The sequence below is a fragment of the Capra hircus genome, chromosome 20, assembly GCF_001704415.2.
Source record: "Capra hircus breed San Clemente chromosome 20, ASM170441v1, whole genome shotgun sequence".
Lineage (NCBI taxonomy): Eukaryota > Metazoa > Chordata > Mammalia > Artiodactyla > Bovidae > Capra > Capra hircus.
Window position 1 is genome coordinate 8,739,894 of NC_030827.1, and position 144,179 is coordinate 8,884,072.

The 144,179-nt window shown below is 37.9% G+C and overlaps 1 protein-coding gene and 1 long non-coding RNA gene across 4 annotated transcripts; one reads left to right on the forward strand and one right to left on the reverse strand.

Moving 5' to 3' along the window:
- Positions 1,199 to 92,299, reverse strand: TNPO1 (transportin 1). 3 transcript variants are annotated; one of them, XM_018065583.1, is made up of 25 exons: positions 92,143 to 92,299; positions 53,853 to 53,966; positions 51,034 to 51,109; positions 47,303 to 47,452; positions 41,610 to 41,716; positions 39,800 to 39,933; positions 38,991 to 39,072; positions 35,790 to 35,912; positions 33,713 to 33,831; positions 29,150 to 29,210; positions 28,141 to 28,309; positions 24,119 to 24,271; positions 23,113 to 23,338; positions 20,798 to 20,969; positions 19,837 to 19,923; positions 18,337 to 18,444; positions 18,045 to 18,203; positions 17,875 to 17,962; positions 15,317 to 15,415; positions 15,028 to 15,123; positions 12,149 to 12,224; positions 11,169 to 11,268; positions 9,078 to 9,152; positions 7,865 to 8,007; positions 1,199 to 6,846 (listed from the first exon to the last, which is right to left on the reverse strand). In XM_018065583.1, the coding sequence occupies exons 1-24, from the start codon at positions 92,155 to 92,157 to the stop codon at positions 7,900 to 7,902; spliced, it is 2,697 nt and encodes an 898-aa protein (XP_017921072.1). In that variant the 5' UTR covers positions 92,158 to 92,299; the 3' UTR covers positions 1,199 to 6,846; positions 7,865 to 7,899. The 3 variants fall into 3 exon arrangements, with proteins under 3 accessions (XP_017921072.1, XP_017921074.1, XP_017921073.1); XM_018065585.1 differs by lacking the exon at positions 92,143 to 92,299 and adding an exon at positions 54,107 to 54,247; XM_018065584.1 differs by lacking the exon at positions 92,143 to 92,299 and adding an exon at positions 54,103 to 54,247.
- On the forward strand, positions 92,348 to 95,647 carry LOC108638405. Its single transcript, XR_001919792.1, has 2 exons — positions 92,348 to 92,775; positions 95,482 to 95,647. It is a non-coding gene; the product is annotated as an uncharacterized LOC108638405 (long non-coding RNA).

Here is a 144,179-nt window from a genome sequence, read left to right on the forward strand (position 1 = left end):
AATTTGTAAATTGTGTTCAACACTGGAGACCTATGAGGATGATTCAGCAGGTTCTTTTACATCAGGTCAGCACAAGACTCTGAGGTTAAGGACAAGACGGCAGCTTCCACGTTCACCAGAGCAGTAAGGGAGTCCAACCTCAGAGCTGTGAGGGCCACCTGCTGCTTTTCCAATCATTCCTAAAGAACCACATGTCACGCAAATGACCGCAGTCAGGGTGATAACGAACTCATTGAAAGATAACAAACACCCACCTGCAACAGTAAGTATAAAGTGAAAACATCTTAAAAGTTGTACTTTAGTTTCATTACAATGTTAAAGACTTAACAAAAGATTTTTAGATTCAGGCACATTTTAAGACCGTAGCAGCAAATCAGAATGATGAAAAACTTAAGGATTAGGCTGGTTTTATCTTCTTCCCCAACCTAAATCCTGGAATCTTTCTTGATGTTTTAGAACAGCATGATAGCCAGATGTCATTCCCTCCCCCTCTTCTCCAACACAAGTAAGGTATCTCAATGTTTCCACGCCCAGGTAACCAAAAGAAAAAAAAAAAAATCCCAAGTCCCATTTCTCTTAAAATTTCTGGGTTGCACTAATCTAACCTCAGGCACTTTGCCTGCTCCAAAAAAAAAAAAAAAAAAAAAAAAGCACTTGACAGTTATGTACACATTTCCTCTGAAATAATTATATTTTTAATTAATAACATGCAACTATAATAAAGAGTCACAACCTTAAGAGGAAACTACTGCTTTTCTAAATATTAATTTCCAAAATTACGTCTTTATCTTTTCTGGAGGATGACCAGAAAGCCTCAATAGGCCACACATCATACACATTCATGCAGTCTGTCCTTTTCAACGTTTTATTCATGACTTCACTTAGGTTTTTTTTTTTTTTTTTTTGCAGAGTATCATCTTTTCTTCCTCCCCCACTGGAAGCTGAACCTAGAATCAACTCTGTAGAAATACATCAATAATAGAAGTTAAATGTGGGGAATATAGGTTTTTTACTATACAACTAATACTCAATTTTAAAAAATAGATGGTGTCAAACAAGAGTGTACTAAAGTGTAAGCTAAAAAAAAGGACCCTCAAAACAAAAAGCAAGGAACACAAGACCTATCTGGACCCAAAATGGGGGGAGGAGTGGGGGAAGAAAGCTCGTTTCCTGTCATTAAAAATCAGAGTGAAACATCTATAGTTAAACAACTTTATTAACATAGTCAAGCAGTGATTAACATTCACATCTATTATGTCACATCATACAAATGTAAATACAAAATTACTACAGTACAATATATATTCTCTGCATGATCCAAAATATTTGGTGGCCCCAAAAAACTCTCTTTAAAATTCAGCAGCTTATCAAAAATTAAAACCGTATTCTATTTAAAATGAAGATCTGTTAGCACAGAGTTTGACTTCAAGAAATATCAATTTAGTACAGTTTGAGAAGTTGCAGGAGGATATGTTTGAAGGACACATTCTAACATAGTGTGGCAGGTACAAGAAACATCAGATTTAAAGCTTTTAAGCATAACTCATACAACCTAAGTTGTCAGCAGAAAGATCCAGTTATTTATAACTAAAGCTATAACTACTAAATTATTGCACCCAATATTAACATGAATATTAAGTGTAAAACTGTTTTATAATATGAAGTCATTAACCACGTTTAAACATCTTCTCACAGATGATAATCTATTAAGTAAAATTACTTATACAGTATTGTCTTATTATTATCTCCATAAAACTCATCCAATCTTAATTTGGTTATATATCCACAGAGGAACAATGAGGCAATATGGGGAAAGTACAGCAGAACCCCTTTATGAGGCTGGTATTGGGAAGGACATCACCACTGCCTTATAGGCTAACCATATTATAGTATAAGCTTTTAGGAAGATAACTGGACTTGCAAAATAGCTAATTGTGAAAAATACCAAGCCATCTTCAAGGGGATTCTATGGTAGATGAACAAAAATAGTAATAAAAGGGAAAAATCCTATTTTCCTAGTTAGTGATATAATGCTTGGCAAATAGATTTGGTTTGATTTTAAAATGTACAAGAGGTGAAAAAAACAATCACCACTTTAACTTCCCTCAAAATCATGCACACATTAAAAAAAACAATACATTCTGGGATACAAATCACAATAAACATGTGTATCTTAAAATTAATAAGCATAATAATTAGGCATAAAGAATCCCTCACATATAATACCAATGGGGGAAGATCTATGTAAGACAGAAAAAATTAGTCACAAGTCACCTGCAAAGTGTACAAGTGAAAGAAAATTTTAAATAAAACTGAATTTTTAAGAGACATTAGAAACATCTCTATATTTAATACAGTATGACTAAGTACTAATATAATGCATTTGCATGGTATTACTAGATAATATTGTTAAACAGCTCTTTATCGATCTGACTTTTTATTCTAGATTATTTTAGGCCCTTAACCTGAAGACCATAGTTTGAGTCAAGATTTCAATGCCTACATTGCAGTAACAGTATTAGTAGTGACAGTTAAGTGTTTTCCCCCTTGTATTATTTGAAAAAATAATTCAATAAGCGAAGCTGTGTATAGTTTAAAGGGCTACTAAAGAAAGGATTTAAACTGCAGTTATGCATGATACACTCTTCTCTTGGGAAGAATGTTTTTGCACCGTTATCTGTTAATACATTCAATATGAATAATATAGATGAACTATATGGAGCAAAAAAACCTACTTTTTTCTTTATGGCAAAGGATTTAAGTTAAATTTAGACTAAAAGATTTAAGACATAATTAGTTTAGTTCTGGCATTTCAGCTATATGCAGGGTAGTTTAATACATGACAGAAAATGTTCCACTCTACTATCTTAAAAAGAGTTTGGAGAAAAGGAGAACCAAACTGAATTCACTTTCAAGGTCAACCTGCATGCCAAAGGGTTCGCCAGGAAGGACTTACACCGCCATGGTCTGCTAGACTAAGAATTACAAAATCAGACTAAATGGAAAGAGTCTTCATGAAATACGCTAAAAAACAAAACCAAAGAATTTAAGTATGATGACCCTTTATAAGCCTATGTCACCAAACAAAGAAGGATACAAGAGTATTCACCTGAGATAAAACTTGTATCTGAATATTTTATAACTGAGTAGACAAAGCATTTCAATAGAGGAAAGTCAGTTGAGATTATTTTAAAATATACATCTGACCCTATTTTACAATATATGCAATTTAAGCAATTCAGATCAATGAAAAAGTCTTAACAAAAAAAATCACAGTGTTTATCAATATGTTAATTACAAAATGTATGCTACTTATTTTGTTTTTAAGATGTAATGGCTTGGTTAAGTGTTTTAAAATCTATTCTTCTGAAATCTAACTTGCGTCACAAAATCAAGTAGCAATAATGTAAAGCATCAGAACTGGCTCTTAAAGATTATTTACATGTTGATTATTTGGAAAATAACCAACCAAAAAATATAAAAAAGTGTGATTTTTTTTTTACACAGTATGAAGTTATTAAAGAGATTAGACAATACAAAAAGCAAAATTCTTTCCTGAATAAATGAATATCTGTGGCACTAAGTTCACTTACTAATGGACTGTAACATGGAACTGCCCAACATGCATTTAAACTATATTAAATACACTTTCTGTTTCCAACTTAGGTTGATCAGCAGCTTTTGTTCTGTTAGAATCCTTCAAAGAGAGAAGCTCAAACAGGAAAAAGAAGGCATATATAAAACAGTAAACACTGACCTCCTGAGGTTCCTACAACATAAAAATATTCAAGTAGAAAATCTACATCACTTAGCAGCGGCTATTTCTGTAGTTGAGCACACTAACAGCACTTGAGTGTGTAAGGAGCAGATGAAGTGAGCCGTGCTTTGAGCATGCCAAGAGGCAGAACACTGGAATGTAACAAAGACAAACTCACAATTCCATAGACATTCAGTCAACATTCAAAACTATTGAGACTGCACAAGAATCGACTTGCTTTATATACATATATATATCCCATGATGTATTAAGTTTTATCAGAATAAATGCTAAATCAGAGCTTACCTCAAAAGATAACTTAAACTTAAATGGCTTCTGCAAATTCCTATGGTATACTATGTATCTGAAATACAACTAGGAAGAAACTATAACCTCAAGAGGGGGGGAACCCCAAAACCCAACCTCATCTCAGGTTGCAGTCTATTTATTTATATGTTGTATTTTTAAATTAAATTTCCTTTTAATTTAAAAACACACTGACTACAAAAAGGGGCACGACTGGTTACGTATCTAATTAGAAATTAATTTTTCCACTCAACAGGTAACAATAATGCTTTTCAGTCAATACAGAATTGTCAATCACAGGTTTATTGAAGACCGTTTCTGTATGTTTTAAAAGAGTTCTTGAGAATTTTGTCTTTTCTCTCAATTTAAAATCTTTACTACTTATTCCAGAATATTAAAATATCTCCCATATTGAAAAATTTTGGAGAACTACATATCACTAGAAGTTGAGGATAAAACAGCTACCCTAATCAGGTTTTAAACACTAACTAGGAAGCACATTTTGAGCTCCCAATGAGGCAATGGTACTAGAAAGCAAAATGCTACATACCCTTTGGATCCAACTTACGATTAAAAACAAGTGGACACTAAAAATATGATTTAATTTCAGGCTCTACAGACTGAAATTTGCAAAGCCAAAGTAGAGAAAAGAAGGTGAAAGAACATGTTAAAAAAAATACACACACACACACACACAACAAAAACCTTTCTGCATGCTACCATGCATTTGAATTTTTTTGAAACGGTATTTATAAATTCACACGCACACAGCTCAGACTTCAGTGCAATGGCTGTGTCATTCAACACCTTTAGAGGAATAGAACCATGCAAAGAGGAGCAACTGCTTACAAAAATGGTTATTCAGTATTTATTCTGCAATGCAAAGGTGACAAACTAAAATATAAAAAGGTTGTTATGGCTTAACATTTCTGTTGCAGATTAAATATGCAGCATTGAAAAATGGAAAGGTGTGGCTTCATCTCTGACCAGCAGAGTTAAAAAGAAAAATCTCTCCATTTTCCTTCATCATCATGGGATACACTGTTCAGGCAATCCAAATTAATAAAGACTTGCACTTCCATATGGACACAAGATCAAGTGTACCAGTTAGGTTTTCACATTCACAGTATATAAGAAAATACACATGGAAGGAAAAGTAAAGGGTTAACTTAACAAGGATTTATTCACAGGAATACATGTAAGTAGAGAAAAATAACAGAAAAGCTAAACAAATGAAATGAAGAGGATCCAAACCCACTTTCACTCTGTAGCTTTTTACTTGCACCCCATGTGCAGGTATCTAGGGCACAGAGGGCCACCAACATGCGCCAATACAGTGTAGGAACCCTGCATCACATCCAGTAACTTAAACATATCTTTAAGATCATGCTTTGAACAAAAAAAGAAAGCTCAGAAGGCAATATGTTGAGTGGGAATAAACATTGAAATATAGCAATCATGTCTTCAACTTCTACAATTGTCTTTATGTGCCAACTAACATTTATGCGCCTCTTACAGATCTTTACCATGTAATTTAAGTTTTAGAGAAGTTTTGATAAAATCACTAGTAGCATATAACCATGCAGAAAGCACACCACACTGACAGCACAGAGGCAAAGATTTTGCACAGGTATATCAGCTTTCCACATTGTGCAGGTTACACACGATACAATACCAATCTTATTCCTAACAGATCCTAAAAAGATTATTTCAAGGCCTAGCTGTAAACTACAGTACTTTATATCTATATTCTTAATAAAAATAAAATTCACAAATCTTAAAAAGGAATTTTAAATGCAGGGCTATATTGAATCGGTAAACTGCAACACAAACTGGCGCCACAGAGGTAACTGAATACCAATATCACTCTATGTGATGCAAGCATGCTACTTCCCCACTAATTTAAAGTACTTTCAATCACTATGAGCCAGAACGCATGCCTGAACCTTAAACTGCACTTTAAAAAGAACAATATCTTGGTCTAGAAATTAAATCTAATGATGTACAACCATCAAATTATAGCCACTACGTTAATGTCTTAATGAAAAACCAAGATGTCAATCTTCAGTTCGATATGTCCAGCCCCATTTATTCCTCCCTCCCTGCCCACCCCACAAAGGTAAAAGGAGTGACTCATTTGGCATTTCACAGGGTGCTTCATTGTTTAAATTTGTTTTGTTTTATTTCCAACTTTTTGGGGTACCTTAAATTGTAACTTCCAAGAACCTGCTTCTACTATGGGTAGGCAAGCTGATTTTAACTCGATTAGCTTTCATTTGTGTAGTTCTTCATCAGCATGCAAATAACAAGGCCCCATCATGTGGGAAATTTTATAAAACCTTTTAAATTAAAAAAAAAAAAAGAAAAGAAAAGAAAAAAAACCCCTTTACTGTCTCTAATCCCCACTCTTAGGTTTCCTTTATTGTGCGCTATAGAATTTCTCTTCTTTCTTATCCCTACGCAGCGTTTATATGGTTCTTGTTTTGGTACAATTCCCCATAATATTCCAGAATGTACTGTTTTGTGAGTAGATAGGTATTTTTTTGCTTCTTCACATCCAGTGCAGAGTTGTAATTGGAGACAGATTTCCACCCACAAAGGCTCCAGATGTTAAAACGTTTCCCAACATCGACTTAATACAGTGACGGCAACACCTCCCTCCCGCCCCTCCCAGTAGGGTTGGGATTGTACTGTATTCCCTACTGGTTTACCCTTCCCCCCTGTAAAGGGTAACATTTTCCCTGGGTGCAGAGGCTCCCTCATAGTCTCCAAGACTGAAGGACCTGTAAGAAAACAAAACAATTTTATACTTAAACAAAATTGTTTCTTTTTTAAGACCAGTGGAACATACAATGAATCAAGTAACAATACAATCTCTAAAGAACATAAAAAACTGGACCAACTGCCCAGGATCACACTAGTCAGTGAAGCCATGTGGCCTCTTTCTCCTATGGCTCTCAGCTGCCTCTTGCATCAGACACAGAAAGTGATGTCAGGCAGAGAGGGGCGCAGCACTGCAAACAGACGAAATATGGCTTGTAGGATGATGAGTCTAATTCTTTATCCCTATTTGTACAATGGATCTCAATGGCAGCAATTATTTCTTGAATTAAAACATTATCACCCATATTTCTAATATTTATAAAAGAGCCAACTTAGTGTGTCAGGCAATATACCTAGTCCTGGCACAGTATTTAATCCTTAAAATAACCTAATGAGGGAACTAAGGCTAAAATACGAGAATTGTTAGTTTGACTTAGGTCAGAAAAACTCAAAGAACAAGAGTCCAGGTGGACTTACCTCTTCACCACCCCAAATCAAAAATGAACCTTTCAAAAAACCAACCAACAAACAAAAAAACAGTGCTGGGCACAAGGTAGGGACTCAATAAAATATAAAGACTAAATATTGAATAATTATTTTTACTGAGACCAAACTGAGCTCCAGTTCTACTTGGGTTTTCCCTAAAGCTCACAACACAGAAAGCTTTTGATATATAAAAGGCTATACTTAAAAAATTAAGAAAAGGACAGGCTGAAATTTAACTAGCGTACCAACTTGGATTTCCTTCTAAGAGGCTTCAAAGTGAAACCATGCATTTTATCTTGCTTTGCTCGTTCATAAATAAATAAATCAATCTGTAGACTTCACATAAGTCAATTTTAAGTCAAATGTAATATAAGACTCTTCTACTCAACCTCTGTGGAAAACGAACAGCTTTTATTCTATTCATGGTAGTTCTAAATTGAAGTCCTAACAAGTTTTTCCATCCTGAAAAATTCCAAATTTCTTACAACTTACCTCTAATTTTGGGACTGCAGCTTAAGTATATGAGATTAAACACCATAAAAAGCTGCAAGACGCTCTTTTAAGGGAAGCGGAAACTGGTCAGAGAAACGCCTCCAATTTTCATCTCCAACTTGATTTTTAAATCCATGAAGGATCTGCAAAAAGTAAATAATCATTAAATAACCAGTAACAAAAGAGGAACTCGTATCTGCATAGCTTCTGAAATCAAACACTACTGATTATTCTAAAATTTTACCCATTTTAAAGTATTCTCATGGGGAGGGAGGTGGGAGGGGGGTTCATGTTTGGGAACGCATGTAAGAATTAAAGATTAAAAAAAAAAATAAAGTATTCTCAAACTTTTGTTGAAATCTGTTATCATTCCATGTCTTGCCCAAAAGCACCTCACAGGATAGATACGCTGCACACTTTGCTTTGAGAAGGTTAGAATTCAGTTAAGTGTCCTAGTAAAAGAAGCACTCTAAGCAACTCTGCCAAAACAGTAATGAGAAGCAAGCATAAAGGTCTAGTAATCCACCCAAGGGATTAAAATTTTTATGCCATATTTTCAAATGGAAAATATACAAAGCTTTGGGTTCATTGTTGCAACTATATAGTTCACTATTGAGGGGTGACTAGAATTAATCCAAGGGGGGCATTACTGAAACAGACAGGTTTAATCCTTGTTGTGACTACTAGATTGACTTTGTTCAACAGATTATATTATACTCCAATCTTAGTCAGTCATTTTTGAAAATATATCCTACTTTGCATGGGCCTCCCTGATGGCTAGGATGCTAAAGAATCTGCCTGCAATGCAAGAGACCAAGGTTTGATCCCTGGGTAGGGATGATCCCCTGGAGAAGAGAATGGCAACCCACTCCAGTATTCCTTAAGAATTCCATGGACAGAGGAGCCTGGCAAGGGGACAGGTTGCAAAGGGTCAGACACAACTGGGCAGCTAATAAACTACTTATTCAGTATAGCTGGGATAATGGGCCTACATCAATCAGTGGTACTGCTTGAGAAAACATTTTAAAAGTATGTGCTCTATTGATACAAGGTCACGACTGTATATCAAGAAAAGAAAGTCAACTTCTTTACCAAAACAAAGGTTACACAGTGTATCAACACTGACTCAAAGCGTCTAAGTCCCATATGAAATAAAAAGATAATTTATTTCCTAACTAGGACAAGATATGCATCATAAAGACTTTTTAGTTACCTTACAGAACATGTCTCTCAGATCATCTTTTGGATTAATCCATGATGCGACAGCATCACAAAAAAATATAAAATCCTGTAACGAGCAAAAAATATACCTTATGTTGATACTATACTTGTCAAACACAAGAAAAGACATGTAAACCTCAGAATATATACCAAGAGAATTCTAGGTAAAAAAAAAAAAAAAATTTAACAGCTATGATAAGGAATTGTAAGTGATTTCTTAATGGTTGTCCTTAAGACTCCACTTTATCAAGGAATCTCTAATTCATACAGTTTCTATTAGAATTTAGTGCCTTCTTGTATTTCATTTTATATTACAGAACAAAACCCCAGTCTAATGTATACATCAGCAAAGACTGAAAGCATCAAATAAACACCAGTTCAAAAAAACCTTCATTTATAGAATTAAAGAATTCTATAAATTCAGTAATTTTACAGTTTTGATTGGCTGAGAAATAATTTTAAGCTAGTTAAATATATATCAAATCAATTTTATTTAAAGTATATGAAAATAGGCCTAAGTTTCAAGATCCGTCTTCAGGCAGAAATGTAAATGAAATGACCATTAAGTTAGAACAAAAATTATGCAGTTACCAACAGCACCTAATCCAACTCAACTCAGACAAACAAAAACACTCCCAATGCTCAGACTGTTATTTAAAAGACAATCAGGTTATTCTGACTAAAAGAACAAGATAATAGGTATATACTTGAAATACTTCACTTAAGTATTTTTCAGTCTCAACTATCTTACTGAAACAGTTCAACATACAAAATATTGCTGATGGTGTGAGATGTCGACTATTTTAAATTTCACTATTAAATTCAGAGAACCTCATTAACTCCAAAATTCACTTATACCAGTATGTACATAAAACACATATTTACGCAAATAAAATGCATGTGCCTAAAATCTACTGTGTATGTGGTTCAGTGCCTATTTTCTACACGTCAATTAAAAACTGTTCAAAGCACCCATCTCTTAAAAGTGAAGGGTTTCTTGAAAACCCTTCTTACACTTTCTTTTCCTTACAATTTGTATCTGTTGAGGAATGTGGGGCATTTAACCTAAAGCCCACAGCCTGTATTTTGTTGATTTCATACATTTGGTGTCAATCAACATGTTCCTTTACATTTTACGTGTAAGCTGGATCCAGAGGTTTGATCAGATTCACGTTTGGTATTGTTGCCGAATAATTCTTTAAATGCTAAAGATGTCTAAATATAACCTAAACTAGTATAGGAAACAAAGTAAGGATAATAAATCAAAGTTAAAGCAGTTATAATGGTTGACTCAGTACTCCATTTTATTTACTGTATGGATGTGAGAGTTGGACTGTGAAGAAGGCTGAGCGCCGAAGAATTGATGCTTTTGAACCGTGGTGTTGGAGAAGACTCTTGAGAGTCCCTTGCACTGCAAGGAGATCCAACCAGTCCATTCTGAAGATCAGCCCTGGGATTTCTTTGGAAGGAATGATGCTAAAGCTGAAACTCCAGTACTTTGGCCACCTCACGCGAAGAGTCGACTCATCGGAAAAGACACTGATGCTGGGAGGGATTGGGGGCAGGAGAAGGGACAACAGAGGATGAGATGGCTGGGTGGCATCACTGACTCGATGGACCTGAGTCTGAGTGAACTCGGGAGTTGGTGATGGACAGGGAGGCCCGGCGAGCTGCGATTCATGGGGTCGCAAAGAGTCGGACACGACTGAGCGACTAAACTGAACTGAAGAGAAAGAGTATCCTCCTATTTAATCATTCTCTTAAGTATAGAGAGCCTCAAACTCAGGAAATTTACATTCACTGTTTTAGGAAGCATTTACAAAGTAAATAAATGAGATCTAAAAGGATGAAAGAACTTTTGGCTTAATTCAACTCAAGAATATAACTTTTATTCTTTCAATCTGTTATTATTATAAGCCACAACAGAAAAAAAGATTTAAAAAATAAAAATAGGTATCATCAATTCAAGGTATTAGGAAATATACATTGAAAACACGTTTCAGTATCTTTGTAAAAATACCTCCCCTCCTTTAAAGTTTAATAATTCAGAACATTAAAAATTAAAACTTTATGAACGTCTTACTTGGATTACTCCACTGGGATTCACACTGATCATGGTACAAATCCCACGAAATGCTGAATCCTTTTCCTCATTGTCCCTTATGTTTCTCAGAGAGGTGCACCTATTAAATTATAGAATTGAGTTTAACATTTAAGCAAAAAGTAGGTTCAACTACAATTCTAATGGACAGTATTTAATGGAATAAGCACCAGAGTAGAGATAATGTTTATATTCAAAGAATTTTCATAAAGCTTAAGCTTCTCATACTATATTATGTTAGGCCCATCTAGTCTTAATACAGTGAAAACCTTCAATTTCACAATTCTTACCAATAGATTGCATCTGAGTAATAACAACTGATTTTAATCTCCCATTTACACTATCAATTAGCTTGAGCTAAGGTAAATTATCAATTTTTAAAACTGTATTATGACTTGTATTCCATTAAACACTACTAAAAATGACTTGAATTGAAAGACTGTCAGTTGAAAGCAGCAGAACATAGGATATACTGCCACAATAGAAACTATTACTATACAACTTATGGTGTAGATGTTCAATTTTTACATTAACAAGCAAATAAGATTTTTATACATAACAAATTTAAACATGTATTTCTTAATGCAATCCAAATTTTCAAATTAATTTTAAAAAGGAAACATAATGCAGAAACCTAAAATTTATAGAATTTGCATGCATCTTTATTTTACTGGTGGATATTTAAATGCTTTTTATGTATAATCAGGCTTTTTAACACAGCAAGCATGTGACAATCTTATCCCATGCATCAATTAGTCGTTAGCCACAACATAAAATAAATATACATGACGATGCTACTGAAAACCTCACAAACCCGATAGGACAAGATTAGTCACATGGTTGGCAATGATTAAGGATTGTGATTTTTGTAACCAACTGAAAATATATCTAAAAGTGAGATAGAAAGAGAAAGAAAGAGTGAAGAAAAATGAATTAAAAAAAAAAGATTGAATAATACACACCAGGGTCTTATAAACTGCTGTAGCATGGGGGCCACCTCTTGAGGACAAACGTAACCAAGACGACCAATTGTTATTGCTAAGGTAACGCAATCACGGTTATACACCACCAAACGCCAACCAAGACATGAGCAAATGAGGGGGAAGGAGAAAAAATAAAGAAAAAACAACAAATAACTCAGAAACAGAAACCAACAGAATTTGTGTATGATAATAAACATAAGATTTCACCAGTGCTGTTTATTACCACCCCCTATAATAAGGGGCAGCAACATATATGGCATACTCTTGGAAAAAGAAAAACAAAAGGAATTAAAAAAACTTTAAAGATTGAGAGAACACCAAAAACCATGATGAACTGCTTTTCTCGCTCAATCAAGTGTTATTCTGTTAATAAAAACAATGAGCGGATTAAATAGATATAGATTCTTCCTTCATAGTCAGTTAAAATTCCAGAGTTTAATAATGAAATCTAGTCCCCCCTCCAAGAAATAGTAGTAAATGTAAATAATTACATTTCTGAATTGTCTATTCAAACATACTTCTCAGAAGTTAAAATCTTTCTCACTTCTTCATACTGCTTTTTAAAAGTAACTTTTATTCTTTACAATTATCTAGGAATTTAATAAAAATTTTGGTATATTTTTGGTTTACCAACATTTCCAAAATAAGCTAGTGGACCATTTCTTGCCTAACATCAAAATCAACTATCAAATTTTAGGTGTTACAGTACATACTGAATAAATGGATTGGAAAATTGCTGTGCTATGTCAAAATCCCATTCCAAAAAACCCTCTCTCTGATGGTAACAATTCTAATTTCAAGTCCTATTTGACAAAAAGAAAATTAAGTCCACTGTAATGGCATGTGATATGTGGACCAAAGGAACAAATATTTTGTCCTTGCTATGAAATGCACAGCACAAAATGATAGATAATAAAACACATGATTACAACATGCTAATATTTTATTTTTAAAAATCTGAAGTGGGAATCAATCAAATATAAATTTACCATCGAAATTCAGTTAAGTTCTTGAACTTACAAAGAGCTAAAACAAGTGCAACTCAGAACTGCATTCTGCAGTTCATAGGTACGTACATATAAATACATTTATACACAATGGGAAAAAAAATACAAACAGAAAACAAACCATGAGGTGCTTTAATGGTGTTCTCTCAAAAATTTACAGGTTAACCTTTCATAAAAAAAGGGTGGGGGAGGGGGTAAAGAAAAATGTTTAAGGATTACTTGAAGCAAACTACACAGATAATACTAAAATCCAGCAGATTCATATGAAGCAAGAGAAAGAAAACCTATGTTCAAAAGACACAAACTATGCAACATTCTCATTAAACAGGCAAGTATGAACAATCCAATGAAACATGCGATAAAGCAGATGATGGTCCATTGAAAAAGTTCAGTGTAGGATATACTAATCAGAAAAAAACCAAGTAACTGCAAACACTAAGGAACTGACTTTATGAAATATTAAGACAATGTATTAATAATTAAGTTGCTAAAATCTACAGATATTACCCACAGACAATTTTATTTTAATAATTAATCTCTCCTCCTTTGGGTAAGGAATAAGAGAAGCATTTTCTGCAGTCACTTGCGATAAGAATAATCCAGTGAATCCCAAATGTATTTCTTAAGGGCACAAATTCAATCCATCAACTTGAAAGGCATTATCAACTACCTCTTGATTTACTTAGGGTAGATTCATACTTAGAATATAATCTTATAAATAAAGCCAATTTGTTCAAGGAACTATACAGCAAATTCACCAGCTGATATCCCACAAGAAACTTTAATATACATTACACTCAACATTTATTTGCAGTTATGCATTCACATTTAAAAATAAATAAGAAGTTTTTAATGTTCAACAGTAATTTTATAATGGCAAGTGTTTCAGATCTGAATGTCATGTATAGGTACTGCATTCTAAAGAGATAAACACCTGACAAGATTTCATAACCATCCTACACATAGGTTTTTGAGCTTTTTAGCAGGAAAATCTAATTCACTTTAAGATACAAACAGTACCCATACAGCCAAACAGCCATATAACTGTTTTATAATTAAAAGACTTCCTTCCATACCAATAATCACATTAGGATATAATAAACCTTCTACAATTAAAAACCATAAAATTAAAATACCTTTGAAGATAAATTTATTTAGAAAAACTTATTTAAATCTTTGTCCAGTATTTTGGTAAGGCATTCATTGGCTATGACTATACTGCTGCAACTGTCTTAGTATATGAAGAAAACGACATGCCTGATTGAAAACAAAATTCATACTTTAAAAAATTATTAGCAAAAAGGCAGAGCAAGAAGAAATCACCCTGCAATGTGTTCTATAGTATGGAAGGTATTCTTTAATATAAACATGCTCTCTATAAATGCAAAAGAGAAACAAGCCTTCTGAATAAAAATCCCACAAGATACTGCTCAAGTTCCCAATGTGAAGAAAAGTATACAACAAAATACAAAATACGTATGCCATTATTAACAGACTAACTATCACAATACAATCTATTTGGGGTTACATTTTTACATATTAAAAAATTCTCCCCAGCTAGCAGTTACTCTGAATTAATGAAAAACTCATATAGTTATCTGAGCTGGGGTCCACTTTAGGGAGTATTAAAACACTGTAGCAGAGGAAAAAGTGTTTTTTGGAAAGCTTCTGGAAACTGGCTATGGAATGAAGCTCAAACAGTTCATTTCATGACTGAGAATCCCAAACACCCATTAATTAATAAGCTGGGTTTCTAAAGCTAGCTTTGCTTTGGTTTCTCTACGCATCTTAACTTAAAATGACAAGGCAGATCGTTTTCTCTTCACCGTTAACAGTTCAGTCGTATGGTACCTGTATTCTCTAACAACGTCTTTGGTGTGTTGGGTCTGTTAATGATTTCTACAAGCTGGTGCAACACCATAGGAATGTAAGGCTGCATCTCTATACCTAGATCATCCCCGAGAGAGAAAACAAAAAAAGAAACATTTCATTGTTAAAATATCAATGGAAAATATGCTGCCCCCTTTACTGTGATATGTTATATATTTACATAGGTAAAGCTCATTAGAAAAAGGCAACTACAGAAATATTAAGTTATCTAAAAATTGTTATTGGGGGGGGGGTGGTTCGGAAATCTTACCCATTTGAATGGAGATCTCTCCAATTGCCCATGTGGCATTATTGCAGACTGAAATGAATTCTGGATTAAGGTTGGTTCCCAATATTGGCATGAAATCAGCTAGGTAGGAAAAAAAAAAAAAAAAAAGCTTTAGTTTTGTGCTTTAAAGGAAATCTACCAGATGGAAACTGAAACCTAGGCAAAACATAACCTTTAAAAAAACAAAGTGTTGGCAATAATTATCTTAAGAAAATGAAGGAGGAAATATCTAGCCACTGAACTTTCATGTGAAGTAGCCCCAGTTTGGTTTCATTTTAAGTATCATTAAAAAGAGTTGGTCAGAGTAATTTCTCCTGGCATCAGACAGAAAATTTAACTTTACATATTTCACTTGAAAAGTGAAAATATGATACAACAGGACCTTCTTCAAAGCTGGTTTTCCACACACACAGAATTTTTTATATCGATGATTTTGGTTTTTATTGTAACGTTTACTCTAATGTCAGATTGCGGTCTCTGAATGTCATCTTCCGTTTAAAAGGAAAAATGGAATGTTAGGAGTTCATGCTGACACTCAAATAACTAACACAAACAGAAACTAAACTCTTGAAATATAATGCAGGACTTGTGCAAGATGCTGGAAATCAGTTCGTTCCTCTCAAAACTGGTAAATAAAGATAAAGAAACAAGCAATAATCCTGCCTGTTCTATATGAACAAAGTCAGGCACTCAGTCACGTTTAAATCTTTGCGACCCTATGGACTATAGCCTGCCAGACTCCTCTGTCCATAGGATTTTTCAGACAAGAATGCTGGAGTAGGTTGCCATTCCCTTCTCCAGAGGATCTTCCCCACACGAGGACTGAAGCTGGGTCTCCTGCATTACTGGCAGATTCTTTACCGTTTGAGCCACCTATGGGCAATAATTTATTGATATGGGAATATCTCTACATAAGTATTCTCTCTACTGAATGAAGAATTAGAATATCATTTTTTAATCCCTAATAAACCAGTTGATTTCATAATTTCTCAGTCTTGGCAATACTGATAATCTGGGTCAGATTATTCTATTGTAGGGGGCTGTCTCATGTATTATAGGATATTTAGAAACATCCTTCGCCCCTACCCACCAGACACCAATAACACCTCCCCTGTGTAACAGTGTCTCCAGATACTGCCAAATTACTCTTGAGAAAACTAACCTAGAAAATAATCCACAGTTTGTAACATTAAAAACAGAAAACAATCAGACATTGTGTATCTCTTGAAGAAGGTACTTGACCTATAAAGTCTCAAAAAAAACCCACAACTTTTTGTACAAATTTAAACTCAAAAACTTCAATCAGGGGGAAAGTATCTGCAGAACAAGGTTTTCCCTAAAGCAATAATTCACCACAATTTCATTTAGAGTAGGTAGGCTTAAACTTGATGCCTTACTTTAATACATCATAATTATTCAAGTTCAGAAACACATTACTGAAAAATACAACTGGCAATTGAGTGAACGTCAAAAGATAAAACCTGTTGGTTCTAAAATAAGTTCGGGTCTGGGGGATGTAGTCTACCACAGTATGACTACGGTTGAGAGAGAGAGAGAGAGAGAGAGAGAGAGAGAGAGTGTGTGCGCGCGCGCGCGCGCAGTCACTCAGTCATGTCCAGCTCTTCATGACCCCATGGACTGTATGGACACCAGGCTCCTCTGTCTATGAGATTTTCCTGGGAAGAATACTGGAGTGGGTTGCCATTTCCTTCTCCACGGAATCTTCCCAATCCAGGGATAGAACCTGTGTTTCCTACCTACAGCCTCTGCACTGGCAAGTAAATTCTTTACCACTGAGCCACCTGGGAAGTTCAAAGTTAACAATACTGTATTGTTTATTTGAAAGTTGCTAAGATAGTAGATCTTAAAAGTTCTCAATCCACACACAAGTCTTGATATATGTCAATTACATCCTAAAAAAAAAAAAAACAACACTGGAGGGGGGCCTCCCAAAGCATACCGTAACAAACGAAAAAAAAAATTAAAATGAATATTTTAAACCAAGATTAAATGATGGGATACGGAAATGAAGAAAACCAAAATTTGATTTAATCTATGGGTCTGACAGTAATTCAGGTTACATTATTCAAGCAATTGCTTATTATCTTCACAAAAGGCTAAGACAAACACTATGCCACTAAAACAGAAAAAAGAATTCATTTACTTTTAAGAAAACTGAAATTTCCTATAGTTTATGCTGATTTGTCATGAGAAAACCTGATTATATTATTATTTCTGGGTACCTCTACCAATAAGAAAGAGACCATTTAAGAAGTATCTATGAACTATCTCTAAAGCAATACTTTTCCAACTTTTCTTCAACAACATGAACACCTAATAAGCCACTGAAATGATTGTGAATTCAGGAAACAAGAGAATAGGGGTTTCCAAACCACCTGCTTCAATCAGAGTAGATTTAACCAGTAAAATGTACATTAATACATGTCAGGATTTCATTAGACTTCAGTTTAATAATAAAAACCACAGCTGATGAAAAATAATGTTAAAAACCACATCACAGCAATAGAAAATATTCATACCTATACAAGGTTTAACATGCTGAAAGCAAGCTTTTGTCAGGTCACCTAGTAGGGCAAAGGAACTCTGTCGAACCTCTGGCATTTTATCCTGCAAGAAAGCGGCAGAAATTAATCCCAATGTGACACAGAGAACCAAAAGTTTCTCTTCGTTTTAATTCAGTAAATCTCACCTGCATGCACTGATACATTAGTGTTAGAATGTTACTTCGTGCTACCAGCTGTTCAATGTTGCCTCCAAGTCCTTCAGCCAGGCCACTGAGTAAATCAAGGGCCACTATCATAAAATCTTTATCTGGCGCCTCATATTGATCCGGTTGAGCATTGTTCAGCTGAAATTACACACAATTTTTTGAAAACTTACTTTAAAGCAATCACTGAAAAAGTTTTTATGCATTATGCCTATCCTTAGAAAAATGTTTCTGATGCCAAGAAGGGAGAGATATAAAACACTTTTTAAAATACCATGGCTTGTGCAAGAGTCTTCTGTACTAGGTTTACGCAACGCTGATACACAGGTTCACAGTACGGAAGGAAGCCAGACTGCAGAGCTGTGGCAACTGAAGATAGGCACTGGAAAGGATAAAGTAGATGCATGTAACATTTCCAGGTATAATTAAGATTATGATAAATGCTTGAAAGCATACTCAATAAAATCCTGGTCATTTCTACTCTTCTGTAGTATAGCAATTTTATCTTTTCAAACCTCTCTTTTGGATGCGGTTGTTGTTGCTAAGTTTACTAGCTGGTCAAGGGGGGTTTCCTCAGAAAAAATAGTTAAGGTTTCTATAATGAACATTATCTTTCAGGAACAAATTTCAGTATTAAGTATTCCTAGTTTTTTTCCTCAAATATGAGAGATTTATTTAGCTTCCCATCTTGGTCAATAATGTGGGTAGATCTCAGAATGTGGGCACATTCTGAGCCTTGCCTGGAAATAAATATATTTAGCTATAATTATTCTTTTTATTCTGTTGGGCCCAGAATTAGCCATTGTTCTTTGTCACAGAAGTTTTTACTTTGTTGGGTAGGGACCATTCAAGGCAGAAGTGATGACCCCTGAAATAATAGGGGAGACTAGAATGACTGATATGGCTCTATCAAAATCATTTCATCCAGATTTAAGTTGCCACATCCGAGTGTGTGTTCAGTTATTTGTATAGCATATAAACTTGGCAGGGGGAAGTGTTTAAAAAAAAGTATTTAAATACATGAAAAAACTTCAAACTATACAAAAAAGGTGTCGATGCTACTTCACATGTATATGAGTATATATATGCATAAACAATAAAAGAATCTAAGCTATATCAATTATGACATGGCTGTATATCTACATAAAGAAATACAGTTAAGTAGAAATATATATATATATATATACACACACACACTCATATGGAAAGATCTCCAAGGATAATTTATTATCAAGTACAACAGGTTAGAAAACATAAATTTAATAGTTTGTCCCTGGTGGCTCAGCGGTAAAGAATCCGCCTGCAATGCAGAGACAAGGTTCAATGCCTGGATCGGGAAGATCCCCTGGAGGAGGACATGGCCACCGACTTCAGCATTCTTGCCAGGAAAATCCCACACAGAGGTAAGAGGTACCTGGTGGGCTACCCTACATGCGGCGGCAGAGTTGGACACGATGGAAGAGATGGAGCACACAGGTCAAGTTATATGGAGCTGCACGTTTATTCAGCATTTTAACAGAAATGGTTCAGAATGTAAATTAACACTTATTACATATAGTCATTATAGGTCTGAATATGTGTTTTTTTGATGAAAAACAGGTTACCTAACTGTTGCCAGCTTAGCATACCTCTGGAGAAGGGAATGGATACCCACTCTAGTATCCCTGCCTGGGGAATTTCATGGACAGAGGAGCCTGGAAGGCTACAGTCCATGGGGCTGCAGAGTCTGATGCAGCTGAGTGACTAACACACATACTCATGGTTAACAGCATACCTCAAGTAAAGGGAAGAGATCTTTATCTTCATCCTTTAACATGTTCCATTTCTGGATCAGTGGAGGCATTAGCATCTGGATATATTCCTAAATTACAATGATGAAAAACACAGAAAGCTCCACTATCATATGTAAAAAAGTCCACACCGAGTCTATGAAAACTAAAATCCATTTAGAATAATTGTATAAAATTTTTACGGAAAGAATTTTAAGACTTATTCTTTGAATTTTTTTAGTTCTATGACCTGTGATACGTAATATGACTTGCTGTTCAGTAGGTTATAAATGACAGATAAATTTATTAAAGGCATTGTAGAAAAAGATTCATAATCATTTAAATATTCTTACTAAGAAAGAATCCCTGCAATCAAATCAATAAACAGTCATCATGTAAACTGGAGCATAGATTCCAAGTAGTCTAATCTAAGATATTAGGAAACCCCCTACCAAACAAAACCAAAACAACCATCAAAGCAAACCCACAAACAAGTGTCCTGCACCAAGTGTTAAGCATAACCTATAAACACAGACTATTTCTTAAGATGTTTTACAGGGTAATCATAAACAAGAAGTCTATTCTTCAGCAGGGGATTTCAAGCTATATTAAAATTCAAATATTAAATCCCATTGAAACAAATCAGATTCACCCATCTCTTCTATTCTTAACTCTGAAATCCAGAGTATAAAACGTTTATCCCCTTTCCTTTTGTCACTCTAAAATGTGTTGGTATATTCATGTGATAAGCTGCCCTAATTTTCACACCCTGCACGTATTTCTTTTTTTTTTTTTTAATATTATTTAAAAGTAAGTACACTTGCTATCTTTTTCAGCCCTATATTCTTAAAGCCGCAAACACTAAGTGTTCATGCCTCCCTAAACATTTTTCAAATATATGACATATTGAGTATAACTATGCTTTATATTTGATTTTTCTCATAATGGTTCATCACAGATACTTACAGGTTTGTTTAAGTGATGTCCTACTGAGTCTGCTAAAGTTCCTATGGCATCATAAAGAATGAGCAAGTTCTTATGCTGGTATTTACTAAATGCGAAGACCAAGGTATCAAGTATATAAGCAAGGTAAGGAACAAGTTCTGTACAAGCCTCCTCTTCGAGGGTAGCAAAGGCACTATAATTTAAAAAGGGAGAGAGATTACTCTTGTAGAAAAGAAACAGTTCACAACAGAGACAAGAAATTAAGTATAGAGTTTAAAGAATACTTATTTACACGCACATCTCCCTACCTCACCACACCAGATACTTATTTTTATCATTTCCTTCCCATTCCTTACCACTTATTTCAAAGAGATTGACACTTATGGGTATCTGCTTAACTACAATGGTAAAGTCGAAAACTGCTTTCAATCAACAGTTTATTTGGTGTTTGCTACTTATTTAGTGACTGAGGGCTGGGGACAAAGCAACGAACAAAACAATGTCCCCTTTCTCAGGGAGTTTACATTTTACTGATGTTCCAGACTAATGACACCAGAATTAAAACTATTAAAACTTACATTACCATATGTAACATAGATAGCCAACAGGAATTTGCTGTATGTTTTAGGAAACTCAAATAGGGGTTCTGCATCAACCTAGACAGATGGGATGGGGCAGGAGATGGGAGGGAGGTTCAAAAGGGAGGGGATGTATATTCCTATGGCTGATTCATGTTGAGGTTTGACAGAAAACAACAAAATTTTGTAAAGCAATCATCCTTCAATAAAAAAATAAATTAAAAAAAATAACAAAAAAACTCTTCAACCTTCATTTGCATACCAAGCACCACAAAAAGATAGAAGCAGCTTTAACCGTGTGTTTGAGATGTCTGAGAACACAGCAGTATCATGGTCTCTCAAATGCTTCTCTTAGTGGGAGAGGGAATGAGGTGCTGGCAGCCACAACTTTTCAACTGCAAGAATAAATTCCAAAGTATCTAATACACGGCATGGTGATGACAATACAGCACTGAGTACTCAGAAGCTGCTGAGTTACCTATGTTAATCGTGGTGAGTATTCTACCGTATTTATGTGTATCAAATCAACATGTTGTATACTTGAAGTATTGCAATTATGTTTGTCAATTTTTCCTCAGTAAAGTTTAAAATTTTTTCTCTAAGCCCTATACTATACATGAGAATGCACAAAGCATTTGTTATTAGAAATTTGTTTACTTGTAGCTGATTTGTTAGGACAAACACACAAGAAAGGAACAAACTCTAGGGTCTCAGGGCAATTACTTCAACTTATACCTAAATTTTTCTTGACTTTAAGGTGTATCTGGCCCTTCATTTGTGAAATTAAGGTTACAGTAATCTCTCCTAGCCAGACAGGAATTTCCTAAAATGATAGGCTTAAGCCATTTGTTAATTAAAGTCTTGTTCATTAACACTGAACTATATTTCTTTCATGACACTTTCCATAATTATATACTTACTAGCCTATAAATTTTAAGATGGCAGAGACTGTACACACAATATTTTATACATGTCTAACAAATAGTAAAAAACCTTGCAGAATGAAATGTCTACCAGAAACCAAATATAATGTGTACCCTCCCTTCCCTTGAAAAAAAAAAAATTGGTGCTATTAATCACCAAAGCTCCCTTGTTTAACTTTCATATCATTATGAATTTGAACTCTTTCAAATCTGGTGGAGTCTAACTACACTTAAACTTACTTTACTCTCTTTCAGCAGCTAAACAGTAGGAGCAATTCTACTTGAAAAATTAAGAACTATAAACATAAATGGCAAGCGTTTTTAGAACATGAAGATTTCTTCCAGAAAACTGAAATATTCATAGTAATGAAACCACTGATCTGATGAGCAGACAACCCCAAATGCAACTGACAAAAGTGGTTACTGGAGTTGAACCACTGTGGCAGATGGGTGGTCACCGCGGGACTTCCTGAGGAGTTATGGAGCTGACTGTAGACTAAAAAAGTCAATCCTGCTCAAACTTTTCTATTTCTCCAAGAATAGGACTCTTGCCACAACCACTCCAAATATCTGTGGGAATGAGGGTGAAAGATAACGCTAATGTTACAGGCAGTGAGGGAAAAAAAAAAAATTGAAGAAAATAGCAAATACAAATCTCTAGTTAAGAGTCTCACTCAGATTTGCAAAACCATCAGCTGGAAGATATGGATAACAAAAAAAATCCCATTAATAGTTTAATATCAACATTTTATCACAGGCTTGCAAATTAGTTTCTCCCTGAAATCTGCACACTCCCTTCTCCCACCATGAACAATTTGTTATGAATTTGTCCTACCTGCAGGCAGCTTCTTGTACTCTCTTGTTGCTATCCAGGATACGTTTTAGCAGTTCTGTCATTAATGGCTTCAGGTACGTGTCTGGGGGCTGGCTGACTACCCAGTGTGCATAGCGGCTAAGAGTCCAGCACGTTATGGAACGCACAAGAGCCTTTTTATCAGAGAGGCACTGAATAAGGTGAGGAATGAGCTCAGGTAGGTATGGAATCATGCCTTGCATGCAACCTAGGAAAAAAACCCCAAATACTTCAGGAAGTGCTCAAACTTGGTTAAAATTATTTAAGTTAAATATTAAACTGATAGATGCAGCAATGAAAAATATTTAATCATTTCTATTCTAATAAGTATATTTAATAATGTTTCAAAACTTTTAAATAACTGAAATGAGAGCTAACTGCTCTTAAGTATCTTCTAGTAGGGTTCATTGTTCAGTCACTCCCTCGTGTCTGACTCTGTGACCCCATGGACTGCAGCACACCAGGCTTCCCTATCTTCCTAGTAGGGATAGGAAAGCTCATTTTACTTCTGCTACAGAAATTATGCAAAATGCTTCACTTTCTTATAGATAGATATTTACAGCTAGGAAAGAATAATAATTCTTTCTAGGGTCAGTGACACTTGACTTAAACATTCCTTACACCTACATATGAAGTTATTTTTCTAGCAACAGGGATGTTTCCGAGATCAGGACCCTCTCATTCTGTTCTCTTCATGACACCAAAAGCATTTGCAAAATATCTGGCTGGGGCTGTAAGTCACTCTATGGTTGTTTAATAACAATTAACTAGCTCAAAAGTACAAACTCATTCTAAGATGGCTTTTAGACCTCAAATATCCTTTTTAAGGTTAATATGGATCACAGTCTTATCTACCTCAACAGTCTTATCTTACTAGGAACACCAATCAGTAAACAAAGTATGTGAATCGTTTCTGCTTAATTAAAGTAGCCATGTCACATTAGCACCTACTGAGGACTTGACAGTTTTAAGTTTGACTCAGACTTACCTTCAGCAATTGCTCCTAAAACCAAGATGCCTGATTCTTTAACAACCCATTCATGATGAAAAAGTAATTCTTTCAAAAGGGGCAAAATATGTGGCAAAAGTTCATCACGATATACATTTGCAAGAACATCTAGGGCGGCTGCAGAACATTTTCCTAAGGAAATATTAAATTCAAAAATGTTATACTAACTTCTACTATCATTCAGTTATATAACTATAAATCTATCTATATGTAGATAAAATTTATACATTTTTACCTCTACGAAGTTTTAAAGAATTCAATTAAATAGGAGGTAATCACAAGAAAAAAAAAATTCTATTGACCAAAACACTTTATGACCAAGAATCAATAAACTAATCATGAAAATATTTTGTATATGACTACCATTTTTTTTAAAATAAAGCTGTTACACTGGGCAGAAATAACACTTTACTCATCAATAAGGATCTTAGTTAAACTGTATGGTAGTTTCACTCATAAATATTACACTGCCATGAAACAAAATGAAATCTTTAAGTACTAATACAGAATGAGTTGTATGATGTGCAGAAAAGAATTAGCAACGCATACACAATCTGATTTCACTTCTGGAAAATCAGCTTCTCCTCCAGAAAAGAAGATGCAGGCATACCTCAAATACTGCAGGCTCAATTCTAGATCACTGCAATGAAGTGAGTAAAATCAAACTTTTCGTTTCCAAGTACGTATAAAAGTTATGCTCAAGTTATAGTGTTATTTATATTAAGTGTGCAATAGTCTTACGTCTAAAAAAACCAGGTATACACCTTTACCGATACACACTTTATACCTAAAAAAATGGTAACCATTATCTGCAGTTTTAACATTGCTTCCTTGCTAAGCGTAATCATTTCTAACTTTTTACTTAAAGTAAGAGATATGCAACTCTTCCCTTCACTTGAACATTCAAGAGGACACTGAAAGGTTATTAACTGGTCTAATTTCAACAGTGTTGTGTCTCAGAGAACAGGGAGGCCCAAGTAGAGGGGGAGAGATGGGGAATCGCCTGTGGACAGAGCAGTCAGAACACATAAAACATACATACAGTCCTCTGTCTTATGAGCACAGCCCATGGAGTCCCAAAACAATTATAACAGTTAACATCAAAGATCACAGATGACACAGTCATAACAAATATAATAACAAAACAGTTTGAATTCTTATTCCAAGAATTACCAAAATGTGACAGAGATACAAAGGCGAGCAAATGCTACTGGAAAAATGGCACCAACAGACTTGATCAATGCAGGGTTGCTACCAACTTCACTTTATAAAAAAAAAAAAATGCATTATCTATGAAGTGTAAGAAAAAACTGTAGCAGACTGGTTCCAAATCGGGAAAGGAGAACGTTAAGGCTGTATATTGTCACCCTGCTTATTTAACTTATATGCAGAGCACATCATGCAAAATGCTGGACTGGACAAAGCACAAGCTGGAATCAAGATTGCTGGGTTTGAAATATCAATAACCTCAGATATGCAGACTACACCACCTTAATGGCAGAAAGCAAAGAACTAAAGAGCATCTTGACGAAAGTGAAAGAGGAGAGTGAAGAAGTTGGCTTAAAACTCAACAATCAGAAAACGAAGATCATGGCATCTGGTCCCATCAATTCATGGCAAATAGCTGGGGAAACAGTGGAAACAGTGACAAACTTTATTTTGGGGGGCTCCAAAATCACTGCAGATGGTGACCACAGCCATGAAATTCAAAGACGCTTGCTCCTAGGAAGAAAAGTTATGACCAATCAAGATAGCATATTAAAAAGTAGAGACATTACTTAGCCAACGAAGTCCATCTAGTCAAAGCTATGGTTTTTCCAGTGGTCAGGTATGGATGTGAGAGTTGGGCTATAAAGAAAGCTGAGTGCTGAAGAATTGATGCTTTTGAACTGTGGTGTTGGAGAAGACTCTTGAGAGTGCCTTGGACTGCAAGAAGATCCAACCAGTCCATCCTAAAGGAGATTAGGCCTGAATATTCATTCACTCTAATCCTTTGGCCACCTGATGCCAAGAACTGACTCATTTGAAAAGACCCCGATGCTGGGAAAGATTGAAGGTGGGAGAAGGGGACGCCAGGGGATGAGACGGTTGGATGGCATCACCAACTCGATGGACATGAGTTAGTAAACTCTGGGAGTTGGTGATGGACAGGGAGGCCTGGCGTGCTGCAGTCCATGGGGTCTCAAAGAGTCGGACACCACTGAGTGACTGAACTGATGAAGAGTAAGAAAGCAAAGCGTGACAGACTAAGGTAAGCCTGTAGGTGTTTGTGGAAAAACATACAGATGAGTGAAAATAAGTCCCTCCCCAAGGCAACATACATTATTACTTTTGCAGTTATCTACATTAAATCTTAATTCATCCTCCCCCTAACCTTACAGCTGGTATACAACGGGAAGTAATTTGTGATAGTAATGAAGACCTTGGGTTTTCTTGTTCTGTAACATATGGGTTCCAGAACTACTTGTGCCACCAGAACTAGCTATGCTAACCTTGGGCAAGTTTCTCTTTTTGAAGCATCTTTGCCTGCCTTAGGCTGTTGAAAAGATTACACGTGATATGCATACAAAGCCCCTGGCTTAGGGCTGGGCACATTGGTCACTCTAAGGAATTGTTAAGTTACAGGGAACTAAATGGGAGTAACCAGCATTATTCCAAATGAATGACACAGTTAATGACGATCATTTACGTCCTTAACCATGCCATCAGTTATTAGAAATCTCAAGTCTTCTGAATCACAGAGTGGTTCTTAACTGGTGGTGACTGTGTGTCCCAGGGACCATCTGGGAATACCTCAAGACACTGCTGCTTGTCGCAATTGTATGTGTATTCTCCCTCTAATCTCCTGCGCTATTGCCATCTACTGGAGAGAGATCAGGGATGCTGCTCAGAATCCTGTAATGGGCAGGACAAGCCCACAACAAAGAATTAGTGGCCCAAAACATCCAATGTGCTGTGAACTACAGAAGTAAAGATTTAAAAACCAGCAACCAAGCAAAACCGAAACACAGGTGTCGAGGTTCTCCACAGAGTTATCTAATTAGTGTGTGGCCCACAACACAGGCTGAACAGATGATATGGATTTGTAGCTAATATTGAAAACAGAAATTTTAAAAAGCCTATTTGGAAGTCTGGATGAGAAAGGGATTCACATTATCTTAGAAATATGCATGATAATCAACCAATCCTCATGCAAATTATGACATACAAAAAAATAAGTTACGAAAACAGGAAAAGCCACGGCCAATGTTCCTATTTCGTATGTATTTTGCATCAAACATACATTTTGCATCCAACAAAACACATTTCCTATACATTCTGTATCCAACAAAACACTTTGAGAAGGAATATCATGACAAGCAAATGAAGAACAGACCCATCAGGAAGAAACAAAACAAAGCCACAGTAAGATCATTACTTCACACCCAGAAGAAGACACTCAAAAATTACTGGCAAACATGTGGAGAACCTGTAGCCCTTAAGACACTGCTGGGGGAAAGCAAACGGCAAAGTAAGTGTAAAAAACAGTCTGGCAGTAACTCAAAATATTGAACATAAAAGTTTCCATGCGATCCAGTAATCCTATTCCTGGGTATATACCCAAGAGAAATGAAAACTTAGGACCACATACACCTTACGTTAACTGTTCACAGCACGACTACTGACAGCGGCCAAAGAGGGGAAAGAAAACGTCCATCTGCTAATGAACAGATGAATCAGTCACAAAGACCACTTTTGTATGATTCCACTTATAGAAAATGTCCAGAGGAGCTCAGAATATGGGAGTGACTACTAAGTATGTAGTTTCTCTTAGGGTGACAAAAATGTTTCAAAATTTTCTGAGATGATGGTTGCACAACTCTGTGAATACACAGAAAACCACTAAATTGTATTCTTTTGTATGGTTAAGTGAACTGTGTATGAGGGCACTGTAGGATGTGAGTTATTTCTCAACTAAACTGTTATCCAAGCAGGCGACTATGCTTCTCTCTCTGACTTACTTAGATTCCAGTCAGAAATCGTGTCATCGTCATCAATTTCATCGTCGTCCTCCTCCTCCTCTTCAATCCCATCTTCATCATGCTGCTGAGCCACTGTCCTTGATCGATGAAACCGTGGCCTGATATCTTGCTCACTATCAGGAATTGTTTCATCTTCTTCAACATCACCCTGTGTATTTTTTAAAAGGAAAATTCTGGTTATATTCATATAAGCTAATAGTATGTATATGGGTAAAAGAAAGAATATTCACAGAGAGCATGACATATGATTCTGAAATATGGCTGATGCTTGAACAGTATGGGTTTGACCTGCAGGCCGACAGATAGCGTGACATGATTCTGAAATACAGTTGATGCTTGAACAGTATGGGCGTAAACTGCATGTCCAGTTCAAATAGGATGCAGATTTCTCTCCAGTAAATGAAGTATTAGATGACTATATAATCTGTGGTTGAATTTGCAGATATGGAACCATGGACAGGAAGGGCCAACTGTGAAGTTATACAGGGATTTTTGATTGCACTGGAGGTCAGTGCCCCTAATATCCCATTGTTCAAGGGTCAGCTGTATACATCTTCTGCTTGCCCCTGTGTAGAAAATAGCTCTTTGTGAAGGGGAAGAATAGGCTATCACATAACTCATGATAGATTATCAGGGATTCTGAACCACATAAGATGGTTTCCCAACATCTGGTATAATCTAGAGTATCTGAATTAAATTCAGAACATATTTTAAGATTATTTTAAAATGAACCCCAAACAGTCAGAATTAACAGGAAATTCACGCTAACTCTACTAGTGTCACCATCTAGTTAGTTTCAATTAAGCTAGAATCTACTGCCAGTCAAATTCATTATGTTTGCTTCTATCTTTAACTCCATAGCACATTACATAACAGAAAGCCTATTTAAACAGAGCCTACTCTAAATAAATGTCCTATTAGTCAAATTCAAAGATCTGTAAGTCAGTGAAAATAAACATCCTTATTCATCAGGGAATAGTTTCCTTACCTTAAGTAGGATAATGTCTATATCTGAATACTTCATGCCATTCACTAACACAGGGATCAACCTATAAAGACAGAAATTCATGAAACAAAGATCTAAAGATCTCAAGGTCTCAACAACCTCATGAATACTAATAATACCACCACTACTGTTAACACTGCCTTATAGCATATTCTATGTCTGCCCTTCTCCAATGATGAGTACTCCCAATATGCATCTTAGGCCTCTTACATACTCATGCACAGAATCTACTGGATGGAACTTTACAGTGGACAAGATAGCTTGTCAAGAGTGCTTAATACATGAACGAACATTCCCAATTCTTAAAGACTGATGTTCCGTGATGCAAGACTAAGAACAATGCAAACAATCTAAATGTTCGTCAGTAAGGGCCTGGTTAAAAATAAGTTACAACCGGGGATTTCCCAGCAGTCTAGTGGTTAGAACTCTGTACTTTCACTGTAGGGGCCGGGTTTTAATTCCTGGTTGGGGAACTAAGATCCTGTAAGGATTTTATTTTTGGATGCACACAGTCATAAAGAAACACATGACAGTGAAGTTGGAAAAACAAAAAACCACTGGTGCAAAATACATAAAAAGCTCATATCCATTTGTATTAAAAACAATGAGATTCCTAGCCACAGCAATCAGGTAAAAAAGGATGCATTCCTATATACTAACAACAAAAGATCAGAAAGAGAAATTAAGGAAATAATCCCATTTACCATTACATCAAAAAGAATAATACCTAAGAATAAACCTACTCAAGGATGCAAAAGACTAGTATTCAGAAAACTATAAGATACTGATGAAAGAAATAAAAAGATGACAGACGGAGAGTTACCCCATGTTCTTTGATTAGAAGAATCACTACTGTCAAAATGACTATACCACTAAAGCTATCTACAGATTCATTGCAATCCCTATCAAATTATCAATAATATTTTCCACAGAACTAGAACAAATAATCTCATTATTTGTATGAAAACGCAAAAGACCCTGAATAGCCAGAGCAATCTTGAGAAAGAAAACAAAGTTGGAGGAATCAGGCTCCCTGACTTCAGACTGTACTACAGTACTACAGTAATCAAAATAGTATGGTGCTGGCACATAAATAGAAATATATTTTCAGTCAGACAGGATAGTAAGTCCAGAGATAAACCCATGTATCTATGGTCACCTAATCTATGACAAAGAAGACAAGAATATACAAGGCAGAAAAGTGTCTTCAGTAAGTGGTGCCAGGAAAAGTGGACAGCTACACACGTAAAAGAATGAGATTAAACACTCCCTAACACTATGCACAAAAACAAACAAAAAGGATCAAAGGCCTAAATTTAAGACCAGACACCACAGAGCTCGAAGGGGAGCACAGGCAGAACACTGGCATAAAGTGCAGCATGGCCTTTTCTGACCCGCCGCCTAGAGTGATGGGAGTAACGAAAACAAACCGATGGGACCTAGTTAGACTTTGGAATGCTTCTGTACAGCAAAGGAAACCATGGAAAAGGTGCAAATGGACTTGCAGGACAGAAATAAAGTCACAGATGCAGGAAACAAACTTATGGTCAAGGACAGCGGGCGGCGGGGGGGCCGGGGGGTATTGGGCAGGATAAAGTGGGAGATGGAGATTGATTAGATAAATACAGTTTATATAAAGTGGGTTTCCCATGCGGCACAGTGGTAAAGAATCCACCTGCTAATTCAGGAGATACAAGAGATGTAGGTTTGATCGCTAGGTCAGAAAGATCCCCTGGAGAAGGAAATAGCAACCTACTCTAGTATTCTTGCCTGGGATATCCCATGGACAGAGGAGCCTGGTGGGCTACAGTCCACGGGGTCACACAAGAATTGGATGTGACTGAGTATGACGACAATATATACAACAGGAGACTAAGCAGAGCACAGGGAACCCTAGTTAAAATTCTGTAGTGGCCTGTATGGGAAAAGAACCTAAAAACGAGTGGATGTACGTTCATGTGTGCCTGATTCACTTTGCTGCACATCTGAAGCTGACAGAACACTGTAAATCAACTAACTTCCAATAAAAAATTATTTAAAAAACAAGATTACCTATGTAATTACTTATATACACAGACTAACTAGGAAAGCTACACAATAAACTGGTATCTTCAGAAGTTGAGTGAGCAGGCTAAAAAGGGACAATATCCATCTTCTACTTTATTTCTAAATGGCTGATATTTTTATAATGAGCCTACATTCAGTATTTCTATTCCTTTTAATAAAAGAGATGATAGTGTTTAAAATGTAAAAACAGAAAATTTGAAGGATTTTATTCAAAAGAAATAAGGCAAGAAGGAAGAAAGTTCTATGGACAAGGTTATCATAGTCTGATAAAAGTTTAGAAATTTTATTTTTACTTTCTTAAGAGAACCATGATGTCTATAAACATGGAATTTCAGGTATACTGAAATATTTATGACTAGCTAAAAAAAATATGTATCAAAACATGTTAGGTAAAGGTCAGAACACTAACTTCAGTTCCGCCTGCAGCTATGATGGTTTTCATCCTCGACAGGTTTCTTACACTTTGTTTTCTCACTGTTCATACTCTTGCCTCGAGAATCTCATGGATGGAGCAGCCTGGTGGGCTACAGTCCACGGGGTCGCAGAGGTGGACACGACTGAGTGACCTCACTTCACCAAGTATATACCAGGCACTGGGTTGTTTTCTACGGATCAATTCGTTAATAAGCCCCAGGAGATATTAATGTATTGTGTGTAAGAATAAAGGTGGGGAAAAAAACAAAATAGTCCTGATGAAAAAAGACCTGTTCTACCAGATGACAAATGCTGAATAACCAAAAGAACATACTACTGGCTAAAAACGACAACAAAAACCACACAACATAGCCCAGAAACTGAAAAAAGAATTTAATCCTGTTCTTTGTTACATTAATGCTTTCTATGTGAAATAAGAGATCTCATTTTGATCTCATCTCATCAAAAGATCAGCTAAAACTGCTGATCTTTTAGCCTGCTACCAAGTTACTGGTTGCTTAAAAAAATTTGGATTTTATTAGGGTAATGAAAGAGACCACCAATCTGTAACTGCTCTTATCATCTCCTAATGTTAGAGCTTAGGTTTGTATTAATAAAATCTCTTCAGCTTTGTAAGAATTAATGTCTGTTTTTTATAAGACTTAGAATTATATGATCCAATAGTAAGAAACAAGCATATCATAAAAGTGGCATCACAAATTAGAGAGAAGAATAAACTTCCTGGTGGGGTGGGAGGTGTAAGCACACCTTACACTTTACTCCCCAATAAATTCTAGATTGACTAGAATTAAATATAGGTGGAATAAAATATAGGTGGTATTGTTTTCTTGCTAAGAACGGACTACATGAAAATGAGAACATCCGAGTATACTATCTTCTGAAAAAAGTGTGACTCCACTAATACAACATATTAAAACAAATGGTTATTTTTTTTGTGTATTAGATGGCTAAGATTAGAAAAACTGTAACTAATGATGGCAAAAGTTGTGGCAAGATGAGACACTGCTAGTGCATTACAGACTGGTGTAACTTCACTAGGGAACACCATGATGGAGCAGCACTTCAAAGTTTAGACTGCTGACACGGAGGAAAGGGCACAACTTACAGTGACTGACAGGGGCCAACCACAAAACAGTGAAGAGAGATGCCTTATTCATAGTATCAAACTTCTTTCTTTCTAAAACACTGATATGACATCTGGTATACAGTACTGGGCACCCCAGGTGGCTCAGGGATAAAGGATCCACCTGCCAATGCAGGAGATGTGGGTTCAATCCTTGGGTTGGGAAGATCCCCTGGAGGAGGAAATGGCAACCCACTCCAGAACTCTTGCCTGGGAAATCCCAAGGACAGGGGAGACTGGTGGGCTACAGTCCATTTAGTCAACTGAACATGCACACATGCATACAGTATTAACACAGGAAAAAACACATTAAAAGACAGCACACCAAAAATAACAACTGATTACTTAAGGGGGTGGAAATCCAATGGAGTTTAAGTTTTCATGTAGAAAATTAAGTTTATGGGTCTGTATTTTAATTTCAAAAGAATGTGAGCACTACTTTTAAAAGTAACTGACTTTAATTGATTTCATATATGTTTCATAAATCACTGTTTTTTACCTAAAAATAATAGTTTTACATCAATTATCTCAATACTGGAAAAATGTATTTAAAAAACTGACTTAACAGTGTTCATTGGGTTAAAAATAGACTTAACAATATGTTAACCAAAAACTCTTACCACAACTAGTAAGAAGATCTTTGGAGGGGGGAAAAGAGTCCATAGTCAAAATTACCAGATTATAATAAACTGCCATGGATTATCCAAAGTAAGTTATGATTCACAGCATAAACCACCCTCATGTAGTTTAGGAAACAAAAGGAATTGCTTCTTAAATAAATGTCTTTACTTATACCATCAGTAAAATTAAGCTCAACTTCTTCAGAACTTCACTACCCGATGGCCTAAGTACGCAACCTAAAAACATGAAAGTAAGGAGTCACTGTTAACAAAACAGCACCGCTAAGAAGAAATACTTACTTGGGAAGATGCCGTATGAGGACATCTTTGCATATTGGCTGCTCAGCCAAAGTGAGCCAAAATTCGCAGGCTTCTAAAGCCACATTTTCATCTTGATCTTGGGTCCTCTGTAGCATGTACTGTAAACAAAAGATCTTTAGTATTAATCAGTTTAAAGCATACAATTAAACCTAATCCAATTTCAGCAAGTTAAGAGTCCTTTGCTACGGGCCTTACCCTTTACAGCAGTTCTCAATTTAGGGTTTGGATTTTTTTTAAAAAGCCTTCTAATCAATTCTAAAAAGCAGCAAACTTAAGAGCTACTGTTTTAGAATGTTGCCTAATATAAAGTGTCCAATTCATGTCTCTCTGCTTCTCAAAATAAACTCCACTAAACCTTTCATAAAATGGACAATCTTTTTATAACTACCCAAGCTGTCTCTTATAATTACAACTATCCCTCGAACCAACCAAGGGTAGGGGTGCCAACCCTTCAAGCAGTCAAATAATCCATATAAATAGCCAATCTTCCATATATACAGCTCCTCATCTGCAGTTTCAGCCAATCTTGGGTTATGTAGCACTGTAGTACATACTTAGTATATTAAAAAAGATCTGTCTATGAGTGGACCCATGCAGTTATAACCTGTGTTGTTCAAGGGTCACCTATATATATTTTAACACTCCCAATATTTAAGAAGATATAAACATATTATACAGGATTTTTTTTAAAGAAAGTAGGGACATTTGTCCACTGCAATTTTCAGTTGCCAACAAAATAGGTTTATCATGTCCTTTGAACATACTAAGCCAAATTCACTTAGTTGGAAGGACATCTATCTGATCTCCAAATCTATCCAGACCTACCCTCCTTTAAAAAAACATCCCCAAACCAGGAAATCCCCCGGAGACCCAGCGGCTATGATGCAGTGCTCTCTCTGCTGGGGCCCTGGGTTTGAACTAAGATCCTGCAAGCCGTGTAGCTCAGCAAACCCACCCCTCCATAAAAACCTTATACTCAAAAACAAAAGAATCAAAGGCACGAATTCCCAGTGTACCTGGGGCTGAAACTGGGGTCAAGTGATGAATTCCTGAATGAAACATTTCATACTACAAAATACAGCAACTCAACCACTGTGATAGGTCACCCCCTCCCTACTACAATGCTGAACTTTGCTGAAGAAAGAATTGCAGCCTCACAAATTAGGTTCCCCAGGTGTGACATGACAAATGATAAAACATTTTTCTTTATTTTCTGGTTAACTCCAAACTCTTAACGAAATTTTCAACCAACGCCACCTGATTCTTCCAAACACTTCAGAGAGAACAGATTTATCAGCAAAAATGTCATTTATCCCCATTTTGCTGCTACATATCCTTATCACTACATCTATTTTTCCTCATGTTTTAGAAAAGGAACTGCTTAACATCATGAATGCTATCCTTTCTCTAACAGGTCTTAGAAATGCCATCCTTCAAGTACAACTATGTCCAGTAATATGAAAATTAGGCATGACTCTTCTAGCAATAATGAGTCTTACCCAATAAATTACACTGTCCTAATAGTAAGCTATTATGTATTCCTTACTTTAATTATGGCTGATCAGTGATCAATGTACTTACATAAAATTATTTTAATCACATAAAAACGGAAAGAGAACCTTTTAAAATCTAAATGGTCTACTAGAACTCACTATAAAGATCATAAATTTTCGACTTAGAAATCTCACTGTTATCATAAATCAAAAGTTGATCAGATCAACTTACCAGTAACGTGTAGAAAACAAATTTTTATCTACTACAATTTTATTGGCCTAAGTTGTATCTAGTAAATACAAATAATCTAAATATTTCCTAGCTACATTACAGTTAAAAGCTATCTACTCCTGTAAATTACTTTCCTCTCTATAACATCTGAAATCTCATGAAAGAAAAATCGCCACAATGGTAACTTATAATTTCAAGGCAATCATAATTAATTTTTATAATCCCCCCCAAATGTGACAGACACAACCCAGTGATTTCACACTGCATGTCTTGTGCCCAAGAATTTCCTCGAGGGGACGAGGAGGAGAGAGTTTTAAGTTGCTTGTATTACCTCAACTATATTATGCATGTGAGGGAGCAGGCGATCCATCCGAACTTCAAGCAGCATCACAAGCGCCCGGCACACATTTTTCCGTACCTCTGGTTCTTCATCACCGGCCAAGGCGAACAGATTCTATTGCACGAGAAAAAGTTTCTTCTAGTTAAATATACCAATATACTAGAAAGGTTTATACATAATATTATCTTCCAGGTGGTAATATTTAAAGAAACTAAGAAGACATAGCACAAATAAAGGCTTATGAATTAACTGGCCCACAGTATTAGATTATAAAGACAAACACAGGAAGCTAACTGCCCAAAATTATGATTTCAGTAAATGACCTACAGCCATTCTTTTAAACAAGAGTATGAGTGGCTGTGTTCTGAAGTAATTTTTAGTTTGCGAGAATAAAACCATGTCATTAGGACAGAGGAGCATTCATCCAGTTCACCCAGAAGTAAAGATAATTATTAAAATACAATCTGATTTACCCTTCAAAATTACTGTCAAGAGAGTATTCCTACCAACACTGATTCTTAACAGGCACATGTTCTATAAAAAAAATCAACAACTGGGACATATATACAGAGAGTTTCTAACAACCTAACCCTCACTGTTGTTCACTAAGTCAAACTATTAAAAAATAATAAAGGTAGCAATCAATCTGATGCTGTTCTCAACAAGTTCTCTAAAAGTAAAAAAAAAATCTGAATGGTTCTCAACTCCAAGATGTTGTTACTCAATTTTATAGACTGAGAGAGAAATGCAGGTTAGACATCATGTAACCTGCATACAAGTGGGGGACCTGAATTTGGAAAATTATGGGTAAGTCCACACTCAGTTCACTATACCAACAAGCCTTCACTAGAAGTTGTCTCTTGAAAAGGTTCAAGTGGAGGTTTGAGAAGAAAAAACAGTAAGCCTTCCCCATCTCACTCCTGAGGTTTTACGTTACACACAAACACACACACACACACACACACACACACACAAATTAAAAGCAGCAAAAAAAGAGCTAAAATAATTAAGTAAAATCCAGTGCGCCCCACTATCTCTTCCCAGGACCACAGAAACGTCTCTAAACAGATGAATCTGAAATCTTATTACGAAGAAAGGATAAGACAATAGAATAATTTAAATATCAAATGTGACAGGACGTTGCATTTTGAGAACTTTAATTTCTCCAAATCCTGCCTCTATTTCTGAGGCTTTCAAAACTCTGCAGTTGCACTTTTAATTTTACACAGTCAGAAATAGTACTGTTTTTCCAGCAGGTGCTGCTTATATACAATCTTTCATTAAATTTGATGCTGTCTTACCCATGAATACCCAGCTTTATCAAGGTATGTTATAGCCATTATTAGTGACCAATACACTTTTCATCAATCAACCTTGAGTATTCATTGGAAGGACTAATGCTGAAGCTCCAATACTTTGGCTACCTGATGTGAAAAAACTCACTGGAAAAACCCTAATGCTGGGAAAGACTGAGGGCATGAGAAGCAGGGGTGACAGAGAATTGAGACGGTTGGATGGCATCACTGACTCAATGAACATGAGTTTGAGCAAACTCCAGGAGACAGTGAAGGACAGAAAACCCTGGTGTGCTACCGTCCATGGAGTCACAGAGCTGGACACAGTTTGGTGGCTGAACACCGCTCTTCATCGGTGCCACCAGACTCAGAGGCGTGACTTCAGCCCCTGATAAAACCACTGGCAACTGAAGAAAAGGATGAAGAACCGGGTGAGCTTCACTGTATTATCAAGCAGCAAAGAAGTGTTAATAATGGTATTTAACACTAACGGAAAATAATTTTAAATGTCAGGAAATGTTTTTGTTCCACTTGCTAAGTATGGTACTGTGGCGTTTTTATTTTCAGAAAATTTTATTCTATATTACATCTCTGTATAAGATGCTGGTGTATCCATCACTGTTCTCTTTAAAGAGCTATGCAAGAACACTACTGAGTGGAAATACTATTGTAATTACAACAAAAACTACTGCTGCTTCTAAAAATGACAGCAGTAGCTAGCATGCGGAGTGCTTACTTTCCATCAGACACTGTTCCATTTTTAGCAAATACCTTTATAACAATCCAACCAAGTAGGTCTATCATTAGGTTTATTAAAAACTGAAAATACCAGTTAAATGAGGTGCGCAAGCTGTGGAGCTGGGATCTGAACACAGGCAGTCCGACTCTCCAGACTTCTACTACTACCTGCATTAGAAGTAGTCCACTACCCTCTATCGAACTGGACTGAAACTCCTTGAAGCATAAAATTTATGTTCTGTCAGTACTAAGCACAGTAGGTACTCAGCAAAATGCATTGAAGACGCATAATTTTGTTTCAGTTTTCAAATGGCTCGAGGACTCTAATGGCTACTACTTGTAGTTCATTGGTTCAGTTCAGTTGCTCAGTCGTTTAAGAAAGAAGTTTGTCAATTTAAGTGATAAGGAAAAACGACAATTTCTCCTCAGCTCTTTCTGGTAACTTCCCAATAGGACTACCAGCAGTATGGTCTCTGGAGGATCTTTTTTTTTTTTTTTTTTTAAAGAACAGCTGGAAAGGAATAGACTATTTAATTAAGTTTCATATGATGAAAATAAAAATGAAATACTTAAGGAACTTTAATCACCTTTTCAAAATCGCTGTTACTGTCTGAAAAGAAACTCCACTGCTTAGAGCCGAATGGCCAAAAAACTACATCTGTCGTCTTTCCGCTTTTATTAAAAAGTAACTTCAGAAATACTCACTAAGATGCATCAATTTTTCTTCCAAACCTCTTTTACATTGAAAACCAATGGAAAAAATAGAAGTACTATCCTTCCAGTCTAAACCTTTAGATTCTTTATCAAAGTAAGTTTATTCAACCTCTTCATGTTCCTATCACAAATGAGCTTGGAGGCTTAATTTCCATATGCAATTCGAACAGTACACTGAAGCAGAAATTTTTATAATCAAGGTATCAAACAAACATGTATCACAATGTTTATACAAGTAAAAAACTCAGTATGAGGGGAAAAGTAGTTTTTTTTCCCCAGTTAACGAGAATTATAAAGTTTAACTGTATCCAATTTTAATACTATCACAAGCAATTTAAATACTGCCAGTTCATAATTACAACTTACTACATTTATAAAACCATACGCAGTTAACACTTTCCAACTTCTCAAAAGTAAGGTGGGGGTGGGGGGGGGAAACTCTTACCTCAATAAAGGAGTCAATGTGCAGCATCAGAGCCTGAGTCCTGCTGATGATGAACTGATTGACACAGGCAACAGCATGAGACCTGGAAACAGAATTTAAAGTGCGTTCATTGAAGCTATTTTCCATTTACAGAAGACTGGCAAGAATTTAAGAATTCCTCCATAAAAATATCATGGTGTACATACAGCCACATTGCACACACGCACCATTAAGAAGACCGAGTCAAAATTCTCTATGTATTAACATATCCCTCACATTCTTTCTGTGTCAAGTGAAAAATGCAGGTTGTGGACACATTCTTTCTGTGTCAAGTGAAAAATGCACGTTGTGGAATAATAACTTGTAAGAAAGTGTAAAAGTATCTGAAAGGACACGTTCACTCCCAAGAGTGGGAGGTTGGCTGGGAACGTAATGAGAATTATTTCAGATTTAAAAACAATGGGCATGCGTTCCTTTCAAAAGGGCTTCCCAGGTGGCTCACTGGTAAAGGATCCACCTGCAACGCAGGAGACGTAGGTTCAGTCCCTGGGTTGGGAAGAGCCCCTGGAGGAGGGCATGGCAACCCCCTCCAGTATTCTTGCCTGGAGAGTCCCATGGGCGGAGGAGCCCGGTGGGCTACGGTCCTCGGGGTCGCAAAGGGGCGGACACGACCGAGCATCGGAGCACACAAGCAACCACAGAAGTGCCAGGCAGTGCAAAATGAGGGGGCGGCCAGGTCTGTGTCAGACGTGCCAGGCAGTGCAAAATGAGGGGGCGGCCAGGTCTGCGTCAGAGTTAATGGACGAATTTGATGCTGGCTATACAGATACCTTATTTTTGGACTACTGTGCTTGAAGAACTGTAAAAATTTGGGAATCATGATGTTGAGCGGACGATCTAAAACATCACTATCTAAAATCTCAGCAGAATCTTCACAAATTTTCTGAAGGGCGCCAAATGCTCCCTGTAAAAGACATTTCAATTATTAGAATTAAAAATGAAGCTATTTTAAAAGCAAATTGAGGAATATTAACTAATTTGTACGGATTAATGTTCTCAGCCCACATAAAATCTGCATCATGAAATCCATATACTTAATCATCAATTTTAAGAAAAAGTATACCACTGATTTAAAACCGTAATTTAAACATAATGGCACATTTTAATTTTAGCATTAAATGACTCAGAATTAGAATTCTGGTTGGCAGGGACTGTAAGTAATGTCATCTAATTAAAAAACAACTTTTGAAGTATTCTTGTCAATTTTAAATCAACACTAATTTTTCTCTTATTAAATATTGGTTTGTTAAAACAATGTAAAACTCTACGTTTATGTATGAGTCTATTTAACCACTATATCACTTCTTTCTGAAATACCAAAAGAAATCTTAATTATCATAATTATTTACATATAAATCATTCACTGATAAAAATTGTATTCAACTGGCAATTTCCCTACAACCATTTTACAACCAAGCGGCTTATCTGGAGAGCTCCTGTATACAACATCTAGCCTGTTAGTTACCTCAGCAGTTATAATTACATCAGCAGTACGTTGGTGCTTATTCGCTACAGTACAGTTAACTCAGTACTGTATGACAGTGGCTCCACGATTTCATGATCATCAGTTGAGATCATGAGACTTTTTATTCTTGCAAAGTGCTTGCTTAAGATTTTGGTCTTTTATGTTGTGGTCTTTATACCAAAGCGCTATTTAAATTTTCATCAACTGTTACCCTACAGCTAAGTATTACTTTTATTTTCCTATAATCTTAGTGTATTTCCAAGGCATTACTAGAAAACATATGTGAGAATGCAAGCCTTTTTCCTTTTGTTTTAAGAAGGGAGAAGAGTGACTTTTTAAGACTCCTTTTCGCTAGCTTCTCCTCTCCCTGGTCCTCTCTTCCCCAAGTCAACCTGGCAATAAACGTAAGTCAGAAAGACCACTCGATTCCTTTACATTAGGTTATTTTTATACCTGCCCTGCCTCCAAGCCTTGCTCTTTTTTGAGGAGACTGAGTCACTGCCTTAACAGGGAAAACATCTAAAATGATTTCCATTTAAGACATCGTTTTCACCTGCTAATGAAAGAGATGGTTAAGATCCTCATTAGGTGAGAAATTACAGGAAAACAAATCCATACAGACTCCCTCTTATCCCCCCAAATGGAAAGGTTGCTACTGACCTGATCAGTGACAAACAACAGGAGACTATAATTTATAATTAAAACAATACTAGATGTACCTCAGATGTATCATACAAGAGGCACCAAAAAACTTAAGAGACACTGAAAATGTACCCATGGTCTGGGAATTCAGTAAATTTAATTAAGTCCATCTTCAAAAAATACCACAACTGATTAAGCTTGACAACAGCTTTGCTGATAATACATATACACACCCAAGAATAGCTCTAAAATACAAAAATAGAAGATTTTTCTCTGTAGGAAGTATACTAAAGAGGTTTCATAACTTAATGGTCTTTATGGAAAACAGTAAGGTAAACGATGACTCACTTAAAACAAAAAGGTAACTTTAGGTCTCTAAGTTTTGATGTTTTTTGTTTCAGAGGAATTCTTTTTTCTCAAGATTACTAATACACAACATGACAAGAAAAACTATATGAAGCAAAAATCCTTACCTCACAAGTGTTGTAATCTTCAGAATCCAACAGGCTGCAGAGTTTTGGTAAGAGGTCAGGCCAATTCTGCAATTCTCCCTTGGAGGCTATAGTTGTGATCAAAATACCTTGAAAGAAAACATGTCTGTTTAGGAAATGTGACTGCATTATGGCCTCGTGGGCAACCACAAGCCAATGCCAAGTGCTTACATCATGTGCTTGCAAGTGGGTTCACGTGCACACACACATACATTTAAATGTTCCAAATCATGGTAAGACTTGCAAATCATGTCCATAGTAATATTTATCAAGGATCCCTGCATCACCACAGTGTATCTGTGGAAAATCCCAGCAGAAATCAGAGCCGTTTCTAATCTTGTTTTCCAACACTTCACCCTCTTTTTTTTTTTTTTCAAGTTGCTTTATTTTTTTTTTAAATTTTTTATTTTTTTTAAATTTTAAAATCTTTAATTCTTACATCCGTTCCCAAACATGAACCCCCCTCCCACCTCCCTCCCCACAACATCTCTCTGGGTCATCCCCATGCACCAGCCCCAAGCAAGCTGCACCCTACGTCAGACATGGACTGGCGATTCAATTCTTACATGACAGTATACATGTTAGAATTCCCATTCTCCCAAATCACCCCACCCTCTCCCTCTCCCTCTGAGTCCAAAAGTCTGGTATACACATCTGTGTCTTTTTTCCTGTCTTGCATACAGGGTCGTCATTGCCATCTTCCTAAATTCCATATATATGTGTTAGTATACTGTATTGGTGTTTTTCTTTCTGGCTTACTTCACTCTGTATAATTGGCTCCAGTTTCACCCATCTCATCAGAACTGATTCAAATGAATTCTTTTTAACGGCTGAGTAATACTCCATTGTGTATATGTACCACAGCTTTCTTATCCATTCATCTGCTGATGGACATCTAGGTTGTTTCCATGTCCTGGCTATTATAAACAGTGCTGCGATGAACATTGGGGTACATGTGTCTCTTTCAATTCTGGTTTCCTCGGTGTGTATGCCCAGAAGTGGGATTGCTGGGTATAAGGTAGTTCTATTTGCAATTTTTTAAGGAATCTCCACACTGTTCTCCATAGTGGCTGTACTAGTTTGCATTCCCACCAACAGTGTAGGAGGGTTCCCTTTTCTCCACACCCTCTCCAGCATTTATTGCTTGCAGATTTTTGGATCGCAGCCATTCTGACTGGTGTGAAGTGGTACCTCATTGTGGTTTTGATTTGCATTTCTCTAATAATGAGTGATGTTGAGCATCTTTTCATGTGTTTGTTAGCCATCCGTATGTCTTCTTTGGAGAAATGTCTATTTAGTTCTTTGGCCCATTTTTTGATTGGGTCGTTTATTTTTCTGGAATTGAGCTGCAGAAGTTGCTTGTATATTTTTGAGATTAGTTGTTTGTCAGTTGTTTCATTTGCTATTATTTTCTCCCATTCAGAAGGCTGTCTTTTCACCTTGCTTATATTCTCCTTTGTTGTACAGAAGCTTTTAATTTTAATTAGATCCCATTTGTTTATTTTTGCTTTTATTTCCAGAATTCTGGGAGGTGGATCATAGAGGATCCTGCTGTGATTTATGTCTGAGAGTGTTTTGCCTATGTTCTCCTCTAGGAGTTTTATAGTTTCTGATCTTACATTTAGATCTTTAATCCATTTTGAGTTTATTTTTGTGTACGGTGTTAGAAAGTGATCTAGTTTCATTCTTTTACAAGTGGTTGACCAGTTTTCCCAGCACCACTTGTTAAAGAGATTGTCTTTACTCCATTGTATATTCTTGCCTCCTTTGTCAAAGATAAGGTGTCCATATGTGTGTGGATTTATCTCTGGGCTTTCTATTTTGTTCCATTGATCTATATGTCTGTCTTTGTGCCAGTACCATACTGTCTTGATGACTGTGGCTTTGTAGTAGAGCCTGAAGTCAGGCAAGTTGATTCCTCCAGTTCCATTCTTCTTTCTCAAGATTGCTTTGGCTATTCGAGGTTTTTTGTATTTCCATACAAATCTTGAAATTATTTGTTCTAGTTCTGTGAAAAATGTGGCTGGTAGCTTGATAGGGACTGCATTGAATTTGTAAATTGCTTTGGGTAGTATACTCATTTTCACTATATTGATTCTTCCGATCCATGAACATGGTATATTTCTCCATCTATTAGTGTCCTCTTTGATTTCTTTCATCAGTGTTTTATAGTTTTCTATATATAGGTCTTTAGTTTCTTTAGGTAGATATATTCCTAAGTATTTTATTCTTTTCGTTGCAATGGTGAATGGAATTGTTTCCTTAATTTCTTTTTCTACTTTCTCATTATTCGTGTATAGGAATGCAAGGGATTTCTGTGTGTTGATTTTATATCCTGCAACTTTACTATATTCATTGATTAGCTCTAGTAATTTTCTGGTGGAGTCTTTAGGGTTTTCCATGTAGAGGATCATGTCATCTGCAAACAGTGAGAGTTTTACTTCTTCTTTTCCAATTTGGATTCCTTTTATTTCTTTTTCTGCTCTGATTGCTGTGGCCAAAACTTCCAGAACTATGTTGAATAGTAGCGGTGAAAGCGGACACCCTTGTCTTGTTCCTGACTTTAGGGGAAATGCTTTCAATTTTTCACCATTGAGGATAATGTTTGCTGTGGGTTTGTCATATATAGCTTTTATTATGTTGAGGTATGTTCCTTCTATTCCTGCTTTCTGGAGAGTTTTTATCATAAATGGATGTTGAATTTTGTCAAAGGCCTTCTCTGCATCTATTGAGATAATCATATGGTTTTTATTTTTCAATTTGTTAATGTGGTGAATTACATTGATTGATTTGCGAATATTGAAGAATCCTTGCATCCCTGAGATAAAGCCCACTTGGTCATGGTGTATGATCTTTTAAATGTGTTGTTGGATTCTGATACTTCACCCTCTTTTTAACAAGTATCTGTACAAAAGACAACTTGCTCTTCTCCAATGCCAAGAATACTTTTACTAATTAAAATTACTCCTATTTTATAAAAAATACATACAAAAGAGCAGAAAGAAAATACACCAAAACGTTATCAGCAACACTTAGTACTGGGTGATGAATATGACTATTACATTCAAATAAAAACACATCAAAGAACTAAGAACAGCTCTCTGACTTAACCTAGTATCAAAGCCATGACCCATGGTAGAGAAAGTCGAAGAGCCATCAGTGAAGAACATTTCTACATGCCCACTCTTTTGGCAACAATCCCTCTCCTGGAGACAGGCCATACACCCCTACAACAGTTCCCACTTATGGGGATCAAGGATGAATCACTGCCAAGGTGATGGTGGATTGTGGAGGCTTGAGTGACACAGGCTTAGTGATCATGTCACTCTGACTGACTGGATTATTTCAACTGTGTTGTGTAACTTAGCTCTGTTAAGGATTATGCAAATACAGAAATATATAACAAAAAAGTTTTGTGTGTTTTTCTCTGCCTTAGAAAATTTAATATTAGTTAACATAACATAATATGCTTAGTGTTTACAGATCTTTCAGCACCATAATTAAAGAGTATAAACTGACAGTAGGCAAATTATATGTACTTCAAATTATTAACCTGTAAAAGAAAATTTTTAGAAGAGAAAAAGTTCTCTTCATAGTTATTTTGAGAATTCAGTGATATGTACACAAAATGCAGAGCATAAAATAATAATTATAACTGAACAACAAATTTTACTGTTTGTGTACATAAATTCTCTTTGAGTCTTCCATTGTTAGTTTTGAGAAAGTTATTCCTAATGGTAAAGAGCTAAAAAATGTTAAGAGTAAAGTTGTTGGCCAGGATTTACTCCCCACTGAAAAAATTAAACGGTACGGTGAGGATCATTGTGTTGATAGCATTTTAAAGAGCAAGTTACATTCTGGTAAGATCAAAAAGTAGCAAAAGTAATAGTAAATCTGTTCTTTCTTGCCATGTATTCTTTCCCAAAGTCAAAATATAAAGAGTTGAGGGAACGAGAAAGTTCTGGATCTGCCTAAAGGTAACCAAGCCATGTTTTAAAACAAGCAATAATAAAAATTAAACACAAGATAAAATTTGGTACAGTATGACTGCTAAGACAGTATTAAAGAATGTTTGCAGACTGACAAATTCAAATTAATCTGGTCTCATATAATTGCATCCACTTACAAAAAAAATTCTAATGCCTCCATAGTTACAAAAAGTGAAAAACTGTAATTCTCAGTTGTTTTACCAAAGATGGGTGTGAAAACTGAGTACTCAGCAATACCCATTACAAACCAACCATACACTCTTTAACAACAGAAACAATTCTACGTCTATCTAATGGATTACCACATAGTCACTGAAATGTGGTCCTTCCAAATACACTTCCTTGGCAAGATTTCCAAAACACAGTTAAGATTTAAAAAAAAAATTAACACTGGTATACATTCACCATCTTTTTTTTTTAACCAGTGTCAAGAGTGTGGTAGAAAATCAGGCATACATGAGGGTCCATAAGAATAACCCAGGGAGGGAGACCCTTTTCTCAATTCTCGAATTATAAATGCCCTCTACATATCCTATTTAAAATGAGTGTTAATAATGGCAATGTTTAATATTTGGAGGGAAATTACAAAGAGCTTCTGTTTTATAAGTAAGAGATAAATCACGGAACTTTTCAAACCCTGCTGCTGCTGCTAAGTCACTTCAGTCGTGTCCGACTCTGTGCAATCCCATAGACGGCAGCCCACCAGGCTCCCCCGTCCCTGGAATGCTCCAGGCAAAAACACTGGAGTGGGTTGCCATTTCCTTCTCCAATGCATGAAAGTGAAGTTGCTCAGTCGCGACCCCATGGACTGCAGCCCACCAGGCTCCTCCGTCCATGGGATTTTCCAGGCAAGAGTACTGGAGTGGCTTTTCAAACCCACCAGGAGACAAAATACACAAAAACAGAGAACTTTTAATGAAAATGACTGATTCATTATGGAAGTTCTTAACTGAATCCCATTTAACCAACCTGATTAACAGCAGCTTTCCAAGTCCCTGTGAAATACGGCTGCAGAAACGCTATGGCATATGAAATCTACCCACTGGCGGGCTATTCATAGTACATGCCTGTTTCTGCTTCTACCAGAGGATGTGTGTGCTTACCAACAGGCAGTTGTGTTGGTTCCTAAAACTACTTATTTCAGTTACTGTAATTAAGCATTTTAATATAGTATTTCATAAAATGATAGAAATTTGTTCTTCCACTAAAAACAAGCCGAAACACTCTAAAAAGACTCAAAAATTGATGTTAATTAGGTGTATACAAGGCAAATATTAAAAACAAGGGGGGATATAGTAAAAACCTAAAGTCCTACACATAAATTGTCTTACAAAGAAGTTTCTATTTATATGTAAAAGAAAGTGAAACTGGAAATTATACCCCATGTATGACACAAGAAAGACAGTTAAAGAACTCAAAGAAAAAACAGTAGTCCTACACTAGTATCACTTTTTAACGCCCCATTTTAACCAACTTTGATAAACAACTACTAGTGAACCTGGTCAGGTAGGATTAAAAGGACTTTTACCGTAACCATTAACATTATATCAAAAGAAGCAATGAGAAATTTTCCCCATCACAATTCAACATGAACTGGATGGCAAAAATTCCTATGGAAATGATCAGTCATGTCAGGAACCAACCCAGTCACAAACAAGATAAGCAAAATTGTAACAGATTACTTACCTACAGTAGCTCTAATCAGAGGAGAGGAGTCACCAATATTGTTTAAACATTCACTCTTAATAAAGTCTGTTACACCATTTGGGAAGTTCTGAAAGTGCGCTTTCACATTATTCTTCAAAATGAGACCACTCAATGATCTTGTGGGTTCATCTGTAATAAAATAACAATACTACTGAGTTTTAAAGTAGTTTTCATTTCAAAATATATCAAGAATGTAACTTTTAAAATATATTAAAAATTGATTGTAATATTTCATTAATCTGCTATAACCAGGGGAGAAAATACTGTAAATGATTACAAAGGATTAGCTCCATGATTTACAGGTCAGGGTTTCTCAACCTTGGCATTATCGACATTCTGGGCTAGGTAATTCTTTCTTTAGGAGTGCCGTCCTGTGCACTGTATCACTGACCATAGGTGCCAGTATTACCTCTCCAAATTGTGACAACCAAAAATGTTTCCAGATAATGTCAAATGTCTCCGTGGGCAGTGAGAAGGGGATGGGTGGGGGGGACACAACAAAGCTGCACCTGGTTGAGAACCACTGATTTAATTTAAGTTTATATATGGCCAATGTACTCAAGCTTTATTGGAACCTGATACAAACATCAAATTACAGATATGAAAGTATTAGTCACCAAAGATATCCTATTAAAAATTAAGTGGACAAAGAACATATGGGATCACCTTCACATACAAATAATTGCCGCTCATTTATATCATGTTTTTCACTTGCCTCTGAGCTAAAAAGAAAAGGGGGGAGAGGGTAAAACAATTTTTAAATTTCCAGAAGATTAAATAAAAAAGAATCTACGTAAAAGAAGTTTAATCCGTAGATGATATTAACAAATTCTGAGGAACCAATTTAATATTAGTAGAATATAATTGATGCTTTAAGAATCTGTATTATCACCAATATTAGCAATAGTCAACATGTTCTCAATGCTCATTACATACCAAACACTGCTAAGTGCTTTCCAAGTAGTTTGCATTTATTTATTTATTTAATTTTTTTTAAGTAGTAGTTTGCATTTAATCCTCACAACCTCATGAGACAAGGATTACTTTATCTCCACTGCACAAACAAGGAAACTGAGGCCTTTGCCTAACTCACACAGAATAGACTACGAGCTGCGGAAGCCTAAGTATCAACCTGAGGAGGAAGCCTAAGTATCAACCTGAGGAGGAAGCCTAAGTATCAACCTGAGGAGTTCGTCTCCAGAGCCTCTACTCGAAGATGGTATAGTATCACCCTTCTTAAAGGGCTGGAAGACCTGTAGAGCCGATATACTGGACACAGTATGCTATTTCAGCACTACTGTTTTACATACTTTATTAAAAAATAAAATAACCCAACTTGTTCTAGTTAGTTCAGTATGCTCCCAAAGTCTGACTGGTATTGAACTCTTCAAGGGTACAGCATGGGGGGACAAAAAGACTGCGTTTCTTTGCAAAAAAGCCATTAGAGCCACCACCACAACATAGCCTATGAGCCTTTTATGTCACCCTCTAAAAATTTTTCCTGGTTTCAATTATCACCATTCAATCAGTAACTTAGAAACAAAAGCAATTCTAAATTCTCTTCAAAGTTTAAAACTTCCATAAAATAAAAGAATAGCCAGATATTTAACTTCCTCAAGCAATTCATGTTTTTGTCTTGTTAGCCATCAATAATCAGTTTTGTAATTTTATTTTAAATGGCATGTGTATTTACTTACAACGAACACACTATGCCATTTTTACAACTATAATTAGAAGATGGAGAGTTTAAAAAAAATCACAAGGTGAAAGGAGTTAACACTAACTATGTCCTCTTTCTTAAAGACCCCTTTACTAGGTCTCAATTCTCATCTGCAGAGTGAGGGAAGTAGATGAGCTGACCTCTGAGGTCTCTCCATATCTAAAATTTTACCGCAGGAAAGGCAAAAAGGTTCCTAAATAAATAAGCATATTGATTTAAAGACTACTTATGCTCCTTCTCTAATATGGATGGTCACAATGCTAATTTTTTAAAACAGAAGACTAGATATAGCAATCTTGTGTCCCAAATAAATGAATAAACACAGGAAGAAATAGCAAATGTTACGTAAAACCTTTTCCAACATTTCATGGTTTTATAATTCATAGGTCTTCTGGGAGACAGTTACACACCAGCCTCTCTTGCTGCTATCTGAATTGTAAGTTTGTCATCTGTCTGCTTTTAAAAATACTTCTGATGTATCCTCATATCCCAAGAAAGTTTGAAGAACGAGTATAACATTATAAAAATCTTAACATTCGGAATTTAAGAGGACAGGACAGAGAATAGATGGCTTGGTGAAAATAAAATTTTCAAGTGAGACAGTATGTTTAGAAAAATTCTTTTACTAAATATAAAGTTCTTAGAGCATTATGATACAACTTCTATGTGGGAAAAATAAAACTTCTGTATTAAGAAACAACACATCACATTAATATGTTTTATTAAACTAGGAATATTAACTGCTGAATTTAAAGATATGCCAAAGGACTTTTTAGTTTTTTGCAATTTAAATTTTGAAATGTCTAAAGTTTCTCTTACATGCTTCGATCACAAATTAAAATTCCTAAAATTAACTAGAAAATTTTAAAATAACTTAAAATAAGTCACTATACACTGGCATGAAATATTAAAATCTGAACAAATACAAGATTAGTGAGATTTTAAGGTCATTAACCCGCTCACTAGTGCTTAGAGTTGAAACCTTACATATGGTCTGGTAGTCCAACACAGGCATTTTGTAGATGAAAAAGAGATGAAATGAGTGTCAGAGTTTAAGACTTATTTCCCAACTCCAAGTGTAGTGCTTTTACTAACTACAGAAGCACTAATGAAGCACCATGACTTCTGAAAGGCTAAGTATAGTGCTTTCATTTAGAGGCCAATAGTCGCTCAAAAATTACCCGAGTGCATTCTGAGTGTCTGACAACATCCCAGGAAGGGAATACTCAACTCTGAGAACACCTCTCACTCCAGTGTAAGCTCCATGAGGACAGAGATTCTTATTATTCTGTTCACTTTTATTGCTCTTGAGCCAGCAAACTTCCTGGCAAGTAGTGGTGCTCCATAAATATTCGTGTAATAAATGAAGTCGAGAGAGACACATTACATGTATAGGAAACAATCAAATGACCATGTCATTTAAAAATCTAGTTTTCAAGCTTTGTTATAGAAGTAATTTAAAATGGTTGCAGAATAGTTAATGAAAAGGTTTCATGTTTACTGTTAGAAGGTTTAAAAAAGTTACAAGAGTCTATGAATAGAATGATTCTAATTTTTGTTAACAATTAAAATAGTACATGGCCATATAACCCAAGTACAGAATTAAGGGATTAACAATGACCTGGTGATCGGATTCTACATGACTTCATTTTGGTTGAATCAACTTTCAAACACACAAATATGATCACACATATAGTAAGTTTTTAGTAAATCCTACATTCAATTTGTGTATAAAAGAAACCAATCTCTTTCTGACATTCATGTTCAAGGACTGTAGCAAAATGCTTTTTCATTTGCAAACACCCAACTAACAACTGACTGCTCATCAAAGCATCCAAATGCTTTAGTAACACTTTCATTCCACATCTTTAAAGCAAGTGATTCCTACAAAATGAAATTGTTTAAAATGAGTAATTCTTCATGTATTTTAGTACATCTCAAAGACTTATTAAAAAAAATGTAAAAAGCTTTCAACACAAACCCTACTTACCTTCAGATTTTAATTTTGTAAGAACAAAAATCAGGTAGTTGTTAAAGTCTGGATATTGATTGAGTTGTTCCAGTTTCTAGAACAAACAGTAGTTAAGGAAACTTCTAAGGAAGGAATTCAGGATTTTTAATCTAAAATCAAGAATCTCTTTTGTGATTTTTAGGCCTGCATTTTTTTTTTCAGTAAGAATAAAGTTATCTTATTAAAACAATCAATACACTATTCCAAGAACACACCAATGGCTGTGTTAAACCTCTTATGAGCTTTATGGCTAAAATCTTAAACTATTTTACATCAATTATTTTCAATACAAATAAGTCAACTTTCCACCTTCAGTACAGGCACACACTGTATGAAAAAAATTTTCAAAACAATTTCTTTGACTTATTTGAACTTAAAAAAAAAAAACCCAAACCATAATCAGAAAGGTGTTCAAGTATAAAATAATGACAAAAATGAAAAGCATTCTAAATGAACAAAAACAAGTCTTTCAGAGATCATTTACGGAAACTGACCTTATAAAAATCGCCTTTTAACTTAGACACTTTCATTAGAATCTTTTTTCTTCTGAATTCAAGAAATTTAGATAAAATGCTATTTATGTACAAGTCTACATATCAAATCTTATGATATAAAGTCACTATTATGAAATTACTGCAATAGTTCTACAATTATCCCCTCTCCCTTACTCCCCCCAGCCAAGATCTGCCCTCACCAGCGACACACACGTGCAGGTTTCCAACGTGCTGGCAGGCAACAATGACATAATGCTCTAATATGTCTTTCTTCATGCCCTTTTAAACCCTAATACGCTTTTTAATAACACCTCTAACTGGGTTTCATTAGAATTTTCTCAGTAGACCTAAATCTTTAAACTAAATCCACTATACAAACTCCAGGCACACCTATCAAGCTATTTATCATACACTAGAATACTCAGTGTTCAGTGGCCAGACATGAATTAACTATCAACACACATTTCTCTAGGTGTACTTTCTTTCACCAAAAAACCCTAGTGATTTCTTTAGTGAACAACCACGATTAACAGTATGCTGATACACTAATAATTTTTCATAAATACTTCCTAATAAGGTTTACTTCCTTAGAACTTAAGCTATCTATCCATATTATTATAACAGTCTTTCTAAAAGTGCTCAAGTCTATACAAAAACAGTAATTACATTCTCTCCTAAGGAAACAAAGAACAAGGTCATCATTAGGCACTTTGAAAATATAGAGCAGTGTGTATTTTTAAAATACTATTAACCTTTATCTACTGAAATTTAAATTGTTCCTTATGCAGACAGTATACTATGCTCCAGGCATACAGAATGAACTGTAAATTTGATTCTTAGCCTACACACAGTACTGACCATACAAAGAGTACTTAATAACGCACTAAAACAAGAAATTATGATATACAATGCTACAGAATAAATTACAATGTGGTTTGGGACTTGGCTAACTTAACTGTCATACTAACACCTATAATTCATCAAAAATCAACTTCTATCATTTCTAAAGCTATGATAATACAAATTAAGACTGAGCAACAGCAACGTTTCAAATACAAGCTCCAATACACCCCAAACCAACTACTATTCCCTCAGTACTAGCAGTATTTAGCAGAATGGCTTAAGAAAGAAAAAAACAAACCAAACCAAGCCGACCTAAATATTAACACCTCCATTTTAAAATAAGCAGTATTAATTAACCAAAAGGCTAGATACTTACTCGCCTATTCGAGGTTTTAAGTTACAGCAATGCAGTACTTTCAGAAACTTTATTTACCAGAGCTTCTCAAGTAATTCGATTTAACCCCAAGTTTATCGTATTTTAAATTTAAGTCCACACTACACCAAAAAAGCTTACCAAATTTCATACTAATCAATTTTCCCTTTATTAACAATATAAATCAAGAGACATTTTTTGCAAACCTGCAGTTTTCAAACAATTAACTTGATCTTAAAATAAGTTATTTTATAATTGGATGAATTTGTTTCCTTTATTAGATGCAGGACGAGCTCTCCATTTGACCGCAGTTTAGGGCACTGCAGAGAGCACAAACAGCAGAGGTTCTGGTTCTTCTGTTAAGCCTTTCTGCCAGTAAAGCCTTAGCAACAGGACCGCTACACCAGCAAACTCGGTCAAGACTTGGGTAACTGAGCAGACCGTCTCCAGCCAGATTTCCCACTTGGGAGGCAGGGAGCTCGCAACAGGTGTTAGCCTGAACAGCCCCGAGGTTGAGTCCTGGGAGCCCTCATTCCTAGGTCGGCTCTTCAAGACCAGGGCCTGGAAGACACCCCGGGCCCCACACCCAGGGAGTTCAAACCCCGCGCCGGCTCCACCCCACTCAGGCCGGCGAGCGCCGCCGCGCACGCAGCGCGCCCGCCCGGCTCCTCGCTTCGCCCGCCGCCCCCTCCGCGCCCGGCGCATTGTGTGGGCCGGCTCGCCGGGGGTCCGCGCCGGCACCCAGCCGCTCCGCCTTCTCGAGCGGCCCGCCGAGAGCGAGGACGTGGCGCCCGACCGACGCACATGTCGCGATCGCGGGCAGCGGCCGGGCGCCCCCGGCCTCTCGTAGCCGGAAGCCGCCGGGCCAGGCGGCGGCCCGGACTCGGGGCACGAGGGCCGCGTGCGCGAGGCGCCGGGCAGGGGCGGCGGCGGCGGCGGCGGGCGGGCCTTGCTCGCGGGCGGGCGCGCGGAGGGCGGAGGGATCCGGGAGCGGGGAGGGGGAGGGGCGGCGGGAGCCTCCCGGCCGCCTAGAGCGGGCCCGGCGCGGCAGAGCGGCGCGGGCGGCGGCGAGGCCTCGCAAAGGATACTTGTTGCACGGTTCTCTGGATGGTGGTGTCGGGGGACTGGGACTCCTTCAGCAGCTGCAGGATTTGCTGAAGCCCTTGCTCGTCAGGTTTCCACTCATACTCCATCTTGGTTTGCTGCAAATAAAGCCAGACACAGGAAGAGACGGAGCAAATGTTACTCCCCGTGCACAGGCCCGAGGGCTTCCCGCGCCGAGCACCCCCCGTTCCTCCCCGCCACAACGACCCTTTGCGCTCCCCGGACGCCTCGGACCTGCCTGGGGCGCCCCGAAGGAAGTCTCAGACGGTGAAACCCGGGGGAACTGATCCTAGCAGCTCGGCCGCCAACGTCTGCTGCTGCCGCCGCGGCCGCTGAGCGCAAGGAGCCGACCAGACTGAGTCACCGCGAATTTGCAATCTGGCCCCTAGATCCGCTCACGGGAGCCCCCTGGGTCCTAGTGCCACGCAGTTTTCTCCAACCGAACCCAACTCTAGTTCCACCCAGATTATTACTGATTTAAGGGCTAATCTAAAAAAAGCAACCCCCCTGCGAGACACCTGGAGATCTGATTTGGGATTTTAATCATTTTCAATTAACATGGTTAATAATTAAGAATGACTGTTAATAGGGAAAAAAGCCTGCTAATTCCCCTGACGGCTCAACAATACTTAGAAGAAAAAACAAATGTTTATAGTTAAATTTGATATATTAAGTACTAAATACTAATATTTAGTCTAAAATATTAAAAATGGATTGCATCACAATTCACACTTGAATAAACACTACATGTTGCATTTCAATTTGCAAAACGACTGAAAAAAATGCATTCTTTCATAAACTTCAACTTTTGAACTTAAGTTAAACTCCACCTGAAATAACGACATTCACAACTAATGACTTTGGGCTGAAGAAAAAACAAGAAAAAGAATGTAACTTTACAACTGGATAGTGTTTAATTCTATTAATGTGTTTTCACATACATTTTCTTATTTTATTATCACTCTGGCTGGAGGGGATATTATTTGTCCCCTGAGTGGTAACTGTAGAGCAAAAAGATCACAGGAAATTACAATAGTTAGTTAAAACTGGGAGGAGTAGTACTAGGAGCTGCATCTACTATAATCAATAGAAACTAGCCTATCAATGACAGTTTCTTTAAATGCTTAAACAGAAACAAAACTTAAGTATCCAGCATGAATTATTTGTAATTCAGTATGAATTTGCTGAAGGAGAGGCTTTTTCATAATTATCTACTATTATACTTGATAGTTTGAAATCTGAAATTAGTCCCTTCCTAGTAGGAGTCTCTTCCTAGCTGGGGTTAAAAAAAAGTTACCTGACCCTACAGTTAGTTTAAAAAAACATACTAACTAACAATAGTTAGTATTGTTTTTCTTTCTTATATTTGTAAAAAAAACCATTCCCTCTCTCCTTCACTTTTATTTTCTGCTTAATATCCTGTAATATGGTTTTCTTCACCAAATTTTACCAACTTCCTCAATGACCCAAACCCCTAACCCCCAAACAGAAAATTGGTATCTGGACATAATATCTATTAATAATATTGTCATGTTTTTATTGGCATCTTCATTCTGTGTTTATATATTTTATAATGATAAGACTGTTGTTTCTGGGTCAATTCCATATATCATATTTAAAGTATTTTTAAAAACAGTATTCCATTGTATTTCTGTGCCATAATTTTAAGAAACGTTTAATTGATACGTACAATAACCTGTACAAATCATAAGCGTACAAACTAGATGAATATTTATAAAGTGAATACACCTGGTGTAACCAACATCTGCATCAAGATAAAGACCACTACTAGTACCAAGGTTTCTCTTGTACCATTCTTGGTCAGCAACTCATACTGTGATCCCTATTATAATTTCTATCGTTAAAAAGAACTCCCCCTTCTCTCCTGGCCTTTTTACTTCAGAAATTTCAAAAACAATTACAAAAACAATATCACAACATATCAAACAACACGGTTGTACAAAAAGTTAATTTAAGTCCATCACTAAACTTATAGCCCTAACAGAATCAGTTTTACTAGTCTGATATGAATCCATCTACACCTTTCTCTATTCTCAAACATATATATTGTTCTGGTTTGTATTTTAGGATCATGCCACATACTATAGTCTATTATTAAATAACTCTACAACTTTTAAACACACAACATTGAATGGCCATCATTCCAGGCCACTACATATAGATTTAACTTTTCATTTTTTAATAGATGCACATTGGGGGAGAGTTCTGACAAAACATGGTCCACTGGAGAAGGGAATGGCAAACCACTCCAGTATTCTTGCCTTAAGAACTCCATGAACAGTATGAAAAGGCAAAAAAGATATGACACCAGATAAGTCCCCCAGGCCAGTAGGTGGTCCAACATGCTACTGGGGAAGAGTGAAGAAATAGCTTCAGAAAGAATGAAGAGGCTGGGCCAAAGTGGAAACGATGCTCAGTTGTAGGTGTGTCTGGTGGTGAAAGTAAAGTCTGATGCTGTAAAGTCTGATGAAAGTCTGATGCTGTAAAGAATAATATTGCGTAGGAACCTGGAATGTTGGGTCCATGAATCAAGGTAAACTGGATGTGGTCAAGCAGGAGATAGCAAGAGTGAACATCAATATTTTACAAATCAGTGAACTAAAATGGACCAGAATGGGTGAATTTAGTTCAGATGACCATTATATCTAATACTGTGGGCAAGAATCCCTTAGAAGAAATGGTGTAGCCCTCACAGTCAACAAAGGAGTGTGAAATGCAGTACTTGGGTGCAATCTAAAAACCGACAGAATGATCTGTTTGTTTCCAAGGCAAACCATTCAATATCACAGAAATCCAAGTCCATGCCCCAACCACTAATGCTGAAGAAGATGAAGTTGAATGGTTCTGTGAAGACCTACAAGACCTTCTAGAACTAACACCAAACAAAGAGATCCTTTTCATTATAGGGGATTGGAGTGCAAAAGTAGGAAGTCAAGAGATACCTGAAGAAACAGGCAAGTTTGACCTTGGAGTACAATATGAAGCAAGGCAAAGGCTAACAGAGTTTTGCCAAGAGGACACACTTGGTCATTGTAAACACCCTCTTCCAACAACATGAGACAACACTACACGTGGACATCATCAGATGGTCAATACTGAAATCAGATTGATTATATTCTTTGCAGCTGAAGATGGAGAAACTCCACACAGTCAGCAAAAACAAGACCAGGAGCTGACTGTGGCTCGGATTATGAGCTCCTTATTGCAAAATTCAGGCTTAAACTGAAGAAAGTAGGGAAACCATGAGGCCATTCAGGTATGACCTAAACATATCCCTTATGAGAATACAGTGGAGGTGATGAATAGATTCAAGGGATGAGATCTGGTAGACAGAGTGTCTGAAGAACTATGGATGCAGGTTCCTAACACTGTGCAGGAGCTGGTGGTCAAAATCATCTCAAAGAAAGAGAAATGCAAGAACAAAGTGGTTGTCTGAGGAAGCCTTACAAATACTTGAAAAGAGAAGACAAGAGAAAAGCAAAGAAGAAAGGGAAAGGTATACCCAACTGAATGTAGAGTTCCAGAGTATGGCAAGGAGAGTTAAGAAAGCCTTCTTAAGTAAATAATGCAAAGAAATAGAGGAAAACAACAGAATGGGGAAGACAGAGATCTTTTCAAGAAACTTGGGAGATACCAAGGGACTATTTCATGCAAAGATGGACACAATAAAGGACAGAAACAGAAGAACCTAACAGAAGCAGAAGAGATTAAGAAAAGGTGGGTAAGAATACACAAAAGAACTATATAAAAATACACAAAAGAACTATATCCATGGTTATATCGATAACCATGTGGTGTGGTCACTCACCTAGAGCCAGACATCCTGGAGTGTTGAAGTCAAGTGTGCCTTAGAAAGCATTACTAAGAACAAAGCTAATGGAGGTAGTAGAATGTCTGCTGGGCTATTTCAAATCCTAAAATATGATGCTGTTAAAGTGCTGCACTCAATATGTCAGCAAATTTGAAAACTCAGTAGTGGCCACAGGACTGGAGAAGGTCAGTTTTCAAAGAAGGGCCATGCCAAAGAATGTCCAAACTCCTGTACAATTGCGTTCAAGTCAGATGCTAACAAGGTAAAGTTTAAAATCATTTAAGCTAGGTTTCAACATTATGTGAACTGAAAACTTCCAGATGTTCAACCTGGATTTAGAAAAGACAGAGGAACCAGAGATCAAATTGCCAATGTCTGTTGGATCATGGAAAAAGCAAAGGAATTTCAGAAAAACACTGACTTCTTCATTAACTAAAGGCTTTGACTGTATGGATCACAACAAACTGTGGGAAATTCTTAAAGAGACAGGAATACCAGCCCACCTTACCTGCCTCCTGTGAAACCTGTATGCAAGTCAAGAAGCAATAATTAGAACTGGACATGGAACAATGGACTGATTCAAAATTGGGAAAGGAGTACATCAAGGCCATATGCTGTCACTCTGCTTATTTAACTTCTATGCAGAGTACATCATGAGAAATGCCAGGCTGGATGAAGCACAAGCTGGAATCAAGACTGCCAGGAAAAATATCAATAACCTCAGATATGTAGACAACATCACCATTATAGCAGGAAGTGAAGAGAAACTAGAGAGTCTCTTGAAAAAAGGTGAAAGAGGAGAGTGAAAAATCTGGCTTAAAACTCAACATTCAAAAAACAAAGATCATGGCATCCTGTCCCATCACTCATGGCAAACAGATGGGGAAAAAAATGGAAGCAGTGACAGACTTTATTTTGGGGGGCTCCAAAATCACTGCAGATGGTGACTGCAGCCATGAAACTAAGACTCTTGCTCTTTGGAAGAAAAGCTATGACCAACCTGGATAGCATATTAAAAAGTAGAGACATCACTCTGCTGACAAAGGTCCATAGAGTGAAAGCTATCTTCCCATGTGGTGCTAGTGGTAAAGAATCCACTTGTCAATGCAGGAGACATTAAGAGACGTGGGTTCAATCCCTGGGTCGGGAAGATCCCCTGGAGAAGGGAAATCCCAAGGGCAGAGGAGCCTGGCTGGCTACAGTCCACAAGGTTGCAAAGAGTCAGACACGACTCTTCCCCGTAGTCATGTACAGATGTGAGAGGTGAACCATAAGGAAGGCTGAGGACTGAAGAACTGTTGCTTTTGAATTGTGGTACTGGAGAAGATTCCTGAGAGTCCCTTGGACTACAAGGAGATCAAACCAGTCAATCCTAATGGAGATCAATCCTGAATATTCAGTGGAAGGACTGATGCTGAAGCCAATACTTTGGCTACCTGATGCTAAGAGCCAACTCATTGGAGAAGACCCTGATGCTGGGAAAGATTGAAGGCAGGAGGAGAAGAGGGTGACAGAATAAGCTGGTTGGATGGCATCATCAACTCAATGGACATGAGTTTGAGCAAACTCTGGGAGACAGTGAGGACAGGGAATCTTGGCATGTTGCACTCCATGGGGTGGCAAAGAGTCAGACACGAGTGAGTGACTCAACAGCAACAATAACAAAATATACATAATACAAAATTTAGCATTTTAACCATTTATCGTGTACAGTTTAGTGGCACTGCGTACATTTTCACTGTTGTGCAACCACTGCCATCTCTATCTCCAGGACTTACTACAGTAACAGTCATTAAAATTAGGAGAATAATACCTTAAGGTAGCCAGAGATATCTCAGGGTTATTTGGATAACATCTGAAGTATTTCAAGCTAAATGTGTACACCAGGATTATGAGGTAGAAATCATTTACTTAAGCATTGAACTACATCTATATAAATTAAATAGAATATCAAGATTAATATTAAATTTTCTTAAAATTACTATTCTTTTTACATATTGAAGATTCAGAAATGTTTCCAAAATGGAATTAGTACTTCAAATTTTTCTCTTTTCAGTTCAGTTGTGTCAGACTCTTTGCGACCCCATGAATCACAGCACGCCAGGCCTCCCTGTCCATCACCAACTCCCGGAGTTCACTCAAACTCATGTCCATTGAGTCCGTGATGCTATCCAGCCCTCTCACCCTCCGTCGTCCCCTTCTCCTCCTGCCCCCAATCCCTCCCAGAGTCAGGGTCTTTTCTAATGAGTCAACTCTTCGCATGATGTGGCCAAAGTATTGGAGTTTCAGCTTCAGCATCAGTCCTTCCAATGAACACCCAAGACTGATCTCCTTTAGAATGGACTGGTTGGATCTCCTTGCAGTCCAAGGGACTCACAAGAGTCTTCTCCAGCACCACAGTTCAAAAGCATCAATTCTTCGGCACTCAGCTTTCTTGACAGTCCAACTCTCATCCATACATGACCACTGGAAAAACCATAGCCTTGACTAGATGGACCTTTGTTGGCAAAGTAATATCTCTGCTTTTTACTATGCTGTCTAGGTTGGTCATAACTTTCCTTCCAAGGAGTGAGTGTCTTTTAATTTCATGGCTGCAGTCACCATCTGCAGTGATTTTGGAGCCCCCCAAAATAAAGTCTGACATTGTTTCCACTGTTTCCCCATCTATTTCCCATGAAGTGATGGGACCAGATGCCATCATGCTGACTGGTCCATGACATTCAATGGTGAGTGCCCCCTCCCCCACAAATGGCATTTCAATAAAAACCAAGACAGTTATTTGAATTATCTATATAGAAGATGGCACCAGAATAGAAAGTTTGCAAGAGGTAAATAACTGTAAAATAACTGTAGTCTTCAGAAGACTAAAACTTACTTGAGTCCTAAACTGTTAAGAACTTGAATTTACATTAAAAACTTGAATTTACTAGAGTTGATGGGAGGTAAAGAAGTCACACTAGTTTAAAAGTAAAAATATCTATTTTTTCCCCTGCTACAGGGGTTATAAAATATAGTTTAAAAAGCAGACAGGAGGTCTGGACTCAACCAACCTAAACTTAAGCCCTAGTTCTTTCACTTAGTAACTGTGAAAACCTGGGCAAGATAATTAACCTTTCTGAGCCTCAGTGTCTCAACTATAAAATGAGAATATACTGACCCTGTAATAGGATTATAGGTACTTGCCTGGCATACAGTATGGTTTGAAATTTAGCAGTTTTGTTTGTTACATCAATGATTTTCTGCTGCCTACAACATACTCTAACTTCTTCTTTTTCATGGTCGAGGCCCTTCATGATCTGGCCCATCACCTCCAAGGACAGCTTTATTTCTTACAATTCAATGTCCAACTTTCATGCTCCAGCAATACCACCTGCACCTCTAAGTGCACCTCTATACCTCTAAGTCTCTGCATGGGGACTGCCTCTCTGGAGCGCCCTATTTATTCATAATAATCTTATTTATTTTTGGCCAGGCTGGGTCTTCGTGGCTCCACGGGCTTTTCTCTGGCTGTGGGGAGCGGGGCTGCTCTCTGGTCGCGGCCCGTGGGCTTCTCACTGTGGTGGCTTCTCTCGCTGTGGGGGAGTGCATGGGCTCAGCAGCTGCGGTTTCTGGGCTCTAGCGCGCAGGCTCGAGTCATGGCGCATGGGCTTTGTTGCTCCACAGCATGTGAGATCTTCCTGGACCAGGGATCAATCCTGTGCTTCCTGCATTGGCCAGCAGATTTTTGTTTTTACCACTGAGCTACCAGGGAAGCCCTCGAATGCCCGCTTTACATCTGACCATTTGGCAAACTCCATCTCACTCATCAGAGATACGCTCATTTACTCAGTTTCCAAGTATTTACTGTGTCTTCCTTGGCACTATGATTGATACTGGATACTATTTATTTTCTGTAACATTATTGTAGGACCTCTCCACAAGACTTAAGTACTGATTTTTTTTTTCATCACATATCTATAGTTTGTGGCTATTTCCATTTCACCAACAGCCATATTATAATTATTTCCAGGTCTGTCTTAGCAACACATCATGTGTTCCTTGACAGCAGTGACTATCTTTTTGCCCTTTTTGAATCACTATGGTAATTTATTAAGTATTTGCTAAATAAATGCTCTTGCTGTTAATTATTAAAATAGAACTCTTGTCCATTAATTCAATTAATCTGAGCAACGACCATGTACTCAGTGAGCATTAGAGACTCAAAGTGAGGAAAATACTGTCCTTGCCCTAAGTTCTCATTCAGTGGCAGAGTCAGATGTACTGTCTACGAATGAAGTATATGAATTATGAACAACAGGAAAAGAGAGGAAAGAAAATACATTTTGCTAGGAAGATATAAGTACTTTTCTCCCGTATTTTTCTCTCCTAATTTCAAGTAAATTCAAACAAATATTTACTGAGCAGTCAGATGTTTCTACCTAATATGGAGAATCACTATGAATGTGATAAATGTTGCCATCAGTGACAGGATTTCCCAAAATGGGGACCAATTCTTTGGTAGAGTTTCAATTCTCGGTGTAATCTTCCTTCAAATAATACTAGTTTTATTCCTGGAAAACTCAACATTTAATTAAAATCCTGCAAAAAAATTCCATATGCAAATGTGAAACTAAGTTAGGTTTTAGGCTCTGACAGCTGTAACAGATTTTTTTCACCTATGTGATTCCCTAATGAAACATTCAGAAGTCATTCAAGGCTCTAGACAATTCTTAAAGATGAACATAAGCACTCCTCAGCTCCACCTGCTAAGTGATGGAGCCCCTTAGTTACTAGCCCGTTCCCCCAGAGAGCAGCACTGCCTCAGTGGAGAATGAACACAGTAAGGGATAGTACAAAGGGCTGTGGGGACATTATGCCAAGAGGTCAGTTAGAGGTCAGGAAAGGAATTCCTTGAGGAAGTGACTTCTTACCTGAGATCTAAGGCAATGGCTACCCACTCTAGTACTCTTGCCTGGTAAATCCCATGGGCAGGGGAGCCTGGTAGGCTTCAGTCCATGGGGTCAAGAGTCAGACACGACTGAACGACTTCACTTTCACTTTTCAGTTTCATGCATTGGAGAAGGAAATGGCAACCCACTCCAGTGTTCTTGCCTGGAGAATCCCAGGGACGGGGGAGCCTGGTGGGCTGCCGTTTATGGGGTCGCACAGAGTCGGACATGACTGAAGCGACTTAGCAGCAGCAGCAATAGGAATTAACAAAAGACTGTGAGAAAGCGAGATGAAGGCAGGGCTAGGAAGGCTTCACAGACTACTATGTAAGCAAGTTTGGACTTTATCCTAAGGCTAATAGAAAACTTGTGAAGATGGTTATAAACTCATAACCACTAGTTATAAAAGATATGATCAAATAAAAACATGGAAAAGGACTACTCCTCCTAGGAAGTAGAAATGGGGAAGGACAGGGTCTTCTGCTGTGCAGTATTATGCTAATTTCTACAATAAGCATAATATTTTCATAATAAAAATTAGTTTTTAAAAAACCCATCAGGCTGCAGTGTAGGAAAATCACTTGAGGGGCAGGAGGAGTCACAGGAATAGCTAACTGTCCAATTTACATTTAAAATGGAGTTGTTTGCTAGAAGAAGGGCTGTCATGTTTCAGAAGGAGGCAAAATTAATCATATCTTATTATTTTGTCTATTATAGTAATAGCTAATATTTTCTTTGACTGCCAGGCAATGCCCTAAGAACTATGTAACTTAGTTATTCCTCAGAAGTCTGTAAGGTATTAAGTACATTTTATAGATCAGTAAACTGAGGCACAGAGAAGTAACTTGCCCAAGGTTACTCAGCAAATGACAAGCCATGACTCAAACCCAACTAAACCTGGTTCCAGAGTTCAGTTTCTAGGCACCTGATAAGACTGCCTTTTAAACAGAAACATCAATTTCTGTAACCTGGAAACTAATAATAAAGAAAACCATTTGTATACTAAAGAACCGTTTGATATCTTTGGGCTTCCCTGGTGGCTCAGTGGGTTAAGAATTCGCCTGCAATGTAGGAGACCTGGGTTCAATCCCTGAGTTGTGAAGATCTCCTGGAGAAGGGAACAGCTACCCACTCCAATATTCTGGCTTGGAGAATTCCATGGACAGAGGAGCCTGGCAGGCTACAATCCATGGAGACTAAAGAACCATTTGATATCTTAGTAGTGAGGTGAAAGAGAAAAGTAAAAAATCATATTTCACTATTTTAAAAATAGATCTAAAAAAGCAGTATGTATATAGTGTGAAAATGAGATATTTTAATAGCACTTGAGTAAATGAGTTCAGAACATTCTAAGTCCAATCTTCATAACATCCCTTTCTTGCAAGTAGGTGGCAAGTATTATCTTCATTTGACAAGCAGATAAATCAAAATACAGCTTAAGTAATTTGCTGAATCATTTGCTGAATGTGAATCAGATCTTTCAAAGTAAAATGTCTTTCATACTGGTTCTTTACAAAAAAAATACTATGATGAACACGGAAGAAAAAAAATCAGAGATGCCTACAGAGCTAAAAAGATCATGTTATTTTTTTAGAAGTTATTTAATAAAAACTTTTAGAAGAAATTGAACCAAATTTCAGGTATGAGGGGGACAAAGGAAAAGTCTAAAGGTAGCTGATTATTAAACCTTTTTAAAAATGAGGTTTTTTTTTTTTAATGTCAGAGAATGAAATATCAACAGGCTTGGTAAATAAAAGATATCAGTAGAACTAGAAGGTTCTTTAAGAGATTCTATAAAGTAATCAGAGATTAAGGACCAAAAAAGAAGGGAGGAAAAAGTAAAAGCAACCACTGAGGCCAAGCTACTTGAGGAAATGAGCTCAACCAGGTTAAAGGGCAGGGATCACAGCATATGGACCCTCTGATGTTACATGGTGCTAGATACACAGTAGGTTTAAACAGTTCCTGACTTACTGACTAGGATCTTGTTCACCACTTGGAAGAATTATGCTAAGAGGTTAAAATTACAATCCTCTGACTTCACAATTTATTGTCATCTAAGAGCTGAAAGATTAACAGAAAAGAAAAAGGAAATGGAAGATAAGTATTATGGAAGATTCAAATAAATGTATTCTTAGAGTGCCCTTTCAGGAAGACCTCTGAAGATGACTGGACATGCAACTCAAGGGCTAAAGTTTAGAAACAAACATCTTTTTAAAAAGACTAGTATCAAAATGAGCAGATGACAAGAAGGAAAGCTTGATCTCAAAACTCACTGTAATCTACAATCAGTTACTTATATATAGTTCAGTTACTTAATATTCACAGCAGCACTATGAGGTAGACATTAACTCCACTTTATGTTAACTGAGGTTCAAAGAGGTTAAGTAGCTTGCCCAGCCAGTATGTGGCAAACCAAAGTATGGGCTGTGTCTAGTAATAAGCAACCCTGTTATCATTTATGGAGCACTTCTGTGTGCCACTAAATATACTAAATGATATATATGCATGATCTCATTTAATTCCATGAGTAGGGATTACTATTTCACCCCCACTTTGTAGAAGAGTAACAGACTTCAGACAAGTTGAGTAATGTGTCCAAGGTCATAAGGATAGCAAAGAACAAAGGCAAGACTCAAGCTCAGAGCCACCGAACTCCAGAGCCTGTGCACTGAACCATGCTGCCATATTATCCTAATTCTGCCACCCCAGAAGCATGTGACTAACCCTTAACGGGACTCTCGAGTCTAGAGTTCATAGGAAGGCTTATCTTCTTTCTATTTCATGAATTCTCAAGAACTCAAAAGCTCTGTTACTTAAGGGTCTCCTTTCTTTAAGTTCAGGTATGATAACTACACTTTGCTTTTCAATACAAACTTTTTATTACACAACAAAATAAAAGGCTGATAGGAGTACTACTTCCCATATAGTTAACTTTCAGTTACATAATTTTCATCATTAAAACACCAATTCCCTATTGATTTTTAAAACAAGATTTAACTATATCACAATTGGTCTCTCTCTCCATGTATGTTAAGTTATTTAAACCAGTGGTTCTCAGTCCTAAGTGCACATTATACTCATTGGGAGCTTAATAAAATATGATGCCTGTTCCCTATGATTCTACATGGGAGTGGGACCTAAGACCCAGGCATGGGTATGTTTGAATAACTCCCAGGTGGTTCCAATATACAGCCAGTTGAGAATCATTATATTAACTTAATAAATCTGCTCTTGGCAATTTTTATGAATTTCTTATCCTAATGAGCGGCAGTGTCCTAGCTGTACCATAAATGACAGGAAACAGAAGAAAGAGCGAGCCTGCAGACTGTACTGATTAATATGAAAATATTCCAACCACCAGAAAAATGTCTTTGATGAAAACCAAAACATAAGAACATACTGTTTAAAGTCACATGACAGTTTCCACTACTTGGTAAGGACTGTATGTGTTGGAAGCTATGAAGTACAATGGTCATTTACTTCATAATTTATTCAAGGAGTTTAGTAAGGAGTTGCATTTAGGTTTTTAGAAACGGAAACTTTTCAGTCAAGATACAGGGGGACAAATAAGTTGTCATTATAAAAATTAAACACATTAAACTATTAAGTAAAACATACTGGACAATTATGGTTCTTGACTGGCCAAATATGATTTAAATTCATATATCAAATCAACTTATCTGGCAAATAATAATCACATCATTCTTCAGATGGCAATATTAAGACATTTATAAAAGTGGAAGAAAATCTTTCTAAATAATAAGCCCACACATGAAAATATAAATATACAAAATAAGTAAACTAGGTCCTTGATTCTTTTCGCATTGTATATTCATTAATGAGCTTTACTAGGGATATTCCCATCTACATTCAACTGACTATGCTCAATGAACATGTTAACTGTACTCTAGCATGGTTTTTTGGAGAAGGCAATGGGAACCCACTCTAGTACTCTTGCATGGAAAATCCCATGGATGGAGGAGCCTGGTAGGCTTCAGTCCATGGGGTCGCTACGAGTCGGATGCGACTGAACGACTTCACCTTCACTTTTGACTTGCACGCACTGGAGAAGGAAATGGCAACCCACTCCAGTGCTCTTGCCTGGAGAATCCCAGGGATTAGGGAGCCTGGTGGGCTGCTGTCTATGGGGTCACACCGAGTCAGACACGACTGAAGTGACTTAGCAGCAGCAGCAGCATGGTTTTTATTTCCGTGACATCAATTTAAGAAAAACATTCTTTTAACAACATAATTGTAAATTCTACTTCAGAATGCTGACTGATCATTGCCAACTGGTTTCAGGTAAACAGACTGCTTAATAATTTTCAAAGTACTGTCATATTATCTCTGTTTTTCAAAACTAAACTGAGTTTACTGAGTTAAGGAAAGCTTCAGTTATGTTAAGCAACTTGCCATAAGTCAGCTGGTTAGTAAAGGCTAAAACTTGGGTTAGATGGCTGAAAACTTCCCAAGCTTGGGGAGAGAAATGAACATTCAAATCTCATATAGGTTAAATGCAAAAAGGGCTACATCAAGAATTTATAATTAAACTGTCAGAAGTCAAAAATAAATGGAGAATTTTGAAAGCAGCAAGAGAAAAGCAACTCTTAACATACAAGGGAGCCCCCACAAGACAGAGAACAGATTTCTCAATGGAAACTTTGCAGGCTCAGAAAGAGTGGAATGACATATTCACAATATTGAGGGAGAAAAACACTTGTCAACCAAAATATTATACCCAGAAAGCTCTCCTTCAGAAACAAAGGATAAAGACATACGCAAACAAAAAAGCTGAGGGATTTTATTGCCACCAGAACAAGAAACGATAAAACAACATTCTTCAAGTTGTAAAGAATGCTTATTAAAGAAAAGTATATTAACTAATTTCCTAAAAATATAAATGTACAAAACTAATTCAGTTCAGTTCACTTCAGTCGCTCAGTTGTGTCCGACTCTTTGCGACCCCATGAATCACAGCACACCAGACCTCCATCACCAACTCCCAGAGTTCACCCAAACTCACGTCCATCTAGTCGGTGATGCCATCCAGCCATCTCATCCTCTGTCGTCCCCTTCTCCTCCTGCCTCCAATCCCTCCCAGCATCAGGGTCTTTTCCAATGAGTCAACTCTTCACATGAGGTGGCCAAAGTACTGGAGTTTCAGCTTTAGAATCATTCCTTCCCAAGAACACCGAGGACTGATCTCCTTCAGAATGGACTGGTGGGATCTCCTTGCAGTCCAGGGGACTCTCAAGAGTCTTCTCCAACACCACAGTTCAAAAGCATCAATTCTTTGGCACTCAGCTTTCTTCACAGTCCAACTCTCACATCCATACATGACTACTGGAAAAACCATAGCCTTGACTAGATGGACCTGTGTTGGCAAAGTAATGTCTCTGCTTTTCAATATGCTATCTAGGTTGGTCATAACTTTCCTTCCAAGGAGTAAGCTACTTTTAATTTCATGGCTGCAATCACCATCTGATTTTGGAACCCAAAAACATAAAGTCTGACACTGTTTCCCCATCTATTTCCCATGAAGTGATGGGACTAGATGCCACGATCCTTGTTTTCTGAATGTTGAGCTTTAAGCCAACTTTTTCACTCTCCTCTTTCACTTTCATCAAGAGGCTTTTTAGTTCCTCTTCACTTTCTGCCATAAGGGTGGTGTCATCTGCATATCTGAGGTTATTGATATTTCTCCCGGCAATCTTCATTCCAGCTTGTGCTTCATCCAGCCCAGCATTTCTCATGATGTACTCTGCATAGAAGTTAAATAAGCAGGGTGACAATATACAGCCTTGACGTACTCCTTTTCCTATTTGGAACCAGTCTGTTGTTCCATGTCCAGTTCTAACTGTTGCTTCCTCACCTGCATATAGGTTTCTCAAGAGGCAGGTCAGGTGGTCTGGTATTCTCATCTCTTTCAGAATTTTCCACAGTTTCTTGTGATCCACACACTCAAAGGCTTTGGCACAGTCAACAAAGCAGAAATTGATGTTTTTCTGGAACTCTCTTGCTTTCTCCATGATCCAGCGGATGTTGGCAATTTGATCTCTGGTTCCTCTGTCTTTTATAAAACCAGCTTGAACATCTGGAAGTTCACGGTTCGCGTATTGCTGAAGCCTGGCTTGGAGAATCTTGAGCATTACTTTACTAGCATTGTGAGTTGAGTGCAACTGTGTGGTAGTTTGAGCATTCTTTGGTATTGCCTTTCTTTGGGATTAGAATGAAAACTGACCTTTTCCAGTCCTGTGGCCACTGCTGAGTTTTCCAAATTTGCTGGCATATTGAGTGTAGCACTTTTCACAGCATCATCTTTCAGGATTTGAAATAGCTCCACTGGAATTTTATCACCTCCACTAGCTTCATAATATATTATGAAACACAGATTCACTGATATTTTAATGGTGGTATTTATTTACAACTCTACTTTAAATGTGTTTTTCAAAGTATTAAAAATAATCACAGCTACAATAGTTTGATATTGCAGCCATGAAATTAAAAGAAGCTTACTCTTTGGAAAAAAAGTTATGACCAACCTAGATAGCATATTGAAAAGCAGAGACATTAGCTTGCCAACAAAGGTCCGTCTAGCCAAGGCTATGGTTTTTCCAGTGGTCATGTATGGATGTGAGAGTTGGACTGTCAAGAAAGCTGAGCGCCGAAGAATTGCTTTTGAACTGTGGTGCTGGGGAAGACTCTTGTGAGTCCCTTGGACTGCAAGGAGATCCAACCAGTCCATTCTAAAGGAGATCAGTCCTGGGTGTTCACTGGAAGGAATGATGCTAAAGCTGAAACTCTAATACTTTGGCCACCTCATGCGAAGAGTTGACTCATTGGAAAAGACCCTGATGCTGGGAGGGATTGGGGGCAGGAGGAGAAGGGGACGACAGAGGATGAGATGGCTAGATGGCATCACCGACTTGATGGACATGAGTCTGAGTAAACTCCAGGAGTTGGTGATGAGATAGGGAGGCCTGGCGTGCTGCAATTCATGGGGTCGCAATGAGTTGACAAGACTGAGGGACTGAATTGAACATAAAAATATGGAAACTGTAACATCAGTAGTCTAAAATGTGACAGGGAGATATGTGGAAGTGTAAAGTTTCTGTATGCTTCTGAAGTTATCAGTTTAAAATAGGATGTTATATTTATGTAAGCTTTATGGTTACCACAAAGGAAAAATCTATAGTAAATACACAAAAGATTATGATAAAGGATTCAAAGTATAACACTACAAAAAGTCATCAAACCACAAAGACAGCAAGAAAGGAACAGTTTACAAAATAGCTAGAAAACAATTCTCAAAATGGCAACAGTAAGTCCTTACATATCAATAATTACCTTAAACATAAGTAGGTTAATTATCCAATCAAAAGTCAGAATGGTGGAGAAAAATTTCTAAAAAAATTTTAAACGTACAAGATCCACAATATACTGTCTAAAAGAGACTTAGTTTATCTTTAAGGACACAAGTAGATTGAGAATGAGGATGGAAAAAGATCCCTCAAGCAAACGGTAACCAAAAGAAAGTAGAAGTAGCTATACTTATAGTAGACAAATAAGACTTGAAATTAAAAATGGTCTAAAGAGACAAAAAAAAGTTCATCATATTATCATTAAGGAATCAATCCATCAAAAAGATATAACAACTGTAAATATATAGTAACCAGCATCAGAGCACCTAAACATATACAGCATATAACCACAGAACTAAAAGAAGAAATAAGACAGTAATAGTTGGAGACTTGAATACTCCACTCTTAACAAAGGCTAGATCATCCACACAGATAAATCAGGAGACAGTGGAGCTGAAAAACACTATAGAGTAAATGGCCATGTGCTTAGTCACTCAGTTATGTCCGACTCTTTGAGACCTCATGGACTATAGCTCACCAGGATCCTTTGTCCACGGGGCTTCTCCAGGCAGGAATACTAGAGTGGGTTGCCAAGCCCTCCTCCAGGAGATCTTCTCAACTCAGGGATCAAACCCAGGTCTCCAGCATTGCAGGAAGATTCTTTACCATTTGAGCCACCATAGAGGCCCAAATGGCCATAATAAACACATACAGAACATTCCACCCAAAATGGAATGGAACACACATTCTTCTCAAGTGCACCTGAAACACTCTCCAGGCTAGATCACAGGCAGGCAACTAAGCCAGTCTCAACAAACTCAAGACAGAAGTTATATCGAACATCTTTTCTGATAACAACGGTATGGAACTACAAATCAACAATAGGGAGAAAGCTGGAAAACTCACAAATACATAGAGATGAACACATTCCTGAAGAACTAATGGATCAAAAAAGAAATTTATTAAAAATGAATAAAAATATATCTTCAGACAAAATGAAGTAAAAACACAACACACCAAATCTTATGAGATGCAGCAAAAGCAGCTCTAAGAGGTAAGTTTACAGCCAAAACCACATACATCAAGAAAAAAATAAAGATATCACATGAAAAACCTCACCCTATGCCTCAAGGTACTAGAAAAAGAACAAACTAACTCCCAGTTTAGCAGAAGGGAATTTAAAAAATTAAATCAGAAATAAAGAAAGCAGTGAAAAACAAAATAATAAACAAATTACCAAAAGCAAGAGTTGGTTCTTTGAAAAGATAAACAAAATTGACAAAAAGCTTTAACTAGCCTACACAAAGGAGAACTTAAAATTATAAATGGAAGAGGAGACATTATAACTGATACCGCAGAAATACAAAGGTCCCAAGAGACTGTCCTCTGTTGCTCAGTCGCTTAGTTGTGTCGGACTCTTTGCAACCCCATGGACTGCAGCATGCCAGGCCTCCCTGTCCTTCACCGTTTCCCAGAGCTTGCTCAAACTCAGGTCCATTGAGTCGGTGACACCACCCATCTTGCCCTCTGTCGTCCCCTTCTCCTCCTGCCTTCGATCTTTCCCAACATAAGGGTCATTTTTAATGAGTCACTTTTTCCCATCCAATAGCCAAATTATTGCAGCTTCAGCACCAGTCCTTCCAATGAATATTCAGGACTGATTTCTTTAGGATGGACTGGTTGGATCTCCTTGCAGTCCAAGGGACTCTCAAGAGTCTTCTCTGACACTACAGTTCAAAAGCATCAATTTTTCAGTTCTCTCAGCCTTCTTTACTGTCCAACTCTCACATCCATACATGACTACTCGAAAAAAACATAGCTTTGACAAGACGGACCTATGTTGGCAAAGTAATGTCTCTGTTTTTTAATAAGCAGAGATTTGTCATAGCTTTTCTTCCAAGGAACAAGTGTCTTAATTTCAAGGCTGCAGTCACCAACTGCAGTGATTTTGGAGCCCAAGACAATAAAGTCTCTCACTGTTTTCATTATTTCCCCATCTATTTGCCATGAAGGGATGGGACCGGATGCCATGATCTTCATTTTTCGCATGTTGAATTTTAAGCTAGCTTTTTTACACTCCTCTTTCACCTTCATCAAGAGTTTTAGTTCATCTTTGCTTTCTGCCATAAGGGTGGTGTCATCTGCGTATCTGAGGTTATTGCTATTTCTCCTGGCAATCTTGATTCCAGCTTGTGCTTCATCCAGCCCAGCATTTCACACAATATACTCTGCATATAAGTTAAATAAGCAGGCAATATAAGCTGACAATAGACAGCCTTGACATACTCCTTTCCCAATTTGGAACCAGTCTGTTGTTCCATGACCATTTCTGACTGTTGCTTCTTGACCTGCATACAGGTTTCACAGGAGGCAGATAAGGTGGTCTGGTATACCAATCTCTTTAAGAATTTTCCAGTTTGTTGCAATGCACATAGTCAAAGGCTTTAGCATAGTCAATGAAGCAGGAATAGATGTTTTTCTGGAATTCTCTTGATTTTTCTATGATCCAACGGATGTTGGCATTCTGTTTCTTGTATTTAAAAAGATGGTAAAAGGGGTATGAGGCAGTCTCTGGTTCCCCTGCCTTTTCTAACTGGAACTTGAACATCTGAAGTTCTCGGTTCACATGATGTTGAAGCCTGACTTGGAGAATTTTGAGCATTACTTTACTAGCGTGTGAGATGAGTGCGATTGTGCAGTAGTTTGAATGCAATTGTGCGGTAGTTTGAACATTTTTTCATTGCCTTTCTTTGGGATTAGAATGAAAACTGACCTTCTCCAGTCCTGTGGCCACTGCTGAGTTTTCCAAATTTGCTGGCATATTGAGTACAGCATTTTCACAGCATCTTCTTTCAGGATTTGAAATAGCTCAACTGGAATTCCATCACTTCCACTAGCTTTGTTCGTAGTGATGCTTCCTAAGGCTCACTTGACTTTGCACTCCAGGATGTCTGGCTCTAGGTGAGTGATCACACCATCACAGTTATCTGGGTCATGAAGATCTTTCTTGTACAGTTCTTCTGTGTAATCTTGTCACCTCTTCTTAACATCCTCTGCTTTTGTTAGGTTCATGTTTCTGTCCTATATCGAGCCCATCTTTGCATGAAATGTTCCCTTGGTATCTCTAATTTTCTTGAAAAGATCTCTAGTCTTTCCCATTCTATTGTCTTTCTCTCTTTCTTTGCATTATTCACTTAGGAAGGCCTTCTTATCTCTCTCTGCTATTTTCTGGAACTCTGCATTCAGATGGGTTTATCTTTCCTTTTCTTCTTTGCCTTTTACTTCTCTTCCTTTCTCAGCTATACATTTGTAAGGCCTCCTCACACAACCACTTTGCCTTCTTGCATTTATTTTTCTTGAGGATGGTTTTGATCACCGCCTTCTGTACAATGTTACGAACCTCCATCCATAGTTCTTCAGGCACTCTATCAGATCTAATCCCTTGAGTCTATTTGTCACTTCCACTGTATAATCGTAAGGGATTTGATTTAGGTCATACCTGAATGGCCAGTGGTTTGCCTACTTACTTCAATTTAAGTCTGAATTTGGCAATAAGGAGTTCACGATCTGAGCCACAGTCAGCTCCTGGTTTTGTTTTGCTGCCTGTATAGAGCTTCTCCATCTTTGTTTGCAAAGAATATAATCAACCTGACTTCAGTACTGACCATCTGGTGATGTCCACGTGTAGAGTCTTCTCTTGTGTTGTTGGAAGAGGGTGCTTGCAATGACCAGAGACTACCATTATACAAAATAAATTGGACAAACTAGAAAAAATACATTATCAGAAACATATATGATGTACCAAACTGAATCATGAAGAAACAGAGAATCTGAACAGACCAATAATGAGTAAGCTGACTGAATCAGACAGAATCCTAACAAAGACCAGATCAAGATCAGATGGTTTCACTGGGGAATTCTACCAAACACTAAAAGAAGAATTAATATTAATTCTCTCTTACCAAAAATGAAGAGGAAATAACACTTCCAAATACAATTTATAAGGTCAGCATTTCCTTGATAGGAAAACCAGATAAGAACACTAGAAGAAAATTAAAAGCCAACATCTCTGATGGATATAGGAAAAAAAATTTCAACAAATTACTAGCAAACCAAACTCAACAGCACTTTGAAAGGATCATATGTCATAATCAAGTGAGATTAATCCCTGGGATGAAAGGATGATTCAACACACACAAATCAATTGATTTATCACATTAACAAAATGAAAGATATGAATAATGACATCAACAGAGGCAAGAAAAACATACAGAATTCAGTATCCAGTATCTATTAATGACAAAAACTTTCAACAAACTTGATATAGAAGAAACATATCTCAACATAAAAAAAGGCCATATATAACAAACTCACAGGTAGCATTATACTCAATAATGAAAGACTGAAAACTTTTTCTGTAAGATCAGGAATAAGATAAGAATGCCCATTCTCCAAACTCCAATTCAACGGAATACTAGAGGAATCATGCAAGAAAAAAAGTAGTAAAAGGCATCCAAATTAGAACAGAAGAAGTATATTTGTCTCTGTTTGCTGATGACATGATATTACACATAGAAAATTATAAAGAATAGATGAATTCTGTAAAGTTATAGGATAAAAAAATTCAACATGCAAAAACCAATGCACTTCTATACACTAACAACAAACTGTCTAAAAAAATATCCAGTTCCATTTACAATACCATCAAAGAGGATAATAAAATACTTAGGAATAAATTTAATGAAGGAGACCAAAGTCTGTACACTGAAAACTGTAACATACTGAGGAAAGAAACTGAAGAAGAAACAAACAGAAAGATATACCATGTTCATGGACTGGAGGACTATTATTAAAGTGTCCATAATACCCAAAGCCATCCAGAGATAATGCAATCTCTTTCAAGATTCCAATGTCTTTTTTCTTTACAGAAATAGAAAAAAAAATCCTAAAATTCATATGGAACCACAGAAGACCCTAATTAGCCAAGGCAATCCTGCAAAAAAATAATGAAGCTAGAGGCATCACACTTCTTGGTTTCAAACTGTACTACAGAGCAAAAGACATCAAAACAGTACAGGCATAAAAACAGACATACAGACCAATGGAACAGAATTGAGAGCCCTGAAATAAACCCATGCATATACAGTCAATAATACTTGACAAAGGAGCCAAGACTACTCAGTGGGGAAAAGATAGTCTCTTCAATAAATGGTGCTGGGAAAACTAGATGTTAGTCTCTCAGTTGTGTCCAACTCTGCGACCCCATGAACTGTAGCCCACCAGGCTCCTCTATCCATGGAGTTCTCCAGGCAAGAATACTGGAGCAGGTAGCCATTCCCTTCTCCAGAGGATCTTCCTGACCCAGAGATCGAACCTGGGTCTCCTGCACTGCAGGCAGATTCTTTGCCATATAAGCCACCAGGGAAGACCTAGGGAGAGAACTGGATATTCACACGTGAAAGAACGAAACTGGACCACAAAAATACACTCAAAATGGATTAAAGTAACATTACTCTACACTGCTAGATTATTTGCTTGATGGTTTATGTGTGGACATATATGCAAGATGGAGATAAATCTGTACGTGCTCTAGCAAGACTATGGTAGCTCTTGGTAAAATTCTGGCATTGAATGATTAAAATATATCAGCACCAGGCAAGCTATTGATTACAGCTATACTTACTGTATTTAAAAACATGGTAAAAAAGGGTATGATGCAAATAACCACATATTTTTCTACATAACACATCTGAAATTATAAAGTAAAAAAATATACATGATTCAATATTTCAGAATTTAGTTTATAAAGGGAGACACATCTATATAGTTGATTGGGAGCTAAGCTGATAGTTCCTTGAAAAGCAAGATAGCACACGGGACATCCACTACAGATCATTTCAGTGATCACAGGTATGTTGTTTTGTTACAGTTAAGATTCCTCCTAAAGTTCTCAAGTGAGAGGGCCCTGTGAGTTTCTCATTCATGCCCCAAACTATCTTTGATTGTTAAGTGTAATGGGTTGATTCAGTATTTCACATTTTTAAGCATAAACAGAAAAAGGAACATAGCACAGTGTTCCCTGGCGAGGGCTGAACTGGTAGAAGGGTCAGAGCAGTTTAGACAGTACAACAGAAAGGTAACAAATGGTAAGTAGCCTGTAGGTTGGTTATCATCTCACTCATAATAGGGGCATATGTTATTCAGATTTCAGCTGTGGGAAAACACAGCAGAAAAAACTTATGAAAGGAAGTCAATTTTTTAAATTTTAGTGCCTGAGCTGAACATTATTCTACACTATTTTTGTCACTAAGCAAGAGGATAGAGGCAAAGCATGGGATCCAGAATCATACATACAATCTTAGTTCTACCAACTGTCTTTTTTAGGAAAGTAGCTTAACTTTGAGTCACAGTTTAGTCATCTGTGAAATGGGGTTGAAGAGAAGATTAATTGAGAATGTAAAATGATGCAATAGTAGGCACTTAATGTTCATTCCCGTCACACTTAACTCCCCATTAAAATTATCATTTAAAAAACAGATTTAATGAGGATAGTTTATATCATCAGGTAGAATTAAGATGACGATTACTTAAACTATATTTGTATGAGCAGAGAATATATAAGAAAATGGGCTGTTTGACTCATCATTTAAATGAGGTGATATTCTAAAGAAATAGAAAAATCAAAAGAAAAATATTGGAGGAATACAGGAACAAAGAAAAGAAACAGAAATCAAGTGGTGAGTATTAAATCAGATATAAATGTATTATAATCAGTTTGTAAAAATTTCACAAGAGTGAAAACTAAGTAGGTGATCACCGGCAGTCTTTGTGGTATATAAGGAGACAGGAAAAGAGTATCACAAAGTAAATTCTACAGATAATCCACAATGGAAAAATGCTGTATAACCCACGGTATGTACAAGTAATTGTTTAGTATGACAAACAACAGCACATACTCTGTGTTTGTCTGTTTTATTACCATGACAAAGAAACAACAAGCCTCAATCAAGATTGAAACATTAGAAAATTAATGAATACAAAACCCAGAATAAAACGTGTGATGGCAAGGAAATCTGAGATTATATTAGACATATAAAAGATAGCGTTCATCTCTTATACATACTAAGAAAGTGTTCAGTTTTAAGAATATACCCTTAAAACTGAACCCAAAAGCTTATTAGTGTCTTGTAAACATCAGCCAAATAAATATCATGTCACCATTCATCCCCCTCATCTCATGAAATGGAAATTTATCACTTTAAACTTTAACTGTAATTAGAAAATAGATCTTCCAACATCTTATCATCAAAATGAAAACAGCAATAAACAGTATCTAACTTTTTTTTTAATGGAGAGATCAAGACCCAGAAATGAACATTACAAATTAATTAAGGAAAATAATTTGATTTCTATTTTTTAAAACAGTAACATTCAGGGCAGAGATGGAGAAACAGACACAAAGAACAGACCTATGCACATGGGAGGAGGGGAGGAGGGGGAAGGTGAGATGTATGGAGAGAGTAACATGGAAATTTACAATACCATATATAAAATAGACAGCCATTGGGAATTTGCTGTGTGACTCAGGGAATGCAAGCAGGGGCTCTGTGACAGGCTGAAGGGTGGGATGGGGAGGCGGATGGGAGGGAGGGGACATGGGTATACCTATGGCTGATTCTTGTTGATGTGTGACAGAAAACCACAAAATTCTGTGAAGCAATTATCCTTCAATTAAAAAATTAAAAAAAAATAGTAACAACATCTGGTTCTATATTATGAGGCTCTTTTCTCTCTCTGTTTTTGCACAGTGCACTGATTTTCTGATAATTATAGTAAACTCAAAGGTCTTTCCTAAAGAAATAGAGAAGTCTACAGCCAATGGTTCTAATGGCAAGGCTGACACTTTGTGATTGCATTTCCTAAATGCAACTGATTAAACCAGGATTGGGCACTCAACTGTCAATATGATGAATCCCAGCACAAGAAGATAAAGCAAGTCAATAGGATTTCTCAGAAATACAAACAGGAAGTGTATGTGTACTCAGTCGTGCTCGACTCTTTGCGACCCCACTGACTGAGTCTGCCAGGCTTCTATGTCCATGGAATTTTCCAGGCATGAAATACTGGAGTATTCTAAGTATTACTAAGCCAACATTGTAAATCAACTATACTCCAATTTAAAAGAACAGAAAAAATTTTAAATATTTTAAATAAAATTAAGACCTTTTGAAAAACAGTAAATGAAAATTGTTCATTTAAGATAAAAAAGATGTTATATTCATCAACAGATTCTTAATATATTTTTCTCCTTAAGGAAGCTAATGTAGTAAGATGGGGGTGGAAAAAATGCTTACAAATTATAACTTGACACTAATGGTATAGTTCTGTGTCTAGTCTATGAGGCAGATAACATCTATGATCAGACACTTAAAATTGATAGACACAGGAATCTAACGAACTGCCTTAAGAGTACACACTATTTCTATTACACTAAACTGATCCTTAGAAAAAGAAATTCATTTATTATAAAACAAATTTTTCCTGAATCATTTCCCTGGAGTAGGACTGGGGACAGAGAAAGCAAAATCTTTAAGTCATATTTTAATTTTAAGAAAAAATTGTCATTAAGTCACTAATCCATATTATTTACAGTTAATGAAATAGTCTTCATTCACTTCTTCATTATACATTCTTATAGGAGTAACACGCATGTTCTAGAAAGAAGAAACTCCAGAAATCAAATCAATAGGCAAACATGTATTCAGCACTTATATATGCTGGATTTTTTATCTGGAAACTACAAATACAATAAAAGCCTAGAAAGAGAGATGAACTAGGAAATTCCTAAGATTTCTTTATGTTACTCAATTCAACAACTCAATATGTGGCTACATAGTTGATGAACTTGATCCCATAGCATCTGAGATGGACAGGAGTTTTTATTTCTCAAATAAATAATAATTCCCAAATAATAATTTGATCTGAAATCACAGTTTTGTCTGAGTTGCTGAGCAATTTAAACTCTACTAGAATCTCACTGGAGTGTGAAGGTGTAGATTCTGTTTAACAAATAAAAATGCCTGCTGTGTACCTGATCAGCAAGTAACAACACCAACACAAAAGCCTCTAGCCCACTGGAATGTAAGGGTAAAACAAAGCTAGGCTTTTTATTAAGATTTTTCCTTTTCAATGACTCAATTTTTAATTTTTTTTACTGGCTTTTAAGCTTCCCCAACAAATTCCTACATTAAATCTGAAACTACTGTATCACTCTCTCGTTTCTGAGCTATCTATGCTAAAACAAGACTCCAGAAAAGCCTCCTTCCTTTACAGTTTCTCCACTGTTTCATCCTTGACGTGTGGTGGGGGTGGTGTCAGACTGAGGGAAGGATGAAATTTGGGGAAGCAAAACGGACACTTCAGCTCCCAGACAGTGTAATTTCACCAGGCATTAAGGCAACCTGCTTAGGTCTTCACCTGCTTGGGTCTTCAAGTCCTCTGTGCCATGACAAGCCAAAATAACATCAGTGAAAAAGGCGTGTCTCAGTTCTTCTCTGCACAAAGAACTGGCCAGGCAATCCTGTACAGGTCATTTACACTTGTTTGGTTCACTTCCTTACTTACAAAGCAATTAAAGACCATGCTCCTTTTCAGCTTCTAGAAGTTAAAACATTTAGTAAATAATGAATCTGGTCATATTCTACATACCAAAGCCAGCCTTACTTTATACTTGCTACTGAAATCCTCCAAGTCTTCACAGAAATTTGTATTCAACTCAGTTGTAGTTCTGGGACTGCTAAATTACTTGAGTAAGAACTTCATGTCCTGTGATTCTTTCAGCAAATACCTGGGCTCCTGTGAACTGACTGCACCAGGGTTAGGTCAGTTCTTACTGAATTCATTCTTTAGTTGAAAACATTATGTACAAAAATTTTCATCATAACTTGGATTTCTACCCAATGGAAGTCTTTGCCTATCATATCCTCAAAACTGCGTACCAAAAACTGTATAAAACATTATTGAGCTAAAAATCCAATGTAGTGTTCTAATTCCTGCTCATTGAATCACCTGCAGTTTTAATGATTCACGGTTTAAAGCTCTTTTCCTAAATTAATTCTCCTAGTATTTTCTTAAAAAGGTCTGATAAGCAGTATTTTATGAGCCAAAACTTATGTCAGGGCTCTCCAGTTCATACCCATATATATTGCAAATTAAAACTTTACCACGAAAGAATGAACTCAAGTACTTTATTCTGCCTTTCTAAACAACCAGCAATAGCTCAACAATGTGTCTGGTAAAATTTGGGCTTCCCAGGTGACTCAGTGGTAAATAATCTGCCTGCCAATGCAGGAGACGTGGGTTTGATCCCTGGGTCAGGAAGATCCCCTGGAGGAAGAAATGGCAACCCGCTCCTGTATTCTTGCCTGGAAAATTCCATTAATAGAGAAGCCTGGCGGCCACAGTCCATGGGGCTGCAAAGAGTTGTACATGACAGAGCATGCATGCACACGCTGGTAAAATTTACATATAAAGTTTAAATATCTTCACTTTTCTTTCCTTGTTTCCTTCTGTCCTGATGCTCATCAAGGTGACATTACACTCTGATCCACCACTGCCAAGAGTTATAACCTAGATCTAGAAATTTAAAATCACTTTTTTGATATAAGAATCTTTGTCTCTGATTTCTATATTTGACTTATTTGCCCACATCAAATGAGGAATTCCAGACTTTTCCATGCACTACATGGGAGGCACTGTTATATACAGCTTAAGAGACCAAACCCTGTCGTTCCTTAGCTTGACTTTGCATTCTTGCTCTGCCACTTATTAGTCATGGAAAGAATAATTAACCTATGATCTACAAAATGAGATAATTAATAGTACTTCTACCTCATGGGGCTATTATGAGGAAAAATGGCTACGTTCAATTAAAAAAACTCATTGTCTAAAAAGATGACAACAAACAGTAACATAAAACCCTAGACTGAATCCTGTACTGCAGGAAAAAAATGTTATAAAGGATGTTACCAGGACAAGTGACAAAAGTTGTAGTACAGACTTTAAAACACTGAGTTTTCTGAAGTTGATGACTATATGTGGTTTCAGAAGAGAATATCCTGTGGCTCTTAAGAAGTACATATTAAGGTATTAAAGGGTAGAGGAGCAAGATGTATGCAATCTACTCAAAAAAATAATTTCATGTGGCAGTGGCTGGAAGAATGTGGCAAAATGTTACAAATGGGTTGATGCAGGTAAAGGATATATGAGAGTTCTCCCAATTACTCCCCCCATAACTTTTCTCTAAGTTTAAAATTATCTAAAAATATCTTTAAAAACAAGCTTTGACTCCATTTACCCACTCTTTCCAATTAATGCTCGATTATCCCCTTCCATTCACAGAAACATCTTGAAAGTTGGGTACAATCACCCTGTTCCCCACCCATCACCCCCCCCCCCCGCCCCTCAACTATATTCCATGAGACAGATTTCCTTGTTACCAAACCAAATGGTTTCTTCTTGGCCTCATCTTAATTTCTCCACAGTGCTGAAAACAGGCAACAATTCTTTCACCTCTTAGCCTGTGGCAATATATCTCCTTTGGTTTTCATTTTACCTTGCTGACCTCCCCCCACCCCTAAATATCCCAGGCATCTTTCTCCTGTCTACATAATCTATCCAGTTTGTGCCAGTGACTAGCCCTTTGAATTGCAGACTCAAGTATCTAACATCTTGTAAGACCTATTTACCTGTTTATTAAATGTATATCTCAAACTTTGCTGGCTAAAACAGAACTTGATTTCCTTCTTCATCTCACTCAGATTTGTTCCTCCTCCAGTTGCCTATTATTGGTAAATGCTCCTAGTGCTCATCCAGTTGTTCACGCCAAAATACCAAGGTGTCATCCTTGATTTTCCTTATATTCTACACTTAAACCATCAGTCAGTTCTGTCGAAGTATACTCTTAAAATATACCTTTAAAATATTCTCTGAATCTGACCACTTTTCTCCTATAGTGTCTACCACAGTCCAGATACAATTTTCTACAAACGTAGTACCCGGCCTTCCCTCTTGTTCACTTCCAGCCCCATTTTTTGAGATGAAGCAGCAAAAATGATCAAGTTAAAGTTGCAATTATATCTTCTTTCCATCAAAACTGTCCAACGGTTTATCTTCACAATTAAAAATAAAGCCTCATATTCTTAGCATGGGCTTCCCTGGTGGCTCAGCTGCTAAAGAATTCTCCTGCAATGTGGGAGACCTGGGTTTGACCCCTGGGTTGGGAAGATCCCCTGGAGAAGGGAAAGGCTACCCACTCCAGTATTCTGGCCTGGAGAATCCCATGGACTATACAGTCCATGGGGTCGCAAAGAGCTGCACATGACTGAGCAACTTTCACCTTACTCTTACCACAGCCTACAAAATTGCTCCTAATGTGGGATTCTGTCTCTCTCTGAACTAATCTCCTAGCAGACTCTGTCCCCTTTTCCCACTGTGCTCCCCACCAGTTTTCTTATAGTTCCCTGATGCTATGCTTTTTCCTACTTAAGAGTCTTACTTTTGCTTGCTCTATCTTCAAATATTGATACTGCCCACTTCTCAGACTGCCTTTTTAAAATGTCATATTTGGCCAGCAATGTTTTCTTCCCTCTCTCTCTACCTGCTTACTCTCTATTTCTTCTCACTGCTTTAATCAATACCTATTTTTTTCCCCTTTCTCTTCATTAGAAGAATCTTTAAATGAAAAATTGGTATCTGCTGCTTCTCACTGTATTAAAGTAAACAATACAGATGAAATTCAAGTTCCCTTCAAGTACCTCTCCTAATCCTGGTCTCTTCCAGGTACTCTAATATTCGTTTGATGCTGTATCCTTACAGAGCTGTTTTGGGGGCACTTAAATATATCTTTAGGTCAAAATAAAATGAATTTTACTTCGGTTCTATAAGAACTCATCTAAAACATGCCTTCGCTTTCCTACTCATTATATTTAGCTCTGGTTTGGTGGTGGTTTAATGGCTAAGTCATGTCCGACTCTTGCAACCCCATGGACTGTAGCCTGCCAGGCTCTTCTGTCCATGGGAATTTTCCAGGCAAGAATACTGGAGTGGGTTGCCATTTCATTTTAATTTTATACCATTACAAGCAATTCATTCTTTTAACAAATACTTACTGACTGTCTATATTCTAGGCACTGTTCTTATTGCAAATAGAGCAATAAAGAAAACAAAGGTCTTTGCACTCCTGGAGCTTACATTCATGTAAGAAGAGAAAGAGAATAAACAGAATATTTAGTGCTAACTTTTCTGTAATGGCCTAGAAAGCAAATTTTCTGCACTTTGCAGACCATGTTCAGGCCAAATACTAAGAATGTGTCTGTTATATAGTCTTTCTGTTTTACAATCCTTAAAAAAAAAAAAAAAAAAAAAAACCATTCTTAGCTCATAGGCTGTACAAAAACAGGCCACAGGGCAATGGAGATCTAGCCTGTTGACCCCTAATTGTGTGTTAGAAGGTGGTATGTAGTATGCACAAAGTAAAAAAGAATCCAGGATAAGGGGGATAGGAGGTTAGGATGCAGTCTTAAACAGTGTTTAGAAAATGTGAGAGCTGAGCAAAGGCCAGTGGGTAAGGAGGGAAACTGGTAGTGGGAAATGAGGTCAGGGAGGTAAGAAGAAAAGGAAGCGGGTTGGGTAGATTATGTAGAGCCTTGTTAAGTTATCCTAAGGACTAGATTTTCTGAGTCAAAGGGGGAACCTCAGGGCTTTGAATGGAGAAGTGACGGAGACTGTATTAACCGTAAAAGGTTTGCTCTGGCTGCTATACTGAAGGAAGACTGCGGGCAGGAGGGTAGGACAGAACAGGGGGATCAGATAGACTCCTAGGAAGTAATCCAAAAAGATATGATGGCTGTGGCTGAGACCAGGATAAGGGAAGGGAAGAGGGTGAAGCATGGGAAAATTCTGGATATATTTTGATGATATAGGAAAAGAAAAAAGTTGTCTTGATGGAATGGATGTGTCACAGAAACAGCACAGTCAAGAACAACTCCAGTACTTTAGTGTGAGGTACTGGGAGGATGGAGTTGCCATTGACAAACCAAAATGGTGAAGTCTGTGGGTAGAGCCAGTACTGGGAGGAAGTTTGGCAGGTAAGTTACGGACAAGCTGAGCCTGAGGCCTATTATTAGACATTTAGGTAGAAATGTCGAATAGGAGTTGAATATGTAAAGAATTAGAGAGAGAGGAAAAAGATCTAAATTTGGGCACTGCTCACATTTAGATGGCAACTTCCCTGGTGGCTCAGTTGGTTAGGAATCTGCCCGCAATGCAGAAGATCTAGGTTTGATCCCTGGGTGGAGAAGATCCCCTGAAGAAGCAAACAGCAACCCACTCCACTATTCCTGCCTGGAAAATTCCAAGGACAGAGGAGCCTGGTGGGCTACAGCCCATGGGGTTAAAAAGAGCCAGACACGACTGAGTGACTGAGCATATACTGCATTTAGACGGTATTTAAAGCCATGAGACTGAATGAGATTACCAATGGAGTGAGTATGTGTGAAACACAAGAAACAAGGCCTGAGCTCTGGGGCTCTCCAACACTAAGTCTGTGTAAAGAAAGGCAAAGGAGAATTACAAGGAGCCAGCACTGAGGTAGGAGATAACCAGGGGTGTGAGTTATCCTGCAAAGCAAAGAACAGTTTCAAGATTAAGAGAAACAGCTCTATCAAAGGTTGCTGACAGGTCAAGTAAGATGAACAGACTCAATAACATATGGCATCTGGCCACATGGAAGTTACTGGAGAAATGAAGGAATTGTCTCAGCTCAGAATGGTGCAAAGGCCTGACTGGAATGGGTTTGACAGAGTATGGGAGGAGAAAACAGCAACAGCAAATATAGACAACTCTTTCAGGGAATAATGCCACAAAAGGAAACCAAAAATATGGGGAAACAGGTGGTAAAGAGTGGATCAATTTTTTTTTTTTTTTTACATAGTAGAAATAGTAGCTTGTCTCTTTGCTGACTGAAATATTCCAGGAAAGGAAAAATTTAATGTGGAAGGACAGAAGCTGAAGGAATTCCTTGAGCAGATGATAGAGGAGAAAGGATGGGATCTAATACAAAAGCAGACACAAGAACATAGAACAGCTCATCTAAGATAACAAGCAAGAAGACAGCATGTATTGACACAGATGATCGTAGTTCACGGGGCGGTGGAAGTGTGTGGAAGTTTGCTGACTGCTTCAGTTTTCTTAACAAAATAGGAAGCAAGGTAATGAACTGAAAATGAGGGTGGGAAAAGACATGTTGGAGGTGTGAAGAAAAGAAGATACAACATAGTTATTGAGAAAAGCAGGAAAGTGAACAGACTAGGAAAATACAGTATAATCAACAGGCAGCATAACAATCCCCACGAGGCATGTGGTCATATGCGGCTGTGTTTTCTTCTAGCCATACTAAGATACCTCGGGGCAGCTGCAAAGAAAGCAGAGAGTTGGTTTTAACCAGTGTGTGGTTCTACTAAACAAGCGAAGAGCAAGGGAGTCATCCAAAGGAGTGATTAACCATGGAATTTAAACTGAGTAAGAAAGGAAGTAGAAACATCACCAGGGTGAGTGGCAAGGACAGTAACAGGATCAACAAACTGGCGATTCCACTGGGGCAAAGAGAAAGTCAGGGCTGGAGTGAACTACTAGACAGGAAGTATGGGCAAAGAGTTCAGTTCAGTTCAGTTCAGTCCAGTTGCTCAGTCGCGTTCGACTCTTTGCGACCCCATGAATCGCAGCACGCCAGGCCTCCCTGTCCATCACCATGGGCAGAGTAGACAACATGAAATAGCAACCACAGAGGGACTGCAGTTACTGACAGTGCAAGAGGGAACTACTTTGGGAATGAGTGACTGAGATAAGACAGAGTAGAAAGGAACACTGGAGGAAAAATCAGGTATGCTTATTCTAATTTCAATATCAAGACTGAGTGGTATTGAAGAGAGGGGCAAGAGCCTGGAGCAAAAATAAGAGAAATGAGGAGGAATGACCTTAGTGTTAGCAGTTGATAGCAATCATAAAGGGAAGTAGTCACATAGTCCGAGGACATAATCCAAAACATAAGGATTTTTAGGCAGAAGGGAGGGAGAACAGTAGCTTTTTCAAGCTTTGGATTTTGCAGATGAACGCACAGAGAAGAATATGAAGAGCTGGGATGCGGGGCAAAAAAAAAAAAAGGAAGCCAAATATAGACCTTTTAATGATTGAGAGTAGAGGAGATAAAAAAGGTGACCTGAAAGTCTGGAGGTTCTGTGGCTACTGACAAAGACTTCCTTGAATATACATGATTCCTGATATACCCATGTGTTTCTCTTAGAAATAGAAACTGCTCAAGTCAAAAAAGTTTTTACTTGAAACTTAAAATGGCTGTACTGATTTATTCAATGTTTGAGTTTCCCTACAATCTTACCAATACATTCTAGGAAAATACATTCTACGTTCTTCTCACTTTTGCCAATCTGATGGGTAAAAAAAATTTTCACTGTTTTACTTTGCTCTCTCCTATTGGTGGGGTAGAGCATTAATTTCATGTTTATTGGCTAGCTGTATTTCCTTGTCTATGAATTTGCCCATTTAAAAAATGAATCCTCTTGTTAGTTTAGAGCACCTAAAAATAACCTATTTTTCTGTTCTTAATGAATCACACAAATCAACACTACAAATTTCTTGTTTCAAATCTTTCAATGGCTCATGCTAGGGCAATACAAGGTTCAGCAGGTATCTCCTCCTAAAATCCTTCTACTATATACTAGAGATTCTACTTCAGTTCAGTCACTCAGTCGTGTCTGGCTCTTTGTGACCCCATGGACTGTAGCATGCCAGGCTTCCTTGTCCATCACCAACTCCTGGAGCTTGCTCAAATTCATGTCCATCAAGTAGGTGATACCATCCAACCATTTCATCCTCTGTTGTCCCCTTCTTCTCCTTAAAGCCTACCAATCAAATCTAATAACACCCCTTGGTTTCCATATTGTCTACGGTTGCTTTTGTACTACAGTGGCTGAGTTTGGTTTGTCTACAAAGCAGAAACTATTTACAGGATCTCATCAGATTTATATCATAAAAGCTTTACCTACACTTCATTGCACTTTTTTGATTTACAGCTCTCTCTCCACAGTAGGATCTAAATCTCTTGAGAAAAAGGGACAATCTCAGCACTAAAAATGCTCATTAAATGCATAAAGGGCCCATGAAGTTCTCCATAATTTGGCACCTTTCCATCATTTTCCTATGTGCCAGCTAAAATAAACTGTATTTTTACTTCATTAAGTATTTTTAAAAAACATTATTTCTAATGGCAGTATAGTGATCCATGTTTGTATTCATTTACTTACAATTTTGATGGATACCACCTATCCCTAATTATTTATTTGCACCTTTTTTGTACACTTACAATCTGGTGAAGTATTTCTCTCCCCTAATTCCTTCCTTAGTAAAGACAAAAGCAATGGAATCTTGACCTTTCTGGGCTCAATCTTTTCACTGTAGTGGTTACTTTGGTATCTGACGTTTCAGGGACTTCCCCAATAATTTCACTAACGGCTTCAGAGTGCTTCAAAGTCAACTACAAAATGCAACTAAAAGAAATTTTTTTTTGCTTCAGTTTTCAGTATAAAATTATTCTCACATACCTGTTGATACTCTTACTCTCCTCAACATATATTTTTTTCTTTTCTATTAAGACTTCAGTTGACACTTTGCCAGGGATTTCACTAAACATGTTTTTCAATTTAGTTATTTAATGGGCCTTTGTCATTTCTCTTAACCCCCATATTTGATAGATTTGTTTTCTCCTCCTCTAAGAGGTCCTTACTAAGAGCATTTCACCCACAAATGCTTGCTGCAATCATTTTAGAAACCAGCTTTATATACTCCTTACCAATTACACCTCATCCTGGTAAGGAGTTCTTTTTTTTTTCCTTTTTAAAATACACCAGAATAGTTAAACCTTCTCTGTTTTAAAACTTTGCAAGTCATTCATTCATTACTTCCAGCTCAGTTTACTATCTTCAAAACGTGGTCTATGGGGCTTCCTTGGTGGCTTAGCAGTAAAGAATCCGCTTGCCAATGCAGGAAACATAAGTTCTATCCCTGGTGCAGGAAGATCCCTCATGCCAGAGCAACTAAGCCCTGAGCTCCACAACTACTGAGTCCGTGCTCTAGAGCCCTGGAACCACAACCACTGAAGTCTGCATGCCCTAGAGCCCGTGTTCTGCAACAAAAGAAGCCACTGCAATGAGAAGCCTGCACATCACCAAGTACAGAGCAGCCTCCGCTCCCCGAAACTAGAGAAAAGCCCGAGAAGCACTGAAGACTGAGAGCAGCCAAAAATAAATAAATAAATAAATAAATAAATAAAAAATGTGGTCTATGACCTATAATTAATAGGTTCACTGTTAGAGTGAACTATAAAACACATTTTAAGATTCTGCATTCATTCAATGTATACACATGTTCATTATAAGATTCTGAATGTGTGTCACATAAAATTTTACAAATAAAAGAATACGTGTTTCATAATCATGCAGATTTAGATTCAGATTCAGCCAAGAACACTCTTGAGTCTCTGGGCAAACTACTTACCTACTGATATTTCAGTTCTCCCATAAGTAAAATGGAAGTAACTATCATGTGTAAAGCAACAAGGGGCTAGAATAATGAGCATAATGTATGCAAAAGTAATAATGTATGCCAGATGCCTACAAATGATGAGTATCATATTACATCATCCTACAATAGAAAAAAATGTTAATTCACTCTCTCTTTCCTTTCAACTCAAGCAAAAGGGGAATAAATGCTGTGCTCCTCAATTTAATTCCATTATTAAATTCCCTTAAGTAAAAGCAGTTTGGCAATATGAACTGAGTTTTTGGATGTTCATATACACTGACCCAATATTTTCACTTTGGGAAATAATCTAAAACACAGAAATTGTTTTATGTATAAGGATGTTCACTGTAGTGTTTATTATAACTGCAAAAATATAATAAAAAAAGAAACTTGCTAACTGTCCAAGAGCAAAATGTTTAATTATGAGAAACTCATAAAAACATCTTGTGGTCATTTAAAAAGATGCAGACAAAATAATTTCGCAGCATGTCAGAATGCTTAGGTGCTAGGTGAAAAAAGCAAAATTATTAATATAAAGTTCTCAACTGTATAAAAATCAAATAAACTGAGAAAAAATATTGGAAGGATATGTATCAAAGGGCTTAATTACCTCATGGTCCTGATATTTGTGATTATTATTTTATGGTTGCTTTCTATAGTTTTCTAAAATACCAATGACCATGTCAAAGATGATGATAATAACAGTTATTATTTATGAAGTGTTTACTACATGCCAGGCCCAGTTCTAAGAACATATTGTATTACACTGAAAAGACTTGCTTTGTTTTAAAATTTTTACCATTAAAAAGACATATGTTGATTCAAATCTTATAGTCTTTCAGATATCAGATTTCCTTCAGCTTTCCTTCAATTCTGAATTCAAATATTTGCTCAGCTATCAGGCGCCATTTTGGAATAAGATGTAGCCACCATTCCTGTATTGGTTCTATCTACTGCAGAAAATTCTAAGACAAATCTGCACCCTAATCTCCTATTCTAGTATCTCATTTAACCATTAAGATTCTGGAACTCTTAACATTATTACATAGTACCTCAAATAATTCTAGTACGGAAGTCTTGAAATAAGCAAACGTGGCTTCTGAAAACTCTTTCCCACCCTAACTCCCATCTGTGTGCTAAGTCGCTTCAGTCATGTCCTGACTCTTTGGGACCCTATGGATTTAGCCTGTCATGGTATGTTCCAGGCAATAATAGTGGAATAGCTTGCCATGCCCTCCTCCAGGGGATCTTCCTGACCCAGGGACTGAACCGGAGTCTCCTGAGGTTCCTGCATCGCAGGCAGATTCTTTACCACTGAGCCACCGAGGAAGCCCAACATCCATCTATAGAACTACAAATCTACAGTTACCACTTCTGCAAATCTCTGTCTTCCATTGTAAACTCCCCACCCTCTACAATCCAGGAGACCTCTCCTGCCGGCCAGCACTCACCAGAGAGCTATCATAGCACTGGCTGAATGGAAAAGATTTTCAACACCTGGGGAATTTAGCTGTCTCTTAGCTATCTCTGATCCTACCTTTCTGAAGGTGGAATTACTCCACACTGTTTCTAAAAACTTTTCACTTTGATTTTCTCAGCTTTTTCACCCTTTTGTTTTTTAGGAACAGCATCTCTTTGGCACCAATATGTATTCAAATACCAATTTTAGGAAAAAATTCATAATTTATATCCTGGGCAAAACAAATAACTCCCACTTATTGCTGTGTTCTTCTCTGCAGTTTATATTTGATAAATATATTTCATTATATATGTCACTTGGTTTGGCTTCCTGTATAACCATATTCCTTTTCTTAAAAACAGTGTCTGCAGTAATCCAACATGGTTAACTGCAAGCAATTCCTCTAAACATAATATTTATATTTCAATGCAGTTCATTTATAGGATTTAGAAAAACAGAATTCATGAGATGGCTTTAACATTATATAAAAAAAACTAGTCATAAAAACAATGGATATAAAATGTTTTGATAATGGAAAGATTTACAATTGGAATCATATATATTTTTACCAAAATCTTATCCTGTCACAATATACAATGATAATAAGCTATACATCTTTAAAATATTTTAAGATACTTCTGTGGGAGGAATTCAGTCATTCCCTGAATATCTAGGATGAAAATGTAACAACATCAAGGCTGATCTGGTAGGGGCCTCTTTCAGGTAAAAGAAAATGGATCACTAATAGTTCATTAGGCTCCTATTAAATTAGGTGAACTGCCAAACTGTTACGCATTTATGCATTGCATACAGTGCAGAGTAAAAAAGGAATCTGCACCTTCAAGCTAGTATTTCTCTTTTGCAGTTGCAAGTTTTCAACTTGGCAGTGTCATTCTCTAAAAAGAATAGGTGCAGGAGAGGGTAAAAATGGAAAACAGAATTGATTTCAAAAAACGGAATCCTCCCCTGATTAAGTATAACTTATTTACCATTCTAATACGAAAGCTTTGACAAAATAGAGAAACTTAAAACCAAATGTAACTTTTGTTATCCTAAAAACGAGTATGTCAGGACAGCCATTTTACAGTCTTGCATTTTCAAATACCTACTACACGATACAACTTGTATTTTTTTAAAAAATCTTTCCTTTAGGTTAAAAAAAAAAAGCACCATTTATACACTCATCATTCAAGCTACAAGCTTCAAGGCAGGATTGCTACTGAGCTTCTTAACACAACTGTCAAAATCAATTTGTGGACAATCTCCAACTTAATTTTCTATATTTTTATCTGTGGAAGAACGGAACTGATTAGTGATGATTAAGGTAACGTGCTTAAAACTATGCAATCCTTGTAAAATCCAGCTGATTCTTAAAATCTGAAAACAAGTTAACAAGCGTTTGCTTTCAATAGGAAGAAAACCACTCCCCAAACAGGTTGCCTGTGGCGTGGGTCCGCTTCTCAGCAGCAGTTCCCTGGGGCGTGTTCGCGTGGGAGAAGTACAGAAGGGCAGAAGTGCAAAAAACACAGACCCACGCAAAACCCGTACAGTTATGTAAACATGTCGTGAAACCACGAATCCCCAAGGGGAAAAAAGCCGCCTGGAGACAGCGATCAGCCGCCGGAGTGTGGAGGCGGTGGTGGGTGCGGGCCCGGGACAAAGAGCGGGCATCCGGGGCAGCGCCCGACGGTGCCCAGAACCCGCGGGGAGCAGCTGTGCCGGGGCCCTCAAACGCCGCGGTTCAAACAGTCAGCTCCCTGAGGCGCAGACCTTCTTCCTGCCACCCCTCAGGGGCTACGGGCCCTAACCTCGGACACCTGAAGAGCCGCCGCCCGCCCCCTGTCCGGATCCCCAAGAACGCCTGGGCCAGCAGCTGTTGGGCTTGGAACCGCGCCGCCGCCGCCGCCGGGCTCCAAACGGCCAGGCTGGCACCGATGAGGCGGCGGCGCCTCTCCCCGCGGCCGTCAGGCAGCTTGCGAACAGCCTGCCCCAGTTCCCGCCCTCCAGTCAGGGGCCGCGCACCCTCACGCCACCTACCCGGTCCCACACCATCCCAGAGGCCTCCGGCGCTCGGGCCCTCTGCCGAAGCGGCGCTGCCTCCCGTCCGGGGCCTGAAATGGCTGCGGAACAAAGAGAATCTGGGCTCCGGCGAGCGCCGGTCCGATTGGACGGGGGGCGGGGCCCGCCGCGGGAACGTTCGGCGGCGGTCGCCTTGGCAACGGCGCCGGGGCTGGGGAAAACCGCGGCCGGGGGACTGCGGGGCCTAAGGACCTGAGCCCGGCGGCGCGTGGCAGCGGTTTCTGAGCCCGCGCTGCAGGCTCGGGCCTCGGGCCTCGGGCCTCGGCCCGCTGCCGGGCTCCAGCTCGCGCCTCCTGCGGCCGGCTCGCGGGCCCGAGCCTGTGGCTCAAGGAGGAGCCGCTGTTGACGCTGCTCTGCCCTGTGAGGCCTCGGACAAAATGGCCCTGCAGGGGTGGCTGTCTCCGAACACAACGGCCCTTCCCGGGGACCAACTCCAAAGTGACAGCCCTTCCCCGGGAGCCTATTTAATACCGAATGTGCCGCATATTCCACAATAATACAGTTCCATCGCCGCTGGTAAAAAGCAGAAATGTCTCCAATGGATAGATAGGGTGGACGCTTGTCCGCGAATGTTACAGCATAGCTTTTGAGGTATGCTGTATCTGACACATTGACTGCTATGTAGGTGAAATTAAATGCTTTCTAAAATTAGGTTTTACGTCTTCAGGCGTGTATTCATATAAAAGTGTCGTTTCTTGCTGTTAGAAATAACAGGTTCTCTCCGTAACAGGCCATCATGAGAAATTAAAATGTTCTATTTTCCGAACAGAAAAACGTTTATACTTTATATAAATCAGTATATAAAGGTAGACGTTTTATATACTCATTTATTATAATGGTAGTGAGTAGATAAATAGTTCCCTTCTCCACATTATTCTTAACATATACATTTACTATATGTGAATATTTAAAATATTATTTCCTAAAGTGAGAATATTCTTCCTCACGTGGTCAATGTGTGTAAAAATACCAGCAGTTTTGACTATCCTGCTTGCAAATGCTGTATACATTATGTTTTGAAAATGTGTGGTGGTTGTTGCCTTCCAGGTATAGTCTAGATAAAATTATAGTACCAATACTAGAAGTGTGTTTTTCATACTGAGACATCTTATTTGTTAATAAACTTGTTAATTTTCATTTGCAACAACAGTCATTTTATGAAAAAATGTTTATTTAACTTAGACTTTGAGTATAAAAGGAGCTTTTCTATCATTAGGAAATTGAACATAGCAGAAAAAATATTTTAAACAACTAAAATATTTATAATTATGGTTAACATTTTCTAACGGTAATTCAATAGCAGTTGCATGCAGTAGTGTGAAGCAAAAAGAGACCCCTGAAAGAGGAATAGATTACCAAGAAAAAAAATCTTAATGTCAACCTTCCTAGCTGATAGTTCAGTATATCTGCAGGGGTATTTATCCAAAATATGTATATTTATCCAAATAACAAACATTATATTTCTGCTTTTGAGAAGTCCTGTCATGGAATAGGGAGCCTTGTTCTCTACAAATCAGGGTATATGTGGTACTTGTATGCTACTTTACTAAAGAAAAATAACAGGAATACTTTTAAAATGTGTAGGATTAGCAAATAATGACAGGTGTAAAGATTTATTGATTAAGCAATTACTAAGGAATTTGCCTAATAGTTTGGAAATAGTTGAATTGGAAAGAAGTAAAGTATTATTTAATGTATGTGAGAAGATTTATTGACCAAGATATTTTGAAAGGAAAAAATACTGATTATCAATGTTTTGAAATTGAGACTAGGCAAGTTAAATATCCATTCTTTTACAAAATGTAAATGAAAATGAATTAAAAATTTAATATAAAAGAGTTCTCTATTGGATACAGAGAGATTTAGACATGTAGGCTTTTAATATTTGTCCTTTAGGTTAAATTAAAAATATGTGTTTTAAACAGTAAATCTTCTTATCATTAACAAGGATTTATTAACATAGCTTATTTTATTTTAAATTTCCTGTTATTTTTTCCTCTTGGCACAATTAGCCAAATGAAGTAGCATCTAATCCAGGAGTGTTTTCTCTTCACACCCAAATACAGTACAACAGTGCTCATGTGATAAACTTTTAAGAATTGTTGGTATTTTTAATGACATATTTGAAATTAAAATAGTAAATAAACTTTGAGTTTAACTTCAGAATCATTACAGATATCATATTTTAAATTTCTGTATTAAAATTTATTTCTTAGGTAAAAACATGACCAAGATAAAATCAAGGCATGATAGAAGTTACAAAATAGTATTAAGGGAGAAAACATACCTATAAGCTTTCACCTTGGAAAGAAAAGATGCTTACTCTGTAGGTTGTAGCACTGTCAAAACAAGCATGAATCTCAGAAACAGAGTCTCTGTATGCACTTACAGACACTTTCAGTGTGGTCCTTCTGAGCTTCACTTTGTCTTAAACAGGATTAAATAAGATAAAGTATATTAGGAGCTTATTAGCAGAGTGACAGATAGTTGGAGGGCAATAAAAGATAGTATTATTAGGTATTAACACATATAAAAGAACAGATGTTTGAGAAGGAGGAATGGTTATTGAAAAGATAATAGGTCTGGAAATCCAGAAATTGTTAAATATTTTTAATAGTTATTAGTGACTATATAGAAACTCAGTAAGATAACTGAAACTATCTATTAGATACAGGGAAGCTTCTAAAATAGAAAACTTCCGAGAAATGCTTCCGTTTTACACTTCTGGAAAGTTGTAGATTCTCACTAGATCCTTTAACACTAGGTAGTTTAAGGAATTGCCTTCCATTGCAATATGTTCAGATTGGCAATAAGATAAAAACATTTAAAAAGTAATTATATAGAGGAATTTAATTCAAATGTTGGAAAAGGACAGTTGTATTCAATATTCAGATATTTGTAAATAATCTATAAGCATTTCTCACTTAAAGCAAACCCAATTTATAGTTTGTACAGAAGAGATATACAAGGGAATTATTATTAACTGGGAAAAGATTAACTTCAAAGTTCCTTTAACTATTAATATCTCCTAGTGATTAAAATATGGTTCTATTTATAAAAATGTCTACTTAGACTTCGGCTTCTGAGAAGACGGAGCAGACCTACTTTTTGCTCTTCTCACAAAGTACAGCTGAAATCCTTGAACATTACACACAAAACAAGCATACATTTTACACATAAAACGTTACACATATGACACATAAAACATCCATGAAAGAGCGAAAACAGACTAGCTAATGTCCTGGAAACCCAAGGAATATTAAAATTAGTTACCTGAGTTTTCTTTTTGCCTCATAGATCCCAGACTTGAGACTGAAGAAGCTGGCTACTTGGAAGCGTCTATGGTGCAGACCAAGAAAGACCCAAGAAAATATTCCTCTCTGTAGCTGAAGGACCAGTAAAGGGGCAGGATAGCAGACAGAAAACATTTAGACAATAAATGTTCTACTCCAGACAAAAACTATGAAAAAAATATGACTCCTGTCCCCTAATTCATGCTAGCAAAGGTCTGGTGGAGAGCCTAGACTTTTACCTCAACTTCCCCTTGCCTCTTCTGGTATCAGAGAGAGTTAAGTAGGGAGTTAGGACATTGATCCCACTAACCAGTAATGGGAAGCCTCCTATCTTGGGTGTCATTGGAGGCCAAATAGGGAACTTGGACTTCTTCCCCAACCTGGCAGTAATGAGGTGGTGTCTGCTCTCCACCCCCACTTCCACTTGGAATGCTGTGTCAGAAAAAGCCAGCTAAAATAGAAGATTTAAATAAGATCTAAAATCTTATAGTACAACACCCTCAATATCTAGATTTCACCTGAAAATTCATGATCATTTAACAAACTAGGAAGATGTCAAACTGTATATAAAAAAGACAATAAATGATAAAACCAAGATGAGAGGGTTGTTAGAATATCTGACAAAGATTTTAAAGCAGACAGACAGATCTGAGAAATGCTTCTCTGAACAGCTACAAAAACACTTGAGACAGAAAAAGAAAATCTTTAGCAAAGTAATAAGAGAGATTAAAAAGAACCAATGAAAACTTTAGAACTAAAAATTTAATAATTAACTAAGATCATGACACCTGGTCCCATCATTTCATGGCAAATGGAAGGGGAAAGGGTGGAAACGGACAGATTTCTTCTTGCGCTCTAAAATCACTGTGGATGGTGACTGCAGTCATGAAATCAGAAGAGGATTGCTTCTTGGAAAGCTATGACAAATCTAGACAGTGTATTAAAGAGCAAAGACATCACTTTGCCAACAAAGGTCTGTATAGTCAAGGCTATGGTCTTTCCAGTAGGCATGTATGGATGTGAGAGTTGGACCATAAAGAAGGCAGAGTGCTGCAGAATTAATGCTTTGAACTGTGGTGTTGAGAGTCCCTTGGACTTCAAGGAGATCAAACCAGTCAATGCTAAAGAAAGTCAACCCTGAATACTCATTGGAAGGACTGATGCTGAAGCTGAAGCTCCAATACTTTGGCCACCTGATGTGAACAGCTGACTCATCAGAAAAGACCCCAATGCTGGGAAAGATTGAATGAAGGCAGAAGGAGAAGAGGGTATCAGAGAATGAGATGATTGGATGGCATCACCAATTTAATGGACATGAACTTGGGGAAACTCTGGGAGGTGGTGAGGAACAGGGAGGCCTGGCATACTGCAGTCTGTGGAGTCACAAAGAGTCAGATGTGACTTGGTAACTGAATAACATCAGCAGAAAACTAAGTGGATAGGTTTAACAACACAATGTAGGCGTACAAGGAAAGAATCAGTGAACCTGTAGATAGATAAATAGAAATTATCCAATCTAGCAGTAGAAAGAAAATAGATTAAAAAAAAAAATGAGCAGAGTTTCATGGAGTTAAGTAACTAACTAAAGATCTAACATTCATGTCATCAGAGTCCTGGAAAGAGAAAAGAAAGGTGGGCCTAAAAATACTCAAAGAAATAATGGCTGAAAACTTCTGAAATTTGACAAAAGACATACATCTACAGTGTATTTTCAATGGAGGTCCCCAGACAGCTAAATGAGGGAGAGTGTTTTCAACAAATAGTGCTGGGACAACTGAGTATCCATATGCAAAAGGGTAAAATTGGACCCCTACCTTGTACCATTTACCAAATGTAACTCAGAATGGATCATAGAACTAAATTTAAGAGCTAAAACTATAAAATTCTTGGAAGAAAACATGGACGTAGATATTTGTACCTTGTATTGGGAAAAGACTTCTTAGATATGACACCAAAAGCACAAGCAGCGAAAGAAAATACTAGATAAATTGGACTTCAATAAAATTTAAAATGTTTGTGCTTCAAAGGATACCATAAAGAAAGTGAAAAGGCTACCCGTAGAATGGGAAAACGATATTTGCAAGTCACGTATCTGATAGACCTTTTCTAGAATAAAGAACTCATATTTCAATAATATAAAGACAAATAATCGAGTTTAAAATAGGCAAAAGATCTGTATAGGCATCTCTTCAAATAAGACACATAGATTGCCAACAAGCATTTGAAAAGATACTCAGTCTTATTCAGTTGCCCAGTTGTGGGCAACTGGGCAAGCTAGACTGTTTGCGACCCCATGGACTATAGCATGCCAGACCTCCCTGTCCCTCACCATCTCCCAAAGTTTGCCCAAGTTCATGTCCATTGCTTTGGTGATACCATCCAGCAATCTCATCTCCTGACAACCAACTCATTGGAAAAGACCCTGATGCTGGGAAAGATTGAAGACAGAAGGAGAAGAGGGTAACAGAGACCTCTGACGCCCTCTTCTGCCTTCAATTTTTCCCTGCTTCGGGACTTTCCAATGAGTCGTCTGTTTGCATCAGATGACTGAAATACTGGAGCTTCAGCATCAGTATCAGTCCTTCCAATGAGTATTCAGGGTTGATTTCCCTTAAGATTAACTGGTTTGATCTCCTTGCTGTCTAAGGAGTCCTCCAGCACCACAATTTGAAGGCATCAATTCTTTGGTGCTCTGCCTTCTTTACAGCCCAGCTCTCACAACCAGATGTGATCACTGGGGAGACCATAGCCTGTACCATATGGACGTTTGTCGGCAGAGTAATGTCTCTGCTTTTCAACGCACTGTCTAGGTTTGTCATCTCTTTCCTGCCAGGAAGCAATCGTTTTCTGATTTCATGGCCACAGTCACCATCCTCAGTGATTTTAGAGCTCAAGAAAAGGAAATCTGACACTACTCCCACCTTTTCCCCTTCTAGTTGCCGTGAAGTAATGGGGCCAGATGCCATGATCTTAGTTTTTTTAATATTTAATTTTAAGCTGGCTCCTCCTTTACCCTCATCAAGAGGCTCTTTAGTTCCTTTTCACTTTCTGCCATTAGAGTGGTATCATCTGCATATCCCTTATGGCAGAAAGTGAAGAAGAACTAAAGAGCCTCTTGATGAAAGTCCAAGAGGAGAGTGAAAAAGTTGGCTTAAAGCTCAACACTCAGAAAACTAAGATCATGGCATCTGACCCCATCACTTCATGGCAAATAGATGGGGAAACAGCGGCTGACTTTATTTTTGGGGGTGCCAAAATCACTGCAGATGGTGACTGCAGCCATGAAATTAAAAGACGCTTACTCCTTGGAAGGAAAGTTATGACCAACCTAGATAGCATATTAAAAAGCAGAGACATTACTTTGCCAACAAAGGTCCATCTAGTCAAGGCTATGGTTTTTTCAGAGGTCATGTATGGATGTGAGTGTTGGACTATAAAAAAAGCTGAGCGCCGAAGAATTGATGCTTTTGAACTGTAGCGTTGGAGAAGACTCTTGAGAGTCCCCTGGACTGCAAGGAGATCCTAAAGGAGATCAGTCCTGGGTGTTCATTGGAAGAACTCATGTTGAAGCTGAAACTCATACTTTGGCCACCTGATGTGAAGAAATGACTCACTGGAAAAGACCCTGATGCTGGGAAAGATTGAGGGCAGGAGGAGAAGGGGACAACAGAGGATGAGATGGCTGGATGGCATCACCGACTCAATGGACATGGGTTTGGGTGAACTCTGGGAGTTGGTGATGGGCAGGGAGGCTTGGCTTGCTGCGGTTCATGGGGTCACAAAGAGTCGGACGCGACTGAGTGACTGAACTGAACTGAACTGATCTGCATATCTGAAGTTGTTGATGTTTCTCCCGCCTATCTTATTTCCACCTTGTAATTCATCTACCTGGCATTTCTCATGATGTGCTCAGTGTATAGGTTAAATAAACAGAGTGACAGCAGACAGCCTTGTCATAATCCTTTCTCAGTCCTGAATCAGTCAGTTGTTCCATACAGGGTTCTAACTGTTCCTTCTTGACCCACATGCAGGTTTCTCAGGAGACAGGTAAGATGGTCTGGTATTCCTTTCTCTTTCAGAATTTTCCACAGTTTGTTATGATCCACACAGTCAAAGGCTTTAGCATAGTCGATGAAACAGGTGGATATTTTTCTGGGATTCCCTCGCTTTCTCTATGATCCAGCAAATGATGGCAATTTGATCTCTGGGTCCTCTGCCTTTTCTAAAACCAGTTTGGACATCTGGAAGTTCTTGATTTGCATAATACTGAAGCCTAGCATGCAAGATTTTAAGCATGACCTTACTAGCATGGAGATGTGTGTAATTGTCCAATGGTTAGAACATTCTTTAGTACCAAACTTCTTGGGAATTGGGATGAGGATTGACCTTTTCCAGTCCTGTGGCCACTGCTGGGTCTTCCAGATTTGTTGACATATTGAGTGCAACACTTTGACAGCATCATCCTTCAGGGTTTTGAGTAGCTCTATTGGAATTCCATCATATCCACTAGCTTTATTGACAGCAGTGCTTCCTAGGGTCCACTTGACTTCACACTCCAGAATGTCTGGTTCTGGGTAACTGACCATACCATCATAGTTATCCAGTTCATTAAGATCTTTTTTGTACAGTTCTTCTGTGTATTCTTTCCATCTCTTCTTGATTTCTTCTGCGTCTACTAGGTCTCTACCATTTCTGTCCTTTATTGTGTCCATCTTTGGGTGAAATGTTCCCTTGATATTTCCAATTTTCTTGAAGAGATCTCTAGTCTTAGCTATTAGGGAAATGCAAATCAAAACGAGATACCACTCCACATGTACTAAGATAGCCATAGTAAGAAGCATAGATAATAATAAGTACTGGCAAGGATGTGGGGAAGTGGGGGGGGATGTAAAATGCTAATACTGCTTTAGGAAACAGTTTGGCATTTCTTCAAACAAAAAGAGTTACCATATATTCCAGAAATTCCATACCTAATGGAAATGAAAACATGTCTCCACAAGACGTGTGCACAACTATTCATAGCGGCATTATTTGTATTCAAATGTCCATCGATTGATGAATAAGCAAAATTAGTATATCCATATAATGGAATATTCATTGGTATTTTTAAAAGAATAAAGTATTAATACATGCTGCAATTTGAGTGCACCTTGAAAACATTTTGCTAAATGAAAGAAAGCAGTACTGGGGACTGTGTATTGTACAATCAGATTTATATGAAATATCTAGAATAGGCAAATTTACAGAGACTGAGTAGATTAGGAGTTTCCAAAAATTGGAGGGGAAATCAAGAGTGACTACTGATAGGTATCAGGTTTCTTTAGAGAGGATGAAAGCAGTCTAAAATTAGATAGTAGAGGTTACACAACCTCATGAATATACTATAAAACACTTTATGGTAAACTTTAAGAGGGGAAATTTCATAATATATAAATTATGTCTCAGTAAGAGACATATGTTATTTATAAAAATAAAAATGAAATCCAAATAGGATTAATCAAGCAAAAAGAAAATCCATGTCAGGACACATAGTTCAACTTCTAAAAATGTAAAGGAAAAAGCTGAAAGCTTAGGGAACAAGAAATGACACCTTACCTAAAAGATAATATGAATGACAGTGAATTGCACACCACAAACTATGGAGGCTGAAAGGAAATAATACTGTTTTTCAAGTGTTGAAAGAACTATCAACCCAGAATCCTATATTCAGCAACAATACCTCTTTAAAGAATGAAGGAAAAATCACAATATTATCAGATGAAGGAAAATTAATAGATCTTGTCACTAATAGACTTTTTTTTCTAAAAGAATGGTTAAGGGAAGACTCTAAACAGGGTGAAAAGTATAAAGGTAGGAATATAGGAGCATTGGTAAGAAAGAAGAACAGGTTAAACAAAAATATAGGTAAATGTAATCGATTTCCTTTCTTCTTGAATTTTCTAAATTTTATTTGGTGGCTGAAGCAACTATTATAACATTGTCTGATGTCATTCTGAATGTAGTTTGAGGAAATATTTAAGACAATTGTATCATTAATGGAAAGGTAAAGAAACATAAAGGGAAATACAGTTTCTAGACTTCATATGTTTCTGAGTATACTGGTGCTGTCATTTTACCGTTCAAGTGAAGTGTAGAAACCTTATATATAGAAACATACATATATAAATTATATATACACATTTCTAGTTATACCCATGTATATGTGCATATATGGGGCTTCCCTGATTGTTCAGATGGTAAAGAATCTGCCTGCGGTGCAGAAGACCTGTGTTTGATTCCTGGATGGGGAAGAGCCCCTGGAGAAGGCAATGGCAACTCACTTCAGTATTCTTGCCTGGGAAATCCAATGGACAGAGGAGCCTAGTGGGCTGCAGTCCCCGGGGTTGCAAAGAGTCAGACAGCATTGAGTGGCTGATACACTTTCTTTCATATATGTATGTAATTTAAATAAATATATGTATATATAATGTAATACCTAAAGCAACCAGTAAATAAGCTATGTAAAGAGATACATGAAGAAACATTACAGGCAAATCTATGTGGAATTCAAAAAATGTGTGAGAAACCCACAGGAAAGCAGGAAAAGTAAATAATAATAAAAAAGAACAGACAGAAAACAAGAAGTAAAGTGACAGCCCTAATGTATCAATTACATTAAACATAAATGTATTTTGATTGGCAGGAGTGGATTAAAATAATGACCCAAGTATGTTTACAAGAAACTCACTTCAAATATGATACAAGCAGGTTTAAAATAAAAAGAAGTAATAAAGAGCAGAAATCACTGAAACTGAACATAGAAAAGCAATAAGGAAAATCAATGAAACAAAATGCATCTTGGGGAAAAAAATCAATACAATTGACAAAGCTCTAGTAAGACTGAAAAAGAAAGAAGACACAAATTACTGAAAACTCAGGAACAAAACAGGGGATATCACTACGGACACTGCAGAAATCAAAAGGATGATAAAGGAATATTATGAACAACTTTGCACACATACATTTGAGAATGTAGATTAAATATACCAATCCCTTGAAAAATTCTAGTTACCATAACTTACCAACATAAAACAGATTATTTGAAATCACCTTGTAACTATTAAGGAAATTGAATTCATAATTTTAAAACTCTTCCAAAAGAAATCTCCAGGCCCCGATGGTTTTGCTGTAGAGTTCTACCAAGCATTTAAAGAATTAATACCAACTATACACAGTCATGCGAAGAGTTGACTCACTGGAAAAGACTCTGATGCTGGAAGGAACTGGGGGCAGGAGGAGAAGGGGTCGACAGAGAATGAGACGGCTGGATGGCATCACTGACTCGATGGACGTGAGTCTGAGTGAACTCCGGGAGCTGGTGATGGACAGGGAGGCCTGGCATGCTGCAGTTCATGGGGTCGCAAAGAGTTGGACACGACTGAGCGACTGAGCTGAACTGAATACACAGTCTGTCTTAGAAAAAGAGGTGAAAACACTTCTCAACTCATGTTGTATAGTTACACTGATACCAAAACCAGACAAAAATAGTATAAAAAAGAAAACTACAAACCAGTATCTCTCATAGACTCAAACATAGACTCAACATAGACTCAAATATTCTTAACAAAATAGTAGAAATGAAATTCTACAAATACAAAAATAATTATAATATAAAAATAATTATATACCATGACCAAATGGGTATTCCAGGGATTAAAGGCTAAATCAGTTTTCAGAAACCAATCAACATTAGTTATCACAGACATGCAACTTAAACCACAGGTGATAAGATATCCCTACATGCTCATCTAAATGGCTGAAACTGAAAAAAATATGACAATACCAAAATCTGATGAGAATTCAGAGAAGCTGACTCACTCATACATTGCTATCGGGAATATAAAATGGTATGGTCCCTGTGGAAAACAGTTGCACTTTCTTAAAAAATGAAACATGCGACTACTGTATGAGCATTTGTCTATATGAGCACTCTTGAACATTTATCCCAGAGAAATAAAAACTTACTTTCACACAAAATCTGTCCATATACATTTATAGCAGCTTTATTTGTAATAGCCCCAAACTTGAAACACCTCAGATGTTCAATGAAGGAATGGTTAATGAAACTGTGGTATATTCATACTACTACTCAGTATGTGGAATACTATTCAGCAATAAAGAGAAACAAATTATTGATATACACAGCAACTTGGATGAATCTCCAGAGAATGAAAAGTGGAAAAAATCCAATCCATGGTTTCTCCTAGCAAAGTTCCTTCTCTCCGCTTGCTTTTCCTCTTGCCTTCTCTAACCTGTATCTTTAACCTCTGCCTCTCCATTGGATCAAAAACCTTTCCAAAATTTAACTGGATATGACTTTAATGTTTATAAAAGTTGCGGGATTCTAAGTAAAGGAAGAATTCAAGATTCCATCAAGTTTGAAAGTGTTTTTGTGGTTGAAGGGAGAATTCATCTATATATCTTAAGGGCCAAAGAAACACACCATCCAATCAAGTCATCAACCAGAATAAAAGTCGCAGACTTCAGTGAATAGACTAGAGCTGCTTATTAAGTGGAGTTTGGATGCCCAGTGAGCAATCGTTCTGCCAAGTTATGAAGAACCTATTATAAACTATAAATAGGACCAGTATGTTCCATCAGGGTTTCTGAGACAACTCGACTCAGTGTCCTGCTTGAAATTTCTAGTCATTATGCAATCTCAAACAGGCTAAGAATGAAATATGTTAGGATTACTCAGCCACAAGTGACAGAAAACTTCTAACAAGATAGTAATTTATCTTTCATGTCAACAAAGGCAGTTCGCAGCTTGTCTGGAAGATTCGTAATTATCAGATATAGGCTTCTCCATCTTGCTACTTTTCCATCCTTTATAGGAAGCCCCTTTCTCATGGTCTAGTATGGAATACCAGATTTCAGCTTAGCCATTTACAACCACAATCCAGTCATTGGGAAAGAGAGAGAGAGAGAGAAAAAAGGAGAGATGTAAAAACCTCCCTTTCAAAAAGTTTCACACACCACTTTTATTTGTCATTAGCTAGAACTTTGTCTCTTGTTATATGACACATACCTAGCTTAATATTTGGGCTTAACTCCATTCCCAGAGAAAAGTCTAAGTTTTCCTCTTACTCCAGTCCAAAGCCTGACTCCCAGAAGTTGGGTTCTATCATTCTCAAAACATTTGCAATGGCTTCCAATAACTCCTAGAATTAAATCCTTATCATAGCTCTAAAGCCCTACATGATCTGGCCCTTGCTGACCTCCTCTTTCTGACCTCCTCTTCTGTAGGTTTCCCTGAAGTCTCAGATGGTAAAGAATTTGACTGCAATGCAGGAGACCCAGGCTCGATCCCTGAATTAGGAAGATCCCCTGGAGAAGGGAATGGCAACCCACTCCAGTATTCTTGCCTGGAGAATTCCATGGACAGAGGAGCCTGGCGGCCTATAGTCCATGGGGTTGCAAAAAGTCAGATAGACTGAGCGACTAACACTTTCTACCTGTTGACTGGGTTGCAGCTATACTGTTCCTCAACCGTAGTGAGCTCATCTCCACCTTAGAATCCCTACGCTTGCTGTTTCCTCTGCTGGATTGCTGTTCCCCTCAGACATAGCATGATGATCCCTCTTACTTCTTCAGTTCTCAAAGATTCTGCTAGATACTACCCCTTGACCACCTTATTAAACTTCTATCTTCTTACCATGCTTAATTTTATTCATTGCATGTATCAGTATCTAAAATCATATTCTCTGTTCATTTGAGGATCTCTTTCACTAAAACGTGGACTCCATTAGAGTGGGAACTTTGTCTTTCTTACAGCAATCATATTCTCAGTGTAAAGAAGAATGCCAGATACAAAGTAGGTACTCAATAAGTAGCGGGTAGATAAATAAATGGATGAATTGATGACTAACTTGGTGAAACATTAAGCCAACTCCTTGGCTTTGTTTCCATGCTCACTGAGAAACCTTCTGATTATAACTTAACTTCCCAGAAACTTTTGATTATTGGAGAAACAACATTCTGATCATATTTGGACATTGGCTAATATTCTGGTTCTAATGCACGTTTCTCCCCACATTTTGTTAATGAGAGTTTGCTCCTAAAAGGGAGATGAACAGTTGTGTTTAGAGTCTTTACAGGTGACATTCTGATCATATTTGGACATTGGCTGATATTCTGGTTCTAATGCACGTTTCTCCCCACATTTTATTAATGAGAATTTGCTCCTAAAAGGGAGATGAACAGTTGTGTTTAGAGTCTTTACAGGTGACATTCTGATCATATTTGGACATTGGCTGATATTCTGGTTCTAATGCACGTTTCTCCCCACATTTTGTTAATGAGAGTTTGCTCCTAAAAGGGAGATGAACAGTTGTGTTTAGAGTCTTTACAGGTGACATTCTGATCATATTTGGACATTGGCTGATATTCTGGTTCTAATGCACGTTTCTCCCCACATTTTGTTAATGAGAGTTTGCTCCTAAAAGGGAGATGAACAGTTGTGTTTAGTCTTTACAGGTGACCTTCTGTTGGAATAGCACTAAGGACCCCACCCTGGGACCGTGGTAACCCTATTAAAACCCTATCTAGTTAAGGGTGCTATGTGAGGACCTGTTAAAGGACAGCTCTGCTCCATTTGTAATATTTCTAGGTTTATTTTTTTTATCAACTTACAAAACTTTTGAGGAACCATTTATCAAGAGACACATGTTACCAATTTACCATTTACTTCCTCTCCTGTACTCTCACATTACAACTTTGATGTACTTTTAAAATTTTTTTGAGGAATAGTGATCACAGAGGTTAAAGGCGAAGCTTTAGTTCCAGGCATATCTAGATTCAGATGGCTTTGTCTTCTTGGAGATGTCAGTTGACCTTTGGGATCCTTGGTTTCCTTATCTGTGTGATGAAAATATTAGTTGTGCCCATCTAACTAGGGTTGTTGAGAGAATTAACCTTGTAAAGATTTTGTCAGCACCAAGCTGCACTTACAAAGTAAGCACTCAGTAAATACCCACTATTTGGAATGAGTAATAATTTTTCCAGGGGAGTTGAAAATACTTCTAATTATACTAGCATTGAGCCTCCCAGGTAGCTCAAACTGTAAAGAATCTGCCTGCAATGTGGGAGATCTGTATTCAATCCCTGAGTCCAATCCCTGGATCAGGAAGATCCCCTGGAGAAAGGCATGGAATCCCACTCTAGCATTCTTGCCTGGAGAATCCCATGGATAGAGGAGCCTGGTGGGCTACAGTCCATGGGGTTGCAAAGAGTTGTACACGACACACACTAACACACACATACTAACATTATTAACAGTGTAATAGAGGAATGTAAACTTTTTTCTTTAAAAATGTTTATTTTTTGATAAATGTTTTGAGTGTTTGTGTTATACTCTCCAAAAGAGGAGTTGGGCAGATTGTCTAACCCCAACAAGGCAGAAATAATGGCAAATATTGGCAAAACTTAACTAGAATGCTACCCAAAGTGATCTTATAGCCAGCTCTTTTATGGAAGGCGTGGATAGGAAAGACATCCTCCTCTCACCTCTTGGAAGATGTTAATCAGAGTAAAAACAAAAAACAAAAAACAAGAAAAACCACAAAGTTTTCTTCTACTGCCTGCATCCCACCCTCCGCCCCACAGCAGGTTCTTTTTCTTCTGTTCATTTTTGTCTTTGCCTTTTATTTGGGAGCTTTCCTTAAGGGTCTGGTGAGACTGGCTCTTCATTCAGACATTTTCATTAATAAGAATAAGGCACAGAAAAGCAGATTGTAAGCGCTGTTGTGATGGAGGAATTTGTGGACAGGGGGCCTTCCTGGATGGCTCAGAGGGTAGAGGATCTGCCTGCAATGCAGGAGACACTGGAGACACGAGTTTGATCCCTGAGTCGGGAAGATCCCCTGGAGAAGGAGATGGCAACCCACTCTAGGATTCTTGCCTAGAGGCATACTAGGGCAGAGGAGCCTGGCGGGCTACGGTCTATGGAGTCACAAAGAGTCGGACACGACTGAGCAACTAAGCATGGACCTCTCCTCAGTGATGAGGCATGGAGATGACTTTTGTGACCACAACTTCTCTGGTGCCTTGATTGGGAGAGATAAGCATGGCTCCTGGTGTTCTAGGACCTGGAACAGGCTATAGGGGTGGAAGTGGGAGGTCTCATTGTTTACTGCGCCTGAATCTGGTTAGTCGTTCTGGTGCCTCATCCTTGTGCTCCACTGTGCCTGGATTCCTCTCGTCTGGGGCCTGTCTGGTTCAATTGCCGCAGAGAATAAACCTGCCATTTGCTTACCGTGAGACCAGGACGAGTTGTCATGTTGCTTCATGGGGTAGGACAGGGTTCCGGGGATTTTTTTCGGCCAGTTCTCGGGCTGTCAGTGCGTCTCTGCCTCTTCCCATGCCTTAGGTTCCTCGGCCCTTCCTGAGCTCTGTGGAGAGACTCAGCTTGTTTCAGTTTGGTGTCAGGCACTTTGATTTCACATTTCTCTTCTCTTTTAAGCCAGTTTCCACTTCTGCATCTGCTTTCTGTCTCCACAAACTTGTTAACAAAGTTTAACATTTCTTGTCTGCCGTAGCATCTTTCTAGCTGTCCTTGTGCTTGTGAATTAGATCTTTGAAAAATTTTCCTTTGCTGCCATTTTCAGGAGATTTCAGAAAAGAGAAAAATATGTCTAAAAGTTAAACTAGAATTTTTCATTCTACTTTTAAAAAGTAACTAGCAGATGTTACACTGGGCGTGGTTTCATTTTTAATTTTGAGTAAGAGAGAGACTATTTTAATGTACGTAATTTTGGGTCAGTAAGTTAGCAATTGGGAATTAAATATTTTAAAAATTAAATGTAGGTTTAATTCCAGTGACATTTTAGGAGTCAGTGTTATGATTTTGCTATAGACCATGGGATAGTACAGGAGACTGATGCCAATAAACTGCCATATAATTTTCCATGTTTTGTATGTCATGAAAATTCTTCATAAGATTAATTTACAAATGGATCAGCAGCTTTCAAAGAACACAGACATTCTGTTCAGAAAGATTTATATTTTTAAACACAGATTGCTATAGCAAAATTTATAGATCAAATATATATGCATATCTTTGAAAATGAATCATCCCTTGAGACAGAAAACGGGAAAGTCTTTTTCTAACTTTTAATTTGTGCACCAGAAATTTTGAGGTCATAATATCCAAGCATCCAAAGAATTCCACCAAACCATGTGGACTTTCTGCTACAAAGTTATTCATAAATTTTAAAGCAATAAAACGTATCCTTATGCAGGTTTCTCTTGGGGCTCTGAACTTACATGTATGCTGGACTGGCTCCTTTCCCCCACCTTCTGCATTTTTAGTTCAGTTTTCAACTTCATCTCTCAGCTATTGCTTTTGTTTTGTCCTTTCCTTAGTGTTCACTGTTGTTCTTCCTTTAAGAGTCACTGGATTGGCAGTTTGTCAAAAGACCAATGTGTGATTCCGTGTGTTATGCTTTTCCTAGCACTTCTGTCGGGGCAGATTTAAAGAATTCTAAAAATGAGGGCTGTCTCTTCTCTAGCTGGCTTGAAGTAGAAGTGGTAATTTGGATTTGCTTTGCTTATGCTGGTAATGATTGTACAGTCAGACAAATGAATTGTAAGGCATGAAAGCTCTGCCTGCATTTCACAAGACTTGTATTGCCTATGGGGGTAAACATATCTCATAGTCCCTAAGGACTGAACAGAAGGAAAGCTTTCTGATCTTGGAACTGGATTTTTCTGTGAGGATATGTATTCACATAAATCAGAAAGAAAAGCCATTAGGGAATTTTATCATGAAGTACATATAAACTGATAAGACATCTAGAAAATCAAAACAAGGAATATTTCAATAATAGCTGTGGATATGCTGTTAATTTGTGTCCCTTACCACCTTTCCCATTTTCTCATCAATGCTTTTTTTTTTCTATGCCAGTTAGCAATGTGTGTGCGTGGGTGTTAAGTCGCTTCAGCCGTGTCTGACTCTTTGTGACCCCATGGCTATAGCCTGCCAGGCTCCTCTCTCCATGAGATTCTCCAGGCAAGGATACTGGAGTGGGTTTCCATGCCCTCCTCTAGGAGATCTTCCCGACCCAGGAATCAAATCCATATCTCTTACTTTTCCTCCAGGTTATTCTAGCATCACCTGGGAAGACCCCAGTTAGCAATATTTTTGCTCAACTAATTTGTGTTCCTTCCTCAGAAGGATTTTCCAATACTATGTGAAGGGCATATTTACATTTTTACAAATGGAATTTGGGTTGCTGAGAAAAGAGGATGTCATCACATTGCTATTTTGATAATTTACCATGATTCTAGTATCTTATTAGGTTCAAAGGATTATTTCTTAAAAAGTATCACACATTTTCCCCCTCATCTACTCTCCTCAAGATCTGAGTAGATGGAAGTACCTATATACAACAGTATATATTATATACTGTAGTATATATATTACTATTGTCATATACATATATATCATTGAATTATGTCTATAGAATTTTCTTTTACAGGAAACTGTAATACTCTGTGTAACAGAATCTGAAGGAGGAAGGCTCTATAACTTAAGAAATAAGGTGAAAATATCTCTAAGTCATACAGGTCAATTTTAGCTGGAGAATGTACTTCTTTTAGTAGTTGAGCTAATAGAAATCTTTCAATTTAGAAGAAAGGAGGATTGTGAGTAGAAGACTCAAGGCAGTATTACAGAAGTCATGGAGATGGACAGGGCTATGAAAGAAGTGATCATCTCTGGAAGGGAGATTAGCTGAAGATGAGAGAGTTCAATTTATTTGTAGAGAAGTTGTGCCACTTTTGATCTGGGGGTTGGGGAGGAAGGCAAGCAAACCAGATTTTGATTGGCTTGGCAAAAAGAACTTATTGAAAGTGTACTGGAATAGTTCTCAAAAAAAAAAAAAAATAAACTACCCACTCTAGTGACTGGAATACAGCTTGTCTATGGAACAGAAATGTCAGACACTCTGCTTGCCTCTTGCTTTATGGACCTCTCTTTTGTGAGGAACATGACTGCCTGATATAACCAAGGTTTACATTTTATCGTTTCAAGTGTTTGGGACCAACTCTACATCTTTTTTCTTGTTTGTTTTGCTGTTTAAAACCTAAATTCCTGGGGATGAGACTTACTGGGCTTGACTGAGTGAGGAGCCCAACTTGGACCACGAGTGATTAGCTGTGGCTAGAATGAAGGGTCATTTTGCAATATGGCGTCCCTGCGCTGGCTGCGTAACAGTAGGAGGAGAAAAGAGAGAAGGAAGTGCAGTTTCTAGGATAAGCAGATGGGCCAAGGAAACTGTTTCTAATTTCTCCACTGGAAAAGTACATCTCCAAATCATTTGATTCATGAGATTTAGTTGGAAGAGATGATCTGATGCTCGGGCACAAAAATCCCACCAAGTTACCAACATATTTTGGTAAAATAGCAGTGCTTAAAGGTTTATCAAGGTTTATTTTAACCACTTAGATATAAAAAGAATAGTTAATTCATATTTATTTTATAATTTTCTCCAGTAAATTTTTCACTTGGAATTGCAGCTGGAAGGCATTGATAAATCTAATGCAGTCCTCTCATTTTATAAAGAGGAATATAAAAAACTAAATTACTTGATCAAAGTCACATGGTAAATAAGTAACAACATCTAGGCTGAAATCCAAGTGTTACTTCTTACCTAGTGCTGATATTTTGATCTTATTTGCTTAGAAATAAACCCACTCCAGTACTCTTGCCTGGAAAATCCCATGGATAGAGGAGCCTGGCAGGCTGCAGTCCCTGGGGTCGCGAAGAGTCAGACACGACTGAGTGACTTCACTTTCACTTTTCACTTTCATGCATTGGAGAAGGAAATGGCAACCCACTCCAGTGTTCTTGCCTGGAGAATCCCAGGAACGAGGGAGCCTGGTGGGCTGCCGTCTATGGGGTCGCACAGAGCCGGACATGACTGAAGTGACTTAGCAGCAGTGGCAGCAGCAGCAGCTTAGAAATAGCTTGTATTTTGCTAAAAAATTTTAAAGATGATGGGTTCTTATTTGAAAAATCTCTGAATAAAATATATATAAGTCCCTTGTCTCATTGTGTTCTGCGGCAGCAAGACTTAACAGTAGTTCAGAACTTTAGCTTGGAAATTGAGAAACATCAGTTCCACACAGTGCTTTCTCCTGAACTAAAGACAACTTCTACCCCGAGGTGATTTGCAAATAGATGCACAGGGAAAACCAGGATTTAGGAAGCAGATTTGGAGTCCATCAGCTCTAAGATAGTTCTGTAATGCTAGATCAGGGTATAACACAATTTAATACGGCAATGATGATCTGATCAGTAAGGATTTCAAAGCAGAAATACTAGTAAGGGTCCCATGCATAAGGACAGCTGTAAACATGTAAACAAATAAACAAGAGAATTCCTGATAAGCATAACTGTCATGAAGAGAATAAAATAGGGGATGTGATAAAGAGTGATGGGAGACTACTGAAGATTAGGGAATCAGGGAAATTCTGAATTAATGAGTGATTCAATGAAAGCAAAATTATCAAGTAAAAACATATATCAATAACTTTAATAACAAAATAAAAAAAAACTGTAGTCATATCAATAAGAGCTCCAAGTGATATTTGATAAAATTCAATATCCAGTGATTTTTTTAAATTTGTTTTTAATTGGAGGATAATCGCTTTACAATGTTGTGTTGGTTTCTGCCATAGAACAACGTGAATCAGCCATAAGCATACATATGTCCCCCTGTTCTTGAACCTCCCTCCCACCCGGTCCTGCATTCTACCCCTGTATGCTGTCACAGAACTCCCTGTATGATACAATTTCCCATTAGCTGTTTTACATATGGTGATGCATATGTTTCAATGCTACTCTCTCCGTTTGTCCCACGCTCTCCTTTCCTCACTGTGTCTACAAGTCCGTTCTCTGTGTCTGAGTCTCTATTCAGTTCAGTTGCTCAGTCGTGTCCAGCTCTTTGCGACCCCACGGATTGCAGCACGTCAGGCCTCCCTGTCCATCACCAACTCACGGAGTTTACCCAAACTCATGTCCATTGAGTCGGTGATGCCATCCAACCATCTCATCCTCTGTTGTCCCCTTCTCCTCCTGCTTTTAATCTTTCCCAGCATCAAGGTCTTTTCAAATGAATCCGTTCTTCAAATCAGGTGGCCAAGTACTGAAGTTTCAGCTTCAGCATCAGTCCTTCCAATGAATATTCAGAACTGATTTCCTTTAGGATGGACTGTTTGGATCTCCTTGCAGTTCAAGGGACTCTCAAGAGTCTTTTCCAAATCACAGTTTGAAAGCATCAATTCTTCGGCGCTCATCTTTCTTTATAGTCCAACATTCACATCCATACATGACCACTGGAAAAACCATAGCTTTGACTAGGCAGAGCTTTCTTGGCAAAGTAATGTCTCTACTTTTTAATATGCTGTCTAGGTTGGTCATAACTTTTCTTCCAAGGAGCAAGCGTCTTTTGATTGCATGGCTGCAGTCACCATCTGCAGTGATTTTAGGGCCCAAGAAAATAAAGTCTCTCACTGTTTCCATTGTTTCCCACCTATTTGCCAGGAAGTGATGGGACCAGATATTATGATCTTAATTTTGAGAATGTTGAGTTTTAAGCCAACTTTTTCACTCTTTTCTTTCACCTTCGTCAAGAGGCTCTTTATTTCTTCTTTGCTTTCTGCCATAAGGGTGGTGTCATCTGCATATCTGAGGTTATTGATGGCAATCTTGATTCCAGCTTGTGTTTCTTCCAGTCCAGCATTTCTCATGATGTACTTTGCATATGAGTTAAATAAGCAGGGTGACAATATACAGCCTTGACATACTCCTTTCCTGATTTGGAACCAGTCTGTAGTTCCATGTCCAGTTCTAACTGTTGCTTCTTGACCTGCATGCAGATTTCTCAGGAGGCAGGTCAGGTCGTCTGGTATTCCCATCTCTTTAAGAATTTTCCACAGTTTGTTGTGACCCACACAGTCAAAGGCTTTGATGTAGTCAATAAAGCAGAACTAGATATATTTGGAACTCTCTTGCTTTTTCCATGATCCAACGGATGTTGGCAACTTGATCTCTGATTTCTCTGCTTTTTCTAAATCCAGCTTGAACGTCTGGAAGAGCCTCTATTACTGCCCTGCAAATGGGTTCATCAGTATCATCTTTCTAGAGTCCATATAAATGCACTAATATACGATATTTTTCTCTGACTTATTTCACTCTGTATAAAAGGCTGTAGTTTCATCGACCTCACTAAAACTGACTCAAATGCTTTCTTTTTTATGGCTGAGTAATATTGTACATATGTGCCACAACTGCTTTCTCTATTCATCTGTTGATGGATATCTAGTTTGTTTCCATGCCCTAGCTATTGTAAACAGTGCTGCAATGAATATTGGGGTACATGTGTATTTTTCAATTATGATTTTCTAAGGGAATATGCCCCACAGTGGGATTGCTGGGTCATATGGTAGTTTTAAGTTTTTCCTAGTTTTTTAAGGCATCTCCATATTATTCTCCTTAATGACTGTATCAACTTACATTTCCACCAACAGTGCAAGAGGGATCCTTTTCCACCACACCCTCTCCACCTCTCCAGCATTTATTGTTTGTAGACTTGTTGATGATGGTCATTCTCACTGGTGTGAAATAATACCTCATTGTAATTTTGATGTGTATTTCTCTAATAATGAGCAATGTTGAGCATCTTTACTCGTATTTGTTGGCCATCTGTTTTCAACATCCAGTCTTAAAAGTGAGATCAAAGTTGCTCTTTTTTGATATAAAAAAGGGAAAACTAAGAACTTAAAATTAAAAGTTGATTTTGTAAATGGTGGAGTAAATACTAGGAACATTTTCCTTAAAAAAAGAAAATGAAGAAAACAAAGGTGCTTTTTTCACTATTATTTTCTGATATAATGCTAGAAATAGTTTTTATCACAGTAGCATCTCCAGAAGGAATGAAAACTAACTATTGGGGAGGGGAGGAAACAAAAACGCTATTTCAAGAAATAGAAGACCCTAATTAAGCCATTTCTACCCTCCACAAAACTATTTAAGACCTTAAAAGCATTCAGTGAAATGGGAAAACACAAGATAAATGTGTAAATATGTATATCTTTCCTAAATATTATTAAAAACAACGAGGAAAGGTAACTAAAAAGAGATCTTATTCACAATGTCAGTGAATTACAAAACATGTGGACGTTCATGTGGACTATTAAAGGAACATAAAATAAGCTATAAAAAACCTTAATGAAACAATTCGGAAAAACACATGAAGGCAGACACACAGCATGACCGTAGCTAGCAGAAATGATATTTCCTGAATAAATGTACCGATTTAACACATGCCATTAAAAACCAAAGGGAACTTTCTGCTGTTGTCCAGTTACTAAGTCTTATCTGAGTCTTTCGCGGCCCCATGGACTGTAGTCATGGACTAAAAAACCCATGGGATTTCCCAGGCAAGAATACTGCACTGGGTTGCCATTTCCTTCTCCAGGGGATCTTCCTGACCCAAGGATAGGACTCATGTCTCCTGCTTGGCAGGCAAATTGTTTATCACTGAGCCACCAGTGAAGCAAAGTGTACTTTATAGAGCTCAATAAAGTGATTCCAAAACTGTTTTGGAAAAACAAATCAGCAGAATTAGCAAATATTACACTGACTGTGGAGGGAAAAAGAACAATGAAGAGGAACTATCTTTGCTAGGTACTAGAATTTTTAAGGAAATGAATGGAAATGACATGGCATTAGTTCAAAAATGGAGGAAAGAGTAACGGAAAGGAATAGGAGCCCTCGTTTGCATATAATGTAATTTTAATATATGAACTCAGTCTACCGAAATGATGGAGAGAGGAGTCATGATTTAAGAACTAGTAGAAAAAACTACGACCCACTCCAGTATTCTTGTCTGGAGAATTCCATGGACAGAGGAGCCTGGCAGGCTACAGTCCATGGGGTTGCAAAGAGTTGGATGCGACTGAGCAGCTAACACTTTCACCTTCAAGAAAACTACAAATTAATATAAAGAGAAGTCAACTTGGACCTTCACCTCACACTACATTTCTATCTGTTCTGCAAAAAAAGCTGCCTGTTATGACTTTACTGTTTTTGAAAGCTGGCATTAAATCACTTAAAAGTTTACAGCTATTTGCTTCTTATAGGGGTGGAGTTATCAATTTATCTTTGGGAAAGACTTCCTTTGTTTTAGGAAAGTCACTAAAATGGCTCTTTTTAATTACACAGATGTAGAGCAAGTATTCACTTGTTACTTTTGGAGGAAATGGAAGTCTCCCATAAGCTGACAACTTTAGGTTTATTGGTGGGCATATGTCCTTTCAGAATCAGAGGAGAAAAATATATCTGTGTCTTCATCTGTTTGGGCTGCTGTCGAAAAATGCCAGACTGAGTAGCTTGTAAACAATAGAAACTTATTTCTCACAGTTCTAGAGGCTGGAAGTCTGAGACTGTGGGCCAACATGACCTGGGGAGGGCCTTCCTCTGTGTGGCGGACATTTCACTGTATCTTCATATGGTAGAAAGGGCTGAGGCTATTGCTAGAACTTCTATAAGGTACTGATTCCATTCATGAGGGCTCCTTATTCATAATTTGAGCACTTTCCTAAGCCCCCTACCTCCTCATATCATCACATTATGTATTAGGATTTCCATACACAAAATCTGGGGGAATTCAAATATTCAAACTATAGCACCCTGGAATCTGGATTTAGGCTGAACGTCCTTGCAGAGTGGGACTTCCCAGGTGGTTCAGTGGCAACGAATCTGCCTGCCAATGAAGGAGACTCAGGAGACGTGGGTTTGATCCCTGAGTGGGGAAGAGTTCCTGCAGAAGGAGATGGCAACCCACTCCAGTGTTCTTGCCTGGAGAATTCCATGGACAGAGGAGCCTGGCAGGCTACAGTCCACGGGGTCGCAGAGTCGGACACGACTGAAGCAACAGCACACACGTACGCAGTGTCACTGGAGTGTGCCAAGAGGATTGTGTAGACCTGATCTCTTTATGCTGGAGATTCAAAGTGTGAAGGGGAAATCAGTAGAACTGGGCTTGGTACACTAATATTAAGATTGGACCATTTTTTACTGCCTTTCACATAGTGTTATTTAAGATAAAGTAACTCAGACCTGAGTAAAGCACTGCTGACCTTTATCGTAGCCTTGTTCGAGCCATGGAGCCAAATTTTACTCTCTGGGTGGGTGTTCCTACTGTCAGTGTTTCAACTCAATCTTCATAACAGCCATATGAGACAGGACGTGGATTTGAAGAGGAAAGTCTCCATCTCTCTTTCTTCTATATGTGCACACACACACACGATGCGTAAGTACACATATACAAGCACATATATATTCACAATCCCATTCATACTTCCACCACAGGGGTTCATAGGGCCACTGTTCCAGAGTGTGGAGATGCCTGAGATTTTCTCTTAGTGGGAATGAGTTGGCCATTGCTGTATTGAGTGTTCTAATAGTAACTCCTTCTAGCAGTGTTATTACTGTTTCATTCTTGAATCTTCAGTGTATTTAGTTAATTTTTAAATTATTTTCTTAGTGCCTTGGAGAATTAAGGAAGATATCTTTGTCCATGCTAGGAGAGAAACCGGTTGGACAGAGCGGTGTTCTGGAGAAACTGGTTATAGACAGTATGAGTGACCTGCTGGACTCCAGCAGTGATGCTGCCTGATCAGGAGAGCTGATGTGTAATAGGGGGATGTGCGATAGGTCTGTGGGAGGGAAACCCCAAGGAAGAATGGGTTTCTTACAGCTTATGGAATACAGCTTCACAGTTTTCTTAATTTGACTATTAAAGAAAACGTGATCTTATTATGTTTTGTGTGGTCTGTGGACTACTGAGGCCAATTCAGTTGTTCCTTTACTTATTCGTCCATTCCATAAATATTTATTGGTTGCCTACTACGTTCTGGACTGGGGATATAGATCCAATGATGGCTGAGTCTCTGTTCTTTAGGAGAACACTTCTTGAAGTTAAGTATTAATGAAGGAAGCTAAAAAAGACAACAGACTTAGGGAATTACTTGTACTAAATATATGTGAGCTAATGGAATGTTATATACATCAGTTTTCAGTAGAAGCTAAAGCCTAACACCAAATCCCTAAAGAACAAAAGAATACTAACAGCATTCGAATAAGAGGAAACTTTTAGAAATACTTTCACTAGCAATTAAGTAAATTTGCATTAAAACAACAATAAGCTAAAATCTCACAGTTAATGAATTTAAAAGTATGCATAAGAAAAATCATAAAACTTTAAAAGAGGCTATGGAAAAATAAGCAACCAGACATTGTCCTTGTTGCTATAAATTAATTCTTGAATCTTAAATTCTCAATTTAATTCTTAAAAAGATTCTTAGCATTAAACACTGAGAGCATAAAAATATAAACACTCTTTTACAACTGAAGATTCAGCCTAAGGCAAAATTTCACCTTTAATAGTGATTACCACCTAGAATGCTTACTCCGTGCCAGGCACTTTTCTAAGTGCTTGACATATTTAATTTTCATTGCAGCCATATGAAGTAGGTACTTTTATTATCGCTGTTTTACAGATGAGGAAACTGAGGGACATCAAGATTAAGTAAATTGCTTAAGATCACTGATATTTGAAGCTCCTGGGACTGGACTCATAATCACTACATCATGAAAGAAAAGAAGTTTTGTATACAATGATACTTGCAGCATTATCATTTATAACGTAAAAAAAATTGGAAGAAAACATGTTCGACCAGGGGAATGGTTAAATGTAGTACTTTCATTCAATAGATGGTTATTCAACCAGAGGTGTTCAGGACTTTTCTTGGTACAGGACATCAATTTCACAAATTGGTGTGACAAATACTTGTCCTTTTATAAGCCTTCCCGGTGTCTCTATTTCTTTGAGCCATTCGTAAATTTCAAGAGGTTCTACCCCAGTTGGACACTATTATTTTCTGTTGTAGCTGCCCGTGGATGCATCTATCATGTCACTAGATGGACCTGAATATGGTGAGAGTGAAATTCCCTAGGAGTGTGAATTGCCATCTCCCCTGGATTCTTTAGCCACATTTAATGAACTCATACATTTCTTTGACTTCATGTTCCCACCCCTGTTACCTCACTCAAATAAAGCTTTTTTTTTTAACCATAAATATATTGATGTAGTAACAACACATTTCTTGCCTTAAAGGGCTGTGAAGATCTAAGCATGGTTTTGTGTTGCAAATGTTAGTAAAAGAGTTTCAAAATATTTAATTTTATTAACACAGAGGCAAAAGAAGAAACAAGAGAAAGAAAAGACGAAAAACAAATTATGTATTTTAACATCTCTTCATATTTTTCCTATTAATTACAAAAATAATACATCCCATTTATTAGAAACCTACCACATGCCAGAAGCTATGCTAACCACTCTACATAATTTATTGCTTTTAATCCTCTCAATAGCCATAAAGTGGGTTTAGTTAGTATTATCATGTCACAAATGAGAACCCAGAAGCTTGAAGAAGTTAAGTAACTTACCCCAGCTCACACAACTCATAAATGGAAGAGCCAGGACTTAAACTCAGGTTTGTCTGTCTAGAAATCAAGCAATGAATCATACCGATACTATCTTTACTTCTTCCAAATATAAATTTAGATTTACTTTCTGTAATGTTTAATTCCATGATAAAGTTCTAACTCTGTGGTTACAAATAACATTATAACCAGTTGCCTTGGAAATGAAGAGGGTATCATCAGTTAAAACTAGAAGTGGCTTACAATATTGAATATGAAAAAAGGTGAGTTATGAAAATCTTTGAAAAGAACCTTGCTGTACGATGAAATGAAGAAAAAACAAGGAATGTAAAGGTGGAATACTCTCTCAACAAATCTACATGGATTTTTTACACATAAGTTGACTAAAAAGAAATATTGTGTACAATAAATGTTAATGGTAATAGGGAATGAAAATTTGAAATTAAATGTGTACTAATTTCAGCTGCAACTCTTCTTCCAGAAGAATCCTTTTTTTTCCTTCATCTGCTGGCTCAACCATATAAAGTTCAGCTGTACACACAGAAATCTCACTTGTACCAAAGACTGTCATCTACCTCAAGGACTGGCACCTGTCTTCTTCAAGAAGTGGCACCTGCCCACTTCAGAGTGGGCAATTTTACCACTTGGGGCAGCTTCCAAAAGCTCTACTTTATCTTATTTTTGAACTTGAGGAAAAAAAGTCTGTTACAAATTGAAGAAAAGACTGATTATTCTGAAGCTGTAATGGGGTGGAACGGGGGTACAGCTCTTAGTGCGAGATCTTTAGTGGAGACCACAACCGTTAGAGCAGCCGTTCAGTTCAGTTCAGTTCAGTCACTCAGTCCTGTCCGACTCTGTGACCCCATGAATCATAGCACACCAGGCCTCTCTGTCCATCACCAACTCCTGGAGTTCACTCAGACTCATGTCCATCGAGTCGGTGATGCCATCCAGCCATCTCGTATATTGTCACCTTGCTTAAACTTATATGCAGAGTACATCATGAGAAACGCTGGGCTGGAAGAAGCACAAGCTGGAATCAAGATTGCTGGGAGAAATATCAATAACTTCAGATATGCAGATGACACCACCCTTATGGCAGAAAGTGAAGAGGAACTAAAAAGCCTCTTGATGAAAGTGAAAGAGGAGAGTGAAAAAGTTGGCTTAAAGCTCAACATTCAGAAAACTAAGATTATGGCATCTAGTCCCATCACTCACAGTGTCAGACTTTATTTTGGGGGGCTCCAAAATCACTGCAGATGGTGACTGCAGCCATGAAATTAAAAGACGCTTACTCCTTGGAAGAAAAGTTATGACCAACCTAGCCTAGATAGCATATTCAAAAGCAGAGACTTTACTTTGCCAACAAAGGTCCGTCTAGTCAAGGCAATGGTTTTTCCAGTGGTCATGTATGGATGTGAGAGTTGGACTGTGAGGAAAGCTGAGCACCAAAGAATTGATGCTTTTGAACTGTGATGCTGGAGAAGACTCTTGAGAGTCCCTTGGACTGCAAGGAGATCCAACTAGTCCATCCTAAAGGAGATCAGTCCTGGGTGTTCATTGGAAGGACTGATGCTGAGGCTGAAACTCCAATACTTTGGCCACCTCATGCGAAGAGTTGACTCATTGGAAAAGACACTGATGCTGGGAGGGATTGGTGGCAGGAGGCGGAGGGGACGACAGGGCAGCCGTTTGAGCAGCCATTAGAGGTCCTGCTCCCTCAGCAGTCAGCAGGGCAGTGCTCTGGGGGCCGTGAGTGTAGTGAGAAGCAACCAAGGCCTTCTGCCCTGGCCTTCCAGATCATCAGGGCCAGCAGGTGAGTTGGAGGGCCTGGGGACAGGCTGAGGGCTGAACCCCACCCGGGGCACCCCACAGCCCCGACTGACCACCTTTGTTTCTCCCCCATGTTCTGTCCCCTGCCCCTTGGCCTCCCCCACTTTCTTTCTTTCTGTTTTAAACAAAGCAAAATACAGTGGAGAGGAGGTGCTGGAGGTACACTGGCCAGAGCCCTTGCCATGGTTGCCCACTGGCTAGACCCAGGCATTGAAGCAGCAGTGAACCTCTGCCCCATCCCTACCTCAGTGACCTAATAGCGGCCGCAGTGTCCATGGGTCACAGTCCCTGGGACCTGGTCCCCGTCTGGGCAGCCTGAGGGCAGGCTGAGTCTCAGGCGCCTGGCTCCCTCAGTGATGATGGCTGGGCAGGGTCTGGGCGCGCCTGGCACTGAGGGCTGAGATCTGTCTCTTCAGGAGGGTCTGGGCACTGGTGGGAGGACCCAGACTAGGGGTGGGTTGAACTGTCCAGGGCAGGGTAACTAGCTGATGCTGGAAACCTCTCCTTTTAGCTAGGGCGTGGACCTCAGAAAGCCTTGGGACCTTGCCCTTTCTTGTCAGAACAGAGAATAACATTTGTTTTGGTGGAAGTTTCCAGAAACATCGTGACCTGATTGTGACCTGACTTCAAGAACAAAGGATCTGACACCAAGAAGTTTGCAACCACTAACCATGCCCCTCCCTTACCTTTTCTTTAATAGGGCTCTGCTGAAAGCTTTTGCAGAGTTCCAAGGTTCTTAAGGCACAAGCCACCCATCTGCTTGCGTGGCCCTACCGTAAACCTTTCTGTGCTCCAGACTCCAATGTTTTGGTATTGTTTGGCTTCACTGTGCACTGGGCACATGAACTTGCGTTTGATAACAAAGCCATAAAACAAGCAGCCACCATAATTAATTTAAAGGCTGTTTTGTTATATGACTCATCTTGGTAAACAACTTTTACAAGCCAGATGCTCTTGTCAGTCTCTCACTTCTGAAAGTCAGCCTGTTGGTGACAGATGAACTCCAATAGCATGCCTCTGAGTGGTCCCCAACCAACAGTAGTTTAACCTGAGTAACCATGCCTCTATAGATGATGTTAACCCAATTATACCTCTGAGAGTTCACCAGTTCCTGAACTTGATGCTTCCCTAAATCCGTATATAATAAAATTGACAATGTATTCTAACACGGTGTCTGACCAGCATCCCTTACTATCACAAGCAATAAGTTAGCTTTGTCTTTTTATTTCACTGGACACTTTTGGAGGGTCCACCTAGATTCTTTTAAAGATCCTCATTTAGGAGCATTCCAGGGAACCCTGAGGCCAACAGGTACACTCACTGGGCACATTGTGCCCAAATTCTATTTACTCTTCAGATGTGTTGTCAAGTGAGCCAGTTTCAACAATAATCTCATCTCTGAGTAGCTTCACTGAGTTTGAATCACTGAATTTGTTATTCTAGGAATTTGTAACCAAATATGTCTTTGTTTAGGCCTAGATCTTTGTATGAGCAATTAGATCTTTCGGTTTGGAGATGCACCATTTACTAAATTAAGCCTAGGTCTTTGTATAATATCATTATACCTTTTGTTTTGGAGATGTGCCAGGAGCCTGGTAGGCTGCCGTCTATGGGATCACACAGAACTGGACACGACTGAAGTGACTTAGCACGCATTTAAGAAATGTTTTTTTGCTATTAACCTACTTATTCTGCTGCTTGCCTTGCTTTTGGTGCTGTTTATTTCTTGTGTTTTGCTTTCTCCTAGGTTGGTTTGTTTTGTTTTGTTTTTTTTTTTTTTTTCTTTTCTTTTTTTAATTGGAGTATAGTTGATACACAATGTTCTGTTAGTTTCAGGTGTAGACAAAGTGAGTCAGCTATACATATATCCACTCTTTTTTAGATTCTATTCCCATGTAGGTCATTACAGAGTATTAAACAGAGTTCCTTATGCTATACAATTCCCGGGTGGTGTAGTGGTAATGGATCCACCTGCCAATGCAGGAGACTCAGAAGACACAGGGTTGATCCCTGGATCAGGAAGATTCCTTGGAGGAGGAAATGGCAGTTCACTCCAGTATTCCTGCCTGGAAAATTCCATGGACAGTGAAACCTGGCAGGCTACACTCCATGGAGTTGCAAAGAGTAGTGTGTATATGCCAATCCCAATCTTCCAGTTTATCCTTCCCTGTGTCCTTCCCCCTTGGTAACCATAACCTTGTTTTCTACAGCTGCGACTGGATTTCTGCTTTGAAAGCATGTTGCTTTTGAAGTAGGAGGGAGAGTTCCATAGGGAACAGCTGGGAGCATAAGCTTGATACATTTTCAGTGCAAGCCAGACTTCAGGGCTAATTGTTGGAGATCTATTAGACCAACAATCAATTTGTGGGGAAAAAAAGGTTTGTAACACTTTATCTGGGGTCCCCTTCAGGAAGTACTCTCTTGTTAATTTGTTCACTTTGTTTTGTCCATACCCAAGTGTCCAGGATTGTGTGGTTTTCTTCAACTTGACAATCCCAGTTTCTGCTTGGTTGGGGAACCCAAATACCCTTCAAAAGCCCACACTGTAAACTGACTGTAGTGGCCTGTCTTCCTTTTGTGTTATGGGTTTGTCTCTGCCAAATCTCATCCTTCTCTTTGGAAGAGCTTCTATTTCCTTTAAGAAGCTCTATAATCTAACTTCTGTATTTTTCTTGGTAAACAGCAAAAAATTATTTTGACTTTATAATTATTTTGACTTAATAATGTCATGTTTGACATGTCCAAAGCATTAAATTAATATCATTAAGAAGAACTTTAATAATATTAGGAGACAAAATACCTATAGTCAGATTCTTAAAGTGTCATGCTAAGACCTCAAAAAATTTTTAACTCAAGGTAGTCTCTTTCAAACACTTTGTAACCTTTGGAAACCTATTCATCTTGCATTTCTTTCTTGTTTTTTACTCAGTTTTACTTGAACTTCTAGATGAGCTGTTCTTTTTTGAGGGTTTTCTCAGAATAATTCCATTATAAAATTTCTAGATGAGAAGGTTGAATTAAAATTATCATCTAGAGCCAAGTTAAAGGATATAATTGAAGATTTTCCTAAACTTTGGAAAACAGAAATTTGTTTCAGAATTTAGTATTTTATTACACAGTTAACTTTCTCTGTTATATATCTATACCAATTAGTTAGGCTAGTGCTTAGCCTCTCCTGGAAAATGCTTAATAAGCTGAAAGGTAGGAAAGAAAAAGTTTAAATCACCCAGTTATATAAATTAAAAAAAAAATTGTCTCAAGATAGCTATGCAAATTTAAAAACTGCCTACAATAAGACAATTTCAGAAATAATATTTTAAGGGAAAAAATTGTAAAAAGGTTCAAATTGTAAACAAAACAAACATGAAAAATATACTTCAGGAAATATTCTAGAAGCTGGAATAAACCCACAACTAAAGTAGAGAGACAAGTCTTCTGTTGTAAATGGGGTCAAATTTTAAACATGTGATTTTATGATAAAAAAGAAAGTGAAGTGTAAAATTGCTAACCTAGAAAATAGTCAAGTTGTGGCTAGACACTGCCAGAGTCTTAGGAACTAAAGGAGCTGAAAATTGCGTTTGGCTTGCTAGTTAAAAAATAACTAAAGGGACTCCTTGGTGGCTAAGACTCCATGCTCTCAGGGTCTGTGTGTGGGTGGGGGATTGATCCTTGGTCTGAGAACTAGCTCCCACATGATACAACTAAGAATCTTGTGTAGTAACTAAGACTCAGAGCGGTCAAATAAATGAATAAAAATAAACTATAAAAATAACTAAAAAAGCCTCCATTTCCTGAAAAATTGGGAGCCTGTGGTTAGGAATACCTGTGGATATTGCAAATACAATGGTAACTGAAAGAATCAAAGTTTCATAATGGCTAAGGAATGGCAAAGAATCTGCCTGAAATGTGGGAGACCTGGGTTTGATCCCTGGGTAGGGAAGATCCTCTGGAGAAGGGAATAGCTATCCACTCCAGTATCCTTGTCTGGGAAATCCCATGGACAGAGGAGCCTGGTGGGCTATGGTCCATGGGATCGTAAATAGTCAGATACAACTGAAGTGACTTAGCACACAAGGAATAGAGGGATAATTAACCCAAATTGGTCCACTGATGTTACTGCAAGGGTAACATTAAGCCTAAGTATTTCCCTTTCCTTTCTCTAACCTCTTGAAGGGACTAATATTGCTTTTTTTGTTGCTATGGAGCCACTACATCTACCATTAATCTCATCAGATCCCTGAGAATAAAATTTTAAAGTTATTTGAAATCTAAAATAGATTTTTAATAAGAAAAAAAGAGAAATTTTCACTTAAATTAAAAATGACCGACTGTACCAGGTGGTGAAAGAAGAAAAGACAAATTCGAGTGTATATAGTAAAGTATGGAAGGCATGGATTTATTGGAAGCACTAAGAGAATGGGAATGTCTAAGAATCCTAAGTCCTTCCCTAAGTCCCAACCTGTTATTGATACCTTGGAATCATTATCAGAAAGGCATTCCTTTCTTCTCTATGACACAATTCCTTTATGAATGTAGTAGGTAGGGATTTACTTTGCAAATGAAATTACCAGATAAAATGTACTGCAAAGGATTGCTTTTAAAAAATCACAGAAAATTTCTTACAATAAAATTATAGCTGATATTGTTAATAATATACCTTTACCATGTATGATTTAAAAACTCACTGAAGGAATAACTATGGTCTCAGAATTGCAACAGGAAAAAAATTCCATGGATGTGTGCTAAGTTGCTTCAGTCATGTCCGACTCTGCAATCCTATGGACTGTAACCTGCCAGGCTCCTCTGTCCATGGGATTCTCCAGGCAAGAATACTGGAGTGGGTTGCCATGTCCTCCTCCAGGGGATCTCCCCAACCCAGGGATAGCGTGCCTGTCTCTTACTTCTGCATTGGCAGGTGGGTTCTTTACCACTAGCACCCCCTGAAAAATTCCATGGACACAGAAAGATTTCAACAGAGGCCTTAAAAATCTTCCTGGATTATATAAACTTTCCTTTTTGTACGAACATGAGAAAATTCATCTATATGCGTTTTAACCCTTCAACATGACATACGCTTAAGACCTAATACCTATTATAAGGCCAATCTCTTATTACAGTAGCCAATGCTAGGTTAGTTGCCTCAGAATAGTCATGAACCTCAACTAAGTATATCAAAACACCTTCAGATCTTATACTATGATTACCTTCAAACCTGATGTTATCGTATACAGTAGCTCCTTGTTGCTAATGAAAAACACTCATATTTATACATCAATTAGTAAGTTATAAGTACCAACATTTTATTCATTTCATATTATTATCCATCAGAGAAATACTCTTATTCCAGCAACTCTACAATCCTTACCCAATAGGGAAGTGTCTGATTGTGTTTTTGAAATTTGATGGCCAAAACAGTTTTTTTTTTTTTAATTTGCTTTACAATACTGTATTGGTTTTCCCATACATTGACATGAATCAGCCACAGATGTACATGAGTTCCCCATCCTGAACCCCCTCCCACCTCCCACCCCCACAACAGTTTTTGGATACTTCAGTACCAACTGCTGATTTAATATTCTTTGTGGCTCAAAAACTAAGTGCTGACAATATTATTCGTCAATGGGTGTTTTGACTAAAAAAAGTAGATCAGCAAACCAGAATCACCCTGATATGCTGCTCCTGGATTCTTGACTCTCAAACAATGTGAGATTGACCCTCAAACAACTGAATACTCTTGTTTTAAGCTGCCACGTTTGAGATTATTTATTACAGAACAATAGATAACTAACATAATCCAAACATCCTAAATGGACTAGATCTTCTTTAAAAGAGGACAAAAGTATAAAATCTTTGATGGGGAGTCAATCCTGAGAATAATGATCCTATCCAGAGGAGTTAAACTACTAAAGGCATTTATCAAAAATATGTTCCATTACTTTGGCTAAGATATTAAATAGTACATCCCCAACTCTGGGGCACAACAAACCAGGTTAAATTCTTTAAACCCAGTAGTTATAGACAATAGAATGGCCTTGGATTTTCTTTTGGCCAACCAGGGAAGATTGTGAACCGGGAAGATTGCTAACACTATATGTTATACCCAAGTACTATAACTGATTTGTAACAATCCTTATCTAAGCTAAAGGAAAGGTAACCTAACTATCTGAAATAGACTTGAGGATCTTTGAGACTGTTTTCATGAACAGGTCTGGGAAATTTGGGATCATGGTTTTGACATGTCTTCCAGTCTCTTCCAATTATACTTACCTGTCTCACTGTTGTTAAATGTGTATTTTCCAGAGTCTTGGATACTTTAGTACAGCCACTGTCCTTCCAGATGATTCAAGAAATTGTTTAAAGACCAAACAAATGAACAGGATAAAATCCTGCTGATAGACATGTGAACTGAAAATAAAATTTCCACAGATGAAACCTCACCTTTAAGGAAAAGCAATAGTGGTAAAGATTTGTACCATCCCTGAAGATTCGATTAAACGACAATCAAAAGGAAGTACTAAAAATTAAGAAGTTCCCATAAACTTAGGAAAAGGCTGATTTTTGCCATTAGCAAAGATAACAAGTAGCCACAAAACCAGTTTTAAACCCGTTTACTCGGTCAAGAATAACTTGCCTCAGTAAGCCCCACATGAAATCAACTTATCATTGCCAGAATCACTCCAATAAACATACCTCTGAGTGCTGACTAATCAACAACAGTCTCACCTGAGCAGCAATGGACTACAGTTGATGTCAACCAACTTGCTGCTGCTGCTAAGTCACTTCAGTCATGTCTGACTGTGCGACCCCGTCCCTGGGATTCTCCAGGCAAGAACACTGGAGTGAGTTGCCATTTCCTTCTCCAGTGCATACAAGTGAAAACTTTGACCCATGAAAATCTGACAATTCCCGGCACTTCATGTTCGCTCCAAACAAAGACCCTTTATAAGGTCAACCGTTTGCTCTGCTTGAGAGACTACGACTGACCAGCATTACATTCCACTTTGCCTTTTTATTTCACATATTGAATGGTGGTCTCAGCATCCTTTGGCAAACTCTCCTGTTTCCTTGATAATTCTGTAAAGTAAAAGTGTTAGTCACTCAATCATCTCCAACTGTGTGCCACCCCATGAACTGTATAGCCCACAAGGTCCCTCTCTCCATGGATTTCTCCAGGCAAGAATACTAGAGTGGGTAGCCACTCCCTTTTCCAGGGGATCTTCCCAATCCAGGGATCAAATCCAGGTCTCCCGTATTTCAGGTGAGTCTTTACCATCTGAGCCACCAGGGAACCTCTTCCCATTTAATAGTGGTGACAGTGATAAGTAATGATGATGAGGAGGAGGATGATGTAAGCTCGACTTATTCTATCCCCTGTTCTGCGCTAAGGGCTTTACGTGCATTATCTCAGGAACTGAGGACTGCCAGTAATAGCTGACTACCAGCACTTTTTAGATTTTCAGGAAGCTCTCAGACCTAAAGAAGTTATCAGCCCTGGCTTATTCAGTGCACCAGTCATTTGCTTTCAATCCCCTGCTCACCCTTCCCCTGTTCTGCTCAATATCATAGAGGATTGACTCCAACAGACCGAGTTTTCCAGGCTCTTCGGTCTGCTGACTTAAAATTCAGTTCTGCTAATGGGAATCTGGAGTGAAAGATAAAAGACAGGAAGAGAGGAAGGGAGGAAGGGAGGAAGGGAGAATGCAGGGGTATCTCTCCTCCAGCAATAGCTGTTTCCTTCCATTGCTCTAGCACCTTTGAATGGGTTTTCCTTGGTGGTCATTACTCACATTATTCTGTTTGAAATACCTAGAGCACTTTCTGCTTTTCTGAATTTTTATTGATACAATCAGAAAGAATTGGTGGTAAAAACTATACCAGGTAGATTCGAGAGGCTTGAGATTTAATGCCAAGTATAAACTACTTGTGACCTTGAAAAAAATTGGTTTGTTGTTGCAGTTTTGCTATCTGTGTAAGACAATAGCTCATCTTATTGTCCCCACTATCCCACTGAACTAGAATCTTCTATAATGCTTGGCTTACAGAAATTGATTAAACTGATAAGAACAGATACTACACTTGATCTTAGCCACAAGGCCAAGAAGGGAACCCTCTGACACTGTTGGTGGGAATGCAAACTAGTACAGCCACTATGGAGAACAGTGGGGAGATTCCTTAAAAAACTGGAAATAGATCTGCCTTATGACCCAGCAATCCCACTGCTGGGCATGCACACTGAGGAAACCAGAATTGAAAGAGACACGTGTACCCCAATGTTCATCGCAGCACTGTTTATAATAGCCAGGACATGGAAGCAACCTAGATGTCCATCAGCAGATGAATGGATAAGAAAGCTGTGGTACATATACACAATGGAGTATTACTCAGCCATTAAAAAGAATACATTTGAATCAGTTCTAATGAGGTGGATGAAACTGGAGCCAATTATACAGAGTGAAATAAGCCAGAAAGAAAAACACCAATACAGTATACTGATGCATATATATGGAATTTGGAAAGATGGTAATGATAACCCTGTATGCGAGACAGCAAAAGAGACACAGATGTATAGAACAGTCTTTTGGACTCTGTGGGAGAGGGAGAGGGTGGGATGATTTGGGAGAATGGCATTGAAACATGTATAGTATCATATAAGAAACAAATCGCCAGTCTAGGTTCGATGCAGGGAACAGGATGCTTGGGGCTGGTGCACTGGGATGACCCAGAGGGATGGTATGGGGAGGGAGGAGGGAGGGGGGTTCAGGATGGGGAACACGTGTACACCTGTGGCAGATTCATGTTGAAGTATGGCAAAACCAATACAGTATTGTGAAGTTAAAAAAAAAAAAAAATTAATTAATTAAAAAAACCCAGAAACTGGTTAAACATTTGTAAGAGACAGCTTTTCTCTTCTTCCATATAACAGCACTATTAATAGATTTAATGGGCTTGATTACATCTAGAAATATAGCTATTCCTTTAATCAGGTAAAACATATAAAATATCCTTTTCTGTGAACAGGGCAAGCTAGATAATTTGAGGGGCCCAGTGCAAAATGAAAAAGCAGGCTCTTGTTGAAAAAGGCGGGAAAAAAGTGCCATTAAAAGTATTCCAAATAAAGCTTTTCCTTTAAAAACACTTTGTTACTTATAAAATACAACAGAGGTGACAGTGGTGTATGAGGAACAATATAACTCACAAAATACAAAAAGTGTTTTTGATATCATTACTTTATATAAGACAATAAATATAATAATACTTTATCAATGTGGTATTTTAATCATAATTTTGTGGCTTTCTTTTAGGAAAATTCACTTTAAGTGTTCTTAAAATATATACCTTTAGCAATTTTATTTTCAATTGATACAATCCAAAGAAACATTACTTGCCCCTGAAGAATGAAAAATTGCAAACAATTATTAATAATTTTAAATTTTGACAAGGATCCTTCTGCTGATGCAATTGTTGAAGCTATTAAGAGTACTTTATAGTCTATTTTATAGACAATATTTGGGATAAGTTTCTGATAAATTATTTTGAAATAAAAATTTTAGCACCTATAGAGCTAATGAGCTCCATGGAATATTTTTTCTAAAAATATTTCATTCTTCATACAAAATATTTTTGTGTAAGTTGAAATTTGATTAAAAATGTAAATTTATACAATGGCATTTTAATATTTCCTCTGACATTTCTTATAATTTGTGGAGGTTGTACAAAGAAACCAAATGTGACTTCATAATTTGTATAAAATTTAAAGTGATTGCTTATGCATTCTATCCATGCATGCTCAACTATAAGCAAATAATTTTTAATTAGCCTCCTCATTAATAATTTGTTCATCTGAAGCTTCATAGTAAGTACTATACCTTCCTATCAAATGTCTTGATCTTTAAATTTGTTTTCTAAGTCTGTGGGTTTGTGCTTTGCAATACTGAAGCTGTTTTCAGAACCTGAGATTCTTTTTTTTTTTAGGGAACTAATTTATTTTGATTTTTCTGAAAATTAGGAACTATGAAAAACAAGTTGACTATCTGGCCATACCAAAAGCAAAATACAAGTAAAAATAACATTGAGAAATCATGTTTAACCATAAAGAAACATGTTTTAAAATATCAAATTTAACACTCCTTCTTCCATAAAGCAAAACAAGTTTGCTAAACTACAACACTGAAGTGGAGTTTAACTGACATAATTTTTTAAAATAGAAATTAAAAGGAGAAAAAGCACTCCATTTCCACCCTGGAATCCTGTCATTTATAAAATAGCATGCTCAAATGCTATAAAATGTTATTTTATAACATTTGAAAATAAACAGTTGGTAAACCTGAAAATAAATGTTTCAATGAATGAATTCAGATTCTAACAGAACACAGTACCACCTCATATTAGCAGAAGAATAGCTTTTGTCACACTTAGGTCTTACCAAACACAAATAAATAAAAATGGGGATTAAAAACGAGATACTAAATCAACATCTTTCTGTAGAGTAGCAGCTGTCACAAAATAAAAGGAACCTAGTTCCGCAGAGTTGTGTGCACAGGGCCAATTTTATTCCTAGAGTCCCAGAGTCTTGTACTATCAAAATAAAAGTATATTTGTCTTGGAAAAAGTCTGATGAAGTCACCAAAATCTTATTATCCGTGTTCCCCCAATGATACTTAGAGTGCTCTTATCCTTTCAAGATAACTTCAACTTCTTAAGAGTTAACATTCGAGAAATATTTAAGTAAGTGCCAGCCTCTTCTGCATTAACAAGGCCCTTTCAGTTCTCTTTGTGTGGGTGTGTGTGCTCAGTAGCCTCCACTCTTCCTGAACCCAGGGGCTGCAGTCTGCCGGGCTCCACTGTCCATGGAATTTTCGAGGCAAGAATACTGGAGTGGGTTGCCATTTCCTTCTCCAGGGAAAACCTGGGATTCTAAACACTTCAAAAGATTATAATGACTCCCTGACGTGCTTTCTTGCAGTGTTCATGTGTACAGTTTTATTTTGTAATAATTTACTGACAAAGCTTATGGCCTATGTGCTGGCAGTTCCTGTCCCAGCCTCAGGCCAGAGTTAATATTTGTGCAGATGCCCCAGTCAGGCTCTAAAGATGAAGGGGTGAGAGCCTCCCACCATGGGTCCCAGAGGTACCTGTGTGCAGAAACCTCCTTTATCACGTGGCTGTGACCACTGCTGCCGTGGCTGCTGATTTTGCACTGAAGTTGCCATCATTGCTGCCAGTTTGGGCCTAGGTTCTGCCCTGGCAGACTTGTTTAGGAAAATATAATGTTTTTTTTGCACCTAAGGTCTTGAAAACATGAGCCAAAATACTGCAGAAGAGGAGCCCAGGTTGCATAGCTTTATAAAATCACTTGCTAGCACTAGTAGGTGTAAAATCATGGGATGGCAGACACAGAGCTCCTGGTGCCAATGGGAACCCTTAACATGGGGGACCCATGAGAATGCACACAATTGTTTCCAAGATATTCTAACAATATAATTAATGTTATAGGTGACTGCGAATCTTCCGAAAGTGCAGGAAGATTGGTGAGTTTGGAGCCAAATCTATCCAAAGGTGCATTTTTGGGTGAAAACTAGAGAGAAGTACTTTTGTGTTGACTTAAATATGTCCTTCCTCCAGACTATGATATTTCTTTATCTTGAAATATTTGGCCACTTTGAAAGAATGGGAGTTTATGTATATGCATGTATGCCATTCTAGTACTTCTTGAAGATTCTATAAGATTCATTCATCTTAGGCATAAAATATGTTGCAGTACTTTTCACAGTGGCATATTAAAAATACTTTTCATTATGTAAAATTTCAAATATATGCAAAACTAGAGAGAACAGTATAATGAACCCCTCTTATGTACCCACATCTAACTTCAATAATTCCATGACTGACTTTTTTATCTGTACCTTCACACATTTTCCTCAATTCTAGATTATTCCCAGACATATCATTTTATCTACAAAAATTTCAATATATACCTTTAAAGAATTAGGTACCATTATTTCTGGCTTCCCTGGTGGCTCAGAATCTCCCTGCAATGCAGGAGACCTGGGTTCGATCCCTGGGTTGGGAAGATCCCCTGGAGAAGGGAATGGCAACCCACTCCAGTATTCTTGCCTGGAGAATCCCATGGATAGAGGAGCCTGGTGGGCTACAGTCCCTTGGGTCTCAAAGAGTCGGACATGACTGAGTGACTAACATTTTCACTTTCACCATTATTTCATCTCAAATTTAACAATAGTTATTAGCATTAAAATATAGTTATTATTTAAATTTGTCTCTCTTGTTTTATTGGGTGGTTTGGGGATGACAATTTTGAGCGGACTGCAGAAAGGGCATCCCAGAAACAAAGGGACAAGTGACCAGCGAGAGTATAGGTATGTTTGCAAGACTCATTTGCCCTTGGCTCTTCTCACATGAATCAGTTTTAAAACCAGGACTTGGATTAAAACAAGTTATCCTGTGTGATGATTTGGCAGAATCAACCAGTATAATCTAATTGGAACATTTTTTTAGACAAGGTGAACATATTTCCTCTTATAGAACTGCATTATCTAGAGTTAGCAATTTTTTTTTTTAAACCAAGGCTGTCTGTGAAAAAGGCAAAAGAGAGCCCTCTTTAAAGATCTTACCCTTTCACAAAAATCTCAGTTGCTCTTTTCACAACCCTAAAAGTGGAATTATGGCAAAAAATCGGGGGAAAATTACTCTCAATTGTTCTAAATGGTTATAAGGCACTGTCCATTATTTTACTTTTGCTTTATTTTTGCTATATGACTTGTCAGGTTTGGGAGGGAATAAAATATGTTCTTGAAGTCTGTGGTAAGAGAAAGATTTTTTTTTGATATTTTGATATTTAATCAAACTTAAGATGCCATTGACTGTACCATTATGTACCATTAAAAAGGCAGAAAAATCCTGTTGACTAAACTGTAACACAACATAAAATTCATTCCAATTCAGAGATGTTAAAATGTGGAAATGAATGTGCACTTTAGAACCAATGATATATGGCATTTATTTATGCCTTTTATAGAACTAGTTCTGTTCCTGATCCTTGACAAAGATTGTCTAAATTAATTATTACAAAAAGCCTAGTCATATGGGTATCCTTACCTTCATTTTAGAGATGAGGAAAGTAAAGCCCAAAGAAGCTAAAATCATCAGCTAATGATCACAGAGTTAGCACTTGGAACAAGTTCATTGTACCTTCCTCTTCTCAGACTTCTGTTCTTGCTCGGCAACTCCAGGCAAGCTATGCCTTGATAAACTGTGGCCCTCTTGCGCACTTGCAGCAGGTAGCCTGTTTCCACCTTGGGCACTTTTCATCTACGGCAGACTTAACAGGCCTCCATATGAGGCAAAGCCTCATCCTGCCTGAACTCAGATGCGAAAGCCCAGTTAGAACCTCAGTTTTATCACCTGGGCAGAATGGTGGAGGCCGGAGGAAGCTGTAGCTGGTGGATCTGTGGATCCTCAGGGCTTGAGAGCAGATTCACCAGACACTTGACCTGCAACAGGGTACCAACTCCAAGTACCAGCTCTCACTCTCACAGTCGAGTTGCCAGGGTCCAGAGTGCTTGGGTGGTCTCTGGGGCTGAGGCTGAACTGCAAGGGCTAGAGAAGGGCAACTATCAAATTCTTTACTTAAGAGAGAACCAGGCAAAGTTAGACAGGCAACTGTGGGATGTAGGTTGGACAGTCCTTTTCTTGCTACTTTTCTGCTTATGTTTCCTAAGCCCTCTCTTCTGTGTTTAAGCCCCACTCAGGTTTTGATTAACTTTGTGGCTATAAGGCAAGTAATTTAACCTCTGTTATCTTCAGTTAAGTATTTTAAAATAGAAATATCATACATTGGTTGTGAGGATTAAGATGTACTAATTGCCAAACTAGTCTCGATACACATGAGTTCGTCTTCTTACCATTGTCACAGGCTATATGTTAAATGCCATTTGTACCATTATCTACCGTTCTCCCACCTTAACAAGATAGTAATGATAATAATTTATACATAGTTTCCTAAAACTTGTTCTATCCTTACCCTATTATCTCAGCTGATTTTCCAACAATCCATTGAAGTGGCTAGCAAAATATTCTCTTTGAAAATTTCAGTTAAATCGTAACATTTAATAGTAACAGTAATAGTCAGCAGGCTTCCCTGGTGGCTCAGATGGTAAGGAATCTGCCTGCAATGCAGGAGACCAGGTTCGAGCCCTGGGTTAGGAAGATCCCCTGGAGAAGACAATGGCAACCCACTCCAGTATTCTTGCCTGGAGAATTCCATGGACAGAGGAGCCAGGCAGGCTACAGTCCACAGGGTCACAAAGAGTAGGACACGACGAAGCACCTAACAGAGATCATTCTGTCGTTTTTGAGATTGCATCCACGTACTGCATTTCGGACTCTTTTGTTGACCATGATGGCTACTCCATTTCTTCTGAGGGATTTCTGCCTGCAGTAGTAGATATAATGGTCATCTGAGTTAAATTCACCCATTCCAGTCCATTTTAGTTCGCTGATTCCTAGAATGTTGATGTTCACTCTTGTCATCTCTTGTTTGACCACTTCCAATTTGCCTTGATTTATGGACCTAACATTCCAGGTTCCTATGCAATATTGCTCTTTACAGCATCGGACCTTGCTTCTATCACCAGTCACATCCACAACTGGGTATTGTTTTTACTTTGGCTCCATCCCTTCATTCTTTCTGGAGTTATTTCTCCACTGATCTCCAGTAGCATATTGGGCATCCACTGACCTGGGGAGTTCCTCTTTCAGTATCCTATCATTTTGCCTTTTCATACTGTTCATGGGGTTCTCAAGGCAAGAATACTGAAGTGGTTTGCCATTCCGTTCTCCAGTGGACCACATTTTGTCAGAATATCACAGTTATCCAAGTCTATGCCCCAACCAGTAACGCTGAAGAAGCTGAAGTTGAACGGTTTTATGAAGACCTACAAGACCTTTTAGAACTAACACCCAAAAATGATGTCCTTTTCATTATAGGGGACTGGAATGCAAAAGTAGGAAGTCAAGAAACACCTGGAGTAGCAGGCAAATTTGGCCTTGGAATGTGGAATGAAGCAGGGCAAAGACTAATAGAGTTTTGCCAAGAAAATGCACTGGTCATAGCAAACCTCCTCTTCCAACAACACAAAAGAAGACTCTACACATGGACATCACCAGATGGTCAACACCGAGATCAGATTGATTATATTTTTTGCAGCCAGAGATGGAGAAACTCTAAACAGTCAGCAAAAACAAGACTGAGAACTGACTGTGGGTCAGATCATGAACTGCTTATTACCAAATTCATACTCAAATTGAAGAAAGTAGGGAAAACCACTATACCATTCAGGTATGACCTAAATCAAATCCCTTATGATTATACAGTGGAAGTGAGAAATAGATTTAAGGGCCTAGATCTGATAGATAGAGTGCCTGATGAACTATGGAATGAGGTTCGTGACATTGTACAGGAGACAAGGGTCAAGACCATTCCCATGGAAAAGAAATGCAAAAAAGCAAAATGGCTGTCTGAGGAGGCCTTACAAATAGCTGTGAAAAGAAGAGAGGCAAAAAGCAAAGGAGAAAAGGACAGATATAAGCATCTGAATGCAGAGTTCCAGAGAATAGCAAGGAGAGATAAGAAAGCCTTCCTCCATGATCAGTGCAAAGAAATAGAGGAAAACAACAGAATGGGAAAGACTAGAGATCTCTTCAAGAAAATTAGAGATACCCAGGGAACATTTCATGCAAAGATGGGCTCGATAAAGGACAGAAATGGTCTGGACCTAACAGAAGCAGAAGACATTAAGAAGAGGTGGCAAGAATACACAGAAGAACTGTACAAAAAAGATCTTCACGACCCAGATAATCATGATGGTGTGATCACTAATCTAGAGCCATACATCTTGGAATGTGAAGTCAAGTGGGCCTTAGAAAGCATCGCTACGAACAAAGCTATGGAGGTGATGGAATTCCAGTTGAGCTGTTTCAAATCTGAAAGATGATGCTGTGAAAGTGCTATACTCAGTATGCCAGCAAATTTGGAAAACTTGGCAGTGGCCACATGACTGGAAAAGGGCAGTTTTCATTCCAATTCCAAAGAAAGGCAATGCCAAAGAATGCTCAAACTACCACACAATTGCACTCATCTCACATGCTAGTAAAGTAATGCTCAAAATTCTCCAAGCCAGGCTTCAGCAATACGTGAACTGTGAAATTCCTGATGTTCAAGCTGGTTTTAGAAAAGGCAGAGGAACCAGAGATCAAATTGCCAACATCTGCTGGATCATGGAAAAAGCAAGAGAGTTCCAGAAAAACATCTATTTCTGCTTTGTTGACTATGCCAAAGCCTTTGAGTGTGTGGATCACAATAAACTGTGGAAAATTTTGAAAGAGATGGGAATACCAGACCACCTGACCTGCCTCTTGAGAAGTCTGTATGCAGGTCAAGAAGCAACAGTTAGAACTGGACATGGAACAACAGACTGGTTCCAAATAGGAAAAGGAGTACGTCAAGGCTGTATATTGTCACCCTGCTTATTTATTTATTTATTTATTTATTTTTTAAGTTTTTAGTTTTTTATTTTTTAAATTTTAAAATCTTTAATTCTTACATGCGTTCCCAAACATGAACCCCCCTCCCACCTCCCTCCCCGTAACATCTCTCTGGGTCATCCCCATGCACCAGCCCCAAGCATGCTGTATCCTGCGTTAGACATAGACTGGCAATTCAATTCTTATATGATAGTATACATGTTAGAATGCCATTCTCCCAAATCATCCCACCCTCTCCCTCTCCCTCTGAGTCCAAAAGTCCGTTATACACATCTGTGTCTTTTTTCCTGTCTTGCATACAGGGTCGTCATTGCGATCTTCCTAAATTCCATATATATGTGTTAGTATACTGTATTGGTGTTTTTCTTTCTGGCTTACTTCACTCTGTATGATCGGCTCCAGTTTCATCCATCTCAGCAGAACTGATTCAAATGAATTCTTTCTAACGGCTGAGTAATACCCCATTGTGTATATGTACCACAGCTTTCTTATCCATTCATCTGCTGATGGACATCTAGGTTGCACCCTGCTTATTTAACTTCTATGCAGAGTACATCATGAGAAACGCTGGACTGGAAGAAGCACAAGCTGGAATGAAGGTTGCTGGGAGAAATATCAATAACCTCAGATACACAGATGACACCACCCTTATGGCAGAAAGTGAAGAGGAACTAAAAAGCCTCTTGATGAAAGTGAAAGTGGAAAGTGAAAAGTTGGCTTAAAGCTCAACATTCAGAAAACTAAGATCATGGCATCTGGTCCCATCATTTCATGGGAAATAGATGGGGAAACAGTGGAAACAGTGTCAGACTTTATTTTTTTGGGCTCCAAAATCACTGCAGATGGTGACTGCAGCCATGAAATCAAAAGACACTTACTCCTTTGAAGAAAAGTTATGACCAACCTAGATAGCATATTCAAAAGCAGAGACATTACTTTGCCTACTAAGGTCCGTCTAGTCAAGGCTATGGTCCAGTGGTCATGTATGGATGTGAGTTGGACTGTGAAGAAGGCTGAGAGCCGAAGAATTGATGCTTTTGAACTGTGGTGCTGGAGAAGACTCTTGAGAGTCCCTTAGACTGCAAGGAGACCCAACCAGTCCATTTTGAAGGAGATCAGCCTTGGGACTTCTTCGGAAGGAATGATGCTAAAGCTGAAACTCCAGTACTTTGGCCACCTCATGCGAAGAGTTGACTCATTGGAAAAGACTCTGATGCTGGGAGGGATTGGGGGCAGGAGGAGAAGGGGACAACAGAGGATGAGATGGCTGGATGGCATCACTGACTCGATGGACATGAGTTGAGTGGACTCCGGGAGTTGGTTATGGACAAGGAGGCCTGGTGTGCTGTGATTCATGGGGTCGCAAAGAGTCAGACACGACTGAGCGACTGAACTGAACTGAAGCACCTAACAATAGTAATAAAAATATTTTATAAAGTTCTTTATTGCAGAGAGTAAAGAAAAACTTGATATATTGGTGGAAAGTCTAAACTCATCTAAATTTGCTTGTCTGAGCAGAGGAGAGATGTCAGTGAATAGATGATCGAAGATAGTTTGATTTATACCCTGAGTACTATTACACTAAAAATATAAGTGTCACTGAACTTGTAAATTATTGCTTGAGTAATATAAATAAAAACCTTTAGGGGTACACATTTGAATGCCAAATGGTTCTTGACTGTCCAAAAAGTGGTTCCCTTGGTGTTTAGATAGGATCTTTAGCTTGTAAGTCTTGGGTATGTATCTTGTGTGCTCGGGCTCAGTTGTGTCCAACTCTTTGAGACCCTATTGACTGTCACCCATCAGGCTCTTCTGTCCATGGGATTTTTCAGGCAAGAGTACTAGAGTGGGTTGCCATATCCTCCTCCAGGGGATCTTCCCAACTCAGGAATCGAACCCGGGTCTCCTGCACTGCAAGTGGATTCTTTACTTGCTGCTCAGGGAAGCCCTGCTTATATGTCTGATATCCCTGATAGAGTTTCTGCCAAGAGGTATTATGTATTCAGTAGTAACAGAATGCTAAAATACCTTCTAATAAAACAGTTCTTTAATGTTTTTAAAATGCTTTTGGCTATTTCTAAACAACTCAGGATACACTTTGGGGAAAAGCAAAGCATATCTAACACAGAATCTGGCTGAGAGCAGAACTCTGAGGAAATGAGGTATTCCACAGTGAAACACTTGTCTTTAAGGTGAGACTTCTCTTTGTTTGAGGGTGGACCACTTGGATGAATCATTTTAGTAATGTATTTGTAAAGAAAATATTTAACCATTTTTCTCAAGGAAGCCCATAAAGTAGGGTTTGTTGCTGTTCTTCAGCAGCTAAGATGTGACCCCTTCTCTTTGTGGGTCACTCTTTGTGACCCCATCCATGGACTGCAACCTGCCAGGGGCCCCTGTCCTCTGCTATCTCCTGGAGTTTGCTCAAAATAAAGTATGGTAATAGCTCCAAATGCAAAAGCTTCAGAATAATGTATTAAATGTTCTGTTTGATAATGTAAGTGTAGCATTTCAAAAAGCTAATGGAAAAAAAAAAAGCCTCTGTATCTGGATTTAGACTGTCCTTTGCCTGAAAATGATGTGTCAGTGGAGTTAGGTGTTTTTTTTTTCCCCCAAGAAGTGTCCATAAAAATCCAGGAACCACAGCAGGAAGGTCATGCAGGCCTGAACTTCCTTTTACCTCAAGACCAAAGGCATGGAGTCTGTAATACGGATATAGACAAGCTTGAAGCAGCTGTAGAAGGCTTGGGTGATTGGTGTTCAACCCCAGAGTTAAGATGATATAACCTTGATTTGGGGCAGTGTTTGAAGACTCACATGCTTGTCCTAGGTATCTTTGATATAAGGAAAGTATTACCATGAAGGAAATGGGTGCTCATGCACCCGACATCCAGGGATGGGAAAGGGAAGGGCCTTGGGCTGGGGAGAGGTTTTCCTTCTTCCTTGGGGGCAAAGAGGGAATTGAGCTTGGAGTCTGAAATGTGGAGGTATCTAAGGATTCCTGTGGGTAGAGTATACACAGCTAGCTCCTACCCCCATCAGGAAAGGACCTGTGGGAGCTAAGAGAAGACAGTGAACTTGTGTTTTGGCTGTGACTCTCGGAGTAAACATCTTTAGTCATGGTTAACCTTCCTGGTGTATTTCTGTCCTCCTAATCTTTCAATGAAGCCTATTTAAAGATGTGGCTCCTTCTTAGATTGTCTTGGGGCATTGAAGAGGGCTCTGTGTCCATCGTGAGGTTGAACAGTAACTGGGAAAGCAGAAACAGCCTGGGACAGCTGGTTAGGTGTGGGCAGGCATGCTGTGCACACAGTAGAGCCATTATCCAGAGAGGGCATCCAGCCTGGGGAGCCCCAGCGTTTGTGGAACCTGTCATCATTCTTAGAGTTTTCACTGCTGCCCTTGAGAAGGGAGCCCAGTGAAAGATGAGACTTTCTGCTTTTACAGGGATGTGGGTCAGGGTTATTTGGGTGTGAAAAAGAAGGCTGACTCCTGAAAGGTGGAGAACCTAGAGGAATATTTGAGTTGCAAAGCCTTCAATAATCAGCTCAGATACTCTAAGTCTTCTTAGCCTGGTGTGTGAGTTTTTGGCATCATCCTTCTTAGTGGTCCTTTAGCAGCCTGGGTGCTATTATTTATGCAAATAATAATAACTAACACTTATTGAATGCTTACATTGTGCCAAACAGTGAGTTAAGTGCTTTACACAACTTTTTTCATTCAGGACTTTGTTATCCCCATTTTTCAGATGAGGAAACTGAAATTTGGAAGAGTTATGTGGATTTGCCTCACATCCCATAGCTAGGAATTCATGGAGTAGAATTTGAGCCTCAATGGTCTGTCTCAGAACTCATGTATTCAGGAATTAGAATGTACTTATTTAATTTCTCTGTTCACTTAAACGAATACTATCCATTTTCTTAGAATTGTATCTATTTTTTGTCTGTGTACCCCTGTCTAGTGCTAGGTATATAAGAAATGTTTGGCAGATATTTATGGAAAGGCTGAACGGTTGACAGACCCTAAGGAGAAAAATTACACACTGAAGCTCTTGGCATATAATAATTATTTGATAAATGTTAGCGATTATTATAATTATGGGAAATAAAAATACATTTAAAAGAACAGTTGTGCATCATATACCTTATTTTTTTCAATTTTTTCTTTAATTGCTCATTTCTATCCAATTTTAGAAAGTAGTGAACATTTAATTTATATGCAGTATTTTGAATATACAGGAGTTAAATATAACTTTTGATAGAGTTTTTCCCTTGAAATTTGAGCTGTGTTTTCTTAAAATGTGAATATAGTGGAGTAGAAAAGAGCTGCAGGAAGTTCAATTTAAGCAATCTACAGTGTGAGAATATAGATGACATTAAATGTGAAAGTTTCTTATCATATGCTTCCAGCCATCGCAGCCTGAGGACAAAAGCCAACTGTCAGATTAGAAGAGTATTGTGATTTTTGTATATACAAAACTCAAGTTTTCTCATTCTTTGGCTTCATAGTCAATCCATTCCCCTAATTCTTGCTACAAAAGTATCTAAACTGATTTAAAATTTTGTAACTGGAATATTGTACTATGGTGCCAATTTACTTATGGCATTGAAATATCCTGATGCGGATATCTTTGAGGAGGTAGGTAGATTGAATGAACTATATTATTATTGTTGTTGTTTTTATTGTTATTTTTATCCTTTATCCATTTGTGGCAGAGCCTGCTTATTGCACATCACAATATCCATACTCTTTCCTCCAGAGTAATATAATCCTGTATTTATGTGGGGATAATACATCCAGCTACAGGACAGCCTCCTTTGCAACAAAGTGTGAATGTGATTATGGTATGAAATTCTGTTAGTGGTATATAAATGGAAAAACTGTGATTTATATCTGGAAAGTCTCCTTAAAAGGGAAAAAGTAGACTCTTCATTCTCTGAAACGTGAATATAGTGGTTGGAGCCCCAGCAACTAGTGTGAACCAGGAGGTGACCTGTCGAATGGCAGCCAAGAATGGCAAAGCAACAGTGAAGAAAGATCTTGGCTCTCTAACACTTGGAGACTCTATACTGGCCAAGAACTGCCAATTTCTGGCCATTATTTGGAAGAGGTAGCTCAGATGGTAAAGAATCTGCAGAGACCTGGATTCGATCCCTGGTTAGAAAAGATCCCTGGAGAAATGGCAACCAGCTCCAGTATTCTTGCCTGGAAAATCCCATGGACAGTGAAGCCTGGCAGGCTACAATCAACAGGGATGCAAAGAGTTGGCCATGACTCAGCGTGAACACACACATACGAAAAAGGTACAAACTTTCTTATTTCCACCATCGCTTTGGATTGCTCTGTTAAATGCAGCCAAACCTATTCCTAATACATATTCTGGGGAAATGAGAGAAACTTTAAGAGAAGTTTTCTATATCAGTGTATTAAAGTATTTCCATTGTAGGATGTTCTGTTTCTGTTCACCTCTAGCTTGTTAGTCCTATCTTTCTTCCTTCAATAATCTTTTAGGCTTACCATTAAGATGTCAGCTGTTTTGAGGATTCTTATTATGTGTGTTTGTCGCTCAGTCATGTCTGACTCTTTGTGACCCCGTGAACTGTCGCCTGCCAGGCTCCTCTGTCCATGGAATTCTCCAGGCAAGAATACTGGAGTGGGTAGCCATTCTCTTCTCCAGGGGAATCATCCTGATCCAGGGACTGAACCTGGATCTCTTACATTGCAGGTAGATTCTTTACTATCTGAGCCACCAGGGAAGTCTTTATTGCTATTCCTCTATCTTCAATATCTGTATAAGGCTGTTATAATTTCCTAAGTTCTCATCTCTCTCTTCGCTAAAATCCCTGGGAGTTTCCAGCATAAAATTACAGTTACATCAGTGGACTTAGAGGTTTCTCACTAATTCAGAAGGTACAAACTGTGGAAACAATTGTTCTAAGTGATTTTTTGTAGAATTGATTTTTAGATACTATTCTGTGATGATTAGCATACACTGTCTTGAACATAGGCAGTCTTGACTTCAACTGAGTATTCAGTGAGAAGCAGTGAATAGAAAGAATTCCAAGCTTTGAATCCCAGTTCTGATACTTAATAGCTATAAGAATTTGGAAAAAACACCTAAATTTTATGAGCCTCAATTTCTTTGAATATAAAATAAATTGTGATAAATATTAAAAAGAGCTAATGCACATGTGAGAATAAACACGCTTTTGCTAACCTTACTTAACTTTGCAAATATATGGCAGTTTGGGTCAATGGAAAATATCTAGGTCCAGCACTTAGCATATACTTGCTAGCAGGGTAATTTTGGCCAAATTAGTTGATGTTTTTGAGTCCCTTCTTGTCTGCAAAATGAGAAAAATAATAATATTGCCTTACAGGGCTGTTGTGAGTGTTAAATGCAGTAATGTATGTGAAGATTATAAGATAGTACCTGGTGCCCCACTCCCCCAAATGATAGATAATAGTATTCTTGTGGTTGTTAACTCTCTTTTATATTTTCTTGGCAATTAATGGTGAACTATGGCTTATTGACTCTTAAAGTAGGTAAGTAGCTGGGTTGTTGAATCATACTATAAATAGAATATCTGTTAATAGCTTTACGTCTGCCTAAAGGTACATATTAGGTAGAATACTGTAGCCTCAGTCAATATTTTTATTGATGCTATGCATGAAGGTAAAGTTTGATGATAACACAAATTTGAGATGGATGGAACCATGAACATGATATAATGAAAAGGACACAAGTATTGATGACT

Excerpts from the sequence above, each read along its gene's own strand:
- TNPO1 (XM_018065583.1), bottom strand. Across the intron at positions 28,310-29,149 it reads TAGACATTATCCTACTTAAG|GGTGATGTTGAAGAAGATGA; the intron begins GTAAGGAAACTA and ends AAAAATACACAG. Across the intron at positions 23,339-24,118 it reads TTTAGGAGCAATTGCTGAAG|GTTGCATGCAAGGCATGATT; the intron begins GTAAGTCTGAGT and ends TTTTTTTCCTAG.